The following is a 132,021-nucleotide window of genomic DNA, read 5'->3' as shown; positions in this document are numbered from 1 at the left end:
GGGCCGTAAAGCAGCACTGTCGTAAAAGGGCCGTAAAGCGCGACTGTCGTAAAAGCGGCCGTAAAGCGCGACTGTCGTAAAAGGGGCCGTAAAGCAGCACTGTCGTAAAAGGGGCCGTAAAGCGCGACTGTCGTAAAATCGGCCGTAAAGCGCGACTGTCGTAAAAGGGGCCGTAAAGCGCGACTGTCGTAAAAGGTGTCGTAAAGCGCGACTGTCGTAAAATCGGCCGTAAAGCGCGACTGTCGTAAAATCGGCCGTAAAGCGCGACTGTCGTAAAACGGGCCGTAAAGCGCGACTGTCGTAAAAGGTGTCGTAAAGCGCGACTGTCGTAAAACTGCCGCAAAGCGCGACTGTCGTAAAATCGGCCGTAAAGCGCGACTGTCGTAAAAGGGGCCGTAAAGCGCGACTGTCGTAAAAGGTGTCGTAAAGCGCGACTGTCGTAAAACTGCCGTAAAGCAGCACTGTCGTAAAAGGGGCCGTAAAGCGCGACTGTCGTAAAAGGGGCCGTAAAGCGCGACTGTCGTAAAATCGGCCGTAAAGCGCGACTGTCGTAAAAGGGGCCGTAAAGCGCGACTGTCGTAAAAGGGGCCGTAAAGCGCGACTGTCGTAAAACTGCCGTAAAGCGCGACTGTCGTAAAAGCGGCCGTAAAGCGCGACTGTCGTAAAAGGTGCCGTAAAGCGCGACTGTCGTAAAACGGCCGTAAAGCGCGACTGTCGTAAAAGGGGCCGTAAAGCAGCACTGTCGTAAAAGGGGCCGTAAAGCGCGACTGTCGTAAAATCGGCCGTAAAGCGCGACTGTCGTAAAAGCGGCCGTAAAGCGCGACTGTCGTAAAAGGGGCCGTAAAGCGCGACTGTCGTAAAAGGGGCCGTAAAGCGCGACTGTCGTAAAATCGGCCGTAAAGCGCGACTGTCGTAAAATCGGCCGTAAAGCGCGACTGTCGTAAAAGGGGCCGTAAAGCGCGACTGTCGTAAAATCGGCCGTAAAGCGCGACTGTCGTAAAAGGGGCCGTAAAGCGCGACTGTCGTAAAAGCGGCCGTAAAGCGCGACTGTCGTAAAATCGGCCGTAAAGCGCGACTGTCGTAAAATCGGCCGTAAAGTGCGACTGTCGTAAAACGGGCCGTAAAGCGCGACTGTCGTAAAAGGTGCCGTAAAGCGCGATTGTCGTAAAACTGCCGTAAAGCGCGACTGTCGTAAAATCGGCCGTAAAGCGCGACTGTCGTAAAAGGGGCCGTAAAGCGCGACTGTCGTAAAAGGTGTCGTAAAGCGCGACTGTCGTAAAACTGCCGTAAAGCGCGACTGTCGTAAAAGCGGCCGTAAAGCGCGACTGTCGTAAAAGGGGCCGTAAAGCAGCACTGTCGTAAAAGGGGCCGTAAAGCGCGACTGTCGTAAAATCGGCCGTAAAGCGCGACTGTCGTAAAACGGGCCGTAAAGCGCGACTGTCGTAAAATCGGCCGTAAAGCGCGACTGTCGTAAAAGGGGCCGTAAAGCGCGACTGTCGTAAAAGGGGCCGTAAAGCGCGACTGTCGTAAAACTGCCGTAAAGCAGCACTGTCGTAAAAGGGGCCGTAAAGCGCGACTGTCGTAAAAGCGGCCGTAAAGCGCGACTGTCGTAAAAGGGGCCGTAAAGCGCGACTGTCGTAAAATCGGCCGTAAAGCGCGACTGTCGTAAAAGGGGCCGTAAAGCGCGACTGTCGTAAAAGGGGCCGTAAAGCGCGACTGTCGTAAAACTGCCGTAAAGCGCGACTGTCGTAAAAGCGGCCGTAAAGCGCGACTGTCGTAAAAGGTGCCGTAAAGCAGCACTGTCGTAAAAGGGGCCGTAAAGCGCGACTGTCGTAAAAGCGGCCGTAAAGCAGCACTGTCGTAAAAGGGGCCGTAAAGCAGCACTGTCGTAAAACGGCCGTAAAGCAGCACTGTCGTAAAATCGGCCGTAAAGCGCGACTGTCGTAAAATCGGCCGTAAAGCGCGACTGTCGTAAAAGCGGCCGTAAAGCGCGACTGTCGTAAAAGGGGCCGTAAAGCGCGACTGTCGTAAAAGGGGTCGTAAAGCGCGACTGTCGTAAAATCGGCCGTAAAGCGCGACTGTCGTAAAAGGGGCCGTAAAGCGCGACTGTCGTAAAATCGGCCGTAAAGCGCGACTGTCGTAAAAGGGGCCGTAAAGCGCGACTGTCGTAAAAGCGGCCGTAAAGCGCGACTGTCGTAAAATCGGCCGTAAAGCGCGACTGTCGTAAAATCGGCCGTAAAGCGCGACTGTCGTAAAACGGGCCGTAAAGCGCGACTGTCGTAAAAGGTGCCGTAAAGCGCGACTGTCGTAAAACTGCCGTAAAGCGCGACTGTCGTAAAATCGGCCGTAAAGCGCGACTGTCGTAAAAGGGGCCGTAAAGCGCGACTGTCGTAAAAGGTGCCGTAAAGCGCGACTGTCGTAAAACTGCCGTAAAGCGCGACTGTCGTAAAAGCGGCCGTAAAGCGCGACTGTCGTAAAAGGGGCCGTAAAGCAGCACTGTCGTAAAAGGGGCCGTAAAGCGCGACTGTCGTAAAATCGGCCGTAAAGCGCGACTGTCGTAAAACGGGCCGTAAAGCGCGACTGTCGTAAAATCGGCCGTAAAGCGCGACTGTCGTAAAAGGGGCCGTAAAGCGCGACTGTCGTAAAAGGGGCCGTAAAGCAGCACTGTCGTAAAAGGGGCCGTAAAGCGCGACTGTCGTAAAAGGGGCCGTAAAGCGCGACTGTCGTAAAAGCGGCCGTAAAGCGCGACTGTCGTAAAAGGGGCCGTAAAGCAGCACTGTCGTAAAACGGCCGTAAAGCAGCACTGTCGTAAAAGGGGCCGTAAAGCGCGACTGTCGTAAAAGGGGCCGTAAAGCGCGACTGTCGTAAAACTGCCGTAAAGCGCGACTGTCGTAAAAGCGGCCGTAAAGCGCGACTGTCGTAAAAGCGGCCGTAAAGCGCGACTGTCGTAAAAGGTGCCGTAAAGCGCGACTGACGTGAAACGTGCCGCAAAGCGGCATAGAAGTGGCGTCATTCGGTTTGGCGCCGCCATCTTGCCGGAAACCACGTGTCGGCATGGCGCCGCCATCTTGCCGGAAACCACGTGTGGGCACGGGCGCCGCCATCTTGCCGGAAAGCACGTGTCGGCATGGGCGCCGCCATCTTGCCGAAAACCACGTGTGGGCACCGGCGCCGCCATTTTGCCGGAAACCACGTGTCGGCATGGCGCCGCCATCTTTCCGGAAACCACGTGTCGGCATGGGCGCCCCCAGCTTGCCGGAAACCACGTGTTCGCCTGGGCGCCGCCATTTTGCCGGAAACCACGTGTCGGCATGGCGCCGCCATCTTTCCGGAAACCACGTGTGGGCACGGGCGCCGCCATCTTGCCGGAAACCACGTGTGGGCATGGGCGCCGCCATCTTGCCGGAAACCACGTGCTCGCCTGGGCGCCGCCATTTTGCCGGAAACCACGTGTCGGCATGGCGCCGCCATCTTTCCGGAAACCACGTGTCAGCATGGGCGTTCCCATCTTGCCGGAAACCACGTGTTCGCCTGGGCGCCGCCATTTTGCCGGAAGCCACGTGTCGGCATGGGCGTTGCCATCTTTCCGGAAACCACGTGTCGGCATGGGCGCCGCCATCTTTCCGGAAACCACGTGTCGGCAGGGGTTCCGCCATCTTGCCGAAAACCACGTGCTCGTCTGGGCGCCGCCATCTTGCTCCAAATCACGTGACCACCGCCCCTCATCACCGCCCCTCCAAGCCCGCCCACCGGCGTCACCGCGGCCCTGCCACTCCTGCCCCCACCGCTTCCCCGCCCGGTTCCCCGCGTGTGCGGCCGCTCCTGCCGCCCGCCCAAGCCCCCCTCGCCCCTTTTGCCGGCACAGCGGGGCCGGTGCTGGCCCGAGTCCCGTCGCTGCGGCGTCTCTGCAGTCCCGTGCGGCTCCCGAATCCGCGGTGCCGAGCCCGCCTGGCGCGGCCGCGCTGGGTGCCCAGCGCCCCCTATGCACGCTGCCGCCCCTCCATCCCGGGCTTAGAGCGCACGCAGCGCACCCCGACCTGCACACGGGCCCCGCGGCATGGCAGCCGCCCACTGTTAACCCTGTCCCTGCCGCCGTTTCGGCGCAATCCCCCGGTCCCGGCACGGCACCGCTTGCGCTGGCACCGGGGCGCCCCAGCTCGCCCGGCCACCCCGTGCCGGTGCCGCGGCGTCCGCACCGGTGGCTGCGTCCCCTCCCGTGCCTGCCGCCGCTCCAGCGCCGCCCCTGCCCGCCGGACCAGCAGCCACCTCGGCTCCCAGCGGCTGCACGCCATGGCTCCCCCGCAGCAGCCTCACTCCGCTCCTCCCGCCACCCCGCGATCATCTCCCGCTGACGAGGCCGCCCCGCCGCCGTCCGTGGGCGCCTTCCCCCTCCTGCTGCCGCCGCTGCATGGCGGGCCGATCCGCGCCTTTCCCCCGGCAGCCTCTCGCTTCAAAGCTGCTGGGTGGCGCGGTTCCGCCGCCTGCTGCAACCACGGCCGTGCCGGAGCTCCCTTCCGCAGCCGCGGCCCCGTTCCCGCAGCTCCCCCCTCTCCCGCCCGCCATGATGACTCCCCGCCCGCCATGATGACTCCCCGCGTTGCCCTAGAGCCACCAACTACGCATGCGCAGTTGCTGCAACCCGGCACTCCGCGCCGCCTCGTCGAACCACAGCGCTGCTTCCGGGATCAGCCGCACGCATGCGCAGTTCTATCTCCACGTTCCCAGCACCACCTCGCCGCTGCTTTCGCCGCAGCTTTGGTGCAGCCCGGTCCCGGTTCCGAGCCGCTGCACGCCGCTGTCCGGCCACAGCCGGCATCCCCGTGCCCTGTCCCGCCGCTTTCGCCGCCACCGGGTCTATACACTGCACCGCAGCAGGCGAAAACTGCAGCGGCTTGCATGTATCCTTCCGCGTCTCTCCCTCTGCCGGAACTTGAGGAGCCGCGCACCGAGAGATCCCTCCGCAGCGCGATACCTGATATCCCTCCGCGTTTTCGCATTCCGCACTCACAGCACCGAGTGGGACTACTTTGTGTCACGATCCGACCGCACAGCCACAAATGAAGGAGGTTGGCAGCACAGAAATCCTCACTTTTGACTCCTCTTGACCCTTTCAAGAACTTTAGAATCCATCCTGAACGGCGCAGGGGGGCGGATGCAGCACAGAACGTCAGTCAGTCAATATTATTTATTTTTATCTGAATAAATAATAAATTTATTTATAAATAATAATAAAAATATTTTTCTCTGAATTATATTTATCTATATTTATTTATTTATTATATATAATAAATAATATTCAGATCATTCAGATATGTATTTATATCTGAATTATCTGAATATTATTTATTATTTTTTATCTGAATAAAAAGAGCAATTTTCCTCCTTGTCTTTTTGGTGTTTTGGGGGGATTTGTTTTGACTACAAACTTTTAATCATAAGACAAGAATTGTGTTCTCTCTCGGTGGCCGCCAGGTTGCTGTCAGGCAGGGAAGCCACAGAAAGGTGGATTTGAGGGAGGGCTGGGTGCTGGTTTGTGGCTGTAAATCCCAATTGCTGCATCAGTGTCGGGCTGAGCAGCTTTCCTTCCCAGCAGTGAATAATCCAGATGAGCACGCTGTGATCTGAGCCCAGCTCAGCTCCAGGTGCCCTGGGCGGTGCTGCTGCAGCCGAGGGGACCCGGCTGGAAGGGGACAGGGGACAGAGGTGCAGCCCATGCTGGCACCCACCCCCGGGGCTGCAGATCCCCCTGCAGGCTCTCTGAACAGGTCTGTGCCATCCTGCCTTGGGGCCCTGCCATTCCCGGATTGCACCCACGCTTTAGCTTAAAAATAAGAATGCCTAAAACCCCCTGCGTGCTTTTAGTAAATGCTTTAGTAAATGTTTCTAGTAAATGCTTGTAGAGGTTCTCTGAACGGGGTGGTTGTGAACAGGGCATTGCCCTCCTGGCTGTGGGAGGGGACAGAGAGGACATCCAGGGACCCTGGGCTGTGCCCCTGTGTCTGTGTGTCCCACGGAGCAGCCCTGGGATGCCAGGACACCGGGCAGAGGGCACTGATGTGCCAGCTGGGGGTCTCTGTGAGGGTGTCCCACCTCCACTCCCCCCGGTTTGTCACCCCTGGGGCTGCTCTCGCTCTGGCACAGCCTGGGCACAGCCTGGGCACAGCCTGTCGGGCACTGGAGATGCTGTTTGCAGGGCTGGAGGGTCTGCAGCCCCCAAAGTGAGGGGTCCCTGGGCATGGGGGGCAGCAGCAGCTGCTGAAGGTGGAGCCCGAGCCGCTGTAAGCTCATTAGGGGAGGAAAGAAAGCGGCTTTAGGATCTGAGCAAAGGGGTTGGAGCACTGGGGGGATGGTGGGGCTGCTGAGAGGGGCGGGAGGAACGGGGGTCCTGGGCAGCATCACCGAGCCAGGGGCTGCAGGGGCTCCTCATCAGCCGTTCTGGATTATTCTGGTGCTGGGACCCCAATAAAAGCACGGGGGGATCCCCAACTGTCCTGGCTGTTCCCACCCTGCTTGCAGGGGCTCCTCATCAGCCGTTCTGGTTTATTCTGGTGCTGGGGTCCCCATGAAAGCACGGGGGGATCCCCAACTGTCCCGGCTGCCTGCTCGGGCTCCTTATCAGCCATAGGGTGCTGGGTCCCCATGAAAGCACACGGGACCCCCATCTGTCCTGGCTGCCCCCACCCTGCCTGCAGGGGCTCCTCATCAGCCATCCCGGTTTATTCTGGTGCTGGGGTCCCCATGAAAGCACAGGGGATCCCCATCTGTCCTGGCTGTTCCACTGCTGCAGGTTCCTGATCAGCGTCTGGTTTATTCTGGTCTGGACCAATAAAGCACACGGGACCCCCATCTGTCCCGGCTGCCTGCAGGGGCTCCTCATCAGCCATCCCGGTTTATTCTGGGGCTGAGCCCCCCATGAAAGCACAGGGGATCCCCACCTGACCCTGCTGCCAGGGGGATGCTGGGGCTCAGCTCCGCGGTCACAGTGTCACAGGAGGGATCGCTCCTGCTCTCCCCCGGCTCTGTCGCCTCCCGGAGCGGGTGCGGGACCTGGCAGCGCTTCCCCGGCCACCTGCAGCCCCGCTGCCCGCCCCGGCCGGCGCGGGGAGCTCCCGGCGCTCTCATGCATCTCCTTTAAAGGCCTTCTGTGCTCGGGCTCGGCCCCGGCCGCTCCGAGCGCCGCAGATGCGGCTGCTCTGCCCCGCGGGAGCCCCGGAGCACGGACAGGGCCGAGTGCGGGCTCCGAGCCGGGCGCCAGCATCTCCCTGCGCTGCTCGGGAGGAGCTCAGGCAGGTAACGATGTCCCGGGAGCGTTCGGGCTGAGGGAGAGCCCGCTCCGGCTTCTCGGGGGGTTCCTGGTGCTACACCAGCCGTGTGTCTCGTTATCTTTTCCATCTGGAACACAGAGATAAGGAGCGGGTGTCTGCTCGTTATCTTTTCCATCTGGAACACAGAGATAAGGAGCGGGTGCCTGTGGGGAAGCCGCAGCCGGCAGGGGCTGCCGCAGCTGTGATGGATTGAGCGCTCTGCAGCCGGGACCGGCCCTCCGGAGCGCTCTGGTGTGATGAGTTTGGGTGATCCCACCCCGAGCCCCTGGGAGGAGTTATCAGCGATAATTCCCGCTGTATAGGTGTGAAACGGGCTGGCTTTGAAAGGTGCCAAGCGCTGCTTTTTACACCTTCACCAGAGCTGAGCGGGCACCGGGTGATGCTGAGCTGGGCCGAGGTTTGGACGCGCACTTCAAGCAGCTCTCTGTCCCCCTAGATCTCTCCTGAATTTCTTGTCCTGGACAAAAAAATCCTCCTTCTGTCCCAAATCTGCAAGTCCATGGGCACCGGGACAGTCCCTTCAACCCTGGGTTGGGAGAGGGACTTTGTGAAATTCCTGCGTCCTTCTCTGATTCTTTAAACACTGTAAAACAGCTTAGATGGGTTCTCCAAGCTCCCTTATGTTTGGAAATGTTTAATATTTGTCTCTCGGGGAGCTCGGGGGCTGTCAGGGACAGAGACTCCAGGTCTGCAGCCTGGAGAGCAGGGGTTGCTGCAAATCCATTCCCCTCCATGAACCTGACCCACACCACAAACCCCAAAATGAGGATTGCCCTGGGGGAAGGAAATGGGGGTGGCAGCAGGGCAGTCCCCCCTCTTGTATTGAATTGAATTTCTTCTTTTCCTCGCTCCTTGCCCGCCCAAACCCCTCAGCCCCCTCCCCAATCCCAGTCGCCCTCCCCACCTCTTTTCCCACAGTTAAGCAGAGCAGCTCGGAGCTCCTGCTGGGTGAGAAAACGCTTTAAAAATACAACATTTAGCGGCGTTCTCCGCCTGCGCCGGCTAATGCGGGTCTCTCCCATAGGTGAGCTCTCCTGGAGCCCGATGAAGCCGCTCGGAGGGAGCTCGGCGGGACAGGGGGAGGAGGAGGAGGGACAGGGACCGGCCCCGGGGCGGCGGCGGCGGCAGCGGCACCGGGCGAGCGGCCGGCCCAGCCCCTCGCCGCGGAGGTACGTGCGCTAAAAACTCCCCCGGAGACGGTGGCGAGGATGGCACAGCCATGGCAGTGCCAGGCAAGGGGCACTGAGCATCCTTGTGGCACGGCGGCTCCTTCTCCTGCTCTCAGGCTCGCCAGGAGGAGAGGGAGAAGCTCTGCTGCAGCCCTTTCCAGAGCCGGGGGGAGAAGTCTGGGGGTCAAACCCTCTCCCAGTTGAGTTCAGACTCTCCCAGTTGGGCTCAAACCCTCTCCCAGCTGGGTTCAAACCCTCTCCCAGTTGGTGCTGGGCTCCAGAGGGCTCTGTGCACACCAACCCCCGTGCCCTGCCCTCCCTGGTGTCCCCCAGCATCACCGAGCAGGGATGCTGCAGAGCTGCCAGACCTCCTGGCACCCAGGACAGGGTTTTGGGGTGATAAACTGTCCCAGTGCTCTTTTAGGGGTGCCTGCCTTGCCCATTGGGTGCTGTGAGGTGGTGCCTGGCTGGGGTCTGGCTGTGTTTGTTGTGGTGCTGGAAGGGACCGGCTCACAGCCGGAGCAAAAAAAAAAAAAAAAAAAAAAAAGAAAAAAAAGGCAAAAAGCCGTGCTGAGTACGGCAGTGGCTGTTGGTGACTCATTGCTGGCTGGAAACGGCCCCGGCGGCGGTAGGAGCAGTGGAGGATGCTCGGGAAGGAGCCAGGTCCGGAGCAGCCCCAGGGGGGAGCAGGGGGGGTGGGATGCTGCCGATGCCTCCTGAGTTCCTCCAGGGCTTAGCCGGGATTCCCTCCGCAGGGAGCAGCAGGCTGAGCTCCCCGGGCTCCCCCCGTCTCCGGATGAAGGTAAGGGCAGCCTGGGATGGGCTCACAAGGGTGGGGTTTCCACCAGCAGCAGGAGGGTTCCCCTGGCCTGGCAGCACCTGCCTGCAACCCCCTGGGACCCCAAGCCCACCCCCATCCCCTGGGTTTGCCTCACCAGCTGTACCCCACCCTCTGCACTGCATCCATTGCCCTCCTCCCCTGCCCTGGCCCAGCTTGGCTCCAGCTCCCTGAGTCCCACAGGGATATTTTGGGGGGTGCCTGGCAGTCCCTTGGCAGCCTGCAGGCTGCAGAAGTGCCAGTGGCAGTTTTGGGGGTCTCTCCTGAGGTGGTGTCAGGCTGGGAGGGGTCCCTGCTGCCCAGCTCCTTTCTGTCCCCAGGCAGGATGAGCAGTGCCCAGGGACAGCCAGGTGGGGATTTGGATTTGGATTTGGCCAGGAGTGAGCAGAGCGTGGAGCAAACCAGCCAGGTGAGATGGAGGGGAGGGGACAGCTGGGGACAGACCCTGCCTGGTACCTCGGGCTCAGGCAGGCCCCAGCCCCTCTGTGCTGCTCCTCTGGGGTGCTGTGCAGAGAGCTTTGCCCCAGCATCCCCTTTGTGCCTCTCAGGAGCCGGGCAGGGCCGGGCAGGAGCAGCCTGTGCACCCTGGGGACAGTGACAGCACTAAAGGAGGTGAGGGTGAGTCCCCATCCCACATCCCAGCTGGGCCCCCTTTGGGGGAGGTTTGGAGTAGCTGGGGATGAGCATGGGAACGTGTTCTGATGGAATTCATCTCCCCTGGTGGGGACATGGGCAAGGGGAGATGGCCTGGGGGGAGCCAGAGCCCCCCTGATGCTGGGGGAAGGATTGGGAGGGTTCCAAAGCATGGGCAGCACCCCCTGCCAGGACAGGAGGGCAGAGGGAGGAGGGAAGGCCCAGGGAAAGCCCTCATGTGTGGTCTCCTGTGGCCCCACTGCCTTCCTGCAGATGCAGAAACCCTGGAGGAGCCGCTGCTGAGCCTCCCCAGTGAGCTCTCAGTGCTGGACAGGCTTGGCTTGCACAGGTAAGAGCAGGGAGCACCTGCATCCCTCAGGGCAGGGGGGTCCCAGGGCACAGCAGGGCTCAGAGATTGGATTTCCCTCCTTTTCCATTGCACAAGAGCTGCTGCCCACACAATGGACACTTGCCTTCCCCCTTCTCAGGGTGGCTGGCACCCCTGGGAGCAGGGCAAGGGCATTTTCAGCCTGCAGCCCTCATCCCTGACAGCAATTCTCTTTCTGCAGGGTGGCTCTGACCGAGCAGGATCTGGAGGTGAGGGCTGCTGGGGGCCCTGGGTGGGCTGGGGAAAGGGGACACCAGGATGGGGACACCGTGCTGGCTCACTGTGCCATGGCTGTGCCCTGCTCCCTCAGGCACCGCAGGGCCCTGGCAGCCACCTCCCAAACCCTTTCCCAGAGATGCTTTTGGCACTTGGAGGCAGCTGCGTTTCCATGAGCGTGTCCTCTGCGTGCCCAGCAATCCCACAGAGTGCTCTGCAGCTGCTGAAGGGCGCCCTTGGCCCGGGAGCCTCGCTAATAAAAATCATTTCCCTGCGAGTGCCAGGGCTGAGTCAGGCTCAGCCACCAGCCAGGACCCAGCGAGGGCGGGCAGGGCTGGCGTCTGCCCGGCTGTGCTCTTGCCAGGAGGGCTCAGGATCGTTATCAGCTGCTGGGGGGCGTTATCAGCTGCATCTCCCTGGGGACTGTCCCCACTTGCAGCAGCCTAAGGGTGCTGGGGCAAGGCAAGGGCTGATTATCTTCACTGCCCTGATGCTGGCATGCTGGGAGGTCTGTCTGTGCCTTGGGGACAGCTGCACGTGGCCCTGGTGGCTTTGCTTCTGCCCCTGTGTCCCACCTGTCACCCTGCAGGCAGCCTTTGCCCACCTGGCCCTGGCTTTTCGCTGCGACGTGTTCACCCTGCAGCAGCGGGTGCAGGTGGAGAGACGGGCACGGGATGCAGCGGAGGAAAACATCCAGGAGGAGCTGGGGCAGTGCCGGGCTGCCCTGGAGGTAGGTGGGCACCAGGGCAGGGGGCTGGCACGTCACCCAGCCCCAGAGGGGTGTGGAGAGCTCACAGTGGCAGCTCCAGCAGCTCCATCCTTCCCCCCACAGAGGCTGGGCCGATCCTGTGCCAGTGCAGGCTGCAAGGAGACGCTGGAGCAGCTGCAGCACAACCTGGCCGTGCTGGCAGCAGCTGTGGAGAGGGCAACCAGTGCTGCAGAGAAGCTGGGGGCTGTGCACCAGGTGTGTCACAGCCCAGTGTGGGAGCGATGGAGGTGCTACAGATGGGCTTGGGGATGGTGAAGCCTCATCCCTGGGCTTGCTGGGGTTTGTTCCTCCTCCTCACAGTTCTTGACCTCACTTTTGTGCTTAGCAGGGTGCAAGGGATCCATCCACCCACCCCTGGGAGTGGGAAGGGGATGCACCTTGGCCAAGGCTTTGCACAGGCACGTGGGGCTTCAAGCAGCTCTCTGTCCCCCTAGATCTCTCCTGAATTTCTTGTCCGGGACAAAAAAATTCTCCTTCTGTCCTAAATCTGCGTGTCCATGGGCACCGGGACAGTCCCTTCACCCTGGGCTGGGAGAGGGACTTTGTGAACTTTCTGCATCCTTCTCTGACTCTTTCAACATTGTAAAACAGCTTAAATGGGTTCTCCAAGCTCGCTTATATTTGGAAATGTTTAATATGTGTCTCTCCCTGGCACTCCCTGTGTACTGGAGCCTTAGGCAGAGCCCTGTTGGTTAGGGCATACAACTGTTAACTATCATGGGATCAAAGCCCATCTGTCCAGTAAATGGAAGGTCCTAGCTCAATGAAAGCACCTAAGTTGCATTTAGGGGATGCAGAGTAATGGCCTGTGGACTTTAGCAGAAACTAAAAGGGTTTTTAACTCTTGTTTAAGGCTTTGAAGACCTTCAGTTTAGGTAATCCTAAATTTCTTAGATAATGGTAAGGATTACAGGGGAGATAGGAAGGACTCCCAGGACGGGGAGGCACTGGCAGAGCTGGCTCCTGTGGAGGTTTAGGAGCCCTGATCCCCATCCTGGCTGGCTGCAGGAGGCCAGGATGAGCCGGGCAGCAGAGGTGATGGTGCAGCACGTGGAGAACCTGAAGCGGCACCACCAGCGGGAGCACGCGGAGCTGGAGGAGATGAAGCGCCTGATCCAGCAGAACTCCCGCAACCGGCAGCTGGCAGAGAGCCAGGGTGAGGTGGGCTCTGCCCCCGGGGCTGGGCATGGCTGGCACACTGCAAACCTGCAGCACTTGGCCCCCAGCCCCTCTTTGGGGCAGTGTGACCCCGCACTGCAGAGCCAGGGGTGCTGTGAGCTGAGGAGTGCTGGGGGGAGCAGCTGATGGGGCAGTGAAGGGAACAGCTGGGGCCACTTGTGAGGGGACACTGGGACAGCAGATCAGTGTGGCAGCAGGTGCTGGTGGCCACAGAGCCATAACCCAGCTGGGAATGCAGGGCAGGGGGGCCCATGCACAAAAAGGACTCTGTTCCTGAGCACCAAACCCCACAGGTGCCACTGTGTCCCCTTCCCTGGGCACCACCTGTGCCAAGCACAGAGCACACGGCCAGGACAGCTTTGTGTGTGTGTGTCTGTCTGTCTGTGCATCAGCCCCATCCTTGTGCTGGGGGATGATGTAAGGCAGCTTCTCTCTGCTCTCAGATGATGTGGAGCCACGGCTGAGACCTCACCCCCTGAAGAGAACTTTCCAGCAGGTAACTGGTCCCAGTTCAGGAGCCACTGCCTGCCCATGCCCTGCTGCCCTCCCTCAACTGACTGTCCCCACACACCCCCTTGTCCCCAAACAATGCCACTGCAGCCAGCTGCTTGCTGCAGGGAAGATCTGCTGGGATGAAGCAGAATGCAGCTTCAGAGAGCTGTTGGTAGGCAGACAGGATGCCCAGCAAGCTGAGGGCTGCCTGTGCAAGAGATCTTGGGCAGATCCTTCTTCCATTGCAGGCTGTTCTTTAGCACCTCCTTGAATCCCACACTGATCCAGAGGCAGGGCAGGGGGTCAGGCAGCCCCAGCAGCAATAATGACAGGCACAAACCTCTTGGCTTTGACCTTCCCTGGCTTTCCAGCTTCCCCTCAGCTCCAGGGGGAGCTGCCAGTGTCCCATGGTGTCCCTTACCCATGCTGGGGAGGTGATGGGGAATGAGGAGGTGAGAAGCAGCCGCACAGAGCTCACCCTCACCCCCTCTGTTTCAGGGGTCTGCCCGCCGCAGGGTCAGCATCGCCGTCATCCCCAAGCAGCTCCTGGTAAGGACGTGTGGGGTGGGGACAGCCAGAGGCCTGGGTGCCACTGGGGCTCTGTGTCCCCAGCCTGGGTGCCACTGGGGCTCTGTGTCCCCACTGATGCTCCCCCCTTGTGTGCCCAGCCAGGTGCCAGCCCTGAGAGCCGAGCAGCCCCAGCAGGTGACCTGGAGCCAGAGGGTGCCCAGCGCTGGCCCAGCACCCCCAGGTAACTGCGCTGGGTGGCTGGGCAGCCCTGGCACAGCTGATCCAGGTGTCCCCATGTGGCACAGCACTGACCCATCCTCTCCCTCCCCAGGAGTGAGCTGGAGCCACAGGGCCAGCACAGCGCCGTGACTGGGAAGCAGGTGGCAGAGGCAGAGGGCAGAGGATCCAGCACAGGGAACGAGGAGCCAGAGCAGCTTGGGCTGACGTGAGCAGCACCCTGGGTGTGCCCAGCATCCCCCCATGGCTGCTGGCCTCTCTGTGCTCCCCAAGTGGCCAAAACTTGGGCAGGGGATGGGGGGTTTAGGGGTGAAAAGCTGGGGTGTTGTTTGGCTGCCTCAGCTCAGCCCCACCAGGGCTCAGTTTTGCCCATGCCCTCCTCAGGCTTGTTCACTTGGGCTTGTAAAAGGTTTGCCAGGGAGTTTTGGGGCTGAGTTAAACATCCTCCTTGTCCCCAGCTGGGGTGGAGGTGGGATTTGCTCTCTCCCACAGATGACAAATGTCCCTGGTCACCTTCTCCCCAGGTCCAAGGGCTCTGCAGAGGAGCTGTGGCGTCCATGGCTCTTCCTCCCACAGCACTACTGGGTTTTCTTCTGGCTGCTTCTGCTGAGCATCGCCTTCCTCCTCCTCGTCCGCATCCTGGAGCTGCAGAGGCTGCAGCCTGCAGCATCACCCAAGGCCTAGCTGGACCAGGGAGGGGGAGCTGAGAGCCATCTCTGCTCCTTCCCCACGTCCCAACACAGCAAACCCCTAGAATAATAAAATGGGAGGAAAAACGGGGGAATTGTAATGGCGGAGCAGGGGCTAGGATCTAAGGCAGGAGCTGTGGTAGGATCTAAGGTAGGGTTGGCATCTCCATGTAGCCATGAAGGGCTCAGGGGGCTGCAGCAGCTCTCACTGATGCCGTGAGTTGCCTGTTCTCAGCACACCAAGGGGTGCAGATGTGCTCCCACACATCCCCTGCGCTGGGGACAGCCCGGTTTGCTTTACAGCCGTGTCCCTCAGTGCCACCACACGCCCTCAGCCCCGGCTGTAATTCACATTATTGCTCCTTTTCTGCTGGGCTGGAAGGCGCAGATCAGCGATCAGCGGCACCACAAGGGCTCACAAACAGAGGGAGCTCTTTCCGACACACACGCCGCGTTTCCGTGTCCGCCCCAGCCTCACACGGGTGGGTTCCACTGCCCCCGGACCCAGCGGCTTTGCGGGGACCAGCCCAGCCCGGCCGAGCTCCATGGTGGGGGTTCAGCTCCGGGATCCCCAGGAAGGGCTCGGAGGGCACGGATGGAGGTGCTCACCCTGCTGGCTGTGGGTGACTCAGGGTGACCGATGTGACCCACGCCCCTGTCCCCGTGTCCCTGAGTCACCGGCACAGCCTCGTGGCGAGCTGTCCCCGTGCGTCACAGCCCCCCTGGCCGTGACACCCGGCCCGGCACCCCGCAAGTGTCCGGCAGCGCCCCGAGGACAACAGACACCCCAAAAAGCGCCGGCCAGCAGCGACATCGGTCACCCCGGGGGCTGCCCAAGGTACCTTCACCCTCTGGGGCCATTCCCACTCGGGAAACGCAACCCCAGAAGTTTCCATGCGAGCTGTGGGGGTCCGGAGCTGGCACTGGGTGGGTCCCCCCAACCCCGCCCCCGGTCCTCCGGTGTCCCCAGCACCCCCCTGGTGTCCCCAGCACCCCCCTGGTGTCCCCAGCGCCCCACGGTGTCCCCAGCACCCTCCTGGCCGGGGCAGCAGCACAGTGGGAAGGGAGTGAAGGGGTTTGCCTTCATCACCGGAGGGCTTGCTTTTTGCTTGCTTGGCGAAAAGTCTGCTTTCTCACCGTAAAATACAAAAAAAAACCCCAGCTGGGGTTGCGCTGTGCCGCCCGTCCCGCTGCCCCGAACCTCCCGGTGCCAACCCTGCAGCGGCACAAAGAGGGGCCCGGGGCCGCCCCTCCCCGGCACCGCCCGGCCCGGTGCCCCCGGCCGCGGGGGAGGGTCGGTCGGGCGGCCGAGGGGAGGGGAAGGCCGAGGAGGGGAGGGCAAAGGAGAGGGAGGAGGGCCGGGCCGGCCGGCAGCTGCTGCTGGCAGACGGAGAGCTCGTTTCCTGCTCGCTATCGCCCGGCTGCGCCCAGCTCCGGTCCCTCCCCACGCCCGGGCCGTGCCTCAGTTTCCCCCCGTGGAGGTGAGTGGAGGGTGAGGATGGGCAGAGCATCCCTGGGCGTGGGGAGGTCGGGGCTCTGCTGCTCCCCGTGTGCCCCCGCTCGGTGCCGGCATCCCCGGTGCCGCTCCCCGCTGCGAGCATCGCTGACAAAACGGGGCTGACAACACCGAGCGGCGATTCTGCCGTGCTGGGCAGGGCTCAGACCCCGAACCAGTGTCCTGCTCGTCCCCGGGACGCTCCGGGGCACGGTAGCGCTTTTTCTCCGGTGCCTCCTCCCCGCAGCCTCTCCCCTGCTCCATCCTCGCTGCTGTTCCCCTCCAGCCCCTGACCTGCGCTGCCCTCGGGACAAAGGGGAAAGAGAGCAGCGCCTGCTCCTCCTCCTCCTCCTCCGGTGATGAGAAGGGTGGGGAAGAGCTTTGCTAAGATCCAGGAGGGATGCTCCGTGCATCATCACGGAGATGTCTCTGCCGCAGATGTGCTTTGGGGTAGAGGAGAAGTACGAAGAGGAAAATGATGTGTGGGGTGTGAAACCTGGCCGTGACCAGACTTCCTCTTTTTACCAAAATTCAGCTGCAAGAGGCAGGTCCTTCCGTGGGCTGATGCTGGGCAGGGGAACAGGCTGAGCAGCACAAATAGGGGGGCAAGTTTGCTTCTCCCCAAGTGTTGTCTGTGCCCAGGCTGTGGTGTGTGGATCCCTGGCAAAACTTAGTGCAGGTTTGTCCCCTCTCCTCAGCCCTTCTCCCCACAGCTCCATGCTGGGCCCTTGCAGAGGGTTAGGGTTAGGGTGTGCTCATGCACCCACAGCCCTGCCTCACACCACAGGAGCTGACAGGGATTTTTTTCCCTCCCTCCGAGGATTAAAACCCACCCAAACCAAGGCAGGGGTGGTCTCCCTGCCCAGTCCCACGCCTGGGATATTTCTCCTTAGCACAATAATGTTTGTAAGAGCTCCCAGTGCCTTCACCCCTTCCTGACACCCTCCCAGCTCAGCTGGTAGTTAAAAGCAAGGGCTTTGGCAAGCTGTGGGGTGGTCACAAGAAACCCTCCATCCTGCCCCTGGCCTTTCACTGGAGGGGCTCTCCTGGGGTCCAGCCCAGCTCAGGAGGTTTGGGTCCCAAATCCAGGACAGCCCATCTGTGCTGGGAGCTGGATCCCAAACTTGGGACAGCCCATCCATGCTGGGACCTGGATCCCAAACCCAGGACAGCCCTGTCCATGCTGGGACCTGGATCCCAAACCCAGGACAACCCATCCACACTGGGAGCCAGCACAGCAGCAGCAGCATTGAGGCAATCTGCTGAAAATCCTCCCAGCTTCCATCAGCTCTGGAGCTGTGTCCTTTCCCAATGTATTTCCATGTGCCTGGCAGCCACGTGAGCTCCCAAGCACTTTCCCCACCCTGTCCCAAGGGGCTGCTGCTCCTGGCAGGGCCAGAGGGAGACCCTGACCCGCAGGGTGGGATGGGGGTCCCTGCTCCAGGGGTGCTCCCCATGTCCAGAGCCGGGTGAAGTCCCCACAGACACTTCTGCAGCCAACCACAGCTGACATGAGATGAGTCAGGGCTGGCTGCAGCCCCCCCTCCTCCCCCTGCTTGCAGGAACAGCGTGAAGGGAAGAAATGCAAGAGGCTTTGATGGCAGGAGCAGAGCACAGGCTGTGCCCTCCTCCCCTGCCGCCAGCCTTTGTGGGCTCAAAGCTGGGGTTTTGTATCCAGCCCGCAGGAACTGAGCTTTCCTAGGAGTTTCTGACCTTGCCTGCAGTTGTGGAGGGGGTTTGAGCGTGCCAGAGCGCTGGCAGGATAATCCTTTCTGTAGGAAACCGTGTAACACAAGGCTTGTTGTTCTGCCTCCCCTGAGCCTGCCTGCCAAGGCGTAGGGGCTGCAGAGCTTTCCCAGGCACCAAGTGCCCCTGGCACCGTGGCCAGGGGGACTCAAGGCCGGGATGGGCTTTTCCCAGAGCCAGGGGCTGCTGGAGATGCTCCCTGGGGTTGATGTGTGGTGACCTTGGCAGGTGCCAGTGCAGGGACTGGAGCTGCTGGAGGACAACCCATCTGCACAGGGCACTGCTGCAGTAGCACAAGGATGGGTGAGAGCACTGCAAACTCTCTGGGGAATTTCTCAGCGCTGCCTCAGTTTCCCCAGGCTCATCCTGTCTCACTAGCAGCACCCAGGGGAAGAGCAGAAATCTGTCCTCAGGCTTGTCAGGAATGCACAGGCCGTGTCCCCTGTCCCTGCCACTCTGCTGTGTGCCAGCCCCCGCCGGGTGCCTTCCTGTCTGCCCAGGAAGGAAGGGGTTAACGTGCCCGGATTTCCTGAGCGCGATGCTGGAAGGGAAGGTGACCTGCAGAAGGGAATGGAGGGAAGGTGACCTGCAGAACTGCTTTGCAAGGCACGTTCTGGTGTCGGGAAAGCCCGGAGTGAGGCTGAACCAGAAATCCAGCTAGAATTCGGCCTTTCCGGACAAAATTTAAGTTCTTAAGTAACTCCTTCCTCCTGCGGGCTGCCTGATTTATTCATGACATCCTTGCCCACTGCAGAGTGGCCCCGGGCGCTGCCACGTGCCCAGGATGGCGCTCAGGGCGAGAGGGCAAAGAGCTGCGGGTCAAAGGTGGAGCTCTGCCTCTTGCCGAGCTTTTCCTGCACATCCTCCTTGGCAGCACCGTGTGTGTGCTGGGCTGGGGGAACCTTCACAGCCCTGGGCTTGGCCACAGTGGCTGGAAAAGGCAAAATTTTGCTTTTGGTGTTCGGGCTGGCAAGACAGAGGGCAGAGGACGGTGGTCAGGGCAGTGCTGGGAGTGGGAGAGAGATGCAAGAACAGGTACCCTGGGAGATGCCAGGGGGTTTTGGGAGGGAATGTGCCGCATCCCTCCTCCCACAGCTTCTGTGGCATGATGGGGCTGCTTGTAGGGTGATTTGACTTTTATTTGATTTTCTCACCGGTGCTTCCTCTGTGCTAATCTGCTCCCACCCTCTCCAGGAGTGGTGGAAGGGGAGGTGGGGGAAAAGGTCACCCCATTCCAGCCCCAGCCCCAGGGCTGCTCCTGCTGCTTTCTGCAGCAGCTGTGGGGCTGATTCCTGAAGCCAGGAGCTCCCTCCCATCCCCCCGGAGTGAAGGCAGGGCTGTGGAGGAAGGAAGTGGTATCTTTGCTCCAAAACAGCTCCCTCTGCTCTTGGCTCTTGCAGGTATCCGCTGCATGGAGGAAGCCGCTCACTGCAGCCCCTGCCTGCCCCGTCCCCTGCCCTGAGGCCACCGTGGCACTCTGGGTGCGGTGACAAGGTGACACCGTGGCTCTCTGGGTGCAGCATCCGGGGACAGTTCCATCACCAAGTGCCAGTTTTGACAGTGCCATCACCACCCAACAGCACCTGCAGCTGGCAATCCTGGCACTGAGACACCAGGTGTGGCATGGGATGTGTTTGGGGTGGGGATGCAGGAGGGTCCCCTCCCTGCTGACCTCTGCTGTCCCTCTGCCAGGCCTCTGGGTGACACGGGATGAGTGTGCCAGCCGAGGAGCCGGGCAACCCTGCCCATGCCATCTTTGAGAGGTTCCTGAGAGCCGGGCAGTGCCAGGAGGTGCTGGGCTCCTTCCTGGAGCTGTGCCAGCAGCTGGGCGTGCAGGGCACGGGGCTGCAGCTCTACCACGGCCTCAAGGCTGCCCTCAACTACTGGAATGCCAAGGCCCTGTGGAGCAAGCTGGATAAGAAAGCTGGGCACAAGGACTACGACCAGGGCACAGCCTGTGCTGGCACCAAGGTAAGCGGGGTGTGGGATGGGGGGTTTGGGTCTCTCTGTGCCCACTGTCCTTGTCTGGGGTGAGAACATCCCCTGGGACACTCTGGCTCTCATCCCAGGAGGATGCAGGATGTGCCAGGCGGGAGGTTGATGGAGTTTAATGGGACAGGATGTTAATTAGCACTGCCAGCTCCCCATGGCACGGTGCCACCTTAGTGCCACCCAGCCAGCAGCGTGCTTCCGCCTCCCAGCTGCTCTCACTGGGGACATCCCATGGCAGGGCTGAGGGAGCTGACAAGGCCTTTCTGGGAGATAGGAGCATCCCAAGTAGGGGATATCTGTTCCCTGTCCCACAGATGATGGCTCATTGCTGTGCCCCATTGTCCCAGCCCTGTGCAGAAGCTCTCAGCAGACCAAACCCAACCAGGGCTGCACAGAGCTGCACCTTATCTCACCCCATGCTTTAATTGCTGCCATTGCCCTGGGTGAAGGCAAGGTCCAGGGGGTGGGGGGCACCCCACTTTGCAGGGACAATCAGGGGAATCCTGAGGAGGGCCAGATCCTGACCCAGCAGGTGGGGAGGTGCTGCCTTTGGGTCACCCAAACCCTGTTTTGGGGCTGCCCACTCCTTCACTGGCCATGCTGGGGTTCACCCACACCCTGATTTGGGCTGCCCACCCCCTCACTGGCCGTGCTGTGCTGGCATTCATCCACACCCTATTTTGGGGCTGCCCACCCCTTTCAATGGCAGTGCCTCGTGGGGTTCACCCAAACCCTGTTTTGGGGGTTCACCCATAACCGTTTTTGGGTTGCCCACCTCCTTCACTGGCTATGCCGTGCTGGCGTTCACCCACACCCTCTTTTGGGGGTTCACCCAAACCCTGTTTAAGGCTTCTCACCCCTTTCACTGGCCATGCTGTGCTGGGGTTCACCCAAACCCTGTTTTGGGGGTTCACCCACACCCTGTTTTGTGCTGCCCACCCCTCACTGCCCGTGCCGTGCCCTGCAGTGCCTGGTGGTGGGCGCTGGCCCCTGCGGGCTGCGGGCAGCCATCGAGCTGGCTCTGCTGGGAGCCCGCGTGGTGCTGCTGGAGAAGCGCGACTCCTTCTCCCGCAACAACGTCCTGCACCTCTGGCCCTTCACCATCCACGACCTGCGCGCGCTCGGCGCCAAGAAGTTCTACGGGCGCTTCTGCACGGGCACGCTGGACCACATCAGTGAGTGTGGGGGGCACCAGGCTGCATGTGGGGGGTCCCAGCAGTCAGGGGTGCAGCCCTGAGGGTCTCCCTCCCCTCCCAGGTATCCGGCAGCTGCAGCTGATCCTGCTGAAGGTGGCTTTGCTGCTGGGGGTGGAGGTGCACATCAATGTGAGGTTTGAGGACCTTGTTCCCCCCAAGGGAAAGGCAGGTATGTGACTCTGCAGGGTGGGTGGCCACTCTGAGCCCCCCAGTTGCCCTGCTGTGCCTTTTTGGGGTGAATGAGATGCAGCCCTTTGTCTGTGGACGCTGATGACCACCCCTCTCCCTGCAGGTGGCTGGCAGGCCGTGCTGCAGCCCAGCTCCTCTCCCCTCAGCCACTACGAGTTCGACGTCCTCATCTCAGCTGGCGGTGGCAAATTTGTCCCTGAAGGTGACCACGGGTGTCCCTGCAGCCCCGGGAGCAATGTGGGGGGCTGGGTGGGGGCTCACACCTCTGCCCTCCTGCAGGGTTCAAGAGGAAGGAGACGCGTGGGAAGTTGGCCATTGGCATCACCACCAACTTCATCAACCGCCACAGCCGGGCCGAGGTGGAGGTGGCTGAGATCAGCGGCGTGGCCCGAATCTACAACCAGAAGTTCTTCCAGAACCTCTACAACAAAACGGGTCAGTGGTCCCATGGTCCCAACCTCCACATGTGGGGTGTTGGGGGCTCCTGACCCTCCTGAGGGAGCTGGAGGCTCAGCCCCACGATGTCCCCAGTAATGGGGTGCGTGGCCCCACGTGGTACCCCATTGCAGGGGACATTTGGTGTCTGAGCCAGTGCTGGGACACCCCATGGCCCTGGCTCAGCCCCTTCCCTATCACCAGGCATCGACCTGGAGAACATCGTGTACTACAAGGATGACACTCACTATTTCGTCATGACGGCCAAGAAGCAAAGCCTGCTCACGAAGGGGGTCATCCTTCAGGTGAGGAGGGCAGGATGTGGCCCTGGGATCCCGCAGCACTGGGCAGCTTGAAAGTGGGATGCAAATTGTGGATGCTGGTTTTACTGCACACCTCTGGAGTGGTAGGGGCTGCAGCAGCTGTTGCCTGTGCCACAGGAAAAATCCTTCCAGGATACTGAGAGCGCAGTGGCACAGCTGCAGCCTGGAGCTGGGTGCTCCCAGGCTGAGGGACCAACATCACCTCCCTCATCCCACTCAGCTTCACCCCATCCCCGCAGGACAAAGCAGACATTGAGAGCCTCCTGGCCCCAGACAACGTGAACAGGGATGCCCTCCTTAGCTATGCCAAAGAAGCTGCCAACTTCTCCACCAACTACTGCCTGCCCGAACTGGAGTTTGCCCTCAACCACCGGGACCTGCCGGACGTTGACATGTTCGACTTCACGTGCATGACGCGCTCGGAGAACGCGGCGCTGGTGCGGGAGCACAACGGGAGCCGAGTGCTCCTGGGGCTGGTGGGCGACTGCCTGGTGGAGGTGAGAGCCTCCCCTGCAGCCCCCCTCACGCCCCCATTTCCCTCTCCCTGCGTTTCTCTCTCCTTGCATTGTTTGCAATGTATTTCCCCTCCCTAAGTGCTTCTCATCCCAGCTGCCCAGTGCACTCCATCCTTGGGCAGACTCCCAGCAGTAGTTTTGGGGAGGTTATCCCCTTCTCCATCCCCAGAGGAGATTTGGGGTTCGTTCAGGCTGGAGGAGCAGCCCAGCCCCTCCCCAATGGAGCTGTGCTGGCTGGGGAGCAGATGGTGACGGCCACCCCTCCTGTCCGTGCGCGTCCTGCCGCCGCTCCCTCTTTCATCCCTGGCCAAGCCTGGCAGCTCCCAGCTCCTCCCAGCTGCCCAGACCAGCCATGCAACTCCAGTTCCATGGAGTTATTCCATGTTCCAGCTCTGCTTTTCCCTTTGCAGCCCTTCTGGCCGCTGGGCACCGGCGTGGCCAGGGGTTTCCTCGCTGCCTTTGACGCGGCGTGGATGGTGCGGCGCTGGGCGGCGGGGACACCTCCTCTGGAGGTGCTGGCTGAGAGGTGAGTGTAGTGTCCCCATCCCTCTGGGCTGGCTCTGGAGCACGGCAGGGTGGCAGCAGTGACGCCAGCCCTGTCCCCTGCACCCAGGGAGAGCATCTACCAGCGCCTCTCGCAGACATCCCCGGACAACACCCACAAGAACGTCAGCCAGTACAGCATCGACCCGGCCACGCGCTACCCCAACATCAACCTGCAGGCCATCAAAGCCAGCCAGGTACCTGGCCAGGTCCTGCCATGGGACAGCCAGCCAGCCCAGCCTCCCTGGCTGTCAGGGTGGCACTAATTTACCCAGTGCCCTGTCCCCAAAGGGTGTGAGACTGAAGCTATTAGCCCACAGGACATTGAATGCATTATGGAAGGTGGAGGGTTCTGGAGGGTTTGGGGGGGATGTCCAGGTGTCCCACCTCCCTGCGTGGTGTCATTGGCTCTGTACAGGTTGTGACCCACCACATGTCCCCATTGGCAGGTCAGGGACCTCTACCTGGTGGGCATGGTGGAGGTGGACCACCATGGGAAGAGGAAGAGTGACGCCAGGCTCAGCACCGGTAGGAGCAACCACTCCTGCCCCATCCCTCCCAGCAGCCCATGCCCACGTGGCCACTGCCCTGATTTTCCTCCACATCCTTGTTTCTTTCTCCCTGGCCTGTCCTGGTGACACCAATGAGTTCTATCCCCTCTGCTTGTGGCCCATGTGGGGACCCTGCTGCCTTATGGGAAGGAGGCTGTGCCCCTCCAGGCTGCCCAGATGATGAAATATTGACAGATGCTTTCCCAACATAGTTATTGAGACTTGTGGGGGGACAGGGGATGTCTCAGGTTGCTCCCATGGTATCCCTTTCCCCTTAAAGCACGGAGTCTAAGGCGGGAGGTGGACTGGGGGGATGTCCCCTGTCTGTGCCTCCCCAGTGGCCCCTGGAGCTGTGTGTGAAGAGCTGCTGAGCTGGTGCCAGGCCAGCACGGCTGGATACCCCGGCGTGGCCGTGACCAACTTCAGCACCTCCTGGACCAGTGGCTTGGCCCTCTGTGCCCTCATCCACCGCTTCCGCCCCGACCTGGTGTGAGTGCCCGGAGCCCCCAGGACCCTCCACCCTGCAGGGCCCACCCTGATGCAGCCATGTCTCCCCACAGGGACTTTGACTCCGTGGACCCCCAGGATGCCATTCAGACCCACCAGATGTTGCTGGACGTAGCAGAGCAGGAGCTGGGCATCCAGCCTGTCCTCTCCAGTGCTGAGATGGCCACCCTGACAGAGCCTGACTGCCTGGACCTCATCACCTACCTCAGCCACTTCTACCAAATTTTTGGGACCTCTCCAGGTGCGAAATTTTGGGGGGATTTTTCTCATTTTGAGCTGCACTGGGGCTGGCTGGGTCCCACAAAAATGGCCATGTCCTGTGCAGAGGCGGAGGTCAGCAAGAAGCCACTGTCTCCCCCTGGCACACGAGGGGCCATCCTCTTCCTCAGCAAGCTGCAGAAGAGCCGGAACCTGGCACACAAACGTAGCCAGGTGAGGGACCCCCACCCAGACCCTCCTGGCACACCAAACCCACCACATCCCCACCCCAACCACCCCTGTGGGTTTGCAGGACGGTGCCCAGAAGGACAGCGAGGCCAAGAGGAGCCGCAGGGACGCTGAGGTGGGGCTGCCCCAGGGGGGCTCTGCTGGGTGCAGCTGGCCTGGGGGGACAGTGGGGGGCTGACCCTGCCCTTGGGTCACTTGTAGCTGGACACGGGGCTGGATGGAGACACTCCGGACAGTGCCCACGAGCTGCCACACGCCACCGGCATGGAGCCAGGGCAGGTTGGTCCTTGTGTCCCCTTGGGATGGAGGCTCCAGCTCAGGGCAGGGGGGCACCGGGAGGGCACCGGTGGCTGGCAGGGCCGAGCCAAGGGCTGGCACAGAGCTGCACAAGCAAACGCCCACAGGTTCCCAGCTCCTCCCTGCCTCTTTCCTGACCCAACTGGTTTTCCAGAGCCGAGGCTTGCCGCTCCCTCAGCCATCCCAGCAGCCGGCGCTGAGAGAGGGGCACAGCCCTGCCCTGCGCCCCCATGGCTGCTGGCACGGCCACGGGGCACGGTGGGTGCCAGGCCCCCGGTGCCAGCCCCGCCTGTGCTGTGCCCCCGCAGCCGCCGAGGGACAGGACAGGGGAGAACAGCGACGCCTGCTACTTCTGCGGGCGCCGTGTGTACATCGTGGAGCGAGCCAGCGCCGAGGGACGCTTCTTCCACCGCGGCTGCTTCCAGTGCCGGCGCTGCGGGGCCACGCTGCGCCTGGGCGACTACGCCTTCGACGAGGAGGATGGTGAGGCAGCTCCTGGGGACGGGGGATGCTTGGGGAGCGGCTTCTCCACCTCGCAGGTTGTCATGAGTTCACCCCCCATCCCCTCCCTCCCAGGTAATTTTTACTGCTCGCTGCACTACCCCCATCCAGCCAGCATGGACCTGCCCCGGGATGAGGCTTCGGCGCTGCCCGATGGGGTAAATCACCCTGAATCCCTGGAGGTGCTGGGGGAAAGGCAGAATGTTGAGGGGGGTGGCTGGGTGTGGCCCTGTGCTGCATCGCCCCTTGCTCTGGCTCTGCTGCAGGATGCTGATGCTGCTGCCCACGCGCCCTCTGATGCTGGAACGTCGTGTGTGTCCCCCATGGAGTGGGCACCCAGCCCTCTGCAGCCCACTCCAGCAGCCCCACAGGCTGGGGAAGAGCCTGGGGACGCTGAGGACACTGCAGATGCTGGTGACACGGAGGAGGAGCAGGAGCTGCTGGCACAGCCTGGGGAGGATGTGAGGGAAGAGGAGGTTCCCAGAGCGGAGCCCCAAGGAGCAAAAGAGGAGGGTGAGGAGAGTGGGGGCAGGAGGAAGATCACCCTCACACCGCTGGAGAAGCTCAGTCTGTCCACGCTGAACCTCACCAGTGAAGCTGAGCCCGAGCCTCCACTGAAGCCAGCCCGTCTGAGGCTCCCAGCAGCACCCGAGGCCCTCCCTGCCCTGCGGCAGGGACAAGGCGCCTGGAAGGAGGAGGAGGAGGAGGAGGAGAAAATTGACATGGAGAAAGGTAGGTGGTACAAACTGGAGTCTCCAGGTGAGCAGAGCTCTCAGTCCCTGCAGGACCCTGCTGTATCCCACGTCTTGCTCATGAGGAACCAGCCTGAAACAGCTTTTTCTTGGGCAGATTTGGAGGACAGTGACAGCGAGGAGGGGGAGGAAGAGGAGGAGAAAGAGGAGGAGGACAAAGGCCTTGGCATCGTGAAAGACTTGGTGAGGATTTTCCCCAGGTGATGGTAGCTGGGGCTCTTGCTCCTCTCACAGAAGTCTGGCTCAGCTGTGGCTGTCAAGGCAGGAGGTGCCTGCTGCAGGGACTGACCCCCCTGCCCATGCCACCGTCCTTTCACAGTACCCAGACCCCCGGGAAGAGGAGAAATTCCCCACCTGGAAGCGCACCTTGGCCCGCCGGACCAGGGAGTCCCAGATGAAGAGGTTCTGCAGAGCCCAGGTAACCCCAGAGGGGACAGCCACGTCCCCAGCTTGGCACTGCACCCTGTCCCCTCTGTCCTGCTGCTGCTGGCAGGTGCTGGCCTGCAGGGGAGTGCTGCCCTTCCCTCACAGGCCATCCAGAGGCGGCTGGAGGAGATCGAGGTGACGTTCCGGGAGCTGGAGCAGCAGGGCACCAAGCTGGAGAAGCTGCTCCGGGATGAGAATGGTAAAGCCAGGGTGGGCAGAGCACTGTGACCCTGCAGGGGGGGTCTGCACCCTGCTGACCATCCCCTGTCCTGCAGACAGCCTGGCTGACCAGCACACACAGTGGACAAACCAGCTGCTGTACCTGGTACAGAAGAAGAACAACCTGATGAGCGAGGAGTCGGACCTCATGATCGCGTGAGGCTTGGGGGATGCTCCCTGGCGGGTGTGGGGGCTCAGCTCACCCCAATCCCCTGCAAATTCAGTGCCCAGCACACCCTCTTCCTCCCCACAGGGTGCAGGAGTTGAAGCTGGAGGAGCAGCAGTGCCAGCTCGACGAGAAGCTCCGGAGCTACATGAACAAGGAGGGTGAGTGCCATCACTCCTTTTGCACGGTGCAGGGAGCAGGTCAGGGCTTGTGGCCTTCCCAGCTCTACTCCGGCCCCCTGCACCCACAGATGCCCTGAAGACGCCTGAGGATGAGAAGGCTGAGCAGGAGATCCTGAAGCAGCTGGTGGAGGTGGTGAACAAGCGGAACATCCTCATCCAGCTGCAGGAGGAGAAGCGGCTCAGTGAGCTCCGCGCTTGACCCGCACGGCCCCGGGGCCACCAGTGCTCCCTGGGGACCAGCAGAGTGTGAGTGAGTGAGTCCTGGGCTGGGCACCACCCTGAGCTACCTCTGGAGGTGGCGATGCCCCAGGTGCCAGCAGCTGCCACAGCAAATCCAGCTCCCTGCTTGCCAAAGTCTGTCACGGAGGGACCAGAGCCGCTGGAGGATGCCCATGTGAGGAGACACCGAGCAGCACTCAGCCCTGGGGTGCTGAGAGGGTGTTCCTGTGCATGGCTGGAGTGCCTTTGCCTTGTGCTGGCTGGAAAACTCTCAGGGGACTGCAAAAGGGGGCTGTGGTGGCTCCCAGCAGCAAGGAGGTGACTGGCCACCAGAGACAGATGCCATATGTGCACCTTCAGGAATGATCCCTCAAAGCCACCCTGGGACATCCTTCCCAGCTGAGGGCATCCATCCCAGTCTGGACTGTCCATCTCAAGGGACATCTGCCTGTACAAACTGGGACCAGTGACAGACAGACTGGGCTGCTCTGCACCACTGCTTTTGGATGCCACGTCCATGCTGTCCCCAGCTGCTGCAGGAAACCAAGGTCAGAACTCTACCACGAGCCCCTTGGGCCAGGGAAGGGCTTTTTGTGCTGGAATTCCTATGGGAATTGTGCTCAGGGCCAACACTAACACCGAGGACAAGGGACACCAGTGGCGGTGCCCTCCTTGCCCCTTTGGGGTTTCTTCTGCCTGGCAGTGCCATACTGGCCTTTGCACAGACCTCAGATGACCCTGCAGTCCCTGGCTGTTGCCTTTGAGGCCAAATGGTGCTCATGGCAGCCCAGATGTGTTGGGATGGGGGTCTCAGGTTCCTCTCTTAGCCCTCACCCTGTGCTCAGCCCTCATCCTGCCACTTCCCTCAGCACCTCCTCCAGCCCTCCCTGTGCTTGTACCAGCCCTAAAATCCTGCTGCAAACCCCTTCCCTTCAAATAAAGCCCCCCTGATCAGGTGCCAAAAGTTAAAATATTGCCTTTATTTTCCATCAGTTAGGACTGGTTGCCAGAACAGCCACCAGTGTAAACTTTGAGGCCACCCCAGGCAAGGGGAGCCTCAGTGCCTCAAGCCTTCCAGCCAGGCCAGTGGGTCCCTCCGTGTACAAAATAGTGTATTTAAAAAGACAGCAATAAAAATCTGCCTCCATTGTGGTTCTCACAGGGGTCAATGCAATAAATCCACCCCAAAAACCTTAATTTCCCCCAGAGGCAGGTGCCAAACCTGCACTACTGCATTGGCTGCAGTGCTGCTGGCCTAAGACCCGAAGTCAGCTAAAAACAAGGATGAAAAAGGGGACATGGTGTGGCCAAGGGGACACTGTGGGACACCCAGAGCCCCAGCTCAGCCCTCACTGGGACGCTCCTGCAGGGCCCTCAGCATCATCCACATCTGGTCCTCGGTGCCGTGCAGCATCTTCACCTCCATGGTGTGAAACAGGTGGAGACCGGTGGCGAGGACGAGGACGCCGAGGGCGAGGAAGGCCAGCAGGCAGAAGGAGAGCTTGGGGAAGGGCTGCTCTGCGCCCAGCCCGGCCAGAGTGGCCAGGGCAGCTGCGGCCTGGAGCAGCAGCAGCAGCAGGGCCAGCACGGCCATCCTGCCCGAGGAGTAGCGCTGCTGCCGCGCCGCCTGCAGCCCCGCGCCCACCTCTGCCCGCGCCTCTGCCACCACATCTGCCAGGGCTGGGTCTGTGGGGACAGGGCCATCAGCAGGGTGGGACTCCATATACCAGCCCTAGACCCTCCCCATATCCTTCTCCCCATCCCCACTGCTCTGCAGCCCTCCACAAGGGGCAACATCCCCAAAGAGCTCCGTCCAACCCCGCCAGTCCATCCACCAGCCCCCCGGCACAGAGTGGATGCTGGCAGCACCTCCCCGACTCACCAGGTGTGCCAAGGGTGGCACCTGCAGGCTGCCCCTGCCTCTGGATGTGCAGTGTTGCCATCACAGCTTCATGGTCTGAGAAGGGGATGTCCGTGCCTGGGGCTCGCCCCGTCGTGGTCTTCAGCTCTTCACACTTGACCGTGAAGCTGGAGATGGCCTGGGTGAGGGGACAAGGGGGTCACAGCAGTGCCTCCCCCCAGCACTCCCAGCTGGTGGGCAGACACCCCTGTTACCTTGTAGAGGATGTAGTCAATGCGGATGCCCAGTGGGAAGGGCAGCAGCTCTGACTTGTCAGTGAAGCAGTTGTCAGGGACAAGGGTGCAGCCGTTCTTACAGCCCTGAGATAGAAGCCTGGGTGAGTTGGGGGCTCTTGGTGTGCCCTGGGACCCCTCTGAGCCCCTGAGCTCACCTCAAAGCGCATGGCCTCAGCAAAGGCGTCCTGCAGCCCCGTCCAGCCACGCAGCAGCCGGATGCCCACATCTTCAGGGTGCATGTTCAGGTCCCCTCCCAGCAGCACCACATCTGCTGCCTTTGAGGTGTGTCTGTGGGGACAGGGGTGGCTGTCCTTCCCTGCCCTGCCTGGCCCCCACTGGAGTGACTGGGACCTGCCCAGTGCTCCTCCACCTTATTCCTGACTGGCACTGGTGCAATGGGAGCTCTCTGCAGTGCAAGCCCCAGGGAGAGGGGTGACCACACGTGTCCTGGAGGCCTGCAGGGGACACCCCACAGCTGCTCACCTGATGAACTGAGCCAGCTCCCAGGCCTGCACCAGCCGGTGGGGCAGGTAGGCGTCCTTGTCCCGGCAGTACTCGGCGTGCAGCTGAAGAGAGAGGGAAAGCAAAGGGGCAAAGGGGCTCTGACTCCTGCCCTGCTCTCTGCAAACCCACCCAGCCCCTCCAAACAGTCCCTGCCAACACCTCTGTCTTTATGTCACCCCCACTGGGTGAGCCTGGAGCTCACCTCAGTGCAAATCCAGGTTATGGGACCTTGCCCTCTGCCCTGAGCAATATTTTATTAAATCAGTGCATATAACAGGGCAGAGGGTGGAGAGCAGGGTTAAAGCAGGGGAACAGTAAAACAGGGGTATGGCCACTCATTGCCCTCCTCCCCACTGTTCCCCCCATGCTGGGTTCCTCCCTGGACTGCTCACATGGGTGACGTAGACATTGAAGATGATCCCTGAGATCTTCATAACAACGAGACCGACGGACTTGCCGCAGAACCAGTCCCCGTGCTGGAGCTGCCCAAGGGGAGGAGGAACAGGTCAGGGCTACTGAGGCTCTGTGGGGATGGACACCATGGTGCCACATGCCCCCCAAGCCCACCTACCATGTAAGGGTACCCGTTCAGTGAGTACTGATAGAGGAGCGTGTCCAGGATGGGGAACCTGGAGAAGACGCAGAGGCCGCTGCCGATCACCCCGCTGTGGGAGGGAGAAAGCACAGTGAGGAGATGTGGCTCCCAAAACCTCTGCCTCGCCCTAACCCTGGGCCAGGAGGACTCCCTGGGTGCCTGGATCCATGTGTGCTCCTGTGAGCACCCCCCTGCCCAGGCATGGGGTCTCCCACAGCTACAGGAGGTGACCTAAAGGACCTGCAGTGGTCTCTGCAAGTGGCAAACCCCGAGGACATGGCACAGCCTTGCACTGCCCCCCAGACTGAGCTTGCCCTTCTCACCTGCGGAAGTAATGGGAGAAGGGATAAGAGCCCGCTAGTTTTGCCTTCAGCTCACTGTAGTCCTGCTCGCTCCACACCTGGAGGACAGAGGGACGGGCTGAGAACAGCCATGGCCACCTCCCAGGCTGGGAAGGGGACACAAACTGCCCTCACCTCCTGCAGCAGCACCAGGTCGAAGCCCTCCTGGCGCAGCGTGTCCCCGATGAGCCGCACGCGCTGCTGCCGCCGCTTGCTCAGGTAGCGGATGGCCCTGCCACAGAGGGGTGACAGTCAAAGCCTGCTGGGGACAGGGCCAGGGGGCTCCTGGGGACCATTGTGACCCAAAATGAGGGAGAGAAACAGGGCTGCAGTGCCAGCAGAAGCAGAATGCACATGGGAAGGATGGAAGGACATGGGGACAAGATGTAGGGAGGCTGTTTGGGGACAGCTTCTCCTGCCTGCAGGATTGAGGCAGCTCATCCTTGCTTGGGGTGCAAATGTGGGGTTTTTCTGGGGCTAACAAGCACAGAAGGGACAGGAGGCAATACCCAGCCAAGCACCTCATGATCCTCTGGGGCTGGGAGTGTGGTGTGAGCCCAAAATGAAGGGGACACGAAGGTGACCCCAAGGTGGGACCCCTCCCCATCTCCCCCCACACAGCCTGGCAAAGTCGGGACTCACCAGCAGTTGAGGTTGAAGATCCGGAGGCGCAGGGTGGGCTCTCCCTCCATGGCTTGTCGGGGGTCTGTGGGGGTCAGTGGGCAGTGCCAGGCACAGGGGGCACCTGCAGGGAGCGGGTAGGAGTGGCAGCCCCCAGGAGCCAGGGCAGGCTGCAGGACAGAGCCAAGGAGCCAGGCTGGGAAGGCGGAAGGGCTGAGCCAGGGCAAAGGCCAGGAAGGAAGGAAAAGTGCTCGGGGTACTCCAGGCCATTCACCTTTCCTGCACACAAGGATCACTCCAAACCCTAAAGTGACCCTGTACAGGGATCCATGTACCCAAACCGCCCGTGTCACCCTACACCCAGTGGCTGGGTGGGCCAGGGGTGGGCTACAGGGCTCAACCCCTCTGCCTTTCAGCGAGTTGTGTTCCAGGATGGACTTTTATCCTGGTTTCAAAGTGGGGCTGCGAGGCACGGCCATGGGGCACCGTCACACACCTCCCCGTCGGGAAACCCACGGATCCTTTCCGGGACCCCCAACCCCGGCGGAGCCAGCGGCTCCCGAGCAGCCCCAGCTCTCCGCCAGCTCCGCTTCCCCCCTGCCTGACCCCGTGCGATTGTCCCAGTTTCCGGTTTAGGAGCTAAAAAGAGCAGCCCCGGAGCTGCGGGATGCCGGTGCGGGCAGCCAGGCTCTGCCTGCCCCGGCGGGATCATCCCGTTCCTGAGCCGCGCTAATTAACGCTGGCGGCTTCCACCGAGCCTGAGCGCCCGGGGGCGGCCCCAGATCCCCGAGGGACGGGAGCGGGACAGCGGCAACAGGTGGAGCGGGAAAACGGGAGCGGGGAAACGGGAGAGAGGGGAAACAGGAGAGCCAGGAAAGGGGAGAGGGGGGACGGGAGCGGGAAAACGGGAGAGCGGAACAGGAGGAGCGGCGCCGCAGGATGAGCGGGGGCGGCAGGGGGGTAACCGGAGGAGCGGAGCAAAGGGAGGATCGGAACTGCAGGAGCAGCGGGGCCGGGAGCGGCGGAGCAACAGGCGGAGAGGGACTGGGAGCAGCGGGGTCGGGAGCAACGGAACCGGGAGCGTCGGGACCGGGAGCAGCGGGATCGGGAGCAGCGGGGCCGGGGGAAGCGGGATCGGGGGGAGTGAGACCGGGGGTAGCGGAACCGGGAGCAGCGGGGCCGGGGGGAGCGGGGCCGGGGGAAGCGGGACCTGGAGCAGCGATCGGCGGGGCCGGGAGCGGCGGGGCAGGGGGAAGCCGGACCGGGAGCGGACCTGCGGCGGGCCGGGAGCGGCGCGGGGCCGCGGGACTACGCGTCCCGGCAGGCAGCGGAGCGGGGCGGAAGGGGCAGGACCGGGGCCGGAGCCCGGGGCCGAGGGGGGGTGAATGGGGCCGAGAAGGGCGGAGGGAACCCCCGGCGGGTGTGGTGGGTGTAACGGGGTGTGATGGGTGTAACGGGGCGCGCCGGGCGTGCGGGGGGATAGCGGGGTGCGGGAGAAATAGCGAGGTGTGAGAGGGATAATGGAGAAAGCGGGCAGTGGTGGAACGCGTGTGTGTCCCCGAGTGTAGGATGGGATGTGAGTACCGACACCGCGAGCAGCGCTTGGAGGGATGGTGGGACACACCAACCCCTCTGTCACCCTGCGACCCCACAAAAGTTGTTCCTGACCCCAGGGAATCCTCTGCTATGGCCAACCCAACTTTCCCCAAGCAAACCCCGCAGTGATGCCAACTAGAGCAAAACACAGCTGGATGTGCCATCCTGGTACCCAGAATTGGGGTACCCAGCGTTACCCAGCCAAGGGGTTATATGGGACATGGCCGCTCTCATAGTCCTATGAAATAAAATATGAACTTCAGAACTGCTTGAGCCAACCCATGAACAAATAATTTTAATGTTTTTTGGTTTTTTTTCAGCAGACCGTAGTTTTCTCGGAGCTCCACAGTCTCCTCTCTTTGAAGTTGGACAGATACAGTAAACACAACAAATATATGATACAACCCATCACAGCTGGATTAAAAAAAAATACACAAAAAATATAATACATAAAAAAATGGATTTTTAACATTGTGGACTGACGCAGCTCTAAAAATGGTGATTGTAACCCTGGTAAGCTTTACAAAGTCTTTAAAAAAATAAAACAGTACTTCATGTGAAATTCATAAATACACTGGAGGCGAAACGGAGGGGCTGGGGAGTTGAGAAAGTGTCTCTGGGATCATGACTAAAGCCCAGCCAGGGCTGCTGGGGGCACCAGTCTGTGTGCGTGGGGTGCAGTGTGAGCCCTGGGCTCGGTGCAGGCAGCAGGGAGGGATGGAGGCACAAACCTGTCCAGTTAACCAAGAGCTTCATCCCCCAGCAGGGCTGGGAGTGGGCACGCCTGTGTTTTATGGTGGGGGAAGTTTTGAGTTTTCATTCCCAGAGTTTTAGATCAGTGAGTGAAACAGAAGAAGAAAAAAAACAGAAACCCCAAAAACCTACAAAACAACAAACAAACATGCTACATATGAGAACTTGGCCCAGCACGGCCCTGGCATGGTTTGCCAGTGCCTGGCCTTGGATTTTTCCCTCTCTCTTTCCCTCCCTGCTCACAGCAGCCACCTCAGTCCATGGGCTGGCATGGGGCTGGCATGGCTCTGCCCCATCCCACAGGGATGGGTGGCTCTTTCCAGCAGCAAGAGGTCCAAGTCCCCATGCTAACAGGACATGTGGCATCAAGGCAGCAGCCAAGGCGCTCTCCTGAGCTCTGGGGCTGTTCCTGCTCCTTGCACTGGCGGCACTGAGCCTAAACCTGCCCTGTCCCCCTCCCAAAGCAGCTGCAGTGCCCCTCAAAGCACTCCTGCCCTCCTTCCCCCTGCCTTCACCCCCCTGCCAACATGAGAAACCCATCCGGACCTGGCCACCTCAGCTCTCTGTCCCCCTGCCACCCTGCTCCCTGCCACCTCTGTCCCTCTGTCACCCTCCTGCACCCTGAGGTTGCTTTCCCCAGACTCTGCCCTTGCAATCACAGCCTCAGGACTGGGCACTCTGCCTTGGCTTGCTTTGGGCTGCAGCCACAAAAACACCTCAGAGCTGGCCCAGTCCCTTATCCTGGCACCCCTCCTGTCCTCTGTCCCCTCTCTGTCCTTTCTGTCCCAAACTCTGCCCATTGACAGCTTGGCCCTGCACTGCTCAATTTGTTTTTCCCTGCACCTCCCTGGCCACTTCCCACAGGATGCAGGAGAGTGGATGGAGCAGATTGGAACAGTTGTCGCAGAAAAAAAAGGCAAAAAAAGGTGAAAAAAAAAAAAGAAACACCAACCTGAAACAAGGAGAATGTACATATACAAAATAAATCAGGCAATCTGCCCTCACTGCTCTCTACTCATGACCACAGTGGGGACACTGAGCCTGGGCCAGCCCCAAGTGCAATTCCTGAACACAGCACAAGGAATCCCCCACAAATCCCAGCCAGAGAGGGAGGCATCCCAAACCTTTCCCTAAACAAGACACTTCCCATGCAGGGTGGGAGGGCAGCACCTGGGCACTGCAGAGGCACATCAGCCTGATTACAAGCCTGGTGTCTTTTTAAAAAGTATTAAAAAGCACTTTCATTTGGGAAAAAAAAAAAAAAGGAAAAAAAGGAGCCATAACCCCCATGGTTTGCATTGTCAATGCCCTCATGCCTTCACTGCCACTGCTCCCAGCTGGGCATGGAGAGGGAGCATCCCTGGGGGTGGCAGTGTCCCCCTGCTCCACTCTGCCCTGCCTGTCCGTCCATCTGTCCATCCCCAAGTCCCCCGGGCTGTGCCACGCGGTGCCAGTGCCACTGTCGCTGCCGTGCCAGCCACCATCACCCCTGGCACGGTGCTGCATCCTCCTGAGCGTCCGTGCTCGCTGCTCTCCTCTCCTCTCAGGGCTGGGGCCGCTTCTGAGCGAGGCTGGGCTGAAGGGAGGGTCCTTCTCTGCTCCCACGTCCTGCTGCTGCTGCTGCTGGTGGCACGGTGGGCTCCTGGCCTTCAGCAGCAGCACCGAGGGCTGCTCTGTCCCTCTCCAGCTCCAGATGTGGCTTTCCTTTCTCCCTACACTTCCTTTCCCAGTCTTCTTTTCTTTTTCTTTTTTTTTCTTTCTTTTTTTTTGGTAGTTTTATTTATTTATTAAAAAAAAAAAAAAAAGAAACTGTTCCTAAGTAGAAAACATCTGCGATCACAAGTCAGTCTTTTTTGGCTATTGTTGTTCTTCCTCCTCCTCCTGTCTTCAAACGACTTCTCCCAAGGCAACAGGCACAAAGGGTGGCTTTTCTGCAGGGCCCCCTCCCTCCCCTGCACGCCCCTCGTGCCCCTGCCTGTCCCCAAGGGCCCCCCTAGTCCTTGACCAACTTGTACACGTGGTGCTGGGCGCCGTGCTCGCTGGTGGAGACCTCGAAAACGAAGGCAATGCAGAGCAAGGTTTCCTGGGTATCCCTGTTGGTAACAACCTGCAGCAGAGCAGAGTGAGTCAGGGGGTGCTGTGCCCGTGGGCAGGTGCTGTTACCTGTGGGGGTTGCATGGGCTCAGGCACAACCACCTTGCACCATGAGATTTGCTACCCGTTATTTGTGGGGGTCACACAGGCAATTTAATTGCACCATCAATTTTTTTTCATTAATTATTATTATGAAAAAAATATTTTTAAAATTATATTTTCTTAAGTTGCACAGCCAATTTAATTGCACCATCAAGATTTACTACCCAGTTTTGGGGAGGTTGCACAGGCTCAGGAACAGCCCAAACTGCACCACCAAAACTTTGTTTCGGGGAGGTTGCATTGGCTCAGGCCCAGCCACTGCATCTGCACCACCAAAAACTGCCACAGATCATTTGGTGAAGTCAAACAAACTCAGGCACAGCCAATTTAATTGCATCATGAAAATTTTGCTCTCTATGATCTGGTAGACTTGTCCAGGCGTGGGCACAGCAGCACCAAGATGTGCTGCCTGGAATTCAGGGTCTGGGTGGGCCCAGGCACAGCCAGGTCTATGCAGGGCCAGCAGGGTCAATGCAAGTGCAAGCTCCACACCCCTGGTGGGCCACAGCCCCTGGAAAAGGAGGGGAGGTACCTGCAGGATGGTGAAATTCTCCAGGACACTGTTCATCATGTACTTCTCGGGGAGGTGCTTGAGTTTGTGGATGAAGTTGATCATGTACTCGCACATGGGCGAGCGGTGGATGCGGTAGACGAACCGGCCGTTCTCCAGCCGCGCGTACTCCGTCTGCAGGGGACAGCAGGGTCAGCAGCTGTGCCGTGGCTGCTGCTGGGACATGGCAGTGTCCTCCCCACCCCACCCATAAACATTGGACAGGCCCCCATGTGTCCTACACCCAGCTCTGGGATTTTCTCCATCCCAGGACCCGCCCTGGACCAGCTCCGACCCCTGCCCGACGCAGCGTGGAACTCACCTCCACCTTCTCCACGACCTGCTTCCCAAAGGAGCACACCTTGGTGGAGACGGTGATGGTCATGTTCTCTGCACTGCTGTACTGGCTGCTCACACCATAGAAGGTCCCTGGCCCGTCCTGGATGGTGCTGTTCAGATCCGCCTGCAGAGAGGAGAGGGACAAAGCTCCCATGAGCTCTCGATGGGGACAAGGGACAGCCACCAGCCTTCAGAGCTGCCCAGGGTGCTCCAGCTCTGTGACCGTGTTCACAGGGGCCTCAGGATGAGGGAAGAGACATGGAGAATGCTGACTCCATGTTTCAGAAGGCTTGATTTATTATTTTATTATATATATTATATTAAAATTGTACTAAAAGAATAGAAGAAAGGATTTCTTCTATCAGAAGGCTAGCTAAGAATAGAATAGGAAAGAATGATAACAAAGGTTTGTGGCTCAGACAGCTGACTGTGATTGACCATTAATTAAAAACAACTACATGAGACCAATCCCAGATGCACCTGTTGCATTCCACAGCAGCAGATAACCACTGTTCACATTTTGTTCCTGAGGCCTCTCAGGAGGAAAAGGAATCCTAAGGAAAGGACTTTCCATAAAACATATCTGTGACACAGCTCTGCCACAACGAGCCCGCACCTCGAGCACGACCCTGCCCACCCTCATCCTCCCAGCAGCGTACCCAAAACTTGACGAGGAAGAAGGAGTTCTGGGGCCCGCGCTCATAGAGCTCCTTGAGGCCGCCCTTCTTCTCGGGGAACTTGTCGTAGATCTGGCGGATGTCCACGGCCTCCAGCAGGGGGTCGCTGTACGAGGGGTTCGTCTGGCCGATGTGCACGAAGAGGTGTTTGCTGTACTGTAGGGAGCGGGGTGGGGACAGCAGCAGCACGGGTCAGCAGGAGGTTTGAGGTTTATTATCCGTCATAAGGTCTTTGTGAGGCAAAGTGGGGATTTTCTAGGGTAGAAATCTATTTTGATTTAGGTGAAATGTGCGTTTTTGAGTTGAGTCTGTGGTTAGGAAACGTGGCTATTTAGCCTGACTGCAAAACCTAAGCTCAGAGAAACTGCTTCAATGAAGGACAGAGATAAGAGGGGGAGACAGAGGGTGACAGAGAGAGACAGAGAGACTGCTGTGAGAGCAGGTGAACCTGACCTAGGAATTCTTTCTGATAGCGGCAAATGTCACGCAAAATTCGTAAAAATAAATATGTATGAACCTATTGTGAAGTTGTATGCATATGTATCTGAGAAAAAAGGACCTGAAGTTCCCAGAGGTATGCATGTCATTTTGAGGGGAACGATTCCTACATGCGTCCAGCACTGTAATAAACACACCGGCTTTACAGCTTTCACAAAAGTTGTGGAGTTTTGATTATCTCCGCAAAACATTTGGGATAGAACTTCTGTCTGTTAGTCCCCACTTTCTACAGTGAAAAACTTGCAGTTTTCTATAGTCTGTAGGTGTTACTGTAATGTGAGTGAGCAGAGCTGTGACCTGGGTGGGAATAGCCATGAGTAGTTTTGGGGAAACAGTCTCCTTACTCTCATTGCAAATCAATTTATACGATTCACAGTTTCCTCTAGAAATTACATCTTTTGTACTTTGAAGGCAAGACAACTGAATTCTGCATCTCTCTTGTGTTTATAGGCAAGATCCTTCTAAACTTTGTTTCTTGGTTGTGTCCATGCATAAAACAGAGATGCATGGAGGACATAAAATAAAATACAATCCTCTTGTACCCCCATGTCCTCATTTTTGCAGGGGCAACAGTTATGTCAATTATAAGCATTCAAAAAAAAAAAAAACTAAAAAGCAACTATCCCCAAATTATTAAACTTTGTTCACTCCATCACAGTAAGTTTTTCTTTTAAGAAGCAATTGCAGGGGGATGGAGGGGTGTGATCCCGGGTGGGAGCGGCACACGGAGGGGAGCGTTACCGTTTCGGCATCCCGGGGCACCTCCATGAAGGCGGAGTACTCGAGGAGCCGCAGCTTGGAGGAGGCGATGGTGCGGTCCTGCCAGACCGGCACGGCCGAGGCAGCTGGCGGGAGCGGAGCCAGGGGCTCGTAACCTGAGCCGGGGGGAGGGACACGGGGTGGAGGGGCAGCCGGGAACGGGGGTGAGCCCCCCCTGCAATGCTGCTGTACCCCCACACCTCCCATATCCACCTGAGCCCCCCCTGCAATGCTGCTGTGCCCCACACCTCCCATATCCACCTGAGCCCTCTCTGCAATGCTGCTGTACCCCCACACCTCCCATATCCACCTGAGCCACCCCTGCAATGCTGCTGTGCCCCACACCTCCCATATCCACATCCCACCCAGCAGAGTGGATAAAACACAGGGGTGAGCCCCCCCTGCAATGCTGCTGTGCCCACACCTCCCATATCCACATCCCACCCAGCAGAGTGGATAAAACACAGGGGTGAGCCCCCCCTGCAATGCTGCTGCATCCCCCACCTCCCATATCCACCTGAGCCCCCCCTGCAATGCTGCTGTGCCCCACACCTCCCATATCCACATCCCACCCAGCACAGGATGGATAAAACACAGGGGTGAGCCCCTGTCCTCACTGTATCCCTCCTCACCTCCCATATCCACATCCCACCCAGCACAGGATGGATAAAACACGGGGGTGAGCCCCTCTGCAATGCTCCTGTCCCCACTGCATCCCCACCTTCCATATCCACGTCCCACCCAGCACAGAGTGGATAAAACATGGGTTGTACTGGGTGGGAAGGGACTGGAGGGTCCTGCTCACTGTGGAGCTTTTTGCTGGATTTCAAGCCAGGCTTTTCCCCCAGTAGAGATGGGGAGGAGACACAGGTGGGTGGCACGGTGCATGGGAGGGGACAATCTCTGTCAGGGACCCTGGGTTCCCTCCAAGGGGGTGAGGACGTGACTTACTGGCTAGTGATGGAGGCATGGGTGGCTGGATGGGGTAAGCTGGTTGTGCAAACGGTTTAATGCTGGAAATGAAAAAGCATCATCAGTTTACCCAGCCCAGGATGCCCCAGCCCCTTGCCAAGGTGGGGTCCTGCTGGTGCTGGGTGTGGAGGGGTCTGTACTTACTCCTGAGAGGGTCCAGGCTGTCCTGGGATAGGCCCACTCCAAAACTGGGGAAAACAGCACAGGGAAGAGTCAGTGGCTTCTGATGCTCCCACTCCCAACATTTCCCTCCTCACCTGCTGCCAACAGCAGGGAGCCCTGCATTGCCACCAGGGCTGAGAACGGCTGTTGAACACCCCCTGCCCAGCCCGTGGTGTCCCCCACCCCTGAGTGTCCCCATGGGGGGTTTGGGGCTGTGCTCACCCTGGGGGCAGCAGAGAAGACGGCCTGAGGAAGAGGAGGAGGGGGGCTGAGCTTGTTCTGCAGGACGCTGGCAGACACGATCTGTGCTGAGGACATGGAAGCCATGCTCTGCAGAGCCTTGTCCTTGGAGACCTGGTCCTGAGGGGAAAGGGGGGACAGGGGGGAGCAGGGTTATAGGGGCAGAATGAGCTCCCTCATCCCAGCGTGCCTGACAGGTTTGTAAAGGCAGCAGCCAATCCCACCACCCAGCCTGGGACCCTGCAGAGGGATCCCCCCACCCCTTCTCAAACATTAATTAACATCTGAAGCTTGCCAAAATCCTCTGGGCAAAAGCTGATGGGTCTGGAAAATGCCCCCTCCCTCCTTGGGGATGCAAAGTGTTTTTAGCCCCTCCACTGCAGAGGGCATAATACAATGGGGAACAAAAGGAATTTCAGACTCAAGCTCAACTTACCAAGTTCATGGCCTGTCCGCAAAAGAAAGGAAAAAAAAAAGGTTAGAGTGTGATGGGAACCTTTGGGTGCTCTGCACACCTCCCCTAAGTGGGTGCTGGTGTCAGCTGGGGCAGAGTTAATTTTCTCCACAGCACAGGCATGGGGTGGCTGTGAAGAGAATTAACTCTACCTGAACTAACTCTAGAGAGAATTAACTCTACAGCTGAAACCAGCACAACTGGGTCATCACCACCCCAACCATGGCTCATCACCACAGCCTGACCTGGGGAGTGAGGCCCTTGACCTGGCTGGTCACCAGGGGATGCCCATGGTGGGCACTGATGCCCAGGCTCAATCTCACCAGGAACGAGATGCCAAGGACCCCCACCCACTCTTTTAGGAGGTCACTGTGGTCAGCCAGGCCTGTGCCTTTCTTGGCTTTTCATTATCCTGCACAGCCTCCTCAGAAGCCCCCAGTGCTTGTGGCTGGGGCATGGAGAGGAAAAGCTGCTGGGATGCCCTGGGATGTGGGCACCAATTCCCCCACTCCAGGCACTGCAAGGAAAACCCTGAGCTCACCCCTGAGCCGTGTGTGCACTGACAGAGGAGACCAATTGCTTTTCCTTTTGCTCCAGAAGTCCCAGCAGTGCTGGGCAGGAGCTCCAGGGCTCCTCCAGCTGCATTGCTGGGACACGTCCATGCTGGTCCCAGAGCACACCCTCTGCTTTGCCTCTGAACCCTCCCCAGGGATCAATGCTTCATTTATTTTCACCTGGGGCAGGGCAGGAGGGCGGGCGTGCAGCCACATGCTGGGAGCACGAACACACACCTGACTGCAGCTCAAAAATACAGATACAGATACTGCTCGTGGCTGCAGCTCAAAAATACAGATACTGCTCTGATTGCAGCTCAAAAATACAGATACTGCTTGTGGAAGTGCTTTCATCCCACAGGGTCATCCCACAGTGCTGCCTGAGGGCAGGGGGCTGCCTGCACTGGTCTTGAGAAGGGATGTTCTGTATCCTCCAAGTATTGTTCAGGGGGATCTCTGCCCTTCTGCTCCTGGAGAATCCTTCAGACAGCATGGCTGGGGATGGAGAGCACAGCCATGGAGCCCTGGGGTCACTCCTGCCTCCAACTTCCCTTTGCTCAGCACCATGCCAAGTGGCAAGGAAAGAATTTTATTTTATTTTATTTTATTTTATTTTATTTTTATTTTTATTTTTATTTTTTTTTTATTTTATTCTTCCACTGCTGTTGACCCTGCTGCCCTTCCTACTTCCCTGACTGCTCCCCTTGGGGCTGGAGACTGGGTTTAAGGCATCCAAGCCCAAAGGTGCATCCCAAAATAGGTTTCAGATGCTCTCCCTGGTTTCTCCTGGCAGACCAAACCCTGGTCTGGCTATAGGAGCCCTCCTGGCCTCCCTCTCATGGGGCACTGGGGTCCCTGCTGAAGGATTGTGGGGGGCACACCTTGGTAGGCTCCCAGGCAGCACGAGCTGGAGTTTATTAAAGCTTTGAGGATGAAAATGCTCCAGCTCTGACAGTGGTGACAGTGGGCTGCACTGCCAGCCTCAGTGCTGGGATGGACACAGCACCCAGGACAGGGGGGGCTGCTGATGCCTTTGGGACCTCAAAGATTTCCTGGGCTCCCACTCACCCAGCAAGGCAGCAAATCACCCCTGGGGCTCCCCAAGGAGCTGTGATTAACTGAGGCACACGGCAGGAGCTGGCTGTCCCCAGTGGGTGGCTGTGCTCTGAGGACCCCTCTGATCCCCACCTGGCACCATGTGGGTCCAACCCAAGCAGGGCTTGGTCCTTTGGTGATGCCCTCAGTCCTGGCCATGCCCCCCCATCATCCTCACCCTCCCCACTGCCACCACAAAGTTTGGTGGGAACAGCTATGGAAAGGTTAGTTGGGCTCCAGTTAGGAGGAGGGAAAGAAGGAAGGAAGGAAGGAAAGAAAAGCCAACCAGAAAAGAGAGAGAGAATGATCCATTTTTTTCTCACTTGGCTCCCTTGGCTCCTGGCACTGCCCCCAGCTGGACCTGCTGCCACTGACATCCCTGTGGTGCCCCTGGCAGTGCTCACACCCTGGAGCATCACAAACCACTGGGCTGGCACCTGCAGGGACCCCTGGGCCCCTCTGCTTCTGCCCACATCCCACCAGCACCTGCTCTGAGCTGGCTCAGGTCAGCTGTGCAGGGAAATGAGCCTTGGCACACCTTGCCTGAGCCTCACTTTGCCTCACTGCCTGCCCTGGGGGGCTCTTCTCCTTGTGGGACAACCCCTGATGGCCCAAAAGAGAGGACAGCCCTCCCACATCACCAGAGGAGGGTTTAAACCCACATCTCCCATGGCAGAGCCCTTGCCTGGATGCAAAGAGGGGATCTGGCACCACATTCACCCTCCTGGAGGAACGAGCAGGGCTCTGCTGCCCTTCCTTGCACTTCTCTCTGGGCATCCCACAACGATGCCTGTAAAAAACCATCTGACCCAAGGAGCCAAGTGAGGGGGAAGGGAAAAAAACACCAAAAAAAGGAGAGGTAAAACAGGAAAGCAAGCAGCACACGGCAGAGCCCAGTGCGTTAGTGGGGGCCAGGCGAGGCAGGGCGTACCTTCAGCTTGGACTGAATCTCACGAGATTTCCGTCGGGCAAGAACCTGCAAGTGGCTAGAGACCTGCAGAGAGAGAGCAGAAGGAGAGGGGGAACAGCAGAGCCGTCAACCAGAGGAAAGGAGGAGGAAGGAGAGGGGCTGCCCATGCTCACAGAGACACCGCCGCGGACACCTGGGCAAGGGCGCCAACGTACCTTGATGCCAACCTGGTACTCCCGCACCTTCTTCCGAGCTAGAACCTGTATGTGGCTGGACACCTAGGGCCCAACACGCCGTTCAAAAGGAAAACACAGAGAGAGTGAAGATCCTGCAGGGCAGGCTCTGTCCCCGGGGCAGGGAGTGCAGGAGTGGGCAGCGCTGTGGCTGCTCCCGAGGTGCCAAGAGCTGCAGGAAGGAAAGTGCTGGGGCACCCTGGTTGATGCTGGTTTGTGCCCACCCCAGGCTGGGGTGGAGCTCCTTGGTGTAAAGCTGCTGCAGTTGAGGGGGTCCCCATTTAGCACCTCTTGGGGATGGACAGACAGACCCTGCCAGCACCTGGCAGGTTTGAGGTGCCCCAGGTGCCTGTGGGTCCAGGAGGGACTGGCACATTGCCCCAGGGCTCCTGCTGGTTTTGCACGTGGGAAAGGTGACAAAGTTGGGTTTTTGTGTCCAGGCCCCTCTAAGAGCAAGATCTGAAGGAAAGGGGCTGATGTCCAGGCAGTAAAGGCACAGCATGGCTGGGGGCCAGCCACAGGAAGGGTGGGTGTCCATGCACCCACAGGGCTTCAGGGCTGATTTTGGCAAAAACCTGCTCCCATCAGTGCCAGGCTGTCCAAGAGGAGACACCAGGCTGCCCAGGAGATGCCTGCACAGAGGGATCAGTGCTGTCTGTGGGTGCTCTCTCCCATGGCTTTCCCAAATCCCCCAGAGCACTGCATCCTTCCCCCATGGAGGGGGGGCCCAGTTCAGTGTTTAATCCAGAAATGAAGTGCTGCTTGGCACTGCTCTGAACACAAAACCAGTGGCCACAAAATCCTAACCCTGATCCCTCTCCTTTCAGCACAAGTCCTGGAGGAATGACCTCTGCAGTGTCAGCGGACCAGCATCCCTCTCTTGTGGGGACTCGTGGCATGGGACAGTCCCAGCATAAGTGTCCCAAACCCAACCATCTCCCTGTGGTGGGGGATGCTCCCAAGCATCCAAGGCCATGGGCTCTGCTGGGATGGGTGGACTGGCTTCTCATTCCTCAGACAGGTTTGGTGAAGCAAGGGCTTGCAGGGACCTCTGTGTGCTCCTGCAGGGATCTCTGTGTGCTCCTGCAGGGACCTCTGTGTGCTCCTGCCCTGCCTGCATCCCTGCCTGCCCCAGCATCCAGCCAGGCAGGGCAGTGAGAGCAGGGCAAGGGCTCCGTGGTACCTCCAGCCCCACCAGGACCAGCCCCACAGCCCCACACAGCCCACCCCTGGATCCCTGGCTGGCATGGGGGTGCCATGCTCTCAGCCCATGGGGTTTGGAGTGCCTTTGCTGTGGCACAAGTGGCATAAAGCCTGGCAATGGGCAGAGATAGGAACGGTGCCCAGATCCAGAAGGTGCAGCAGATCCATGCAGGCACACACAGACACACAGACACTGCCCAGAGAGAGTCTGGGGGCTCCTGCCACCCACAGGGTCACCCCAAACAGCTGGGGGGCCGGGGTGCTGCCTGCCCCCTATATCAAGGCATCCTGGGACTGAGGAAATCCCAAGGGTTTTGTGTTCACAGATGAAGGAAGCTCCTCGCAGAGGATGGGGAACCTGCTGGCAGCAGCAGTGGCTGGATGAGGGGACACAGATGACAGCGGGACACTCGCTCCCGCTCGGGCTTACCTGGCACCACCTCCCACCCCAGCCCGAGCCCACCCCAGGAGAAACCAGCAGAGCAACGCCTCACCTGCTTCCTCGTCCGTGTCTTCCCCGTTCGCAGCTTGATGTAGCGGGCGATCAGCTCGTTACGACCTGCGGGCAGAGCCTGGGGTCAGCCCTGGCACTCGGGGGTCTCAGGGTCCCAGCCCCGGCACAGGGGGGTCTCAGCCCCGCACTCGAGGGTCTGAGCCCCGGCACTTCGAGGGGTCTCAGCCTTGAAACTCGGGGGGGTCATCAGCCCCGGATCCCCGCGGGGTCCCAGTCCCGCACTCGGGGCGTCCCAGACCCGCACTCGGGGTTCCCAGCCCCGGCACAGGGGGTTCTCAGGGTCTCAGCCCGGCACTCGGGGGTCCCGTCCCCGGCCCCCCAGCCTGGCGAGGGAGGCGCTGCCAGGAGGTGGCGCTGCCGCGACAGCATCGGGGCGACCTCGGGGACCCGGGGGTGGCCATGCCAGGGCAGGACACCCCAAACCCCGGTTCCTGCCCATCCCCGGCCTCAGAGCGGGGTGACAGCCCCCAGGGACCCCCGCACAACCCCCAGGGCAGCCCCAGCAGAGCCCAGCCCGGGCAGTGCCCGCAGGGGTCCCGGTCTGATCCCCCCAGCCCGGCATCCCCCCTTCCCGTTCCCAAGGCGTGCTGGCCTTTCCACCAGTATTTCCTAACGTCCCGGGCTAATTCGAAGCAGAAGTTGCTTTTGCGCCACATTTCAGGGGCCAGCTGTGGCCAATCTCCGCTCGAACGTCAGAGCAGCTGGGAGCTTTCTTCTCCCGGCCCCGGCCCCCCCGGCCCCGCCGCCGCCCCCCCGGCACGGGGGCAGCCAGGCACGCCAGATTTATTTTAATGGACCAGATGGTCGCGGTTGGAACTTGTCGAAATGCCCTTGGAGCGGGTTTCGGCTTTAAAAGAATAAAAAAAAAAAAATCCCTTAAAGAAAAAAAAATCCAAACCCACCCCCCCACTTCTTCTTCCAGCCCGATTGGCCCCCTCCCAGCCCCACAGCAACTGGGCCCTGCTGGGGGGACACACACATGGGGACAGACAGGGCCAGGTGGCACGCAGAGACAGCTGCCCCTTGCCAGGCAGGAGCTGGTGGGTGGGTGGGTGACAAAGGGGGTACCCCTGGCACGGCTGGCATGGCACCCTGGTGTCACCCTGGTGTCACCCTGAGGCACAGCTCCCACCCTCCTGGCTCCCTCCTTGGCACCTAGCATGGGCCAGGTGTGCAAGGGTGTCCTTTAAACCCAGGTGAGGTGACACCCCCTGCTGCTGAGCCCCACTTTGGGGATACACCTTCAAACCCCTCTCTTTGCATGCCCTGCTCTTAAATCCCATCCTCTGACCCCCATACCCTGCAAATGGGATTGAAATATGGGGAAAAAATAGAGGAAAGAAATGTGGGGCCTTTGTGGACTCAGTGAGCCAGTGCCAGCCCTGGTGCCCAGCATCTCCTGCACCCATCCTGCCACACACCGTGCCCAAGGCTGCGCCCTCACAGCCATCCCCGTGCCCACGTGCCCTGTCCCTTGTCCCTCTCCCTGTGATTCATCTGGACCGTGCCATTCCCTCCGAGAGGGCACGTCCTCCTCCAAATTACCACATTCCCCAAATTCCTCTCCCCTGACACCACCACGTGAACCAGTTGGACAGGCTGGGTTAAAAATAACCCGAGTGTGTAGCAAGGCCCAGTGTGCCCGTGCTGGGTCCTGGCTCCCCAGCTCCCACCTTGCTTTGCCACCCCCGCAGTGCCCGAGGGTGATACCCCCACTGGCACCACCCTGGGCACCCATGGAACCCCCAAAAAGAGGGGTGTGAAGGACAGCAGAGGCACTGGCACACACACCATTATGCCACATGTTGGCACTGCCTGTGCTGCCAGTGCCCCTTGGTAATGCCAGCCAGGGGTCCTGGGGGTCCCAGTGGGGAGGTGCTGGGGAAGGTGGGGGGGAGATGAAAGGCGGGCAGGGGCTGCTGCCTCTTTAAGCAGCTGCCAGATGTCTCTGAAAGGCTGGAAAAACCGGTTGGGGCGTGCTTCGAAGGGCCAGGCTCCCGGCGGCACTTCAGCTATTCCCAGAGAAATCCAAAAAATGCATAGGCTTGGGAAGCCCTGTGCTCCCCCGCCTCCTCACCCCGCTCCTCCAGCAGCCCCCATGCCCTGGGTGGGGGCACTGGCAGATGGGGTGGCACAGGGAGCTGGCATGGCTGTGGGGAGAGTGGCACAGCGCACCCCAGCAAGCCTTTGTCCCTCTCTAGTGGCACTGGGGGAGGCATTGCTGTGACAGCAGCATCTGGGCAGGTGAATTCTGGGGACAGAGATGCAAGCCCTGGTCTGTTGTCACCATGTCAATGTGGCAGCCTGCTCCTGGCCTTGAGGCCACTGGACTTGGGGGTGACATCATGGCATGTGCAGGGCAGGAGGGACCAATCCCTTCCCTGGCAGGGACAGGGAGTTTGGGAAAACACCAAAAACGAGGCTGACACTCCAAAATCAACCCCTCAGTGCGGCTGAGCAACGAAATCACCAAAAGCTGAGCTGGGTGCGGGTGGCTCGGGCGGGTGAGTGACCCTTGCCACAGGGTGCTCTGGCCACCAGGGCCGGTTGGGGGAGGTTTGGGGAGCTGTGTGGAGGCACAGCGGAGCAGGAGGGCTGGGGCTGCCCCGGCCCCGCAGTCCCGTGCCCGCTCCCTGCCCCACGGCCTCACCAAACCAGTCAGTCCGGCAGGGCCGAGAGAGGGAGGGAGCGGGAGGGAGGGACACAGGTCACCGGGAGGGAGGGACACAGGGAGGGACACACAGGTCACCGGCACCTCCCAGCCCAGCCCAGCGCCAGCAGGAACCCCAGCCAGCTGCTTTCGGGCTCGGGGGATGCTGCAGGGCGATACCCAGCGTGGGTTGGGGGCAGGAGGTTTCTCAGTTCAGCCTCCACCCCAGCCCCAGCACTCACCGTACATCTTGCCCTCGTCGGAGAGGATGATTTTCCTCCGGCCGCAGGGTGGGTAGATCGCCAGCGCCTCCTGGAAGCTCTGCTCGATGTCTGGACTCCACACTCCCTCGGCATCATTGTCCAGACTCTTGTCCATGCCGTCCTGGCCATCTTCCCGCCCCTCCCCAGGGCTGCCGCTGGCGTTCCAGCTGTTGGACGCTATGGTGCTGGCTGCTCTGGGCTCCGACCCTGAGCCCCCACGGATATGGGACAACCTGCTGGGACACAGGGACACCTGTCAGAGCCAGAAACCCCTGCTGGGCCATGGGGTGCAGTGACAGCATGGTCTGCTCCTGGCCCTTGCTCTGTTCTCACTGGCACCCAGAGCAGCATCTCATTGTAGGGAATCAGACACACAAACAGGCTCTCCTTGGGGGCACAGCATGATTTCTATGAGTACCCCCAAACCCAAGCCACAAGTGACCACCCAGGATCCACCCAAATAAAGTTTGGGAAGGAAACTGCCCCCAGCTACTGTATTACCCATACAAGGAACTTGGGCACATGGTGTTTATGGCTGACACCTCGGGACAGGGTGGCAGCAGCCCCACAGCCTGTGAACCCTGCGACCCTGCTCCAGCACCCACTGCCAAACAGCAGTCTCTTTGGGCAAGCTGACCCAACAAACACCCCTAGGCCCTAAAACCCCAGCTCCACCATGCCTGGCAAAGGCAGAGCTGGGATCTGAAGGGAGATGCTGAGCAGCTCCAAGCCAGACCCCACTAATGGGAACCAGGTGGCCAGAGCCGTCCAGCAGCCCTCCCCTGGTACCAGGAGAGGCCCCCCACCCCGAGGATGCTCAGCTGGGGCCCTGGCCCTCCCCAGCTGGTGGGTGATGCTGGGGAGCCTTCGGCCCTCCTCCTCTCCCTCCTGCTGCTGCCCAGCTCGCAGCGCAGCAGCGTTGCAGAGTTTTGCAATAACATGTTTGGCGGCAGCTGCCGGCGGTGGGAGCGCAGAGGTGTCTCCTGCGCCGCCGCGCTTCCCGGACGGGCTGGGAGTGTACAAAGGTCTCCAGCACAGACATCTCCTTTTAAAGGAACTGCTGAGCCCGCTGGCTCAAGTGCCGCTGCGAGGCCTTGCTCGCTGCCTCTTTTTTTTTTTTTTTTTTCCTTTTATAAAAAAAGAAACTCAGCCCCCCCATCGCTCCTCTCTCTCTCTCCCTCCCGCTCGTCGCGATGTGATGTCAGCCCCTCCGGTGCCGTCCCCCCCTCTTGCTGAGCACTGTGGCCAAATAAGGAGAACTGCATTGGAGGGATTGCAGGATCGAGCCAGCCGGCCAAGGCAGGGATGGCGGCAGCGCTGCAGGACGGGGCAGGGGCACCCTGGCTGTGCCTGCTGCTGCTGGCTCCGTGGGGCAGCAATGCGGGGTCCAAACCCCACAGGGCTCTGGGGATGGGAGGGATGGAGAGGGTGGCATATGGGAACAGGCCCAGGGGGATCCTCAATCCCCCATACAGCCCAGAGCATCAGGGCTCTGTCCCAGTGGGGTGTGACTGTCCTGGTGCTGAGCCCTGGCTGGCCCCTCAAGACCCCCAGACATGGGGGAACCTGAGAGTCCCCAATTTCTGCAGCCGCCCCCAAAGGCCTCAGTGACCCCACAGCAGCCCCATGGCAAACCCAGACCCCTCAGCACCGTGGCAGCTCAGTGCCCCCGGTGCCAATCTCAGTGCCAGGGACCCTGCAGGCCGGTGCCAGCCCAGGACCCAGCAGCACCCACAGCACCATCAGCTCAGCCTAACAGAGGAAATCCCTGAGAGCTGGTGCCACAGGGTGATTTTACAGGGACTCACCAGACTCCCTGCCATCCCTGCTGATGGGTGTTTTGGGGGCCAAGGGAAAAGCTGTAGTACAAAGAGCAAAACCACCATGGGCTGGCTGCACCCCGGCAGGCAGCGTGCCCAGTGCCCCGGGTCACCGTGCCAGGCACTGCCTGCCCAGGCAGGGTGACAGCTGACCCCACACCCTGCCTGTGACACCCGTGTCCCCCTCCCCTGGCGGTCCCCAGCCCCTCCAGCAGGGAAATCCCGGCCCAGCCTTTTCAGGGAAGCTGGGAGAGGAGGGAGGGCGATGCTGGGGCCCCGGCCAAGGTGCGAGGAAGCAGCTCCTCCTCCTTCTCCTCCTCCTCCTCCTCCTCCACCGAACCTGCTTTTGGCCAGGCATTGGAAGCCATTGGATTTCCTGGAGGGAGGGTGCATGCACCGCGCTGACGCAAGGCACGGCTCCACCCTGCCCTTACAAAACACCAACAACAGCAGCAATTAGGGAACCGGCACGGCTGGACGGCCCGCGGAGACCGCGGCCAGACCTGCTCGGCACGGGCAAAACGGGGACCGGACCGGCCAGAAAATAATGGCACCGGCTGCTGGCTGCCAGCTGCTCCGCAGGGAGAGGGCAGGGAGACCACCCTTCCCATGGCAGGGGCATGTCTGCAGGGTTTGGGCATCCTAGAGACCACCCTTCCCAGGGCAAGGGCATCTCTGCAGGGTTTGGGCATCCCAGAGATCACCCTTCCCATGGCACAGGCATCTTTGCAGGGTTTGGGCATCCTAGAGATCACCCTTCCCATGGCACGGGCATCTCTGCAGGGTTTGGGCATCCTAGAGATCACCCTTCCCATGGCAGGGGCATGTCTGCAGGGTTTGGGCATCCTAGAGACCACCCCTCCCAGGGCAAGGGCATCTCTGCAGGGTTTGGGCATCCTAGAGATCACCCTTCCCATGGCACGGGCATCTCTGCAGGGTTTGGGCACCCCGGGACCCTAACCCACATCCCCAGGGGATGCCTGCCCGCTCTGAGGATGCCCATCACCCATGAGAGGGGATGGTCACCGGCACCAGCCCAGGAGGTGGCCCCACTTCCAGCTCACTTGCCCCTCACTCCCTGAATTTGTGGGCCTGTCCCTTATCTCCCTGCCAGGTCAAGGCTGCCCAGGAGACTGGGACGGTGTTCCCACAGCTCCCAGCAGCAGGGCCAGGGCATGTGAGGAGGCAAACGTGGGGCCTGAGCAGGCAGTGGGGCTGCAGGCCCTGTTGGGAGAGCTGCTTGGGGCTGGGGACCCTGCTAGAGCTACAGGAAACCTCCTTAAACCCTGCAAAAGCAACGAGGGAAGGACACCTGAGAAATGGGTGTTTTGTGGTGGGTGAGGGAAGGAAATACTTTGGAGGCAGTGTTTGCAGTCACAGAAGCACCGTGGGCACCCTGTGAGTGCCAAAAGGCAGGAGCAAGGTGCTGCTGGATCCAGCACAACCAGCTGAGATAGGGATCGGGTCAGGGACGTGCAGGGTGGCACAGGGGAGAGCACCTGGGGCTGGGCACCGGGACATTGTGACACGGGCAGAGGTGCCCATCACTCCCACAGTGCCCCCATGCACCCAGACCTCACCCTTGACCCATGCTGCCAGGCTGAGGACAGCACATTCCTCTCCCCCAGCATGGTCAGCCCCAAAAGCACCATCCCACCTGGTGCACCATGGGGCACACCCCCTTGGAGCAGCCCTTGCACTGCCCCAAACCCTGGTGTGCTGCCCAAACTGGGACAGGGGTGGTGGTGGCTGCTGCCACAGCTTCTCCCCAAACCACCTGGATGGAGGGCACGGTCAGCAGCTCCAGCAGGGGATTGCAGCACAGCACAAAGAGGGACAAGGCGTGGGGCAGAGCAGCCCCAAGGAGCCCTTCTCTCCTGGGGCTGCTCAGGTGCCAGGGGACATTGGGGACATTGGGACAAAAAGGCTCTGCAAAGGGGACACTGAGGAGGCAAAGAACCCTGCAAAGACAGGGAGGGGGTCCAGCTGCATCCTGGATCCATCCTGCCTCCATCCTGGATCCATCCTGGATCCATCCTGCCTCCCCATGCAGGGGCCCAGGGCAATCCAGCCCTTCTCCCTCCCCCTGCACACAGACCCCAAAGGCACAGGCAAAAGGATAAAAGTTCAAGACAAGCCTGGGCAGGATCAGCACGGAGCAGCTCAGCCCTGCCCCAGCGCAGTGCCCCTGCACCAGCCCTGTGGGGGACACGAGGCTGCTGTCACCCATCCCTGTCACTGTCACTGATAGCACCCACACTCTGCAGGTGAGGGGGACACAAGCCCCCATCCTCCCTGGTGCTGAGCGTGCTGTGATACCTCAAAGATGGGGCTCTAGGGCACCCCAGCTCCTCCTGTGCTGGCACACTGGGCTCACAGCTGGCACTGAGCTGTAGGCAGGCAGAGGGTTTCACCAACAAACCCCTCATTTCAGGCAGGGCAGCTCTGGCTGGGGGCCGTGTCCCTGCTCCTGCCTCTCCCCACCTGGTGACACGGCCAGCAGGAATGCTGCCCACACGGTCACAGCTCTGCAGAGCCCCTGGAAGGAAACCCAAAAGCTGTGGAGCTCCTGGGGGACACCAGCAAGACCACAGCACCCCAGAGAAGACGCAGTGCACAGAGCAGGATGCTCTTGGCTTGGCCAGGATGACCCAGGGTGCTCTCGGCTGTGCCAGGATGACCCTGCAGCGCTTCACAGGAGCCCCACACCCCTGGCACCGTGCCCAGGGACCCTTTGGGAACACCCTGGCGTCCCATTCCTGCAGGGGAACGCCATCCTGGCTGGCACATGGCCGTGCCAGGGACAGCCAGAGCTCACCGGGGCGGGTGAGAGGGCGGTGAAAGGAGGTTTGTTTACATCGTGCTCCTCTTCCAAACAGCTCCCAGGCTGTGCTGAGGGATTCCCTGGCTCGGGGAGGGAATGATGGCCACTCTGCTCTCTCCCACCCAGGTCTGCACTCCCTGACTGGCCACAGCCTCTCTGAAGGGTCGCCTGGCACAGGGTGGGGAGCCAGGCGGTGGCAGAGCCCCCAGTGCACCAGGCCAGCTCCCCGTGAGACAGCCCAGCTAATTTCCTGCCCTCTATCACTTCCTGTCCCTTCCGGCTTGGCGGGCGGCTCAGGAAGCAATCGGAGCGAGGAAACCGCAGGAAGCCACGTGGCAGCATCCCACCAGGGCCAGGAGAGCTGCCAGGGCTGCCCCGGGCTCCCCGTGCCCCCCAACAGGCTCCCCCAGCTCCCTGCAGAGCCCTGGGCTGGCAGGGATGTGGCTGCTCCTTGCTCAGCCATGCGAGGCTCAGGGATGCTCAGACCCCTCATCCCAGGGAGCTGTGGATGAACAAAGAGAAAATGTGAGAGATTTGCTCCCAAAATATTGGGGGTAGGGAGGAGGGAGGGGATGAGGCAAACGCAGGGCACAGCTAATGGCAGAATCACAGGGATCCAAACCAACCCCTCCTTTTCCCAGTCCTGGCACAGCTGGGTTTCGCCTTGTGCAGGACCTGAGCCGGTTTTGCTCGAGTCTTGAGGCTCAGGACCCGAGGGCAGAGGACAGACGGACACTGTAACCCGGCGTGCCTCCCTGGCCCAATTACGCTGCCCTGCCCAGCCAGGACGGGGCGTTTCACCCAGCAGCGCATAAATAGAAAGCTTTTAGAGCATTAATTGCTCTCTGTGTTATGAAACATGGAAACAACAGGGTTGGAGTTGCCTGCTGGGGATGGGCCACCTCCATGCTGTCCCGTGACACCCCCAGAGCTGGGAGCCCATGGCACAGCCAGTGCTGGACACAGCACCCATTCAGGATGGCTGGATTTGCCAAAATAAGACATCTCAGCATGTCTTCTCAACATCACCTGTAGATGAGCTCAGAGTGGCCACCGAGTCCTTGGGGACTCCCAGCTTGTCCCAAGGGGAAAACAAGAGTCTCTGGGAATCCCGGGTCAGGCAGTTCTGTGCCTGCAGTGGGACAGTGTCCTACAACTGGGGCCAGCCAGGCACCCCAGGGACCCCACCAGCCCTCTGTCCTGCTCCTAGGAGGAGAAATGCCTCCACAGAAGAGCTCCAGGTGCTGCTGACCCCATTTTATGCCATTGCAGCAGGGCCAGGGAAAACATCTCCCAGGGGGACACTACCAGGCGAGGAGGAGGAGGAGGAGGAGGAAGGCTGCAATGAATTTCACACCTGCCCCCGGCCGCCTCCGCCCCCGTGAAACCCAAGCCTGCCCAGGCAGCAGCTGTGCCCAGTGCCTGTGCCGTGGCACCCGCTGGAGCCCAGGCTCAGCAGCGACTGCCACGTTCAGCTCCCAGCCAGAAACATCCCCTGGGACGGGATGGGGTGGGATCCATGGGATGGGATGGGATCCATGGGATGGGATGGGATGGGATGGGATGGGATGGGATGGGATGGGATGGGATGGGATGGGATGGGATGGGGGCTGTGAGCACTGACAGGGGGGATCAGCTCCTGGGACACCGGGCAGAGCGGCTGTCAGGCATCACCACCATCACAGAGGTGACCTTGGCTGCCAAAGCCTGACACAGAATGTGACACTGCACTGTCATCCCTGTGATGGAGGCACGCTTCCCTGCCCTCCTGCTCCAAGCAGTGCCCAGCTGAGATGCCCCAGGAGCTGCAATGTCAGGTACAGGCTGCCCTGCACCAACCCCATCAGTGCCTTTATTCCCAGGAAGGGATATTTTGATTTAGCACCATTTTGCTGCCACCACCCCAGCCATTCCCAGCGAGCAAACCCTTGTGCGTGCCAGGAGCGTGCTGGGAGCCCGTGGCAGCTCATCACCTCCTCCCAGCATCTCCTGCCCCTGCCCCAGCCCAGAGCTGCAGACGGGCACGGCGGCTCCAGCTCCCGCAGATTGAAAAATTGCTCTGGAATCCTTGGGGAGGAAAACTGCTAAAAATACATGAAGGCAGTATTCTGGGTAAAAGAAGGAGCTCCAGCGAGGAGCATGGCCCCAAGCACAGTGTGTCAGACCCCTGCCCAGCACGCTGATGTCCAAACACCTCAGCTGGACCTGACAACTCTGCAGTGCCACCAGGCAAGGCTGCAAGGGACACAGCAACCACTCCATGCAAAAACTGGAGCCCAAACTCGTGCCACAGCTGGGCACAGGTGCTGGCAAGCAGGGAAAGCAGAACCCTGCCCAACTCACACAAAGCCGGGCAGGGAAAAGCAGGGTCTTGGACCAGACCTTCTCTCCCAGATCCTCCTGCTAATAAAAACCCGACGCTCGGTTGGGTCGGGAGCTCGCACGCCTGCGTGCGGGTGTGCTTCTTCCTAAACCCGAATTGCCTAAGCCGGCGGGGGGAGGCAGGAGCTGGCTGCCTCTGGGGGAAGGGCGAGGAGCTGGCATGGGAACGGCAGCCCATCCTCCACGCACCCGCGTCTGTAAACTTTGAACATCTTCCGGAGAGAAGTTAGTGGCTATTGTGAACAGCTGGATCTAATTTTACGAGGAGCGAGGAGGAGACAGTTGTGGGGAAATAATAAGGCTTGGCGCTCGCAGGCGAGGATCCCCGAGCCCGGCTCAGCCTTCCTGCCTCCGCCGGGGCAGCGCTGGCGAGACGGGCACGGGGAAACTGAGGCACGGAGCGGCACAGGGCTCTGTCTCTCTATCCCGCCTCCTGGATGATGCCAACCGGGAATGAGAGGCTTTGCCCTTGAGTGTTTCCGCGGGTGTGATGCCCCTCCAGCATCCGCAGGGCACGGTTCTTCCTCAGAGCACCAAGCGAGGCTGCCAGCGCAGGGCCCCCTTGGCATCATCCCACGGCAGCATCTCCGGAGCCAGGGTCACCCCAGCGCTCACGCTCGATGCTCGTGGGCACCGCGGTGCGAGTGCGACACCTCCCTCCAGCCGGCTGCTTCCCCCGAGGCTCTGCCCACCTCCTAAAATTAGCTGCAGCCCTGCTGTCCCCTGCCCGGCCAGCCACCCCCCGCAGCCCGGGGAGCGCTGCCAGCACACGCTCCGGGCCCGTCCCGATCAGGGGGAAGGGGAGCGAGCAGCCTCCGCCATCACTCACTCACTGCGAGCAGCGCAGCCCCGCTGTCACCTCAGCTCAAGCACTGTGCCCCAGGGTGAGCTCCGGGTCGGGTTTATGGAGCAGAGACCCAGCAGAGCCTGTGACACACCCAGCGCCCCGATGGGAGGTGGCAGCGGTGGGCACGATGGGTTTCGGGGCTGCTGTTGTCTCATGGCAGCGTAATGGGGCACGCTGGGGGTGCTGGAGCATCACATCTGTTTGGGATGCGATGGGGGGATGAGTTCCATGGGGATTTGTGATGCCAGGATGGGACGTGCCTCATGCAATCAGTATTTTCCCAAATCATAGAGCCCTATGTGAACACTGTCACCACAAGGCCACCATCTGCCAACCCCAAGAACGAGACCATGGGCTTCATGGCCTGTCACCTCCAAAGGGCTCAGCCTCATGGGCTCACCAGGAACCCCGCCACGAGCGGCACAGGGAGCCCAAAACAGCACCAGCACCACACAACCCCTGCTCCCACCACCACGGCCAGGCCAGTGGCTGACCGGCAGCACCAGGAGCTTTTCCCGGGGCCCCTCGCTCCCATTTCACAGGCGGGGAAAGCTGGAGCAGCGGAGCCGAGCTGCAGCAGCATGCCCAGACCCGCAGCGGGATCCGGACGTGCGTTATCGCGCAGGGGGGGCCGCTGCAGGCTGGTGCGGGGCATGGCCCCGCCGGCTCACCCCATCATTACCTTCCCTCCCTCCTTCTCTCCCTCCCTCCCTCCAAAAAAACATTTCATAAGTCGCCACGTGACGGTGGCAATAGCGAACGCCCATGCGCTTCAGGTGTCTGCCCCAACCACAACACGCAGGTGCCTGGGCTCGGCCGCCACGGCTCCCGGCCTGGCCCCCACCCCAAAAAACACCTTGGACAAACAGCTCAGGAGGTCAGGGCATGGCCTGGCTGCTCAGCAAATCCCCTGTGGATGGCAGCTCCCAAAATCAAGGGTGCTCGGTAATATCCCATCCGCCAGCGGCGCTCAGGGTGATGTAAACACTGCGGCTGTCCTGCCAGCCCCTCGCCACAGCCATCAGGGATTTAATGAGAGAGGGAAGCTCCCAGAGATGGGAGAGTTTTTGGAAAGCATCCGTCCAGTTCAGCGATGGATGGAGAGATTCCAACCTCACCAAGAGCCTCAGGATGGCTCTTGTCACACAAATCTCAGCAGCACCCCTGGTTAGGGTTCTGCTGCCCCTTCTCCCCTCTTCCCCTCCACTTCCAATCCCACAGACAGAAGAAGAGATACGAACGCAGGAAAACAGAACTTCCTCCCCAAAACAGCCCAAAATTGCCCATTTTTGCCCTTTCTGGCTGCTGCGTCCCTGCACCCAGTCTCACCCCGGAGCTCACCTGCCACCAGCCTCGTGCTGTCTGTGTGTTTGATGGGAGCTGCGCGGTTACTTGCTTTTTAATACATTAATTATAGCTGATTACCGCTGCCACCCCCACCTCCTCAGTGCCATGACCTGCTCACACACCGCCAGGAAAAGGTTCCTTCCTTGGGCACAGTGCCAGGGCCACCGGGACTCGCCTCCCAACCCACTTGGTGGTGGCAAGATGGGGATTAAATGGTGATTAAAAGGAGATGCTGTTTCTGATATCATGATAAACAGCCACCGCGTGCCATGGCAAATGGATGCAAGTCCCTTTTCCTGATGGAGCTGGAGGATTCTGCTTTGGAGGGAAGGGATTTTATGCTGGAGGGTTATGCTGTCCAAAATGCCCTGGTTGAAACATCCGTCCACTCCCCACAATGTTGCAGCCACCACGGGCAGGACGAAGCTCCTTGAAGTACCTGGGTGCCATTTATAGAAGGTGGCTGGACCCGTTGCTTTCAGAGGGTTATTCCTGTCAGAAAATCCAGTGTGGTGCCAGCCACAGGCCCACGGTGGGGAGGTAGCTGGGCTCTCGAGGTCCCTGGGGATGGCACTGTCCCCCTGTGCCACCCAGCTGTCAGGAGGAGCTGCTCGCCCCACAGCCATCTGCAGCCTCTTCCCATGGGAATGCTGACCCTGGAACACCCAAACAGGGCCAAATCCAGCGCCTTCTCCCCATGGGACAGTCATGCTCATCCTCCCTGGTGGGGAAGTGTTGGGGCACTGCCACAGTGACCATCACCTGCCCTGCCACCAGGGTCCCAGCCCCCCTACCCATTTCTGTTCCAGCTTCACCACCTCAGCAAGCCCTCACTCCTCACCAGCTTTGGGGACCCTTTTTCTCCCAGTCCTGGGGGAAATGACCCCCAAGGGCTGTGGGCTGTGAGGCCACAGCAGCCCCAGCTCCAGTGGGTGCACGGGGGGCACACCAGCCTGGCAAACCCCAATTCCCCACTCAGCATCACGAGTGCCCCAGCACCAAGGGGAGGCTGGCAGCCAGGCTGGCAGGGCCCCCCAGGGTGGCCGGGCACTGCCAATGCCCTGACTCACGACACGCACGTACCCGCGCGGGGTAAAGCGATAGGAGGGGACAGAGGATGCCGGAGCCCAAAATACCCCGGCGTGCCTGACACAGGAGATTATCGCTTCTCTGATGGGACCATCGCCCAGCCCGGCTTGTCCCGGCTCCCTGCAAAGCACCAAAACCCCCCAAAATCTCAGCCTTCACCTTTCCCCCTGCCAAGCACCCAACAGCTGCAGGGTGCCCGCCACACCAGCTGGGCCGCTGGTATCATTTCCAGCTGGTTTCTCCCCAAACTGGTTTTTTTCTCAGTCAGTAGAAGCCAAATGTGTTGAACAGGGCCTGAGCGGTTTCGGGGGGTTGGAGGTGGGTGGCTCTGCGAGGGCTTGGCCGTATTTACCTTCCAAGGGGGTTAAGGGGAAAAAAAACAACACCAAACCCAAGGAGGGTGTAAAAATAAAATAATAATAATAATAATAAAGATGACACACTGCTGAAAATTATACATCTAATTGCCGCCTCGTTAGCAAAGCACCCCTATGACGAGGCACAAAGTGTTTAGCATACAGTCAGTGCACGGTCATCCCCTACATGCGTGTGACACACATGTAGCGTGACACGCGGGTGACCCCGCACCTCACCCGGGGGGCTCGGGCCGGGGCGGGCAATCCCCGTCCGCAACGTCCGGTGCGATGGCTCCCGACGTGCGGGCACAAGGCCCCTTTGTCACCCCGGGGGGACCCGGCGGGGACCGAGCGGGGGCAGCGCAGCCCCGACGGGGCGGGAGCCCGGGAACCGACGGGGGCAGCGCAACCAGCCCGACTGAGCCCCCCACCCAAACACACACACACACCCCATCGCGGGGAGGCACCGAGGGAACGCACCGAGCTCCGGCCGGGGGGCGAGCAGGGCCGGAGCGACCCCGGCGCCCCCCGCCATCCGCCGGGGCTGCGGGCCGGGAGGAAGGAGGGGCTGGAGGAGGAGGAGGAGGAGGCGGAGGAAGGGGGGTTGGGAGTCTCTTCCCGGCGGGCGCTTACCTGCTCCGTGCTCCGGAGGGGCTGGGCCGGCCGCGGTGCCGGGAGCGGGGCCGGGGCCGGAGCGGGGCCGGGGCCGGGGCCGGGCCGGGCCGGGGCGGGCGGCAGGAATGCGGGGAGCGCGGCGGGCTCCGGGTCCGCGCACCGAGCCAGGCGCAGCGACGGGAAAGTTTATGCGAGGGAGGAGCGGAAAGTTGGGAGTCAATCAGGAGGCGGCGGGGCCGGGCCGGGCCTCCTCCTCCTCCTCCCCTAACCTCCTTCTCCACCTCCTCCTCCTCCTCCTCTTCCCGGCCCTTCCTCCCGCCCGACCCTCCCGACCTCCCCGTCGGGGCCGCGGGCAGCGGGACTTCCCTTACACGGGGAGGTTTATTTTTTGGGAAAGGGTAGATCTGGAGTTCGGCTCGGCCCGGGTAATGGGAGCGCCCTCTATGAGCCTTCCTCACCTTCCTCCTCTTCCTCCTTCGCCCTCCGGCATTCCCGGGATGCGGCCTTGGGCCAGGGCATGAAGGTGCTGCTGTCCTGCCATGTCCTGTCCCGTCCGCAGCCAGCCAGGGTCACCCGTGCACACCTTCATCCCCTTCTGCACATCTTCATCACCCTCTGTGCCCACTCTTCATTCACTCTTGTCCCTGTGCTCACCTCCATCCCCTTCGCCATGTTTTCATTGTCCTCTGCACACTGTAATGCCGTGCCACACACCTTCATCCTCCTCTTCCTTCCCATCCTGACATCTTCATCTCCCTCCAAACACCCTCTTCCCTTTCCTCATCCTCACACACACACACACACTCTCTCAGTCCCCTGCATCCCACCAATGTGCAGATTCCCTGTTTCACGCACCCCATGGTGCCCAGGATGGGAATTCAGCCCACGCTGTTGGGATTTCTCAAGGGAATTCAGCCAGGAACCACACCATGGTCACTTCCTCTGAGCGAGCTGATGGGTGGTAATGTGCTAAGCCACAGCAAGCAGATCACATACAAATCCCTGGCCACGACCCAGCCTGACCATCAGGAGCTGCAGCCCCAAAAGGGGCAAAAGCCCCAGTCCCCCTGGGCCTCCACAGGGCTGTGCCACAGTACCCAAAACCCCCAGAGATAAACCAGGGTGAGGAATCCTCCCAGCGCCCTGCTGGGACAAGGGATGTTCTTTGCATCCCGTTCCTTCCAGAAACATATTTTTCTAATTTTCACCATGAGCTCGGTTGTATTCAAGCGTTTTGGGACAAGACAGCCAATGCTTCAGCCCGTGAAGCGACGGGCTCTGAGGCATCCAGCGCATTCAGCAATTGTGTGTGATTCATAAAGCCATATCGCATTCTTCCACCCTTGGCCTGCTGCTAACTTGTAAGAAATCTGGACCAAAAACTGCAACAAAATGGCTGCTATTCTCCAAGGGCTGCTCAGAGCCTCGTTACTCATCCCTTACTTGGGCAAAAATGACATTGAGTGCTCCTGGAGATGACAGCCTTAATTGAGTTCAATAGGAGTTTAGGCTGAGTAAGGCATGAGCAAACAAGTGTGCATTAGCCCATGAATAAAATCCTGATCCACAAATGTTTAGGAACACATGTAACCCTGAGCAGGGGAGGGCTGAGGGGGTCCCTGCTGCTCTGGCCTTGCCATTTGGGCAGGGGTCTGGCTGCAGCATCCAGCACAACTGATGGCGATGCTGGGATGAGCTTGTTCAGGAGTGCAAAGATTCAAGGCTGGCTCAGTGGTTTGTTTCCATTCTGCCTCTTAATTTTTATTTATTTTCTTCCTTCAGAAGTCCATAGTCCTTGTTTCTGCTATTTTTCTGTCCACTGGTGGGAACAGCAACTTCCTTTCTCAAATTATAATATAAAAGAGCTGCAAGCTGCAACGCCATAAATAATATTTTCTTATGGCCAGAACATCCAAGTCTAGGCAACACACCAAGAACAGCTACAACATTGTAAAACTCCAACACTTCTCCAGAATGGATTCACTAATTAAAAAATTACTCCTTTTAAAAAGCGGTTGAAAAATATTGGCTTTCCCATTGCTGCATCGAGAAGCCCATTCTGCAAAGCCACAGCTGAGCTCACCAGTCTGCCTTTCCCCCTAAAAAATGGTACCAAATAAATAGAAGGGGAGGGGGAGGGAAGAGAAGAACACCTCATGGCAATCACTTCTTTAATTAATTAATGTTTTGCCACTTCAGAGGTGGAGAGAGATCCCCAGGGCTGGGGCCAGGGCAGCTCGCTGGGAACCAAACATCTCCAGCAGTTCCATTGCTGGACAAGGAGTTTCCCAGTGCTGGTCTCCCCTCCCACAGCCCCCAGCATGTACCAGCCCTTCCCTCCTCAGGTGCTTTCCCAGTGGGGCTTTTGCCTCCTGGAACCCACAGAAATATCTGTCAGCCCCCCAAAGAGAGCAGGGCTCAGAGCTGGGTGCATGGAGCCCCCCAAATCCCCTCTGCAAAAGAGGGAGAAGCCAGTGGTTGAAGAGCCCCCATGTCCACCTTGCTGCTCAGCTCTGGACCAGCATCTTTGCACCCATCAGGACAGGATGGGGACGAACCACAGAGAGAGCCACCAGCGCTGCAGGGACACAAGTCCTGGCTGGGATGGGCTCAGCAGCGAGGTGGGGCCTTATTTTCTTCCTCCCCTTTGCCTTATAAGCACCTCTGCAAAAATAAAACATTTCCCAGGAGGTTCCCTTGAGGAGCTGACGACAGTCGCCTCTGGCCACTGGCCATGCTTGTGCCCCTGCACGGGCACTTTGTGGGGTTAAATCCACGCCTACAGCACCAGCCCAGAGCCAGCACCCCTAAAACAACCTCCGAACCCTCAAAATCCCACACTGCAGGGAAAACACCATCCCTGGGGATTGAGGAAACCCTTTCTCCAAGGAACACACACACTTTGGACTCAAGCACCATTGATAAGGCTCTTTCTTCTTCTTCTTTTTTTTTTTTTTTTTTATCTTTTCTTGCAGCGAGCATTCCTTTCACACCCACGCACACCCCGGCACCCTCAGCCATTGGCCTGCCGGCGCATCCGTCACACTTTCCGCCGGCCAGAGCAGATCCACATTTCAACTGCTTCCATCCCTCATCTCCTCTGGTGTTAACAGCCAGCGCAAACAAAGGGCCCGAACATCCATCGCCCCATTAAATTGTTTTCATTTGTTTCTTCTGCCACAGTTGGTTTGCGTTAGAGGGTTTGTAAAAGGGATTTGGGGTGGGCGGCTGATGCAGCGGCTGCTCTGGCTTTGGGTGACACTGCAAGGGACACCCAGGACAGGGATTCTGCTCTGCCACGGGTGGCAGGCCAGGGAAACCTGCAAGCAACAGTGGGCAAATGGAAAATGGAAAGTTTTTGGGTGAGGGGAGGGACAATCAACCCAGGGAGCAGCTGGGATAACAGCAGACAGAATGTGGGGAGCCCAAAGCCCTCTCTCTCACCCGGCTGCTTCTTTTCTCCTTGCACTGGAGGAAATGGGGACAAGCATTGCCTCAACCGTGAGCTGAGCTCGTCCCGATTTCAAACAGATGTTGGGCCTGTGGCTGGATTTGGGCAGAAAGCTCCTGCTTTCCCCACATTTGCTGGCCATACCTCGTCAGGGATGCTGGCCCCGAACTGCTGTGGCTGGTTCTGCCTTTAGCTCACAAAGTGTTCCCTGAGCTCAATGTCTGGGTGATGGATGATGTCCCACACGGGCTGGCTTGTCCCCAAGCTGTCCACCTCTGCCTGCCCCACCACGAGAATCATGAAGGCCAGATTCATGCAGCTGGGGAAGAGCTCCACTCCCATCTGCAAAGCCTCTGGGGCAGATGTTCACCAGTGGTCCAGCAGCTCATGGTGCCCCTGTCACTGTCATCTGTCCTCAGCTCCAGGCTCAGCCCACGGTGCTGTTGCGACACTGCCCGGAGAGGATGAGCATCCCTCTTGCACAACCACATCCATCTCATCCATCTGCTCCTCAGCCTTTCTGCCTCTCAGCTGCATTGATCTGGGGGCTCATATCACCCCCAGAAGGGGGGAACAACCCCTTTGTGTCCTGGGAAGGGAATCCCACATGGTTCTGGAGTCAGTGTGTGAGCTGAGCAGGTGAGACACAGCACCAGAGAGCTGAGGATGCCATCTCAGGGCTCCTTGGCACGTCCCCGTTTTTCTCACCACTGAATTAATCAGATTTGTTTGTGCAGCCAAATCCTCACCCCATAACTGGTGGAACTGGGGGCATGAGCTGCCCTGCTCCCTGTGAGCTGCTTTTGTTCAGCATCTCCCCATCAATGTGAGACAGGGGATGGCACCTTCTGCCCACCTCCTCTCATGAACAGAGAGCACCAGCTCTGGGGACACCTGGGGCACGTGAGGGGCACGGCAGAGCAAAGGGGCAGCGAGGGTTGAGGGCACGGGGAGCCCAGCAGGGCCCGTCTGGGTGCTGAGCGTGACTCAGCACCGCGCCACGCCTCGTGAGTCACTCACTGCTTCCTGGTGCACCCTGAGTTTTCTCTTCCAGGTCCCTCCTGGCAGCCCTGGCCCAGCTGGGCCACCTGCCAGCAATGCAAGCTCTGCCTCACGTGCCTGCCAGCCCTCCTCTGCTGGCACTGTCACCCCTCGGCACGTGCCCGCGTGCTGCCGGCGCCAGGCTGCTCCTCAGGGCCCCAAATCCCTAAAAAGCAAATTCTGGGCAGTGAGGTGAGACCCAGTGGGTACAAACACACCATGGGCACTAGCCATCCACTCACACCAGGGCAAAATGGGGCAAAAGAGGGGTTTTGTGCCCGGTGGGCAATGAGCTGGCATGGGGGGTTTAGCTGGGAGCTTAGGCAGAGCCCACCTGCATGTGGGCAGGGATGAGGAAACACAAAGTGAGGAGACCACCTACCCCCTTCTCACTGGGAGACTGAGCATAAACCTTTAGAAACAAACAAACAACCCCAAAACCAAACAAAAACAGACAAACAAAAAACCCAAAAGAAAAAATAAAAAAGCAGGGGAGAGGGCAGATGAGTTTCCAGGATCTGAGTCCAACAAAGGGATGAGACAGGGATTGCAGTCAGCCTCATCTGCTGAATATGAATTCACCTCCAGCCTGGCTCTGCCATCACCCCATCCCAGCAATTTGCCCCGAATTTACCCGGAGAGGCAGCGTGGCTGCAGCTGGGTGAGCATCCCACAGCACCCAGCGGGCACCAGGTGCCTCGAACCACCCCAGGAGGAGCCAGGGCTGCAGGAAGGTGGAAATTCAGGGAGCGGAGCAGGACAGGGATGCAGGAGCATCCTCGGGGCACTGGCAGCAGCCCCAGTGGCCCCGGTGACCCTGTGGTCCCAGCAGCCCTGGAGGTCCTGGTAGTCCCAGTGGCCCTGGTGGCCCTTGCAGCCCCAGTGGTCCCAGTGGTCCTGGTGGCCCCAGTGGCCCCAGTGGTCCCAGTGGTCCTGGTGGCCCCAGTGGCCCCAGTGGTCCCAGTGGTCCTGGTGGCCCCAGTGGTCCCAGTGCAGGTGCTACTCGCAGGCCAGCTTCCCGTCGAAGCTGGAGAGGGCGATGGCGAAGGCCTGCACGGCGCACAGGGGGTAGTTGTAGTCCATGGTGAAGGCGTCATCCGCCACACGCCCAAACTGCATCACGATGTAGTCAGCTGTGGGAGAGAGGGGAGAGCCGCCAGGCTGTCACCTGTGCACCCACCTGCCCACATGGCAGAGGCCCAAAGAAGCTGCCCACATACCCCCACCCAAACTCAGCCTGTGGCTCCTGTGCTGTGCTGCAGCACAGATCACCAAAAAGCATCACTTTCCCATGGCACCCTCTGGTGCCTCCAGCACCCCCTTTCCTGGGTGCCACAGCCCCCCAAGGGACAGGGACCCCACTCACTCCACCCCCCTGCCCGTGGGATGGCTGCTGCACGAGGGCGGGTGACAGGAAATCTGTAAAAATAACCAGGGGCCCTCAAGAGGCTTTTTCTGTCCCGTAACCCAACACCCCGGAGGCCAAGGGCTTCTGACTGCGCCGGACAGGTGACGAGCAGCCGCATCCAGGCAGAGCTGCTGCCGCCCCTCAGCTCAGGGACTGTCCCCGAGGCACAGGGCACCCCAGCAGCGTGTGCTGGGGACAATGCTCTGGGCTGGGTGGGTAATGGGGGCTCAGCACCCACAGGATCTGTCCCTGCCCTAAATCTGCCCGGCAGAGCCCCACACGCTGCCCCTGCCAGCGCCCAAGCTCCTGCAGGGAGCCCTGTCTGGCTTCATCCCAGCTCCAGCAAAGGCAGGCAGGACTCCAGAGCATGAAAAAACTGAATTTCAGCAAAAACAGTGGGTGCTGGGGCCAGCTCACGAGGCAGTGCTCCTCCACCCCATCCCCTGTCCCAGCTTACGGTCACTGCTGTGCACGATCTGGAAATTTTTGACGGAGGCGTGGGTGACACGGCCGTGGAAATTGAGGACGTAGGACTGGGTCTCATCGTTCCACACCGGGGCTTTGTTGTGCAGCTCGATCACGTTGTCCATGTTCCTGTTCTGCCATCGCATCAGGAGGCCGTCGTTATCCTGGGGAGGGGAGCAGAGTTGGGGGGACCCCTCCAGAGCCCTGCCACCTCCTGTGGCATCCTGGGGGATGCTCTGGAACAGGACCCAGCTGGAAATGGGATCAGAAAAACCCAGACACCATGTCTCCCACCTCCCAGGGACACCTGAAAGCCTCTCCATGCCCCAAGATGGGTAAAACCCAAAGTGGTGCCCAGCAAACCCAGCTCCCAAGGAGTTTCTCCCAGTCTAGCCCTGACTTACATTCCGGGGCCGGATGGGCACCCTCTCACAGTCAGCATTCATGCCAGGGATGATGACAGTCATCTTCCTGGGGCCTTTGAACCCTAAAACGTTGGTTTCCTGCAAGAGAAACCCTGTCCCTAAAACCAGGAACCACTGCAGGTTTCAGCCTCCCATGGGGGCTAAACGAGGGCTCGGAGGTGGCTCCAGCCCATCCCACACATCTGCAAGCCCCAGTGAAGGGGTGCAGGGTGGGAACCCCTCTCTCCCTGCCCAGGGGAGGTGGGAAGGGGCTCCTGTGGGGCTGCTCTTACGTAGACCACGGCCGAGAGCTCCTGCCGCACGTTGGACCAGTCGGCGTTGGCCCTGTCGGGGTTGGCGCCGTTGTCGAACACGGTGAACCTCGTTCCCATCAGGTTGGATCTGCAGCCAAGGGTGGGACGTGGCCGTGGCTCAGGTGATGCCACTGAGTCCCCTCTGCCCCCTCTGTGACCTCTCTCCAAGCACAGCCTTGGTTTTGGTTTGGCTGCAAACCCCTGGTGCAGCTCCCCACTAATCCTGACCTTCCCACTCTCCAGTGGTTTCCTTGGGTTCAAGGAACCCCCAAATCAGGGTGTGATAGGGTGCTGCCACCTCGGGGACCCCCAGCATTGCTGTGGGGCTGCTGGCAGGGCGGGCTGGGACTTGCCAGGTGCCTTTTCTAGCCATGACCTGTCTGCTGGGAGGAACCGGCCGAGCTTGTTTTCCCCTCTCAGCCCCCCACCACTCCTCAGGTCAGACACAGCAGGGGGAAATGCTGAATTAACCTCCTGTCTGCGCCAGCCATGGCTTGGGACAGCCTGTAAGCCGTGGAGTGGGGAGAGGGTGCTGCAGAAATGTGGTGCCACCAAGCTGGGGTGCCACCAAGCTGGGGTGCCACCAAGCTGGGGTGCCAGCTCCGCTCCTACCTCAGCTTCCCGATGAAGTTCTCTCCACCCCGCGACAGGTCGGTGGGGTCGATGGAGATGAGGTAGTTGGAGGTTTTGCTCTTCTTACGCTTTCTCCCAGCAAGGAGGAACACCTGGGTAGAGCAGTGTGGGAATGGGACATTGTGACTGCCATCGCCACTGCTGTCCCCAACAAGTCATTGCCATGACCTTGAGCAAGTCATGAAGATGATCCCCAAAATACTGCCTGCATTGCAGGGCAGGAGGGGCTGAGCCCAGCCCAGCTTTAGTGGCTCTCCAGCTGTGTCAGCTCACCCTCCCAGGCACAGGAGCTGCAGGAGAGGGGAGCAGCCCCATTCAGAACCCACCAGCACATGAGGATGCAGGCGAGCATCCCCCCAAACCCTGAGGGTGCTCTCTGGGATGGCTGCAGACCCCCAGGGGTCTCCATGCCCCCAGCCCAAATCACCTTTTTGTCATTGTCCAGGTGCAGGTAGTAGGTGGGGTAGAGCCCCCTGTCCATGCCCTTCTTGTCCCGTGTCACCCGGCACTTGACGGTGACGCCCTGCGGCGCCGGCTGCAGCACAAACTCCTCCAGGTTCTCCACCTCGATCACAGGGGACGGGGGCCTCTCCTCCTTCTGCTGCAGGGTGAGAGGGGATGGTGAGCCCAGAGACCTCTCCCTTCCTCCTCAGCTCATTGCTCCTTGCTATCCATCCCCCATGGCTCTGCAGCTGGTGGCTTTGGGGACACTCTGGTGGCTTTCACTGGAGGATGCTGCAAACCTCCTGATCTGCCCTGAGGGGTTGCCCATGGCCCTGAGGGGTCTTTTGTACCTTCTTTGATTTCTTTGCTTTCCCCTTCTTGTTGGAGTTTTTCTGCAGGGTCTCCGGGGTCTCCTCCTCGCTCTCATCCCCTTTGGGAGGAGCTGCTGGCAGGAACACATAGGGACACAGAAGGGAGAAGATCCTGACTCTGCTGAGCCCCAAAATCAAGCTCAGAACAGACCCATGCCAGCATCAATGATTGTAAACCCCTCTCCATGGCCAAGCTCCCTGCACCCCCAGAAGCCCCACCAGAACCCATCACCCACCAATGCCAAGCTCTCACCTTTCTTTTTGGATTTTTTCTCTTTTGGGGGGTCCCCACCAGTCTGAAAGAGGGATGCTGGGTTTTTCTTCTTCTCTGACCTAATGGGTTTGGTGCTGGAGTCGGAATCGTCCTCCTCATCACTGCTGGTGGCAGCTGTGAGGGACATGGGGGACATAAGGGGACATGGTCACAGAACACTGGGGGCTGTGGGCTCAGGGTGATGCCCCCTCCTCCTGCTCATCCTATACCTTTCTTCTTGCCTTTCTTCTCCTTCTTCACCTGGAACACGGACATTGGCTCCTTCTTGGCGCTTTTGGCAGATTTGGCTTTGCTCTCAGGGTCACTCTTGTCTTCTGCTGGGACAGAGGAGCTGGTGAGCAGCCAGCCAGGGGGATGGGAACGGGCAGTGATGGGGACAAGGAGGGGCTCCAGGATTGGAGCAGCAGAAAGGGCTGAGCAGGGGGGAGATTGCTTGGGGAGGGGGCAATGGCCCTGCAGCCCCCTGGGCCCCCCGGGACAGTGAAGGCACCTCCCAGGTCCCAGCAAGGACAGATCCCAGAGCTGGGCTCAAGCCATCCCTGGGCACTCACCCTTGGGCTTCAGCTTCTTCTCCCCCCCACCTGAGAGGGGCTCTTTGGGAACCTTCTTCTTGAGCTTTTTGGGCGGGTTTTTATTCTCCACCTCTTCTTCCTCTTCCTCATCATCCTCATCCTCTGCCGGCTCTGCCCAGAGGTGACAGCGGCATCAGCCAACACACTGGACAGACCTCCTGCTGTCCCCTGGGGTGATGGCCGGCGTCTGACCCTCCTGCTGTCCCCCCGGTGATGGTGTTGGGGGTCCTGCTGTCCCCCCGGTGATGGTGTTGGGGGTCCTGCTGTCCCCCCGGGGTCCGGCGGGGCTGGGGCTGTGTCCAGCTCCGGGCACCGCAGCCGCAGCCACAGCGCCCTCTCGCGGCCGCAGCCGAGCCGTGCCGATCCGAGCCGCTTTTCGCTCCCGTGGAGCGTCCGGGGAGTTCAGTGTCACCCACCCAGAGAGCGTGTCACCCCCTGTGCCCACCGTCCCCCTCCATCCCAACTCCCAGACCAGGGCAATGAGCGCAGCATCCCCGTTTGTCCCAGGTCCGTAGCTGGGTTTTAGGCAAAAAACTCTGCCGGGGATGGGCAGAACCCCCGCAGAAGCTCCAGCAGGAGCTCCAGCGGGCACTGGGAGCACCGACAGCGCTATCGGGACATGGTACAAAGGGACACGAAGGGACCCGAGCGAGTGCCTGCAGAGCTGGGTGTTGCCCCCGCACCTTGTGGCTTCTTGGAGCCCTTGGCCACCTGGGAGCGGGCAGCCAGGCTTTCTTTCTTCTTCCGAGGCTCCTTGGGGAATTTGGAGGAGGGGTCCTTGTCGCTCTCCTCCTCCCCCTTCTCCTCCTTCTTCTTCCTCACCTTCTTCACCCCTGCGCATTTGAAGAGATGCCCGTGATGGAGAGGGCCTCAGGTGCAGGGTGGGGCACCCCAATTCCCCCCATTTCCCCCATTTCTGTGGGGGATTTGTGCTCACCCTGTGCCGGGGCTGGAGCCTCCTCTGCAGCCTCATTCGGCTTCTTCAGCCTCGGCCGCCGTGGTTTGGCCTCGGGCTCCAGCCCGGGCTCCTGCCTCTTCTTCTTCAGCTTCTGCCCTCACGGACGGTGCTGCAGGGGTGGTGCCAGCCTTAAACTCCTTTTCCCTTTACAGGGAACCCCTGCTCAATCAGCACTGGGTTCCTTTCAGAAATACAGCCAGGCTTTCCCTTGGCCCAGCACTGGAGCAGGGACAGACACACTGACACCTTCCAAATGTGACTTACCATGGGCAGCCCCCCAAGGAAGGCAGAGGGAGGGAAACAGAAAGGTCTGTTAGCAGACAGACAGACAGACAGAACATCTGCCCTGGGACAGCCCTGGAGGTGAGGGAGGTGATGATGGTGCTGCTGTGCCAGCACAGAGGGACAAATCTCACTGTGGCCATGGGGACACTGGTGGCACTCTGGCACTGGTGGCCTCACTGGGCACCTGAGCTGGGCCAGGGGACACAGGGAGGGGCAGGCAGCCTGGGCTCTCACCTCCAGCAGCTCTCACACCCACCAGAGGCTCCTGTGGACCACAAGGAGGTCAGCAGGAGCAGGGAGGCAGGAGGATTAGGCACAGCACACCTAATCCTGGTGAGCTGTGGGCTATAAATAACCCAGATTTACCAAACACAGAGCATGTGGGTCAGCACCTGGCTCTGGGCAGGAGGTGTTTGGGGAGTGGGTGCCAGCTCAGGGCTCTCAGAAAGTGATCTCAGCAAATCCAGGTGCACTGAGCCTTCCACTGCCCAGCAGAGCATCTTCCCCCTGCAGGAAATCAGTCCTGCCCTGCTTCTCCCAGGGCAATGTGTGAAGGTGTTTTGCAAAAAGTGGGATCCTGATGGGTCCCTGTGATATCCCAGGGCTGTGAATTTGGGGAGGGGGAGCTGGGGGCTCCATGGTGGAGCTGGGAACTGGCTGCTTTCTTCCGTGTCATGAGCTCACACAGAAAATCTCCTTTGCACCCCCTAATCCCTTAAGAAGCTGCAGGGTGGGCAACCACTCCCTTACTTAACAAAGCCCTTCCAGGAGGAGCTGCTGATTAAAAATTAAATTGGGTGGGGGCTGAAATTGCTGCTGAGACCCTCCCAAGGCTGGGGGGCACCTGGGGGCTGCTCTGAAATGCAGGGAAGGGGGGGTCTGGTTTCAGGGTCACGGCCTGGGGAAAGTGAGTCACAGTTTACAGCTTAACTGAGGGGCTTAATTAAACTGTTATCTAAGAACCAGGAACCCTCTTGGGGTGCCTCAGAGTGATGGAGGGGGTTCAGAAGGATGCACAAAGAAGGGAGGGCTGTGGAATTGTCTCGACCCACCCGCTCTGGAGGGGGTTCCCAAAAATCTCGTGCCCTCACAGGCTGCAGCACCCCAATGGAGCAGCCCCAAATGGGCCTTGGGGTGGACTCTGGGGTTCTCTGATGTCCCCAGCCCTCAGGGACAGCCACGGCAGGGATGGTGGCACATGGGGTGGAGGGGAAGGATTTTTTCTCACCTGTTTGGGCTTGTGCTGCTGGGGGCTCCCTGGCTCCTCACTGGGGCTGTGGGGCACAGAAACCAAAAGGGTCAGGGCTTCCACAGACCCTGGGGGCACGGGATTGCCCCAGTTTTTGGTAAAGGGGGAAAGGTCAGTGTTTCATTTGGCTCCAGCAGCATTTCCCTGTCTCCACTGGGTCCAGCTTGCCTGACATCACCCTTCCTAACCAGGAGCACAGGACAGGCTCTGCCTTGGCCAGGGGGGACAGCAAGGAGCTAAATTTGGTGATCTCCATCTAAGAAACTTTTCCTCTCTGCAAATCAACGAGCATTATCCCACCAACCCCCAAAGAAACAACACCATGATGAAACTGCTCACTAAAGTGCACTGACATTGAAAACAGGAGAAAAGAAGGGAGGAGAGGGGAGTGTGCTGGGGGTGTCCAGTACATCACCCACCCAGTGGATCCCACCCCATATTATCCACCCAGCAGATCCCACCCTGCAAATCGCACCCCACAGATCCCACACTGCAGATCCACCCCAAATCCTGCTCTTCACTAACCAAGGAGACATTTCTGGGTGAAAAACAGATACCCAGGGATCCCACCCCGTGGATCCCACACTGTGGATCCCACCCTACATCACCTACCCAGCAGATCCCACCCCATGGATCCCACACTGTGGATCCCAAACCGCATCACCCACCCTGCCAATGGTACCCACAGATCCCACCCAGCAGATCCCACACTGCAGATTCCATCCCACAGATCCCACACTGTGGATCCCAAACCGCATCACCCACCCTGCAAATCGCACCCTACAGATCCCACACTGAAGATCCACTCTGTGGATCCCACCCTGCAAATCACACCCAGCAGATCCCACCCCACATCACCCACCCAGCACATCCCACCCAGTGGATCCCACCCACATATCCCACCCTACATCATCCACCCAGCGGATCCTGTAGATCCCACCCAGCAGATCCCACCCCACATCACCCACCCCTGTCCCAGCACCGACCTGTCGGCAGCCCAGACCTCCCGCAGGATCTCCGTTTGCAGCGGCATCGCTCCTGGCACGGCTCGGCACGGCCCGGTTCAGCCCAGCACGGCTCGGCTCGGTCCTGCCCTGCCCTGCAGCCCCTACCAGCCCAGGGCCACGGGGTCAGTGGCAGCCGCAGGAGCCAGAGCAGCCTCCCAGCATCGCCCCCGCAATCCCTGTGCCGGGAGGAGGAGAAGGGAAAGGAGGAAGAGCAGCCGGGGGAGGTGATTAACTTTATTTCTCCTGAAACTCGGTTAATAGGATTTTCTCAGGGGCTGGCAGCCAGCGAGAGCAGCTGGCAGGGAGTGATCGCAGGAATCTGCAGGAATGCAGGGGCTCAGCCAGACCCCAGAGCCTTTTGGGGTGCCCCTGGCTGGTTGGGGTCCCTGGCACAGCACAGCCAGTGGGCACAGGAGCGGCTGACCGTGTTTAGGGTTATCCTCCCTGGGTATCTTTGTTTCTCACCCAGAAATGCCTCCTGAATTTGGGCTGTTTTGTGTGAGCTGAGCATGGAGACCCCATTCAAGGGAAGGCAGCATCCCTGCTCTGGGCAGTGTAAGGTCCCTGTGCTGAGCCCTGCTGCGCCCTGACCCCTGCCCCACGTCCCGAGGTCTCTTTGGATGTGTTTCAGAATCTGCTCATGCCTCACCTCCTCATTACACCACTGAACTCTTGCTATTCCTCCTCAGAGGCCCCCAGGGGTGGTGTTGGGCTGCAAAGCCAGACAAGCCGAGTGTCCCCAGTGTCCCCAGTGTCCCCTTGGCCCTGCCCAGCCCACCACGGTCCCCCCAAACCCCCAGCCCGTGCTTGGTGCCACTAGATGGCATTTGAGCACTGCACACCCACCGGCACAGGGAGCTCCTTAATCCTCCTTACAAAACCCTCCTGGTTTCCCTTTCATCTCCAAACCTCATCACCCACACGAGTTCAATTTCTCTTCCAAGGGACAGAAAAGCGCCAAGGCAAAATAAACCAAAAATCTGGTTAAAAACGGGGAGCAAGCCCAAAAACTGCAAAGCAAGTTGGGTGGATTTTTCTTTTTTTTTTTTTCCTGTTGAGATTATTTCCTATGGAAAATGTGGCTTGGGCTGCCCCCAAAGGACTTTTTTGGGCTGTAAGAAAAAATGAAAAGCCAGAGGTCTCGCAGCAGCCTCCAGGGAGGGGCATCCCATGGTGGTAGAAAATTCCAGCTGTTTAAATGGATGAGCAGCTGGAGCAGCCAGGTGGATGCTGTGCCACTGCTGCAGGTGGGAAAACAGACAAGCTTGAGAAATGATGCTTCAGGTGCAACCCGGTGGGACTATAGAAGAGGAATTTTAACCAAATCTGGCTTATTCTGCCAAGATTGTGGAGAGGGGGATTAAAGAGGGATGGGCAGTGCTAATACCCCCCTGGCTCAGCTTTCTGTTCTCTCCCCATTCAAGGGGCACCAGTGACCCCTCCACCCACTCAGCTGACCCTCAGGAAAACCCCTCCCAAAATAATACACTGGAATGGGAGAAAAAAGCATAAGGATAAAGCTCCCAGGCTGGAAAAACAGGTGAGACCCCCAAAGAGCATCCCCCAGCCAGGCATTTCCAAAGCAAGGATTGCTGGCTCTCCAGAGAACAATGGCACTGAGAAAAAGGGGCAGCAGCAGCTCTTGGAGACATTATTGGAGAATTATTTGAGACACCAATAATTCCTCAACTGCTGGGGCATTTCCCCACAAGGAGCACCCACCCCGTTTGCTGAGCAGGATGCAGAGAAAGAGGACTATTTATCTTTTTTTCCTTTTTCTTTCAGTTGTTTATTTTCAAGCTCCAAAAGGGGTATTATTGTAGAGACAGGAAAAATAACAACTGGAAAGCTGTTCTCATGGGGTAGAGACAGTGTCCCTTGAGGATGGACAGGGCTGATGGCTGAGGAGGCAGCAGCAGCTCTGGTGCAGGGACACCGTGCACCCAGGACCCCCTCACCATGGGAAAGCTGCTCAGTGACAAACCCATGGCACCAGCTCTGCCTTTCTGAACCACATGTCCACCTGCTCTTTTATTTTCCCCACATCCAGATCCCAATAAAAGCAATAAAACTCCCACTGAAAGCTGGGAGCCAAGGCATGGGGTGCAGGCTGTGGGTTGAGCACCTGCAAAGCTGGACAGGCTTTTTTGCTCTCTAAAGAAACAGGAACCAGCTCCTTCAGAAGGTAAAATCTGTGTGTTCCCCCCTCCCCAAACAGTGCTTTAAAGGCTAAAGATGTCCCTGCACCCCCTAAAGAGGCTGCACAGAGGCCATTGGGTTCTCATCCTGGCTCTGCCCCTGCAACCTTTGGCCACAGGCAAGGAGTCAGCAGGGGACAAAGCCAATCCCTGTCCCGGGGCTGTGCTGGGACACCCAGAGGCAGCACTGCAGGGTACAAGGAGCACGTCCCACATCCCAGCTCCTCTCAGGGGATGCTGTGCTCAGAGTGGACACACAAAGCCCAGGGAGCTGGAGCAAGCTGTCTATGGAAACCTCCCAGGAGCCAAGCGTTTTAATTTATCATCATCATCATCGTTTCTTTTCTTTTTCCTGCTGCCCAAAGGGTATTTGTTCCACGTGCAGTGGTCCCACGGTGTCCTGCCACTCCTGCTCTGCCCCCAGAGCACCCAGGGCGGTGGGACGGGGTCGCTTTTCTTGGCGAGGCGCTTTTGGCTTCCACGATCACACAAACTGTAACAAGCTTTACAAGGAGACACTGGCAAGTCCCAAGGTTTGGCAGCAACCTTTCTCAGTGTGGGCAGGAGGCTATGCCATCCCCTCCTCCTCCATCATACGTGTCCTTCAGCCTCTTCACCTTCAGCACCAGCAGTTTTGGGTCCTTTTCCGCACGCCGCCTTCTCCGCTGCTTTTCCCGCTCCAGTTTTGCTGGCTGCTTCCTGCCAAACAGCAAATGAAACACACTGAGCTGGAAAGGGGAGAGGGAAGGGGCAGGCAAGAGACAGGGTGCTGGGAAGAGGCTCAGACAGGATGGGGAGAGGTAAAATTGCCCCCCACAACTCCCCTGTGCCCATCGAGCGGTGCAGCTCCCACTGGTGGGTTCTTCTTCCTTGGCTCAGTGCTGGTGGAGGCTAAAGCTTGTGGGAAAGGTGTGGGAGCCCTGGGAATGATGTGTCCCACCTCACCAGAAGCAGGGTGAGCTCACAGAGTGAGCCTGGATGGATGGATGGATGGATGGATGGATGGATGGATGGATGGATGGATGGATGGATGGACAGGGAAAAGAGGGGAAAAAAGGGATGAGGAGGTAAGGCAGCAGGGTCAGAGTGGAGATAGAGGACTGAGCTGTAGGTACAGCCCACCAAGGGGGTGCAGCAGAGGAGCACTCAGGCACAGGGACTCTGCCCATCCCAGCTGGCCACACAAGCCAAGCTCAGTGCCAGCAGCTGGCCCTGATCCTTGCCCAAGCTGGTTGCCCCATCATGCTGCTCCCCAGGGGCAGCACCAGTCACTTAATCCCCAGCCTCCACCTCCAGACACTGCTTCAGAAGAGGTTACACTAAAAATGACCCATGCACATGGCTTGCAAAGCTGTGTCCTCTCTCATTACAGTACAGCAGGTTTTGTTCAGTGGAATTTTGGATGAGAGCCTGTTCTGAGACAGCGATCTCTCCACCCAAGCACAGGAGCAGGTATTGCCTTACCAGCTTCAGGAAATCCACACTATCATGTCTCAAAATACTCCTGCCAGAGATGGAATGACACTTCATTTTACTGGCCACCACCAACAGTCACTGGCTGGGAGCAGCCAAGTTAAACACCAATGCCAGCCCTGTTATCAGCCCCTGTGAGCTCACACTGCAAGTGCTTTTATTGATGATTGAGCACCTGCTGGCACCCTCTGCATAGGAGAGACCAAGAAGTAAAACACTTCTTCCCACTGCAGCAGGCTCTATCCCATCCTGATCTATAATTTAATCTCTCCAGGCTCCATCCTCCATCCTCATTTAATTTGGTTTAACCCCTCTGTTCTCATCTGTGGAGCATCCCTCAGCACAACCCTGGATGGCCAGAAATGGTCAGCACTCACCTTTGCATCCCTCTCTGCAAACTTTGTGAACATGTTGGCGTAGATCCTGCGGTCCCTCTCGTTGTGCTCCTTGGTTTTCTTCTGGCACACGGAGATCTGGGATTTGGCTGCTTTGTTCTGTGGGTTCACTTCCAGCACTTTTTGAAAGTCACATTTGGCCAGCTCGAACTCGTTCATCAACAACCTGGCTTCACCCCTCCTGTACAAGCCTTTCTCATTGTCCTGGTCCAACCCCAGAGCCTGGGAACACACACAGGTCTGTTAAAATCTCAGATCCCTCCCAAGAGATCCCCTGCAGCTGAAGCCTCAATAAATCTGTCAAATTTAGGACAAGGTGGCTTCAAATCTCCAGAGCACTTGCATCTTGCTCGACAAAAATTGCCTCATCTCCATCAGCAGCTGGGAGATCATTAATGAAGTTTTATTATCTCTCCTTGCTTAAAATACCCCTGAGTGTGGCAGGGGTATTCCTTCTGATACGAAAAGAAATTTTAAAAAACTCTATCAAACTCCCAATGAGAACATGCAGGAGAGGATGCTTCATCCTCCAGGCTCATGCTGATGCCTTAGGACTTCAGCTTTTATATTTTTAATATATGTAATTCTTTAGTGTATAACTCTAAACTCCACACACACAGTGTGAGCTGCTGTTCTCCCATTTTGGTCAGACACAACAATTCCCCTCCAGGCCTGGAATCAAGGACACCTCAACTGCCTCAGGCCCCAAGATATGGAAACAAAAGTGAGTTGGGGAGAGAAAACTTGGAGTAAATTACTTCATTACCTGAAGCTGTAATTGCAAGATTAACCCCCAGTATGAAAACGGCCAAGTGAGAACTCGTGACCCATCATTGTCCATTTTTTGGGGTGTAGTCCCTAAATGTACATCAAGGTCGTTCAATAAATATAAATGCTTTTCATTCCCTTAATTTTCTCTGGCCTCTGTATTTAGGTAGCCCATGAAGGCACCAGTTTCTGGTGCCCAGGGCTGGCACCAGGGCACCCCTACCTTGTCACAGCACTCGACAGCCTTGGCGTACTCGCGCAGCTTCAGGTAGCACATGGCCAGGTTGAGGAAGGCAGCCAGCAGGAAGGAGTCCGAGGCTTTGGACTCCTTCTCAGACAAGCCATACTCCATCTCCAGCCAGGACACAATCTTCCCATACTGAATCACTGCCTGCAGGTACTTGCCTTCCTGAAAGGAGCAAAAAAAGAGGCTCAGGCTGCCCTTGGGGTGTCCCGTGAGCAGGTGACAAGTGGGGTGTTCAGTAAATGCAGGCAAGGAGGAGGATCCCAGCTCCTACAGAACCAGCAGGTTTGGGAAAAGCTGAGCCACAACAGTGGGGAGCTGGGGTGCCCCAGCTGGGAAGGGGAATGCAAAGCCCCTCAGCAGGGTCTGATCTGCTGTCCTGCTCTGCAGGGAGCACACAGAGCCAAGGCAGTGCTGGCAAGGGATGGGATTTCTCAGGGAGCATCAAGGAGTGAGAAAAAGGCAGAGGGAGGGCAGGACTCACCCTCCCCAGCCCGATCTGGGGGCACATGGCTTCTCTGGCACTGATGGCTGCCAAAATCAGCCCCAGCTCCCCTCCTCTGCCTCTGCCACCCCCGAGTTCACAAACCTTGAAGTACATGGTGCCCTTCTCCTTGACCACGGCCGCCTGCTCCAGCTTCTCCTTGGTGTCCATCTCCCACGACTCCTTGGCCTGCAAAGGAACACTTGGAGCACTCCCAGGGGAGCAGAGCAGCCTCCCCTGCCCCAGCAGGACCGTGCCACCCTCTGGGACAGCGTGGTGACAGCCAGGGCTCAGCAGGGCTGTGACACAGAGCCTGGGGACAGCTCCTGCCCCTGCTTTGGCCAGAGGGATGGCACAGGCAGGGGACCCATCCAGGGATGTGCAAATCTCATGGTTTTCCCTTGCATCCCATCCCCAGCCTCCTCATGGGCACAGCCAAGGGGTGGCTGGATGGAGCAGCTTTTATCTGTGCAGTCCAGGGGAAAAAAAAAAAGAGGAAAAAAGGAGAAAAAAGGGAAAGAAAATAAAAGAAAAAAAGGAGAAAAAATAGAAAAAAAGGAGAGAAAAATGAGAAAAAGGAAAAAAGTAGAAAAAAGGAAAAATTAGGAGAAAAGATGAGAAAAGAAGATAAAAAGGGAGAAAAAAGGAGGAAAGAAAAGAAGAGGGAAAAAAAAAAGGAAGAAGAAACAATAATATTAAAATAAAAAGAAAGTACAAAAGGACAAGGTTAGGAACAAATAAGACACCCAGCCTTGGAGCTGAGCCACAAGAATAAAACAAACCAACAGAGAAGAACAAATTGAGAACACGAAGCTCCTCGGTGACGTGTCCACTCCAGCAGGGGTTGGGCTGCAGCCACGCCAGGGACAAAGGCTGGAGGCTGCACAGGCCCTGACGTTCCTGCAGCCCAGGCAGGGCCAGCAGCACCTCTGCCCTCACCTTCTCAAAGCTCTTCAGGGTCACCTCGTACACCAGCTCCGCGTTGCCCTGGATGCCAAATTTTGGCTTGCCAGCCTCGCCAAAGCCGTACCTGCAGGGCAGGGGAGGCACTCAGAGAAGGGAAAAGCCTGATTTTCAGCAGAGCTCGCCCATAAATGCACACCCAGGCTGCCACCCACGGCTTTCTAGCATTTTGGGGACAGGTGATGTTACTGTCCATGAGCCTGCGGATACACAGTCCATGCACTGGGAATTGTCCCTTCTGGCTGCATCAAAGCCATATTTTCACACAGGCTTCTCTCCAGCCCTGATCATTTCCAGAGAGACATTTTCTTTTCACTGGGCTTGGCTAAAGCCCTTTCACCTGGTTTTTTTTTTTTAAATCATCTCAATATTCCTGTTTACATGCCACTGGTCACCCCCGCTGGTGTCCTCTGAGGCTCTCACAGAGAGTTCTATTTTCAGGATCACCATCTCCCACAAGGGCTGGAGGCTGAGACCCGCTCAGAATCGCTGTGGGGACGCTCCTCACCGTGGGCTGAGGTAGAGGATGCAGTGCTCTCCCCTCTGCATCTTCTCCAGGGCCTTGTCAATGCCGATGGGGATGTCGTGGTCCTCCCCTTCGCCCACCACGAACTTCACATCCTTGCAGTCGAACCTGTGGCCACCACAGAATCCCTCCAGGTGAACTGCAGAGGGGAAAGAGGGGCAGGATAGGATAGCACCCAGAATCACCTTGGAGAAAACTGGGCTCCAAAGTGTCTTAGAAAGCATTTTATAAAGCATCTCTCCCAAAACTCAGCAGAGCCTGCAGGAGGGAAGACCCAGGGCTGGAGGAGAGGGATGGGGAGGCCTTGGGAACATTGCTGAAAAGCAAGGCAGGCATATCTTGTCTAAGCAGGGACCAAACAACAGATAAACATCGTGACTAATATGTTCCCCTCGCACTCAAGTGCACGAGTCAAGCCTTACTGGAACTGGATATTGCTCCTGGCACGGCGCCACGCAGAGTTTATCACGGTGATTACAAATCCCCTATACTGTGCTATACTGCCTTGACTCCTGCCTCCACAGCAAGGCCACGTTCTCCCGACTCTGAGAACTCAAAGTACAAGATAAACTTTTTTATTTTTAATCTTCAACCAGGAGCCGTGCTGTTCCAGCCCCAGCGGCTGGCAGAGGCGCAGGCAGAGCGGACACCGGGTACCTGGCACATTCTGCACCTGGCACTCCTGCCTGCCTCTCCACAGCAAGATTATTCTTTATTTATGCAAACCTGAAGACGTTCCAGGCTTTGGGGACGCTTTTACAACCTTTGCATTCTGCTTGCAGGGTAAAAGGCATACACACGCATGCAGGCAGGCATCAAGGAAAAGCAATTTCACAAGGAACTCCTACATATTGTTGGGGGGGGAAAAAAGCTAAAACAAACAACAACAGCAAAAAAAGCTTTGTAAGAGGAAAAATTCACAGCTGTTCTTAAAGGTTTTGCAGCCTGCAAAGACATGAGATTACCTTTGTTTGAGGGGAACAGGATGCAGCCTGAGGTGCTGCAGGGCACTGAGCATCCTGCTGTGGTGCCAGGTGAGAGGCAGGATAAGCTGGGCACCAGAAACAGCCACGAGGGTCTGGGCTCTGCTCAGGAGAGCTGCAGCCTGGGCTGAAGGAAATCCGAGCCCATCCCCTGCCCTGGATCCCTCAGAAGTCCCTGGGACACATCCTGCATCCATCACTGGTGCACGGTGACCACGGCAGTCAGGCTGCTGTGAGCTCACCCAGCTTGGCATAAGGACAAAAAGCAAATCCACCTCCACCAGGGACAACCTCTGCTCTTGCACTACTCAAAAACCAAGCTGGCTGGTTCTTTAGGCACAGGAAATGTGGAAAATCCTGCCTAAAATACAGGTAAGCCACCCCACAGCCCCGTGCATTTCCCTGCACGTTCCTGGCCAGCACAGATCCATAATCCCTGACCCCAAAAGCAGCACTGCAGCTCCCCCAGGTCCCACATCCCCTGTGGAATGTGGTGGTGATGGGAGGATCCGCTTTAAAACAGGATGCACAAGGGGATGTTGTGATCCTTCCTTCCAAGGATAGCTCTGCCCTGTTTTAATTGCACAGAAAACGCGCCGAGCACAGAGGGGAAAATCTCAGCTCGGGTTTCCAGGAGTGGGTCAGCTGGTTCAGCCGCTCTTGGATTACAGAGAAAAAAAAGTCACTGAAGGAACATCACTCCGGTTGCAGCTCTGACTTATTGTTCTCTCAGTGCCTGCAGCGATTTTGTTTTTGAAGAGCTGAGAACAGAGTGTACTGAGTGCGGCTGGCACACGAACTTGATGTGCTGACAGCAATTTGTACTCAGATTAAAAACGGAGAAGGAGGAGGGGTGTGGGGGGAAAGGATGTAACAAAAGCTGGAATGCCAGATTTCAGCTGCAGCACAGGTTTTAGGGAGCAGAGCTGGGATTTAGGGTCTGTAAAACTTAAAGCCTATAAAAACCCGGAGGTGCTTGCTCCTGGAAGAGTGATTTATTCCAGCCTAATTCCAGCACCTCCCAAACTACACAGCTGAGGTAAACCATGGACTGCTGTGCCACCCCCAGCACAGTGACCACTGCTCAGACAGTAGAATTTGAGTCAAAATCTCATTTTTCCCTAAAAGAGAGTCAGGTTAGAAGAACCATCCACTTAAAGCTGCGAGCTTGGTAAGCTCTCACAGCTCAGATTCAATTTCTCAGTTGATAAAGGGACTTTAGGATCTTTGTGTACAGGAGCTCTGGAATTAAGAAATGAAAGTAAATGTGTCCCATATGGAGCAATCCCTGTGTGTGTGTCTGAGCAGTTCTTAGAAAGGAAAAAAACCTAAATCTCAGTCTGCCCTCCCCTGTCCAGCCCCACGAAATGATGGGACCAGAAGAGGGAGAGCCCAATGGGATGTGAGCTCCTCATCCTCCCACATCAGCTGAGACCACCTCTGCCTCAGCAAACCCCTTGTAATAATTTCCTTCCCCCCACCATCAGCAGCCCTGTGGCCATAAGGGAAGGAAAAAGCCCCATTCTGTAAGAAATGGGGGATACCCCCCAAAAACACCATCAACAGTGGAATGAGGAGGCCAAAGAAACTGCTGAGTGTCCAAAACACTGAGCAAGAGCTCAGAGGAGCATCCCCAGCTGCTCTCCAGCCCACCTGGCCCTGGATGGATGGCACTGCATCCATGTCACTGCTCAGGGCAGGGATCAGCTCAGGACTGAGCCCTGCCTGTCCCACAGGGACCAGCACTCACTCTCCACTGTGGCTCCTTCATTGGGGTTGGAGTAACCTTCCCCCTTCCTCTTGATCCTCCGGATGATCCCTCCATCCTCAAACAAGTCCTCGCCCTTGAAGTCAAGCAGCTCGACCTAAAAAATAATAAAGGGAAAAAGTGGGCAGAGAGTAGGGAAGGGGAAAGGAGAAGAGAAAAACAACAGAGAGCCACAAAGCAGCAGTTCATCCCCTGGCTGGAGAAGCAAGCCAGCTAATTCTCCTTTCAGCTGACGAGCAGAAGTTGCCCATAAAAACCCAGATCCAAAAACCACAGCATAATACACAGGATTTATTAGAATCTGGGACACATCCAGTACCTGAAGCATAGCACAAAGTAACAGCAAAAATAAGTTTATCGAACCTGTAAGGGTACAACACAGCTGATGCTGTGAAAATCCCCCAGAGTGAGCAGGAGCTTCCCCTTCATCCTCTGATGGGACCTGCTCTGACCCCAGCTTAGTTCACACTTGGAAGGCCTGAGCTTTAATTTAGGACAGACTCCCTCCTCCTTCCATGTCCCAAAGAGCCCTGCCCAGGGAGCCCTCTGTGCCAAACCCTTACCTTTCCTACCACCCCTCAGCACTAATGGTTTTCTAGCACCTGGAGGCATTTCCCAGCTGCTCTCTCCTTCCCTTGTGCATGTTGAAAGCAGGAATCTGCCCACTCCCTGCCCCAGCACCAGGATTCTGCTAAACTGGAGTTTCAGTCCCAGCCTTCCAGCTCAGACACACATTTCTGAGAAAGCCCTGGCAGCAGTTCCTGGAGCAGAGGGACACGTTTCAGGAATCCAAGTTGGCTTGTTGTTTTTTTTGTTCTTGTTGTGGATTTTTTTGTTGTTTGGGCTTTGTTTTTTTATTTATTTATTATTATTAATAATAATTTTTTTATTTTTTATTTCTGAGCTGGCTGGCAAGGCAGAAAGGGAGGGAGCTGGCTGGCTCACCAGCATTACTTGCCTCAAAGAAGAGGGTGGCATTGGAGGGGATTTTGGGGGCACTGCCAGCTGAGCCGTAGGCGTACTCAGGTTTGCAGAGCAGGTAGCAGATCTCTCCCTTCTTCATGGTGGCCACCCCAATGTCCCATGCCTTGATGACCTGACCTAGGAGGAAGGCAGGTGTCAGGCAGGAGGGAGCAAGCAGCAAACCCAGCAAGGATGCACCCAGAACAAAACAACCCCACATTCCCCAGGGACCTAAGGCAGGGCTGATGCTGTCCAGCTGTCCTGCAGCAGGTTCAGGGGTGATCCTGGGCTGATCCCCCCCTCCAGCATCCCCTGGAGCAGCTCACCCTTGCCCAGGCTGAAGATGAAGGGCTCGTTCCGATCGCGGCTGGAGTCGAACTTCTTCCCGTTGGCCAATTTCCCTTTGTAGTGCACATAGACCTTGTCCCCAATCATGGGACACTCATCCTCACTACCAGGTCTCTTAATGATCTGAGAGAGAGAAATCACCCTTGAGCTGGGGCCGTGGATGCATATGGAAAGGGAGGGAGATACACACACAAGCATTTACATTAAAAAATATATATAAACACATATAGACCCCAGTGCTGCCCTGAGTAACAGGAGGGAGCTACTCAGTTTGCCCCTAAATTTGCCCATCATCAGCTCCTAAAAACAAATCTCAAAGTGGAGCCACAGCAGTGGAGCTGGACTGGGCTGGGAGCAGAGACCAGTCCACACTGGGACTGGATAAACACCACGGCTCCAAACCTGCAGTGAGCACAGCTCCACTCACTCTGTCCATACACATTTTACTCACAGGGGTGTGTCAGCTCACTACTCACTCCTTGTCAACACTTTTTTCTGCAGGCTGCAGCCGGGAACAAGCAGTTCTCGAGCTGAGGATGGAGCAGGGGAGGATGCTATTCTTGGAGGAAAGGTCCTATTCAAGTGGAGAAGTGTAAGTGCTGAGGAGCAGAACTATCCAGAAACGGCCCTGAATATGAAAAAGGGGCTGTGGAGCAGACTGGATGACCTCAGTAATGTGCTCTTTCTAATGTTTGTAAGTCACACACAGAAATGCTTTGTGGATTTACAGCTAATAATCTGATTAGGAACACAATAGCAGTGAAATTCACGGAGCAGCCTGGGCCCACCAGCCTCAACCACCACTCCATTCTCCTTTGCTCATCCTCTTTGCCTTGGAAATGAAAGAACTCAACCCTAGAGCCCTGGAGGTGTGACCCTGAGGGCTGGGGTGACCTGCACCCCAAAGGGCAGGAGGGCAGGACAGTGCAGATCCCCCTCACCTTCAGAACCCCTCGGTCCTTGGATGGGGTGATGTCCTCGCCACGCTCAGCCAGAGCTGCTGCCTGCACCTCCCCTTCACTCTTGGTGGCCTCATCAGTGGTCATGGTCTCCTTGGACCTGGGGGGACACAGCACAAACCCCGTCAGCCCGGCAGGTGGTGGAGGAGGAAAGGGTTTGTGACCCTGCATGGAAACACAACGCACAAATGAAGCACTTTCCCCAAAAATTAAAGCAAGCCCAACACCAAAAGAATTCCAGCTATTTGGGTGGATGAAGAGAAAATTCATAGCAGAATGGGGGATTTTTGGGCAAACTGCTGGAGCACTGTGCTCCCAAATGTCACCACATAGGCAGCCAAGGTGCCAGAAAAGCCACGTTTTCCATTGAACACAGACTTTTTCCAATGGTTCTTGGTGAAAAAAAGAATTGCCTACAGTTTCAGCAACATATTTCCTGATGATTTCCTTCAGACCATGGGGCTATTTTGGTAGCTGCACTGCTGGGCGACACATCATCAAGGAAACATGTGACGGAGAATTAGAAAGCGATGGGATTTTTAAGACATAAACCAGATCTATTAAAGCCACTGTAATTGTGAAACTTTCCCACAGTCTTCAGCTGGTGGAAGCTGATGTTAACCAGCAGGAGAAATCATTCATTTGGGGGACTCAAAAAGAGCAAAGAAAGGATGTTTTCAGCTCCAAGGAGAGATAAGTCGCGCTGCGAGAAGAATTGCTTTCCTCGCACCCGGGTGGAAAGGGAAGGACTGGAGCCCGGCCCCCCCAGCACAGGAAGCCACTGAGACACAAAGAGCCCTGAAATGGAAGAAGCAAAGAGAAAAATAAGGGAACTACTTGTTGCAAGGCTCAATTATCACAGCCTTTCGGGCGGTATTTAATGGGATTCTGCTCCCCTTGCTCTGCGCTGCTGGGGTTTCAGATGGGGACATCTTTTAAAAAAAAAGCATTTAAAAAGCAAAGCAACATGTGGTGAGACCCATTATCTCACAGGTGTTTATTGGAAAACGTGCCATGGGTTGCTTTGGGAGAAATGTTTGATGATGTGGTGGTGAAGCAGTGATTACCCAAAGGGGTGATGGGGGCCCTATTCCTGGGAACATTTGGGTGAGCAACCTGGTCTAGTGGAAGGTGTCCCTGCTCATCGTGGAGGGCTGGACTAGACGGCCTTTAAAGCTTCCTCCCAATGCAAACCATCCCATGATTCAATGACTTGGGTGCTGGGATGCTCTCCAAGCCACCACAGCCTTCCTCTTGGAGAGGAGTGAGGAGGAGGAGGTGGTGCCCATCCCAGCACGGGCATGGCACCAGTTCCCAGCACAGATCCCCTGCAGCACCAGGGCCACATCATCCATAACCCACCCACCAGGACCAGGAGGAGCCCAAAAAGCAGCAAAGCTTGCCCAAGCATCACCCCCTTGTAGGGACAGAACCTCCCCAGCTCCACCAAGCAGCCACGACTGGGATGCAGGAGACGGACAGGGAGGTGCTGGCTCCGGCTTGCCAGTTGCTAAATCCCACCAAGAGACATCTAAAAATACACCCTACGCATCCTTCTCATTATTTTTCTACGTAAGCAATTAGAGGAGTCATCCAGGGAAGCTGGCCAAGGCGGGCGGGAGGGGAGAGCTCTGCGTCAGCAGCCCTGGGAGGGAAGGAGCCCACAGGAGCCAGCTCTGGAGATGTGGAGATGTGGCCCTGGTTAGGAAAGAGCCCCCAGGAGCCAGCCCTGGGGATGTGGCCCTCGTTAGGAAAGAGCTCCCGGCTCCCCCGTGCAGCACAAACGGCTCCAAGTAGGTTAGAGAAAAGAGTGCACTGCTCCCACTTATCTCCCATTTGGAGCGACAGGAGCAGGCTGGCCAGGCGCCAAAATCACAATTAATTTGAAACAAACAGTTGTAGGGCAAAAAAAAAAAAAAAAAAAAGAAAAATATCTGCTACTCCCTGAGGTTTAAATAGAGAGCAGGCAGGGATGTCACCGAGCACAGCCAGCTTGCTGGTGGTGTCAGAGCCTGAATCTTCTTGTTTGTGTACTCTGGATAAGGGAGGGCATTAATTAACTAATTACTCTGTGCAAAAGCCCCTGGGTGATTCTGACATCCCAAGCAGGTCCTGCTTTCTTGTTGCTGCTGCTACCCACAAGATTAATGCTGTAAATCTGTAAATGAAGCCAGGACAAACCATCCTCCCTCCTCTGAACATCCACACTGCTCATTTCCCCGGGATATAAACATGGATGGGTCAGAAAAGCACAGAAATAAATAAAAAAAATCCTTTAAATTTAACAATTCCCTCTCCACACAGGTGTTGCTGCCTCCCAACACTGAGGAACAGCTGGAAATGCAGAGGGGAGAATGGGATGCAGATGTCTGACCCGGGGCTGAGGACAGACAGGTATCACACATGCTAGGGTTTCACCATCCATCCCCAGCCCCGTTTCCTAGAAATCGGCGTACCGGGAATCTGCCAGCTCCAAATGGAAACTTCATGCTGCAGATCCCTCCCGGAGGCTCCCAGGAGGGGAAGGGGATGGGGAGCAGCAGCAGGGCTGGGCAGGGCTCTCAGGGGTCTCACCTTGCCACCATGCAACCCTGGAGGTGCAGGGAGAGTCCAGGCGCAGAGACACAGCGGGGAAATACCTGGTGAGAACGGGGTGGGGACAAAAAGAAAAAAATATTAAAAAACCACATATGCTTTTTTATTCTAAAGCAGGATTTCAGAAGAAGAAGGGAGAACAGAGCAGTTTGGAGCCACAGATCATGCCCCATCATGGTCAGAAATGGGTGATGAAGACTATGGCCAAAACCTGTTTTGACTCCCTGTTTCCACAAAACAGCATCTCACCATCAGCTTTACAAAACATAAATCAAGGCTATATCCTGTCCAACTGCTGCACTGGGATGAAAATTAACAGGACGAAAAATAAGAAGAGTTGGCTGCTCTGGGGTTTGTTTTTTAAGACCCACTTAGCACAAAGCACTTTCACTTCCACGGCACCACAGCAGCCCTAAAAGCTCAGATTGCAACACAGGAGGGAGTTTCTTGAAAACGCAAAGGTCAGGCTTAAAAAAAAACAAATCTGAAAGAACAGCAGGGGGATGTGGGGCCCTGGATCCTGGTGATCATCACCCCAAATCCCAGCCCCTCGAGCTGCACATGCATCCCCCAGCACAGACTGATAATGAAGAAAAACCCAATTAGTGCAGCTGCTGTCTCTCTCTCCACTGTCCCACAGTGGATTGCTTTCCCCTTCCATCACAAACTGCTTTTTTCCTAATAAAATCCCTTCTTGCTGAGCAAGCTGTGCCTGTGCAGAGGAGAGGGAAGACCAGAGCAGTGATTTTTCCTGGAGGAAGGTGTTTTAATACACCTCAGGGCCAGCCTGCTGAGACCAAGGAAGGTGATGGTAATGAGTTAAAACTGGGATTTCTAACAGAATATGACCTTCCTAAGATGGACAAGCAGCTCCACATAAACCTCAGCTGCATCCCAACACATAAGGACACACCTGGACATTGAGTGCCATTTCTCACACTCGTACATCACAGTTAATTAATTAATTTTTCTTTTTTTTTTTTTCTTTTAAAACCTGGCCACTTTCTCCACCTCCTTCAAAACAAACAGGGAAGCCATAAAATTGAACCCATTGTTCACCGACCCAGAGCTCCCATGGATCAATTTACTTCCTACCCTGCACGTTGTGCAAGCGGCCAACACCCCGGCGGGCCAGGCACGGCAACTCCTGTTCCAACAAAAATCCAAAATGCAAACAGAGCTGCTGGGATTGCCCCCATGGCACCCTGGGTGAGCCCTGATTTGTAGAGAATGAAGCACAACCCCTGGTGTCCTTTATCCAGGGTGAATTCCATGGAGACCCTGGTACCAAACAGTGCCACCACACCTTGGGGACACCTCAGAGAGGGATGCAGCCCCCAAGGACCATGAGGTATCTGCCCATGAGCACAAAAGCACCATCAGGGGAAGGTTTTAAAACAATTAAGAGGATAGAAAACTCCTGAGTGCGGCTCACTTATATCCCCATCACACTGGCTGCACCATCCTGCCTGGCGGGTATTTTGAAGCTTCTGAAATGGTTTTATTTAAGGCTCAAGTCATAACTAATTGATTTTTTTTTAAACATATGTGGGGTAAGAGGCTGTTCCTCAGCTGCAGAGAGAGGAGCAAGTGAGCAGGATGGGTCAGTAACCCTGCCAGCATAAATATCCCAGGCAAAAGCAGGATGGGCTCAGTGTCTCTGCATCCCCTGGGGTGAGGTGAGCAGGCCCGTGCCAGCAGCACACAAAAGACTTTCTGAGAGGAGTGGTTTTATCCCCCCCAGTTCACAATATAAACCCATTAAAAATAATCTGGCTCTTCTGCTGGTTTTCTAGCAAGGAAATGCTTGCTTGGTTTTCCCAGGTCGCTTCAAAATAAAAAATAAAATCAGAGGGATAAAGCTGCTCTGAACTCTCTGGTGAGCAGCCTGTGGTCCATCTCCTCCAGAGTGGGAACCCACAGACACAACACCCTCCACTTTCATGTCAAAGGGAATTCAAAAGAAACAGCATTTTCTTTTCTCCTCCCTTATTTTGAAGGATAAGCTTACACCAGGGAAAATCCCACAAAAATCCACAGATATTCATGGACAGCTGCTGTCCCCAGGGGTTAAGGTGCCAGGGACAGGACGAGGCTGAGGATTTTACACAGGGATGCTCAGCTGCTCCTTTCCTACCTGTCCCCAGCAAGGATTTCAGCTGCTTCCACCACAGAAATCACAGAACAGATCCTCAAAACACTGGGAAAACCAGGAATGCCCAAAGTCTCTGCTCTGCATCAGCAGGGAGAGGCAGCAGCCTGCACCCATCCTGCTCCTGAGGGGCCGGCTCAGCTTTTGGTGGTGGCAAAAACAAATGATAAAACAGATGATAAAACAAAATAATGCAGGAAATATGGGAATAATGAGTTATCAAGAGCTGTTCCACACCAGCCTGAGCTTCCTGGGAGATGCCTGGCACCCTAACAAGCTCAGAGGGTGTAACATATAGACATGAAACAGTGGGGAATGCAACCTCCTAAAGCTTTCACAAATTGGGATTATATAACTGGACAAGGGAAAAAAAATAATAATAGAGCCAAGCAGGTTATATAAACCATCTGTAAAATGTGAGAAAGCGCTTGACATCCCACTACCCACTCCTTGGCACCCTCTCCCTGGGTTTTCTGCCACCAAAAATGAGCGAGGTCCTTCCAGTTGTGTCAAAACAAGCAGGGACAACAGACCAGCCAGGCTTTTAGGAATTAAATATTGCACCTCTGGCTGGTAAATGTGAAGTTTCCCTCCCCACAGAGCACACCAAGGGAAGCCCAAGCCCTCCACTGGCAGCAGCTACAGCAGCGCTGAGCAAATTGAATTTCAAGTGACAGTTTGGGGGGGGACTAAAATAAACACTAAACAGAAATAAACAAGAAACTCCTTGTTTGCCAATTCCGTTTTAATTTAGCCTTTTCTCCGGGATAAATGGGGCAATTAAACTTGGATTTATTTAATTTTTTTTTTGTTTGTTTGTAGAAGCACCTCACTGCTCAGATTTGGGGGTTTCTCCAAGCAATTTGTGAGCCCTGGCAGGGGGAAATGCTGGGTTTGGTGATTTATCCCCACAGATGAGGGCTGAGCAGCACCTGGAGCATCCCCAGGGCGGAATCCCCAGCTCAGCACCCAGAAATAACCCAGCACCAGCTGCACCATAAATGCCAAATTATTTCGGGCAATTCCCAGTGAAACCAGGCTGCTCTGGAGCCAAGGGAGGAATCCTTGCAGAAGCATCACAAGGGGACAAAGTGCAGGAGGGGACTGGGGATGCTGTGAGGGGCAGGGGACAGCACAGATTTGGGGACAATCAGATTTGGGACAGCTCTGACACACACCTGGCGGGCATCACCTGGGCTGGGGAGGGAGGCTGCATCACACCTGGGCTCCCTTTTGGGATGGTGGCACCTCCCAGGAATGATGCTCCTTCCTTGCCAGGCTCGTTTTATTTAATGTAAATCAAAAAGTTCTTGCAATGAGAATATTTTCCATCTAAGGACAATACTGCTATTTACAAAGATGGGGCACTGCAGGTAGAGGAAGATTTAACTGCAGTCCCTCACAGCTCCTGACTCTTCACTTTACGATTATTTTCCTCATTTTCCAACCCGCTCGCTTGCAAAATCAGAAATCCTTACTAATCACAATTACTAGTTATGGAAAAAGCCTGTCAGCTCCATGAAAAACAAGTTACATGAACAACTTGTACGTTAGAGCACTCGTGGCCACTGCTTTACACCCACAAGCACAGAGCACTAAAATAATAATAATAAAAGAAATCCTTGCTAAGTAATATCTATTTCCCTGTGATGTGCACAAGATCAGGAGGAGCTTCACAGCTCCCTCAAGGGGCTGCAACAACTTTATATAAATTCATGCAGCCGAGAGTGACTGTCAAATAAAATTGATATAAAATAGAATAAAATGAGAACTATCTGAGAACAAAGCATTTTTCAAGCCATTTACAAAATATTTTCCCCCTGAGCCAGCTTGGGAGCTGCAGCCAGCCCGAGGAGGTCTTGGTGCCAAGCATCTCAAACCTTCCAGCAAACTTTCTCCTTCTGCAAGCAGGTAATTAATTAAAATACGCATAACCATGCAGCAGTGATGTTCCGAGGGATGCAGTTTGCTTTTTGCTCAGGAATTGTCCTTATTTTTTGGTTCATCCCAGCAGGAAGGTGCTCTAACAGTGCTGGGAAAGGACCCCAACATGACTGAAGTGTGTGCTGGGCAAACACAGCCTTGGGAAGATGAGGTTATTTGCATTTATTTTAAAAAAATAAACAAAAAAATCCAGATACAGGCTCTGCCAGACATATTTAATGATTTTCTTCTCCCCAGCCCCCCAACAGGACAGGGGAGGAGGCAGGAGGGGGCAGCTTGCTTATGTTCTAAAGGAAGCAGCAATTTGTGCTTTCAACTTTTAAAAACTTTCAATGCCAGTTCCCAGGTTGGCTTTGATATCCCAGTGATGCTCTCAAACCCACCTCAAGTTTAATAGCTTATTAGGGTGAGACACTACTTAAACTCTATATTTAAAGCCATCAGCTCCTGGCTTCTTTTTTAAGGGTACTTTTGTTTTTAAGGGTACTTTTATTATTTGCAGAAATTCGGTGCAGCTTTGGAGCCTTTCCATTATATTTTATTTTTTTATTATTTGCTCCGGTGGGGGCAGAAATTCAGTGCAGATTTGGAGCTCCATTCAGGGGACACCCCGATGTCAGACCCATCTCCTACGAGCTCCTACAGCCCATTGTGTCAAACAGAGTTTCCTGGGAAGAGCAGGCTCACTCCAAAGTGCCTTTTAAAAACAGAACCTCTGCAAGAGTTTTTATGCCCGGAGAGGAGGGGAAATGGCAGAAACTTTTTTAAAAAAAAATCACATTTACCTTGTGCAGCCACTTCTACCTGCTGTGTGCGGCGATGCACGCACCCTGCGGGCTCTCTGTGCCCGCTGCTGTCAGGAGAAGCGCTCCGGGAGCCTCGGATGGAGCGGGAGAAGCGGAACCCGCCCGGGCAGCACCGGCACCGGAGCATCCCCACGGGAACTCCCCACGGCGGCTCCGCGGGGCACGAACCCCGCTGCCACCCTCACCCCGCGGGTGCCACCACCCCCTTCCCCAGCGCCCCTTCCCCGCTCGGTGTCCCCGCATGTCCCCAGCCCCGCACCGCCGCACGCTCCCGCACCGCCTGACCCCGGCGGTCCCGCAGCCCCGCACGGGCTGTGCCGGGGGCTCAGCGCCGCTCACGGGGCTCTCCGGCCCGCGGTCCCACCTGTGGCCGGGCTGTCGCCGCCGCTGTCGCCGCTGTCGCCGCCGCCCGGCTCCGAGTGGCCCCGCGCGCCCGCCCGGCCCGGCCGCCCCGCCCCGCGCCTCGGCCCCGCCCCGCCCGCGTCTCATTGGCTGCGCCGCCTGCCCGTCTCCAGGTCTCACCTTGCTATTGGCTGCGGAGGCGGGGATATGCAAATCAGAGCGCTGTGCCCGCGCGCTCGCCCGGGTGGCACCGGCGGGGCCGGGAGGGAGCGGGGACAGGAACAAGGATAGGGGACAGGGGACCGAGAATAGGGACAAGGGACGGGAACATGGGACGGGGACAATGACAGGGGACAGGGAGAGGGATGGGGAACGGGGACAGAGACAGGAGACAGAGACGGGAACAGGGGACAGGAGATGGGGAACAGAAAACGAGGGAGAGGGGACGGGGTACAGAGGACAGGGTACGGGGGACAGGGACAGGGACAGGGACAGGGGACAGGGACAGCCCTGCCCCGGGAAGCGCCCAGGGCTGTTTGACCCGTGCCATGCCCCGGGGCTCAGCCCCATGCACTGCAGCGCTCCTCACTGTCTGTCCCCAACCCCGCGGCTTCGTGCGACCCCCGCAAGGACCCCCCAAACCCGGAGATGCCCCCGAGGTGTCCCCGTTCCCCCCGGCTCCCCAAGGACATCCCAATCCCTCGCAGCTCCCCCCGGGGTTACGGGAAACACGGCGCTGGAGTGAAACATTGCCTCAAGGCTGGGGACAGAGCTGTGGGTTTGGCGGACACGGCGCTGCTGGAACACGCAGAAATGTTCCAGTTCGGGATAAAAGAATTAAGATTTTTGTCAAGAATATTCCTCCCCCTCGAGATTAGAAATCAGAGCTTTTGTGATTAAACATCTCATCCCTGCTCATTGCTGCAGCACCTGAGCCAACAGAGGCAACAAAATTTGGGGGCAGATTTAAATTGGGATATCTCTGTTTTTATAAAGTGGTCATTTTTTACCAGGTTTGTGTTGTAATGAGTGCCCACAGCTCCCAGCCTGCACCCTCATTCCCACAGGTTGATCCAATAAAGCCTTTAGGGCCAAGCTGGAGGCAGCACTGCATTGGTGGGTGCTCTCTCACAGGTCTGCTCTATAGCTGAGTTTGATTTCCCAGCTGTAATTTAGACACTGGTGTCACTCATCAGAAATACAGAGTGAAAATTAAAGCCTGCTTTAGAAAAGGAAAACAAAAAGTTGTTTTCATGGCATTTAATTTTCAAGCCTGGTGAATCTCGCATCTGGTTTCAAACATTTCCCTCCCGGCTTTAAATTTCCAAGAGCTTTAAATATTCATATACAAAACAAAATTAAAATATTGTGGGTTTGTAATACCAGGAAAACCCACAGCATAATTCCATCAGGCCCCTGAGATAACACCAAAACCCTGAAAAACCCCATGGGACCAATGGCAGCAATGAGTGAGGGGGTTCAGCCTGGTTTGTCCCTGTACTACAAAAATGGTAATTTTTTTTTTTTTGTTTGTATAGAAGGCACCCCCAAAAATGCACGGGAATAAAGATCAGGATTGTTTTTGTAGAAAATAAAAGGCATCTTCCAAATCCCTGCTCTGCCAGTGCCAGACCCCTCAGCTCACTCTGCTTTTTTGGGCGGGGATCTGCCCTAAACCCTCACTTACCCAGTGCTGGGGTCTGCCCCGTTCACCCCCAGCCCTGTAACACAACCTGGAGGAAATCTGTTCCATAAATAATCCTGTTTGGCTTTGTGACGCCTGCCAGGGGTACTGCCTGTTCCCCCTGGCCCTCCAGCTGGCCACACATGTCCTGCCCCAGCCCCAAAAGGACAGGGAGCCTTGGGGAAAGTCTGGGAGCAGGGAGCAAAGCCAAGGCACCTGCTCCCCAGCACCTCGTGTGAGGTGAGAGCAGCCTTCCTGAAACAGAGAGAGAGAGAGAAAAAAAATCATTAAAATAAAGCAGGGGGATATTTTTATTCATCCTTGTCTTCTGCTAAAAATAACCAGCGTTAATCTGCCTGGAGAGCGTGGGGAGGAGAGGAGTCCCTGCACCTTGGCTGGGCCGTGAGGAGCCACATCAGTGAATCTCTCGAGAGTGGAGGAAGTGGCTTTTCTCTTTTCTCTCAGTTTCCTTTCGTGTGTGGCAGCACAAACCCACTGTCCTGGGGGCAGGGATCCTTCCCGGGGATCAAACCCATCCTTCCCCCCAGAACGCAGCCCACCATTGCCCATTTTGGGGATCAAAGCAGTGTTTTTGGGAGCCTGGCAGTGCCGCCCTCACCCCGTGGTGTGTGCACCCCTCGGGGGCCCCGTTTGGGCTGGCACAGGGGGGCAGCGAGGCAGGAGCAGGGCTGTGGTCGTGAGAAGCTCTGTGTTTACGGGAGGTGCAGCCAGGGCTTGCACAACAGGCGGCAGAGAACAGCAGAGCAGCACAACAGCAGAACGGCAGAGCTGCAGAACAGCGTGTCCTTGCCACCGGCTGTAGGTGCAGCTCCCGGCAGGGACGGACGGACACGGGGACATGGGGACAAGGGGCAGCAGGGCAAGAGCACCTCCTTGGCATGAGGGCTGTGGAGCTGGGGGATGCAGAGCAGCTGAGAGCCGCTTTCTGTATGAAATGGGACATTCCCCTCATTCCCCTCAGATGTTCCTGAGGAAAGGCCAGACAGGGGATGCTGGCTGTGGAAAGATCAGCCAGACCCATCCCCTCATCCCTCCCGAGCCTCTCCCTCTCTGGTTGGATTCACGGCTCTCAATATGACTTTTTAACAGCTGAGGGGCCAACACATCCCCCTCACACGTGGGGACCCCCAGAGAAGTCCCTGCTCTGTCACAGGCCTGACCCAGCTGGATCTTTCCAGGTGCATTTCCAACCCATAAATTAGCAGATTGTGGCCCAAATCCTCCCCCAGGCCAGCAGACAAGGGCACCTCCCTCCAGAGGCTTCCCTGACCCTAGATCCATCCCTGATCCCAGATCCATCCCTGATCCCAGATCCATCCCTGAGCTCCCATCTCCCTCACCGCTCTTCCTTCCAGACACCAGCACAGCTTTTACCAGATGAAAGGACACAAATATTTCCCCAGATTATCTCCCTTCTGAGGAAAAGGGGGAAATCGCTGCCTTCCCCGTCTGTCAATGAGCTGCAGAGAGGCGGACAGAGCTCAGGGCTCCCCCAGCCCTGCCGGAGATCCAGCCCCACACGAGCAGCAAGGGCAGGATGCAGCAGCGGGGCCGGAGCAGGGAGGATAAATAAAGTCCGGCTTTGCCTTCCTGGCTCGTGGCCACTTCTAACACAAAGTACATTCCGGTCTGGACGTAACGAACTGTACCAGCCTCGGCCGGGGAGGGCTGGGGGTGCCTGGGGCTGCCCGGGCGGGTTCGAGCTGCAGCCTCGGGGCTGGGAGCAGGGCTGAGGGGGGATCGATCCCCCCAGGACCCTCGGCTGTGCCCTGCCATGGAGATGCTGCTGCCAGACGGATCCGAGAGCCAGGAACCGCCGGGATCGCCCGCAGGTGCCCCAGTGATTGCGGGGCGCCCGGAGAGCCGCGGGTCGGGGGCACGGAGCGGGACCGGGGCCAGCGCCCCCCGCAGCCCCTCCGGCGGCTCCCGGGGGGTTCGGAGCCGGTCTCGGCCCCTCCGTGCCGGGAGCCGCAGCCCGGGAGGCCGGAGCGGGCCGTGCCCCTGCGGGAGCTGCACCGGGCGGGCGCCGTGCCAGGCGCCCGGCGTGGGGACGCGATGTACCGGGAGCGCCGGGAACAGCCTGACTCAGCGCCGGGCCGGCGGGGGGGCACCCGGCCAGGGCCACCCGGGGCCCGCGGGCGGCTGGGCCCGGCCCGCTCGGGGCTTCTGCCCGGGGGGGGCCGGTGTGGCCCCCGGAACCAACCCCCCGGCATTCCCCCCAGTATCCCCCCGGTATTTCCCCCAGCAACTCCCAGGACCCTCCCCCAGTCATCCCTTTCAATATCCCCCCATGTCCCCCCCAACATTCCCCCAGTGTTTCCCCCACCATCTCCCAGGAACCCCCCCCCCAATCATTCTTTCAATATACCCCCACATATCCCCCGACCTCAGCCCCTGCATCCCCCCAATATCCCTCACATCACCTCCAAGGACCCTCCCCCAATCATCCCTTTCAATATCCCCCCCAATATCCCCTCCTTGCTCCCCCCATGTCCCCCCTAACACCCCCCCAATATCCCCCCAGCGTTCCCCCCACCATCTCCCCGTCATCCCTTTCAATATTCCCCTTAATATCCCCACAGTACCCCCCCAGTGCCCCCCACGTCCCCCCAGACATCCCTGCCAATACCCCCCCTCAACCCCTGCATCCCCCCAGCATCACCCCAACACCCTTTTTGCACCCCCCAAGAGTGAATCCCCACCGATGTTATGGAGATATCCCTCAAAATCCTCCCTCCTTCATTCTGCTCCCCCAGCCCAGCTCGCCAGCATTTCAGGGAATTTAATGCTCAAACACCCATTGAGGGGGGCCCAGCTGCAGGGAGCACTGCCCCCCAAGCTGGCTGCTGCAGAGCACCCAGCCCCGAGCTCTGCCCAGACTGTGCAGCCCAACATCCCCTCCTCACACCTCCCTGTACTGCTCTGCTTCCAGCAGCACCAATTATTCAGAATAAGGATTTTTCCCACTCATGCCCTGGTGGGCACCATCAGGGGGGTTGTGGAGGTGTGTGGGTGCCTGGACGTCCTCCCAGGGCCATTTCTGCATCCCCATGTCCCATTTGTAACCTCCACTGCTGCCATGAGCTGGGCAGTGCTCAGCCCTCAGGGGGACACCCTCAAGAGACCCCAGCTGCAGCCCTGAGGGTGGAGGAAAGGCTGAGATCCTCATGCCAGGTCTGGAGCCCCTGGGGCTGATATTTGCCTAGGACAGGTCCCTGTCCTTCAGTCTAATCCTTGCCCTCTTCCAGCTCCAGGGGGAAAAAATCAAAGAGAGAAAACAGGAGAACATCTGACATTGTTCCCTCTGTCACAGGCAAAGGCAAAGCCAAAGCAGCCGTGAAAAATCATCAACAATTGGTTTTGGCAAGAAGAGGCAAACCAGAGCTTTCCATGAATTTGTTTTTTTTTTTAGTTTTTGCTAGAAAGGTTGCCTTTCTTCCAGAGAGAGCTTGAAGGATGGCTTCTGGCCAGCATCATCCCAAAGCCATCTCCCTGGGACAGCAAAAACCTGGCCCAGATTTAGGAAAACCCTGAGTGACAGGATCAGGCCCCCACATCCCTGGGGTCTGCGTTGGGGTCTGCACCCCACTGTGCCCCACGGAGGTTTTGCTGCTGCAGGCACAGCTCAAGGTGCCCCAGGCCAGCAGAGGGTGGTGGGGGCACATTGGGGCATCTCCCTGAGGATTTGGGATTCCCCAAACCCCAGGTGCTGGCTGGGGGTGCCCCACACCCTGCAGGGATGTGTTTCATCCCTCTGGACCCTGCTGTGGCCAAGGGACACCCTGAGAGGGGCTGCTGCCCCCCCAGCATGTCCTGAGCCCCACTGGGGGTAGAGGTTTATGGGGGGCACAAACCCAGAGCCAGGAGCAGGCAGGGAGCCCCAGGTGCCTCTGTGCACCCCCAAACCCCTCTGTGCGCTCCAGATGTGGCTCTGGGCAGCCCCTCGGGCACAAACAGCCCCAACCCCCCCCTGTGCCCCCCAATCCAACCCAGCAGCGTCCCTGACCCTGCTGCAGCATCAGCCCCATCCTCACCCCAGGCTGCAGCAAACTGGGGCACCAAACTGTCCCCAAACTGTGCGTGTGGGGACATGGAATTAACCAGGCTGTGCCTGGGCTCTCCCCCTGCTGAAATCACTGTCCTGAGCTGGAGCTGCAGGGCTGCTCCCTGTCCCTTCCACGGGGGGACAGAGGCTGCTCAAACCCCCAAAAATCCACATTTCCCCCTGCCAGGGCTGGGGCTGGCAGCCCCTGTGCCCCCAGGGTGAGGCTGCAGGAGCAAACAAACACAAACACACACACACAGATACACACACACAGGTTTTCCTTGGAGATTTTTGCAAGGCTGGCAGTGGGGGGACTTTTCTGGGGGTACCTGCAAAGCTGGGCACAGGGTGGGCACCCCACTGCAGCTGCAGCGATTTGGGGGTGCAGGGACACCCCGGAATGGGGAGAGAAGGAATTTTCAGTGCATCTGGGCAGAAATTATAAAGAAATCCAGAAGGAGAGAAAGAAGGAGAGGAAAAGGCGATGTCTGGGGTGAACAAAAGGGTTAAAGCAGCGCAGAGGAGGAGAGGTGAAGGCCGAGGGCTGGCGGAAAGGGGGGAGAGGCGGGGAGGAGAGGTTGGGGAGCCGAGCTGGGCTGGGTGAGAACATCCTGTACCCTGGGGCAGGGCGGGTGAGGGGGCACCGGGGCGGGGATGTGCCACACGCCGCCCTGGGGATGGGGCACCCCATTTATAACATTTAGGGGTGACCCGGAGGGGACGGGCTGGGACAGGGGGGACAATCCTGCTGCTGGGGTGGGGATCTTGGGCTGCCCTTCAGCCTCATGTTCCCGGCTGATTTTCCCCCTGTGCAGGGCAGGGGAGGAGGAAGGGGCACCCCAATGCTGGCACCCCTCCATTCCCCATCTCCCCACAGGCTGCAGCAGAGCCCCCCTGCCCAAGGATGCCCCGCTCACCCCGGGGCTGTCCCCACCCTGCGGGGTCCCCCTGTCCCCAGGGCTGCCAGCAGCACCCCACACGCACCAGGGGCCCCTTCCTGTGTTTGTTAAGACGCCGTGAGTCAGGCAGCGTCTGGTTTTCGGTTCAAGCCAATATTTACCAGCCCAGAGCTGCCAAAACAAAGCTGCGGCTTCACCAGTAAATACAGGGCTGAGATGGGGCGGGGGGAGGAAGGGAGGGAGGGGGATTTATGCGACCCCCACCTCAGCACAGCCCCCTCCCCTCCCACCTCTCTGGTGCCACCATCGTCCTTCTGTGGGGACACCACAAAAACGGGGGCACCACAAAAACAGGGATACCACAAAACCCGCAGAGTTTAGCGCTGCCTTCCTCACCCCAAACATCACCGCCCCCCTTCCCCTCCACTGCAGGACTTGGGGGTGGCAGAGTTTGGGGGGCATTCCAGGGACCCCCAGAGCTGCGATGCCCCGTCCCGGGGGTCTGTGCGGGGCTGGGGGTCCCTTCGGGCCGGGGTGCCCCGGCCGTGGGCACGGTGCCGCTGCCCTCTGCCGGTCCCAGCGTTGCTCTCTCACATCCTGCCCCAGCCCGGAGCACGGAGCCCGGCCGGGCTTTGGGGCAGGTGGGCTCCCCGGTGCCTGTCCCATCCCCTCCGGGTGCTCCCAGTGCTGTGGGGACCCCGCAGAGATGGGGATCCAGGGAGAGACCCCTGTCCTGTGTCCCCTGGGCGGGCTGGCTGCTGCAGGAGAAGGTTTGCTGTCCCCATCCCTGTCCCCAGCTGCCCCTTGCCCCACTGAGGACATTGCTCTGGTGGGGTCTCCTGCCAAGAGAACAAGACCCTCCAGATTTTAACCACCCGCCACAAGTTTAAAACCCAGCTCAGAATTTTCTCCTCTTGCAGCCCCTCTGAGCCAGACTGGTGCCCATATTGCCCCCCATGTTCCCCTTCAATAATGGGGGCTCCCCCAAGCTGTGCCACCCTCCCAGAGGTGTCCCTGGTGTTCCTGCAGGTGCACATCCTCAAGCTGCCAGTCAGCCTTGCCCTGAAAATGAAGTTTCCTGCAGCACCTCCTCGGCTGCCAGGGGGTGCCCTCAGCCTTTGTGGCCTCCCCAGCTGGTGCAGAGCCCTGGGGCAGTGGGCAGTGGCACTGGGGGTGCCTGGTTCTTGTGATCCCCAGGGATGGAGAAACATGGGGTGAATTCTGCACTGGAGGAGCCAAGAACACCCTCACTGATGATCCCCCCATCTCCTGCTGCTTCCACAGCTCTGCCAGACAGCTGCCTCCTCTTCCTCACCCTGTGCCACGGCAGGGAATAAACCGAGGCCAGCACAACCTCCGACCCTGGGGCTGCTGCATCTCCCCCTTCCCTGCACCCCCTTTTTAAAACTCACCTGGAGCAGAGCTCAGCCCATGTCCTGCTGCTGGCCTAGCCCAGATTGTTGCATGATTGCACACACACACAGGTAAAGCCATCATGTCCTGGTGGCTTCTTCAGGGACTGCCTGGCCCTGCTGTCCCTGTCCTGGGCCAGGTTTGGTGAACTTCACACCAGGTTAGAGTGAAAACTCCACCGTGCAGCTCGGCAGAAGCTGGTCTTTATTCAGATTCTCCCACAGCTAGGCACAGGAGAGGGGGAAAGGCAGGGGCAGCACAGAGGGGCACGGGGGGCTCTTCCTTCACCGCCTTCTGGACTCATGGGGGTCCATGCAGATGCCAAAGTCGGTGTTGGTGATGGAGCCCACGATGGTTCTGTCAGTCTCGCAGGTCAAGCCGCTCTCACAGGGACACTTGTAGTAGACCCCATAGAGGCTCTGCAGGGAACAAGGGCTCAGTGCAGTGTGTGGGACATTCCCCACGCCTGCCCAGCCCTGGGAGCAGGGGGCACCTACCTTTGGGGAGCACTCCTGGGTCTCAGCTGCCTTTGGGGCGCAGCGGGCCAGGCTGAGGCCGTCGGTTCGGTGGCAGCAGCCGCTCTTGCACTGGGCACTCTGCAGGCACAGCTCCCCCGTGTCCTGCAGCACAAAGAGAGCCTGAGCACCACATCCCTCTTTGTTCCCCTTCAATCTCACCCTAGCTGTGAGCCCAGGAGTTTGGGTGGTGTTGAACACCAGCTCTGCCTGTTGGCAGAGGCTCAGCAGCACTGCCCCCCTGCCTCAACCTCCTGCTCTGCAGCACTTCCTCAGTCTGGCCCAAAATGCCCCCTCAAAGTGTTTTTTTCTGCTGGACTCACAGGAGGGCTGAGACACCACAGTGTCGCACACATCTTTTATGAAAAATCCTTTCTTTAGGATTTTTCCTCCTGAGAAGCTGGGAGGCCTCAGAAACAAAATGCAAACAATGGTTATCTGCTGCTGTGGGATGCAACAGGTGCATCTGTGATTGGCCAATGTCGGTTGTTTCTAATTAATGGCCAATCGCAGCCCAGCTGGCTCGGACAGAGCCCAAGCCACAAACCTTTGTTATCTTTCCTTCTTATTCTATTCTTAGCCAGCCTTATGATGAAATACTTTCTTCTCTTCTTTTAGTATAGTTTTAATGTAATATATATAATAAAACAATAAATCAAGCTTTCTGAAACATGGAGTCAAATCCTCATCTCTTCCCTCAGACCCCTGTGAACACAGCATTTCCCCTCCCCAGGCCCTGTGAACCATCCAGGCTGGGGGTCCTGCCTGGCTCAAGCAGCTGAGAGTTTGTCTGCTCCACTTTCTGTGTTCCCCACCCCTTTATAGAGCTGATTTCCCAGGCTCCAAGCTCCCTCACAGACACCTCCACCTGTGTCCCCTGCAGCAGTGGGAGCCTCCTGCCAGGCCCAGGGCTGGCGTCCCCTTACCAGGTTGAAGACGAGCCCTCGCTCCTGCGGTGCCAGCAGGGCTGGGGGCAGGAGCAGCAGGGCCAGCAGCAGGCAGGCAGGCAGCACCTTGGCCATGGTGGGCTCGCAGTGGCTGTGCCTCAGGGCCAGCAGGTGCTTTATAGCCAGGCACAATCGCCATCAGCTGATGTGGCTGCTCCTATCACACCTCAGCCCGTGGCATTGGGACACTGCTGCAGTGCCCAGGGCAAGGGCCCAGCCATGCCAGGGCAGCCAGGTGCTGTCCCCAGGTGCTCTCCCCACTGGCCATGACACCCTGACCTTTAGCAGCTCCTTTGGCCAAAGGGAACACAAAATAATGGCACTTGTGTGTGGAGTTACATTTTAGTTCAATGGCTTGCTCTGTCTCACCCTCCCAAAATGTACATTAAGGTTTATTCTAAGCCTGTGACCCTGCCCTGCAGTATCAGGTGTCTGTAACCCCATTGACCCCAGTTTTATTCCACACCCACTTTTAATCTCCCTGTTAAGCTGTGGGAGGAAGACCAGGTTCTCTCTTGGCCCTTTTTCCCCCTTGGCTCTCCCTCTCTCCCCTTCCCTCCCCTTTCCCCTTCCCCATCAGGAACCATGCTGCTCCCCCAATAATTAACACCCTCACCTAATCAGCACCCTCAGGAGCCCTGTGGAATCTCCTTGCCTGGTGATCCCAGTGAAAATACATCCTAGGGGCCCCTAATGGACAGCTCCACTTCTGTGCTTCCTCTTCCTCCTCTGCTTCCCCGTGGTGCTGGGGCTCTCTGGAATGCTCTCCTTGCTGGCTGCTGCTCATGGTTCCTGGCCAAAGCTGCCACAGCAGGAGTTGTTCTCCATGGGACAGCCACCAGATCCTCCATCTCTCAAATGGAACCACGGGCGCCAAGAAACCTGCTGGAGAAAGCTGGTGTAGTGCAGGAAAGCAGAGCCTTCTGCGAGGATCCAGAGCCCACCATGGTCCCCAGCCCAAGGGCCACCACTTCAGCCTGCCCTGACAAATATTTGCTGTGTTTCTGTGTTTGGGGGGGTGGGGCTGATGAAAGGCAAACAACCCTGAGAATGACACAGATTCTCATGCCCACAGTGGCTTGGCTATTCTTGGATGTGATTAATGGCCACATAGCCCTGGACTTTGCAGGCCCAGGGGTGATGCTGAGGCTGGCACTGGCTGCAGAGTGACCATCACAGTGTCACAAGGCCCCATGACCCCCAGGATCTCACCGGGCTCTGCTGTGTGTGTCCTGTGATGTGTCCCAATTTCTGTGTCCCAAATTCTGTGTCCCCTTGGCTGTGACCCCTCCAAGCCCTCACCAGGGTCCTCCTACCCTGGCAGGGAGCCCAAGGGCTGCTGCATCAGTCCCTGGCACATTGTGTGGGTCAAGACACATCCTGGGTCTCATCCCAGGACATGTGGCACATCCTGGGACACACCCAGGGGTGTCGGGGGCAGCCCAGGCGCATTCTGGGTGTGCAGGGCACAGCCCAGGGCATTACTGGGGGCACAGGGGGGACAGAATGGAGCCCTGAGGGCACTGAAGGGCACAGCCCAGGGGCACAGGCTGCACCCCAGACAGACTGGGGTTATTTCGGTTACACTGGGGGTATTTGGGTTACCCCAGGGTCCATCTCAGGGCACCCGAAGGAGGCGAAGGGCGCATCCCGAGCGAGCATCCCCGGCGCGCAGGGCGCATCCCCGTTCAGGAGCATCCCCAAAGGCGCCGCCCGCCCCCTCCGGCTGCGGCTGCGGGGTCGCTCCGGCTCCTCCCGGGTCCCCCCCGGCTCTCCGGGGGTGGGAGGAGGTCTCGCCGCCGCCGCCCCCCGGGGCGGTCCCGCCGCCGCTGCCGCCGGAGCCTCCGCCGCCCCCGCTGCCGCCGGGCGGGGCCGGAGCGGGACCGGGAGCCCCGGGATCGGAGCGGGAGCCCCGGTGCCGGTGCCGGTGCCGCTGCCCCGCCATGTCCAAGCTGCTGCCGGCGCAGGAGGCGGCGCGGATCTACCACACCAACTATGTGCGGAATGCGCGGGCCATGGGGGTGCTCTGGGCCGTCTTCACGCTCTGCTTCTCCATCCTGATGGTGGTGACCTTCATCCAGCCCTACTGGATCGGCGACAGCATCGACACCCCGCAGGCCGGCTACTTCGGCCTCTTCTCCTACTGCATCGGCAACGCGCTCACCGGTGAGCTCATCTGCAAGGGCAGCCCCCTGGACTTCGGCACCATCCCCTCCAGTGCCTTCAAAACTGCCATGTTCTTCGTAGGCGTCTCCACCTTCCTCATCATCGGCACCATCCTCTGCTTCAGCCTCTTCTTCTTCTGCAACGCGGCCACCGTGTACAAAGTGTGCGCCTGGATGCAGCTGGCGGCGGGTGAGCGGGGCCGGGGGATGCGCGGGGAGCGGGGGGATCCCGGGGGCCGCCCCTTTCCATTTCTGCCCCCGGCTCTGCTGGGGATGGGGGTTTGGCCAGGTAAGAGACCCCAGTGTCAGCTCCAGGCCATGTGCTCCCCTTTAGGGGTTACCAGTGGGGAGTTTTTAGTAAAAAACTCCTTCCAGAGCAGCTGAGACGCAGCAGACTCACTGCATGTCGGGTGATGCTTCCCCAGGTGATGCTGCCAAAACTTGTGGCCCCAAACTTTGTTGCTCCAAACCTTGTGGCCCCAAAACTCGCTTCTCCCAGCGCCGCTGCTCCTGCTCAGCCGCAGGGAGGCTTCAGAGGATCAGTTTGAGAGCACCAAAGTTCCCCCCCAGGGCACAGAGCGCTCTCCGGTGTTTGGGATCCGGCAGGAACGGAGCGGGCAGACAGAGGTGATGCTTGCTGGCCCATTGTAGTAACTCCCTGAGCGCGGGGAATAATGCAGAGGAGGATGGAACACGGGGAGGGGACCGACTGGCTGATTTGGTACCATCACTGGCATTTTCTCCCTTTGCTGCTCATCCCCGCCGCCCTCAAACCTTCCCCATCCCTCCCCAAGGCACCTGAGACACCTGTAACCCAACTCCTGGCTCAGCTGGAACCCGAGCCAGGGCTTTGGTGCTCCTGAATGATTGATGTGAGCCGGGGCCACAGCCCCGCTGACACCCGTGGGAGGGGACACGGGGTTCCTTCAGTGCCCTGATAAAGAATCGAGCTCAAGCGAAGATTTAGATAAGAAGCTTGGGGCAGCTCAGCCTCCTGGGGAGCAGCAGCCAAGAGGCTTTGCTGTGGCAGTTGGGGTTTTTCCATTTTTTGTTGTTGCTCTGAATGGGGGAAGAGAAAGTTGTCACAGGCAGTTCTGCCACATGGACAGGAATTTCAGGAATTATTTTACAGAGTGGGCAGGCTAAGACAGGATCAATTTCCTGGCCTTTGCTCTGAACCAGGGCACAATTTCACAGAAATTATTTTTTTCCCACTTCCCCCATTTCTCTGTTAGTTACAGGGAAGATTTATTCTGTATGCAGTTAACCAGCTGCTTTTCCATGAAGAGAAATCCTCTCTGCAGATAAGGAGCTGCCTGCTCACCTTGCTGCTGGCTTGTCCCCAAGCCAAGGGAAAAGAAAACATTGGCAAGGACAAGGCCACTGGCCCAGAAGGGGTTCTGGTTTCTGAGCACCTGGTGGCAGAGAAGGAGCACAGGTGTGGGACAAGGTGCATTAAGGAGGCTGCAGATGTCCAGGAGGGGCAGGGACAAACATCTGCTTGTCCACCACAGTTTCTTGTGTGACAGGAATCAGGGACTGCCCCACATCTGCAGCAGTTACTTCCCACACAGGAATGGAGCATGTGAAGGGCTTTTGTTAATCATGTCCCAAAACCTTTCCTATTAACTCATCCCAAGCCTGGTCATTGTTCTTGTCCAGTAAATACAATTTGTCTGAGTGGGGCAAGCAGGCAGTGCTGAGATTCTGGGGCACGAGCTGCCCTTCAGCACCCTGCTGGCACAGCTGCCATGGCAAAGGTGAGCTGAGGTGCTGGGGACCCGTGGCCAGGCTGGAGCAGCTCCCAAGGCTGTGTGTGAGCTCTGAGCAGCCACAGGAGCTGCTGCTGGAACCAGCACAGCTGAACAAGCAGAATTAATCTGCCCACAAAGCTGCTGCTGACAGCAGCTCCACCTTAGCAAACCCTGGGCTGGAATCAGCTGCAAGGTGCCAGGCCAGGGTTTGCTCACACACAGACTGAACCCATTGCAGTTCTGTTTGGAGATATTTCCTTGCAGTGCCACGGGCAGGGCTCTGTGCAGAGGGAGCAGAGATGTTGCCTGGGCAACGCTGGGACAGGAGATGCTGGTGCTGCTTGTCCTTGGCTGGGGGAAGGCAGCACAGCAGATCCTGCTCCTCCTCCTCCTCCTTGCCCAGCCCATGGGGATGAGCAACCCCAGTGCCTTCAAGGGACAAATCTGTAGCCCCTGATGTGTTTGCAGTGTGATGTTTGCTCCTCCAGCTGCTCTCTCCACTTCAGTGTTGGTGCCTGGAAAATAGAATGCATCTTTGCAATTGGGGTGAGTATAAAAGCAAACCTGTAGTTGAAAGCTTATAAGGGGAATAACATGGTGAAAAGTACATGTGGAATAGTAATTCTACAATTTTTATAAGGTTAGGAGGTCAGTGCACTTATCATCCACTGGCCAGTCAAAAGGTCAGTTGGTTAGGTAATAATTCCTGGGGCCCTGACCCTCTGGAAGCAGTCCAGGGGTTTCTTTTGCCCCACTTTTGTTGTGTCTGGTCCAGATTCTGGTTGGAAAAGAGAACATTCTTTAAGTTAGTTCTCTTCTTGGAATAAGACTAAACAACATTTAGGAATGTGTTTATAAGGTTAGCTTACTATTCTTAAAGGTAGAGAAGAAAGATTAGAAAAATACTTGAAGCTACAGCTACAACTATTCTCTACACAGCTATCTACAAAGCTACAAATTTATATAAACCAAAAAAAAAGGTAAAAATCTTTGGCATCATCATCAGCTGAGGAGCTCAGTGTCCCCCTGTCCCTGCAGCTACGGGGCTGATGATTGGCTGCCTGATCTACCCCGACGGCTGGGACTCCACCGAGGTGAGGAGAATGTGCGGGGACAAAACGGACAAATACACGCTGGGCGCGTGCACCGTGCGCTGGGCGTACATCCTGTGCATCATCGGCATCCTGGACGCCCTCATCCTCTCCTTCCTGGCCTTCGTGCTGGGCAACCGGCAGGACCACCTGCTCCCCTCGGATTTCAAAGTGGAGGACAACGGTGGGTGTGCTGGGATCGCTCCTGAACACAGATTCAGCCCAGGGGCGGTGACTTGAGAGGCTGCCTAGAATAGAGACCAGACAGGGTTAAAGGAATAAAGTAGGAATTTTAATAAATATTTATTTAAATAATATTTTAATTACATTATTAATTATATTGTTCAATATAATTATTTAAAATAATTGTTATTTAATGTAATTATTTAATATTATTATTTAATATAGTAATCATACAGAGTTAAAGGAATAAAGTAGGATTTAAAATAAATATTTATTAAAATAATATTTTAATTATATTATAAGTTATAGTATTTAATATAATTATTATTTAATATAATAATCATACAGAGTTAAAGGAATAAAGTAGGATTTAAAATAAATATTTATTAAAATAATATTTTAATTATATTATTAATTATATTACTTAATATAATTATTATTTAATATAAATATTATTTAATGTAATTATTTAATATTATTATTTAATATAATAATCATACAGAGTTAAAGGAATAAAGTAGGATTTAAAATAAATATTTATTAAAATAATATTTTAATTATATTATTAATTATAATATTTGATATAATTATTATTTAATGTAATTATTTAATATAATTATTATTTAATATAATTCTTTAATTTTATTATATTATCAGTATTATTTATTAAAATAATATTTTAATAAGAGGAAGTTTAATAAATATAAATAGCCTTCAAAGGATGCACCTTGGGCAGTACAAGAGCCTGGCTGTGCCTCCACCCAAGATGCACTCAGAGTCAGGAGTTTTCACACTTTGATCAGTTTTGGTCCATTTCCATGCTGGGGTTCATTGTCCAGTTCCAGCCCCAGGTTCTGCAGTCCCATCCTTCTCCATTCCCTGCTGTTTGCACTTTTTGGGCCCAAAGCTGCAGGAGTGTCCTTGGTCCTGGGGCTGGAAAAGGATTATTTTGTGTGACTGAGCTGTGAGGAGAACCTGCTAATGCTTTATATGAAATTCAGAGTTAAATAGCAATGCAGTGCAGAATCTGGAAAATACGAAAGCTCAGCCTTAAGGCATCCAGGTCACTGCTGCTGCCGGGTGGGTGGTGGGCGGCTCCATCCCTGCCACAGTCACTGCTCCAGCAGCAGAACACTGATGGAGAACAAGGCAGGAGCCCAAATCCACCCAGATTACATTTCCCAGGCCTCTGGGGCTTTCTTCTCATTTTAAACATCTTCCTTTTTGAAAACAAACCTGCAAAACAGACTCATCCTTTCAGTTTTACACACTAACTCTGCAATTCTCTTTTTGTTTTACAGAAGAGGGAAATGACTGACAGAGCTGATCACCATGTAAGTGATAACCCACACAGATTTTTAATATTCCCAGCATCCACCATGTCACTGTTTTATTCTGATTACCAAAGCATTGACAGCTGATTTTGGTGCTGGAGTCACATTGGTTTTATTTGTGCTTAAAGAAGAAATTATCTTTGCTTTGCCTCCCAAAACTGGGAAAGCACAAACCATTGCCAAGTGCAAAATAAAAAAAGCACAAAATTTGAAGTCAAACTACATTTCCCAACAGCTGCCCTACTCTTTCTGTTCCCAGGGACATCCAGAGCTCTTCTTCCATCAGCCCTTTTCTTTGAAGTGACTCTTCTAGGAAGCTTAAACTTACCAAATTCTGTGGATTTTCTACAGCTGTTTTCTTCACCCATGGGGCTGCTCTTGGCTCACAGCTCTTGTGGAGCTTATTTGGTGAAAAGAGCCCAAAATGGACATTAAGAGTTTTTCTGAGTCCATCAGCAAGAGGGACAAGAGGGCAAGGATGGCAATTTGCTGCTTTTTGGGGGGTTTGTACACATTCTTTCAAGGAAATTATTTATCAATAAAAAAAAAAAAAACCAAAAATAATACCAAACCACCAAAATATCAGTGTTTTGGGTTTTGTGCTTTTCTCCTGAGGGCAGAGGAAACCCTCTGTATTTTAGAATGGAAAAATTCCAGCAGTTCTATTTTTTACTCTTCTCCCCTTTTTAAAATGGATCACAACACCAGCAACAAAATCTATCTCATTCTGGAAATCAAAGCTGAATGTTCACTAGTGAAGCAAATTCCATCCCTAAGCCCCTGACTCAGAACAGAATTACAAGGGGAATGTATGAAAACCAGGGCTCAGTTATTAAATAATCTGTTTATTGCAGGGCTTTCACAAAGGAGAAAACAAAAAAAAAAAAAGACAAAGCACCCAAGTAGAAAGAATAAAAATGTATTTTCCTTCAGGTTTTAGACTGACACAAGTACAAATCCTTTAGTGTGAGCATGTCACAGCAATTTGGAAATGAACAGACCCCAAGTGAACGAGCAGAGAGTACAAGACTGAATCATGAAATCATGATTTCTGCTGCTTCTGCAGGGCTTCCACTCACTGGCTTGGCTATCATGGTAAAAACCCCTCATCCAGTCAGGGCTGGCAAGGGAAGGGAAGGAAGGATGGGCAGGGGCTTTCAAGAGTCAAAGAGTGCAGACCCCTGTGGGAAATGTTCCTTCATCAGCCAGGCTCGAGCAGGCACGACTGGGTGAGCTTTCAGGACCACAGGAATTGTTTGCCCTGCCAAAGTTTTCTTCACAGTCAGCTGCAACCCACTACTGCCTGCAGTGCTCCTGTAACAGATACAGAAGTGACCCACAACTGGAAAATGCCAGATAAAAGGGGAAAAAAAAAAAAAAACAAAGGAAAAGGTTAACTCAGCAGTTTAAAACACTTTTTGGTATGTTACCTGTCTTTTTTTATTATATGCATAGAGAACCTGATCTACCACTAAAGGAACATGCAGCATGATTTGCATAAATAAGCCAAATCAGGCTCTGAACTGGAGAAACTGTTCAAGTGGATTAAACGACCTGGTTTGTGAGTGAATGATCCTCATGAACCACAATTCCCAAACACACACACACAGAGAAGTGACACAGAACAGTGGTCTTGGCAGCTCTGGCAATGGAAATGGTCTTGGATAGCATCTGCATGGTCTCCAGCAACCTCTACCCTCTGCAAGCCACCACAATCCAAAGCCTCTTTTGTTTGGTCCAGAGCGAGGAAGTGACTCTGAAGTCTCAATGCTGCCAAATCTTTCTTAGACAAGAGTGGGATGCACTGAAATCTGTAACAGGATGGGCAGGTCTAGAAGAAGCCATCACAGAACTATTAAATGCCACAGTCATTTAACTTCTAGTTAAAATTAATCCATTTAACCCATTATATCCAAACCCCCTCTGAGAAGTTTACATAGAAACCCCATAGACCATTTCTTACTCGGGGTAACTCTAGAAACAGCTTCTAATCCAGCATCTATGTGGAAAAGTCACTTCTCTTCCACTTCTGCTAGCTCTCTTCTTGTGCTAAAGGCCCAGAAAATAAAAGGCACTCCCATCCTGGGAAGTTATTTCTGAAGGCCTGCACCTGAAGCAAATTAAAAGAAATATTTCCACTGGAATTTCAAGTGTTGATTTTCAAAGTGCAGGGCTGCAGCATGGCTGTGATACAGGCACTGCATCCCTTCCCTTGGGGAAAAAAAAAAAGTGAATGGTCAAAAATGAAAAGTCAGAGCAGACTGCATCAGTGAAAGCCAATCTCTCATGAATACCACCTCAAGCAAGGCAAAAAAAGTGCCAGTAAGGGATAGAAACCCCCAAAAATGTATGGCTCACTATAATTAAGAGTTGAGAGGTGCCTGCAATGAGGCTCTCTCTGCAGGCTGAGGGTGCACCCATCTGTCTGCTGAGGGTTGTGCGTTGAGTCAGCTCCAGCTGCTGCTGATTTCGCTGTCACCTTTTAGTCACAGGTGTTGGAGTAGAAAACATCACCAAATCCAGAAACTATTCCGACTATCAAGGGCATTGGGGAGGAGAAAATGTAAATGAACAGGGCACGCTGGAGGGAGAAATAAAGCATACTAAAACCTAGGTTTAAAAAGCTCTTCCAAAAGCAGCTAGGACTAAATAAACGTTTCTGAGTGGAAAGCAAAGAACACAGAATACAGCAGACACCTAGAGAGTGATGGAGGATTTCAAGGTCTTTGCTCTACCAAGGATCTGGCAGCACCTTGATGCCAACTGTTACTTCTCACCCCATCAGTAGCTACTGATCAACAGTGGGAAAATTGACTCCTGAGTCAGTGAGATCTTCATGGGAAGGAAGGAAGGAGAGTTGGAATTTAGCTAAGGGAGATATCTGAGCAGGGTGAGCTCACATCTGTCACACACGGTGCTTTACAGTGAGGAGACTGAGGAAAAATCTCTTATTCTAGTCAAATAGTCTTTGGTGAAGCCCAACCAAGGCAAAAACACAGATGATGCCCACTGGCTGAGGAGAGTCCCCATTAAGTCACACAAACAAACTCAGCAGAACAGGTTTAGATTTATCTAAAATCTTGGAAGCCTTGAAGGAAGAACTCCACACTGAAAGTGAACAAGGAGAAAAATGGATCTGGGAAAGGGCAGCTGGGTGTGTAGGCTATGCTGTAAACCAGAGTTTAACGTTGTGGCATTGCTTGGAAGCTTCTAGGAGTTAAGCCAGGGGTGCCTGAGACATTCTGCTGCTGTAGCTCGTTTCTCTGGGATCAGCTCCAGCATAGGGAGTAAGAAGTCTGTGAATCCAGCTGCCTCATCTTGGGCCCAATCGTATTTTTCCACCAGCACTTCAAAAAGGCCCCAGGGCTTCAGTTTGGTGATGTGCTTCAGATCACCTGAAAACCCAAGACAAATGGCTTAAGTGTAAGATACAGGAACAGAGCAGCTCAGTAAAACAGCCAAACGTGACAGGGTGAGCTCAGGGACTGCTCTAAGGAGATACAAACTGCTCGAGATGCTGAAGGGAAAAGTCAATTATATTAAACCCCCTTTTCTATGTGCTTTGGAAGCCTGTTGTAGAAATGCACTTCCTCAAAGGGCTCTTTTTTCACCTCCTGCTATTTCATATCCCCTATCAGCAAATATTAACTCCATTAAATCCCCAATTATGCTGCTTGACATGACAGATAAACTGTGCACTGACTCTGGGGTACATGCAATGCCTGGAGCCTGTTTGAGAAAGCAACACACTGCTAATAAAGAAGGGCTTGTTTCTATAAACAAGAGTTATTAAACTAGGTCAAAACCTAATTTTTTTGACTCAGTGCATTTCTGGGGTACTCAGGACTTGAGGATAATGTTCTGTGCTCTGAGCAACACGGCTCATGAGGCCAGGCACTACTTAAGGTGCCTTACATTCAGCTGCAGTTTTACTGATAAAGCATTTCATAAAACAAAGGAAAGACCCAAAGATGCCATCTTTGCTGGCATCTATTTCTAACAGGCATTTCCAGCAAGACACTCCTGTGTATTTGGGCAAGGGATGAGGGGATAATGTGATATTTGCTTTGTTTCCTTTTACCTTTTTTGGTGAAAAACTCCTTGGAATATTTTCCTGCCAAAATGAGCTTGCGAGGTATTTTCCCCAGAAGTTCTATGATCAATGCAATGTGATCTGCATGTGAAAAATAAAAAAAAAACCAAAAAGACAATGAGATTCATCCACACAAAACCTCTCTATGCTAATTGGGATATAAGGATAAAGACACTACCCTTTAAAAATTACTTTGGAGATCCACCTGAAACCAGTTTACACAAGCAACAACAAAGACAAGGAGCAAGGGGAAAATAAATATGGGCAATTTGAGGTACAATCAGTTTGAGACACAATGTAGAGAATCCAGCAGCAAGAGGAATGCAAAACACCAGAGCAAGAGCATGGAGTTCATTGCAGTGTTTTACTGCAGAAGCTTGAGCACAGCTGCTGCTCATTTGGGTAAATAATCTTTTTGCAAGCAGCTTTTGCATTGCTGATTTGTAAGGCAAGGCTCACTTTGAAGAGGCAACCATTGGATTTCAAGTCCCTCTTTAAAAAGGAAAAACTGAGCCAAACAAACCTTCATCTCGTGAGTAATCTTCCCCAGAGTGAGGCTCGAACAGATAGTCCCCTGTTGCCAACTCAAAGGCCTAAACAAACAGAAATGAGCACATTAAATCACTTCAAAACACTCTAAGATGTGCTGCAGGTTGACTCTGCAAATCTCTGTGGGCCAGAAGCAAAGCAGTGGGAAAGAATAACCTGCAAAACTACAGTAAAGAGCTATAATCCTAAATATTCCATCACAGCCTGAACTGTGCAGTGACCTTGCAATGCTTCAAAACTGCATTAAAAGCATCACAGGCACACCTGGGATGAATTTTGGGTGCAGGGCCACCAGTTAACCACAAAGTTAAGGTATTTCACATGCTCAGCCTTTCCTCTTCAGAGTTTTGCAAAAATAACACCATGTCCAAACTATAGTTTCTGGGGTTGGTTATTTTGTTTTGTTTTGCTTGGGGTTTTTTGGGATTGTTCCCTCTCTCCAATTTTCCCATGTTTTTCAAACAGTTAATCTCTGAACATCTGTCTGCAGAGATGAAAACACATTTTAAATGAGAAAAACATCTGCACTCATCTCAACTCAGCACTCCTAAATTCTGTAACACATTCACCCCTCATGTGTTCACCTGTACTCAGAACTGACCTTCAGCACAACTGAACTTGTACCACCCCTGACCTTCTGTATTCTCAATTTTCTTTAAGAGCTGCTGGTGCCAAACAGTGGCATCAGGCACACTGTGCAATTCTGGCCACATGCTCTGCACAGAAAACATCACCCTTCTGCATTTTCTTTTACCTCATTCATCTAAACCCCAGCTTGTTTTCCAAGACAGCAAAAATGTCTATTTTTCCAAGCTTAAATTATAAAACCCAAGCTTTGATTTGTAGAAGAGACAGAGTGGGGACACTGAAAAGACACAAGCAGTAACTGGCTTGACTGATTTTTTCATTGTCATATTCTGCATTTGGCAGCTGTTAAAGGAACAAAGGAACAGCTTCTTCCTCATCTCAGCATTACTCAGACTAAACATCAATTCCAAACCTGCAGAGGATAATTAAAATTAGAAATGCTACTGAAAGCACTGTGAAACAGTGCTAGATGCAGCAGAAAGGCTTTTTCTTTTTCATATAAAAAGACATTGTGTTCAGAATTGCCTGGTTGTCCTGTTTTTCCAGAAAGCATGATGGCAAACTACAATCATATTTGAAATCTGCTGATGCTGGACAACAAAACCTTCAAAAGGAAAGCCACATGTGGAGAAAAAAAGATAAATTTACAAAACAACTGTGATGTGGAAACCTATTATTCAACAAGTCTGGAAGGTGGCTGAACACTCGTAAGGGATTTTGGCCAGTGGCCCAGCAGCTCAGAGGGCAGAGCAGGACTCACCATGCAGGCTGTGCTCCAGATGTCTGCAGGGGTGTTGTACCCCGACCCTATCAGCACCTCCAGCGACCTGTACTGCCTGGTCTGGATGTCCTCAGTGAAATGCTTGTGCTAAAGAGAAGAAATGTTTGATTAACAGCTCAACACTGCTTAGAAGAGGAGAATCAACAAGCTGCAAGGCTGGAGTGGATCAAAGCTCATTGCTATTACATTTCAGCTGATTTTACATCCTATTTCCTTATATTCTGTAAGTGCTGTTAAGATGCTGTACATTCCTCCTCCAAGGGGAACAGTCCAGCAATTCAGAGGAAAGCAAGCCATAAAAGCAGAATAAAGGAAGATTCTGCAGCATCTCCTACCCAGCCCTGGCAGACAGGCCATGGTGCTGCCACCTTAAAGCAGAGAAGGTGAGAAATCACCTTGCCAGGCACTGCAAGCCTGACTGCCATTCTGAGCTCAGACTCATCTCTCCCAACAGACCTGAAGTGATTTGCCGTTTTAGAAGCCAAGTAAAAAGAGATATTTCTTCTGTTTGAAATATCAAACATTTGAAAGCAGCACAGCACAACCATCAAAGAATAAAACTTGGGAGTTTTACTGTGTGAGTCTCTTTCATGTGCAATGGTCTGACAAGCTCCAGAACCAGCACATCAGAGCAATTGTTTGCAACTTTTTAGGCTCTTCTGGAGACTCAGAAACTCCTTCAGCAGTTCCACACAGCAGATTTCTATGCCCTGTGTGTGACACAGCTCACAGCCCTGTAAGCAGTAACCAAATGCCAGTGAGGCACCCAGAGCATGGCCTGAAATCTTGTGTTTGGAGGATCATTTCTTCATTTGTGTCCCTGCTTCCCTTCTTTTTTCCCTGTCATAGTTTCAAACTGTCACTGCTTTCACAGCCAGCTCTAAGGATGTGTTTTACAGATTATTTTCCATCTTGGCAAAGTGACTGAATCTGCAGCTTTAAAAAGTCCATGTGAAAAGACCAAACTTACCACCCAGCAGGCATTTCCTAGGTCAGCTATCTTCACTTTGAGCTTATCTGCATTCTTGGGCTCAAGGGGATTAAGAAGGAAATTCCCAGCAGCTGATTTTCCTAGAGGCAATGTGTACAACAGCTGATTAAAGCTCCATAGGCAGTGTCACCATCTGTCACCCAAATCCCACCAAGCTCTCCCCAGCCAGGAAGTTTTCCTGATGGATCAGAGCTGTTCCCTCCCTGATGCCTGGGTAGAAAATGAGCATCACTCTGCTCTATCAACAACATCATTAAGGCCCAACTGGTGTCATTAAGCAGAAGGATAAATGAGCATATGCAACACTGACTATTTCCCAGCACAGTCTGTCTATATTTAAAAAAATCAAAAACTTGTTGAAATAAGGGCACTGTCAGAAACAAAACAAACCTCACAACCCCCCTTAAGCCTTCCTAAATTTTTGAAGGAAGGGTCCCCAAGTTACAGCATCATTCTGACATACCCTTCACTCACTGCTGCAACACAATTACAAGAGCTAAAGGAAATACTGGGAAAATGGAGTGACACAATGGAGAACAAAAGTATTAAGTCACTAAATGGCATCCAGTTGTACCTCTGAACCAAAAATTTGGGTGAGTTTGAAGCTGTAAATTTGGGAGAGGGCTGTGAGAAGCAAAAGATGTCAGTAACCTAGCAGAGGCATTCAGCAAAGTGCAGTTCAAGTTTCAAAATCCAAATTTCTCTTGTTACTTTTCATCCATGTAACTCCCCTAGTGGTACTGTGGGCAAGAAAATGCTAGAATACTTTTTCTTAGTAAGTACAAATGGTAGTTTTACCCTCCTTCTCCAAGCAGATATTTATCACCTGGCAAGGACACAAAGATGCAAAAATGGACAGTTTTACCAATTCATATTTTTAACACATACACCCACCTGGAATGTGTTTAAATTGCTGTACACTATTTCATGCCTTATTTTCTCCTAAGCTTACAAGACACAATTTTTTCACTCCGAAGAAAATCGTATTTAAATAAAAGCATTGAAGAAATTTGGTTTCTTTCCCAACACTGTATAAGCTTTGTTTTTAAATGGGAAAACATTTACCTTTCTTGAATAACAGAGAGAGGTTACCTTTGCTCCATGTTAGGAACCAAACTGTCAGAACACACTGATCATACCTATCCTTAATTTAACAGCAAGTGACGATCTGTAAGCTTAATGAAAATCATATAAGCAGCACCTGATTCAAAGGAGGAAATGTTCCTGCACTGAAAACCAAAGGCATAGGTGTTTTTAAAAAGTAGGAATCTTTAAGCAATCAAAGTCAAAACAGGCACAGCTACAACCAGCACCTACAAACAGCAAACAATTTGGAGTATGATTGTCAGGTTAATTACTCCTGGCTGGAAAACTCTCAAATGGATGGTTCCGATCACTTCAGCCTACAAAATTCACATTTTTGTTCAAATGATGAAGTGTTGAAGTCTCCCATATCAAGGAGCCCTTTCTTACAAGGTCCCTCCTATACCTTTGTTGTCTGTGGGGCTGTTAGTCTCATTCTCATCCTCTGAAGGGATCTCTGTCCTGATGCTTTCCTGATGAAAATTGTTGATGCCCTGCTCGCTCAGTGCCTGCTCCTGGCTGGGCACGGGCTGGCACACCATGGAATCCTCTGGAGCCAAGGGCACAAACAAGTCCAACACTGCTTCCTGGGGCCCGAGCTCTGAGTCATTGTTGTGCTGGGCGTAATTGGAGCTGTGCAAGTTGTCAGGGTGCTGGGTGCCAGGGGCATTGGCAGGGGCGTTGGCAGGGGCATTGGCGTTGTGCAGGTCGTCCTCGAGGCGCACGGAGCCCTCGTTCCCAGAGTCTGTCAGCTCTGTCATGGCGATCACCCCGTTGCAGTTGATTTCTGCAGCCTCTTTTTCCACGGTGCTCTCCATGAGATTGGATCCCTCCTGTCCAAGGGTTTCTGCTGCAAGAGGGGAAGATGAGAATGTAGCAGAATATGTCTTAATAAATAGCTGGAAGGTGTTCAAGGGCAGCCTGAGAGGGAGGGAGTTCTGTAAATGGGAGTTCTGCAAATGGAATTGAACACAGCCATTCACTCAGACTGGAACAGGAGATTTCCCAGGTGAAATGACAACAGCCACCTCTGCTAAAGGTACAACACCCTCCCCACATCCATGAGACAACACTGTCCATGCCATGCTGGCAGTGCTTTAGGTGCATACCTGGCTTTTTGTTGATGCTTTCCTCTGATGGGCTGACTTTTATGAGCATTTCCACAGGAGTCTGAGCTTCCTCCTCCTCTTCAGGCTGTGTCTGCTCAGGGTTTGCTTCCTTCTCCATTTCCTCTATCTCTTGCATTCGCTTCTCCAACAACTCAGCTTGTCTTTTCTGCTTCTTTTTCAACTTCTTTTTCTTATTCTTTGACATTTTGTCAGCCTACGCAGAAGCAAGTAGAGAAATTTGACTTAACATTTTATACTTCAATAAATTTAAAATGCACCAAGGTTTAATTTATCTTAGAGCTGAGGAAACAGTCTCTGATGAAAATGCTGGAGACAGCTCCTCTCCCAGATAAAAAGCAGCTATTCTGGGTTTTGAACTACTTGTGTATAGCTCTTACCAGTGCATTTTTGCCCTGACCTGAAAAAACAACATTATTCTCCAAGTGAGGGAAATCTCAGACTCCACAGAACAGTCACTTTCCCAACAGAGCTTGAGACCACCACAAGAACTCCTTGTTCTGGTGAATGAACTAAATAAATGAACTAACACCATTTACCAGCATTGAAGCTGATGCCTATGCCAAACACAAATCACATTTTTTCCTTCTGATATGAGACTGGTCTCTCTTAATGCTGACTGGATTATGAAACAGTGCAGGAGATACTATCAGAGGATGAATACTTACAGGTGAAAGATATTACACTTACTGGTTTAGGCTGTGGTGCAGTGCTCACTGAAAGGCAAAGGAAAATCAGTAAATCAGAATGGGAAAGGAAGATCAGTAAATCAGAATGACTATACTCAAAAATTGCAACTGCATTCTGATGTTAAGGTGCATTTTTCCTATGTGATCTGATAACATTTTAATGATATCAGCAAATGTGATTTTGAAGGCTCATTTCTCTACAAAAACACAACAATAAAAAAAATGATAAAAACATCAAATGAGCAAACGCATAATTCAAGTTTCAGACAGGAGACTTGCTTGACTGATATCAAAGAGTTCCTGCCACGTAGCTTCATTTACTGCATGCATTATGCATCCTACCCAAATGAAATGCAAATCAAAGCATTACAATACCAAACTTAAGGGAGCTTCCTTAAGCTAAGATATGCTGTGATCAGTTCAGCTCAATGTTGGTGCTGTAAGATTATGACTGACAGAGCCTTCCCATACACACTGCAGTGGTTTTTGAAAAGTACACACAACTACAGATGGATATTCTGAGGAGGAGCACAAGAGAATTTGCCCTCAGACCTTTAAGGATGTTTGCAAGTCAAGGCAGCTGGTTTTGTTACAGTTTTCCAAACTGACAACAGGTAACTCATCTTGTTGAAACTCTCACCAAATGCATTTCCAGCATCATGCAATGAAAGGCAATAAACTTTTGAAGGAAATGTGAGAATTTTGCCACATTTTTACACCAGTTCCATATTGAGTGCACCAACACTGTGCTACATAAGACTGATTTACCAGTGCCAGCTTACAGAATTCACAGAATTCTCTAATAGCTGCTGTTAAAAGCAGCCTCCAGTGAGCATTTATCCTCCCTCTTGTTTTCTGACACAAACTACCTTCCCCATCATCTGAATTACAATTTATGACTAATTTCCCAATTTCCACTCAGGTTTTCAAAGGTTACTTGCATTATTGTTCTACCATACTCAGGAAGTTTTCCTTAGTGATGATTAGGGGGTACGTGGGAGAAACAGCATCAATTTTCAGGGCAAAAAAAAAGAAAATAAGAATCACCTGCAGAGCCAGATGGTGGGGGAGCCCCAGATCTCTGCCACTCTGTTGCCTCTGCAGCCAGCCTGCGGATGTACTGGTCATTCACACACAGCAGGATGTTCTCAGGCTTTATATCTGTGTGGATGATTCTACACTTGGTATGCAGGTAATCCAGACCCTGAAGAACCTGCAGGCAAGGGAGAAGGAAGTCAGCCATTAGACAATCTAATTGGGAGCAAAGTGAAAATGCAAAAGTGCCTGGGATGGCCAATGAAAGGGTTTGTGTGTTTAGAATGCTCCAGGTTAGAGCTGCTGTGATCAGTGGTTACAGCCCAGTTCCACAATAACAGATTTGCATACAGATTTTAGCTACCATTTTAAAATACTCTTATTTACCCTCATAGCTTAACTTACCACAGGTGAAAATCTAATTTTAATACTCTACAATAAAATCACACTTTCCTCCTCCCCTGCACCTCCCATGTGGAAAGGTGTTTCTCTTAGGCTACCACCCAGTAGGGAGAACCAGTTCCTCCTGCTCTTCCCATCATTAAGCACCGTGCTTACTGTCACAGCTTAAAAAAGTACTTCACTTATGAGGAATGACTGAGGTAAGAAGAGGTTAAAAGCAAAAACCATCACAGTGTAAGTGTCAGAAAACAACTACCTGCAGCAGAAGGAGCTTGCAGTAGAGAAAAGTACTAACCCAAGAATATTTTGTTGCACGAAGGAGATACCACAGATTTTTAACTTTTGTTTGCTTGGATCTGAGAAAGATCAGTGAAAGATTTTTAACTGGGTCAAGAGGAAGAGTGCAGTCAGAACTGGAACTCACCTGTTTGATGATTTTTTTGACACAAGGGAGAGGAAGACCCTGATAATTTGACTTGATGATCCACTTCAGGAGATGATGCCCTAGAACTTCAAACACCATACAGATATCTGGAACTGAATCAAGGAAAAACCTGGACATCCAGACCCAAGGAGCCCCAAATTCCCAAGACTGAGGATGAAAAGAAATCCAAACCAGTTGAGCACTTTATATTAAAGAACCCTCATCCTTCTGACACAGCCTGCCTTCCTCAACAGCATCATTCTATCCTACACAACAGTGTCATTACCTAAAATAAAATAAAATAAAATACAGAGGGATGGAGCTGCACAAAGGTGCCACTGCAGCAGTAGCCACCTCCAGCTTTGAGTGGGAGCCAGTTGCACAAATGTACATTATTATTATTTACTGTATGTTTTGGAACAGCCTACGCTTCTGCTCCAGGCAAAACTTGATGCCAGATCTCTCTGTACCAGCATTACCTGGAAAGATTATAAAATTTCCATTTCATAAGTAATCTTCAGACCAATAAAGTCACTTTCTTTGCCCTCCTTTGCCTCTTTATCAGCAAAACAAACTTTTGACAAGCTTGGATTTCAACTAGATTTATATGATTTCCTTCTGAGCTTTAAGATCTCAACAGCTACAGTCACCCCAGTGACATATTCAGTGCAATGAAGCCAAACTTCTATGAGTTTGTTAGGCTCCTTTTCATCTACACTGGCAGAAAGCAGACATTTCACAAGAGTGGAAGAAATATAAGCTCAATTCAACATTTACTCAGAAAAAAAAATTAGAGAAAATGCATTATGGGTCTACATTTTATAATCTGCAGCTCAATTCTCTCAAGCAGCCCAGCAATTCTTACTGAAATAAAAAGTAACTTATCTGAAAGTGAAAACAATGCATAAAAGCCCAGCTTTCAAACTTTGAGGATCCATTATTAGCACTTGTTACAAATCACTGCCTGTGAGAAGGCTTTTCCCACTGTCAGAGCAATTCACTGCAAACATCCTAACAATGCTGATAAATTACAAAGTAAGATGTTTCCATAACCTGATAACCAAGCTTATTTTCAAGTTATAGATGGCTCATGTGCTATTTTCAGCTCCTGATTTTAACATGCTGTACTGAAACAACAGGTTCTTAACAGGCTGCTTGCAAAAGTGAGGGGTTGAGGAAGATGGGCTCTCCTGCCCCAGAGGAACCTCTGACACAGCCACTCAGTCCTGATTCACAAATTGGTGGCAGAACATGAAAAGCACAAGCAGGCAGTGCTGACACAAACGACACCAGACTGAATCATCACCCTGGATGTGAGCTCAGCAGGCAGTTTGGAGATCCTCCTACAGCTTTCCTTGGGCAGGAAAAGGGATGCCTGGGCATTGCCTGCCAAAGCAGGGCAGCTGCCCAAGAAACTCCCATCTTTTCAGTTCTTGGCTTTTATTCCACAAAAGGATACGGGAACCATTCACTCCTGAAATCTTGAAGTCATCTAATAACTGAACAACTCTCTCCTTGCTTGGATCATTTGGGTCACTGCTGCGGACCTGCAGAGAAAGAGGTTATTGTGATGTCAGATCCACTGCACTCCTTGGCTCCTACACAAATTCCTGATCATCTGGAAATATCAAGCATGTGACAAATGAAAACTCCCCAAAATGGAAAAAAAGAGTAAAATAAAATTGAGCCCAACTGGGGCACTCACCGATTTCAGCAATTTGATTTCATCCAGTGCTGTTTCTGTGTAGTGCTCTGCACTCTTCACCACCTTCATTGCCACAAATCTCCTCCCTCTGTGCACACATGGCAAGTAAATTGGGAACTGTTAATGCTCATACAAAGAACTTATTCTCCAGGATTATCCCAATTCTTTTGCATGCAAGAGAGTTTATTTCATGCATCATGGAAAAATAAGGTTTAAACACTCAAAAGACTGCCTTTGAGTCTTTTTTTAACAAAAGATTCGTGTTAGTCATTTCTCAAAATATGGAAAAATAGGTCAGAGACTGAACACAACTCTTCCCACAGATAAGGTTTGTCCTGTTAAGTCCCTCCCACACACTTGCATGCACAATATCAGATGAAACTCCTGTTCTGGGATGTGGACAGCTAATGCTTTGTGGTTTTATCTAAAAATAAAAGGATGTTTTCTGCTCAGGTTTGTGCATGCCTGGCAGGAACAGCAGCTGCAACAGGAGCACTCACTGGATGTCCCAGGCCAGCCACACGGTGGAGAAGTGACCCCATCCAAGCTTCCGAATCACGTGGTAGCGTCCATTGAAGAGATCTCCTATTTTCACAAGGTGGTAACCCCCTGGAGAAACACAGCAACCAGAGCATCACAATCATCCCAAGCATCACAACCACTGCAGCACCACTAAACAGCTCCCCAGTGAAAACACCTGCTTTGCAAAACAGGCTGTGATGGTAACAGAATCTTCCAGCTAAATATCAGCATTGCTTTTGTGTGCTCTGAGCCTGGAATGTGAAAGAGGTAACCAAGATCCAAACAGCAATTTTCCTGACTGGAAATATCACTCTGCCACTGAAAACAGCAAAGTCTCCTCTGCACCCTTCATATCTCTCAAGCTACTGACTATACAGGGGAAATCCATCACAGAAGCAAAAACATGAAAAGCCAAAGATGGAACTGGCAGAAAACAGAACAAAGAGAAGAAATTGTGATTTGGTGTTTTCATTTGCTCTGTATTTCATTTCTGGTCAGAGAAACAGGGGAAGGCTATTTGCAGAAACAAATTCTTCTGAAGAATGGATATCAAGATAATGATCTGATCTTCAAAAGAAAACCCAAAGAATACGAAAAGGATTTTTGTCCCTTTTACATTGAAATAAAAAAAAGAATTAAATGCCTACTAGCTTTTATCAATATTGAAAGCCTTCTGGCACAGAGGAAAAGATAACAGCTTTAAACTTATGCATTAAAAACAGTTCTGTAACTCAAATCCTGACTGCTAACAGAGGGAAACTTGGAGACCACCTTCTCCATTTCATGTTGGCTTGAAAAATGTTATTTTCATATGCAGTTTCAAAGTACTCTTAATGTAAGAGGGAGTCTATTTTCATTCTCTATGGCAAATGGAGGGGATTCCTTGATTGCACTGAAAATCACACATCTTAAACAGGCAAATGCTCACCTTTACAGTAATCATTTGGATCCTCTTGCTCATCATCATCTGATCCCAGGATTTCCTCCTCTTGCTCTGGAAGATCACTCTCGGACTGAGCAGCGAGGCTGCGGTGCTGGGTGTCGGGTCTGAAAGAGATCACACTGCATTTCTGACACAGATAAAACAGATTTAAAAGTATAGTGATCCCACCAAAATATTAGCCTCTGAACCCCTTCTCTGCCTTTCTCTAAAGCAGATTTATATTCTGTTATCCTAAGTAAAACTTGAAAATTTAAATATTGATTGATTTTATTTTAAATATGAATATCAATTAGTCTTTACTTTCTTTTGGAAAAGAAAAAGTTAACCAGTGTTTTAGAACTTGTGGGCCTTTGTTCCTTTGATATTCAAGGTCAAATGAATATTTAACAGTCCTTCTGCTTCTAACACTTTAGAACCCTAGAGCCCCTAATCCTGACATTTATTTCTCCTGTTCTCAAGGGGCAGGCTGTATTTTCAGCTCATTTCTTCACTTGAGATCCAAAGTTTATTACAGTTGTCTGAACTAGGGAGAGTGGGAGGACACAGAGCAGATGTTCAGTAAACCCTCCCGAGAGCTTGTGATTGCAGAGGGATTGGATCAGGCACTAAGGTGGTGGAGGTTTTTCACTCCCACAATCATAAATAAAAGTGTTCATTTTATGTGTTTATTTTTCCATCAAATGTGCAACTCTGAGTTCTTGCTCGTGAAGGCCACATCAGCAAAGGCCACCTCCATGCCCTCACACACAGCCTGTGCCCCCCAAATAAAACATCTCCCACACCTCAGCTCTGGCATGGCATCACACTGATCACAGCCAAACAGCTCATGAAAGGCTAATACCAAAATCAGGTAATTTATTTACTTTACAAAGCATTACAGGCAACAATGAAATGCCCACAAAGAGTCAAGATACCCCTGTACAAAGCAAACATTTGTAATGAAAACAATGCCTACAGACCCCTTGCTTTGGCAGGATTTAAGGGCAAAGTACTGCAAGATATCAACATTAAGTTTCCTTCCCTCAGAAGATATTAAAAAAAGCTGGAGTTGCCCAAAGAAGTGGGCAGCAAACTTCATTAGAGCAGTGACACAAGCTCAGATAACATTCCTCACAGAGAGTTCCCAGCAGTGAATTCACGGAAGTTTCTTCTATTGAAACTATTGTTGCAGGGAAGCAGCAGATAACACCGGTGCCTTCAGCACCCTCCTTCAAATTCAGCTCATTTTGCTGCAAGAAGGAAGAACTGCCCACCCAGGGGCTATGCCAGCAACACAGGCAGGCCCTCAGATGCAATTTTCACAACTTAGTCCTGAGCTGGACTCCTGCACATCACATCAGGGCTGTACTAACTCCTCTTAATCCATAGGAAAAATGTAATATTTTCATTTGGAACAGTTATACAGCAGAATGAATGTTCAGCACTGACCTACTACACATGCACTGTGCTGAGACTTCACACATTAAACACACTGCTAACACACTCAAACTACAGCCACCTTAAACATCAGAAAAAGGGAGAAATCTTGTGTTCCAACCCGATGATAACTACATTTGCAGTCACTTAAAATCCACAACTCAAGTTCATTTAAACAAGGAAGAGCTACAAAGGTCATTGCCAGGCACAACCCACCACCAGACATTTCTCTTCAGTCTGCTGTCAGTGAGTCCTGCTGGCTTTTTTAAATTCAGGAACAGCTTAGTGGTCTCAAACCATAAACTGCCAAGCTAATGAGACTTCTATTAAGAAACTGCAGCTTGATCCAGCCCTGACATATTAAGTATTCAGACTTTTTAGTCACTGAATTATAAGTCAGGGGTAGGAAGAAGGAAACCTGCAGTAGGGGGTGCAGAAAGTCTTAGAGGTCAAAAAGCTTCTTTAAAATTGCTGCATTTTTTGGGACAATTGAAATACAAATAAAGTCACACATTATCCCCAAATTAAAAGCAGGCAGCAAAGGCAAGAAATGAGCACAGACAGAATGGCTGAAGGGGAGATTAGATGCTCACAGACAACAAATCCTATAGACAGGGTAAAGAGAACAGGAGCTGGACAGAGATTTTAAGCCAGGAACCTCACATACAGCCTGAGTAGTACAGAGTAATTCTCCCCAGTGCTGTTTGGGGATTTTCACTGCTTTAACTGCACAGGATGTAAGGGATTAAAGAGGACTCTAAAGAAAATTGCCCTGAAGTGGCAGTGCTGCAGACACACACATCACACCACTCTGCAGTCTCAGTAACAGCAATCCCATGCACGGAGGAAGAAGTTACTGGAAGCACTAAAGCCCATTCTCCTGGAAGCTTTCTGTGCCCCTCCTAAGGGGCTGACTAATCCTGCTGCTGGCAGCCTCACACACGACACACCCTGGAGTCTGCAGCTCAGTCTTTCATGGGGATCCAAAAGCATTTCACTTCTACACTGGAGTCTATGATACCAGCTAATGTAAAAAAGCTCAATTCAGGTCACACACATCTCTACAGTGCTGTTTCCTTTATGAAATCACCTCCAAAATACACCTCATTCTTTTGCCTTCCTGTGAAAATTTGTTTGATGTTGTTACACACCACCCTGCTCTTCCCCTGAAATGACCACGTCAGCCCAAGATAGGGATTAGGAGAGAATCAATCAGCGCAGAACATGTATTAATACCCAAGAAAAAATTAGATACAAAAGCACAAGCCTCATCTGCCTGCTTTGCTCACAAAGACAGTACTCTAAAAGGCACAAAAGGCTGTTAAAGACAGCAGAAAAATCCATGCCCAGTATTTAGATAACAGCTGAAACAGCTGTTGTCAAAATTGCAAAATGCAGATAAAGTATATAAAAATTTTATACTAAATTATTGTTTACACATTAAAACCCAGGTGTTCTAGGGTAGTTTTTTCTTTTCTAGCCACCTCTGATCTACAGAAGAACACCATGATCACCTTCTCCTTTTGCTCTCTCATTGTGCTAATTATTCATCAGAATGAACAGGATCTGCAGGGTCTCTCTACAACTACACAGCAACATTTTACTTAAGAAAAACAAAGTGGAACAGAAAAGCTAAGGCAAAATGCTAAGTCTTCTATGGAATTCATGTGAATTCACATCTAGAGAGACCCTCCCAAAGGTCCTTATTCCCTGAAGAGCTGCAAATTCTCCAGACAAAATCAGAGAGGGGAACCTACCTGCAAGAAGCACGGCCTCCCATGGATAAAGATATTCCTGAAGACAGCCCAATAGTTTTCGAAAAAGCCATCAAAAGTCAGGCACCACAGTGCTGGGGAAGGAGGGGGACATCAGCAGCAGGCACGGGGGCTGGCTCTCCTCAAATGCAGCAAAGCTTTGTGCAAGAGTGAAGGAGCAGAGGGATTTGCCTCCAGCACCCAGCTGCAGCTGCCCAGCACTGCATTGCAGGTGAAGGACCGTGCAGCGAGGCTGGGGCTCGCTCTCAGCTGATCCTCCTGCAAATTCACTCATGGCAGGGGGGTGAGCATAAACATTCATCCCCTCCTCTTGATGTCTACGTGTCTCTTCTCTTCCCTCTAATGAAATTAGAAATTCAGGCAGATACTTTGTTTCATCTTCCTCAACCAGCCGGTTTTATTTGCCTATTCAATAGCCCGGTGGATTCAAAGCTGGGATGAAGACAGGGATCATGGTAATTGTCGACAGAGAAACCCTTTTGATAGAGGAATTCCAGCACAATCACTCAGCAGGCAAAGAGTGTTCAAAGGAAAAATAAATTTTCTGATGTAATTCCACACCTCTCCTTCCAGAGTTACAAGAAAAACTTATCCTTTATGCTTAAAATGACAAAACAAGCAGAAGGAGTCAAATCTTCTTGAAAAAGTTGGACTGAGTATTTTTCGCAGCAGCGGGTCTTAACATCATCTTCCAACAATGCACAATTCCCAGTCATTTCCTGTGCCTGTTTATCCTGCTGGTTTATGTAAGTGATAGGGGAAACAAGTCACCAACAATGTGACAGAGCAAGTAACAATTTGGAGATTTCTCTCCTAGGGAGGAATTTATTAGTGAAAGACACAATGATGCTGCCCCTGCACTCTTAAAGCAAGAGGTTTTAAAAATTGTCTTTATCCACTTGTATGTCTAAAATACTTTCCTCTTAAAACCTCACAAAAGTTTGAGTGCTTTTAATAGTTTAGCATTGCCAAACCTGTGCATATTAGAAAAGGAACTAAAAACATTCAAAATTTTCCACTGTAGACAAGACTTTGCTCCATGTTCACTGAAGATATCACCCAACCCCTGCAATGCACAGCAGGGATGGTGAAGAGTTATTTGCAGGAGCTAAGATTTGAGTCACTCACTTGCTCCTTACAGAAGGTGTTAAAGCAATTTGGAAAAACACTGTGGAATTCTCTTGCCAGTTTTTCAGTGGAATCACTTATCTGGTCCACACACAAAAAGGAAGGCAAAAAATGATTAAGAAATCTCAGCCACACAATGTGGGTTCTTACAGACTTGCAGAGAAGGAAGAGTATCCTCTATAAATTACCAGACACACACAGAGCCAAGTCTCCACACTCAAGCTCACCATCAAACTCTGAATGTGTTCTCTCTACTCCAACAACTTACATTAAAAAAAAAAATTCGAAAGGAGGTGTTTGGTTTTCCTATTCAAGAGTGACTTCAAAACTCGGTTTTGGACAGAAAAGATTCTTCCTTGTCCCTAAAACAGCAGAAATACTGTCTACGCTACCTCATGCTTGCCTTGAATAGATGCAAAAGCAGACTCCTTCCACCCTCAAGCAAGGAAGTCAAGGTACATTTAGGCCGAATCACTTCTGTCACACCCATCATCCTTAAATACACACTAACAAAAAAAGATACTCTCCTTACTCCTCTCCCTTGAAATTTGCAAAGATGACGCCCATCTGCAGGAAACTGAAGGGAAATGTTTCCTAATTTTAAGTAGCCTACAACTCAGTCTCTATAAGCAGTGTCACCCCTTATTGCTGAGCTCAAACTGCACCCATGAAACGCCCCCGAGCAAAACTCAGTTCAGTGAAGGCAGGAGGAGTGACAAACGCACTGCAGGCCCCAGATAAAGGCACTGCAAACACCCCAGGACTCCTCTTTCCACCTCAACCACGCACCCAGAGGTTTGCTGGGCTCCACACCCAACCCAGCAGGATCTCACTGAGGGATTCCGTGTTCTCATTTGAGAAGCAGCTCCATGTGGCATGGTGAAAAGCCAGCATTTCAAACCCCTCTCCCATTCCCACACCTGTGCACGTTGACAATGTCTCTTTAAGGAAGAATGCTTGCAGGCTGCACTCATTACTATTGCTTAGTGTGCCTGTAACTTCATGTTAAGGCACATCTAGAGGGAGAATGAGAGCTCACACGCAGATCTGCTGGCAAACCTCGTGCTCAATGAATATGGAAACTTCACACAACTTCCAGCATGATTCAGGTATGAAATGATCAAAGTGTTTTGCAGCCTTTCTGCTCCAGAAATTCCAACTGAATTATAAATCATTGATGGTAGGGGACTTATGACTGCACAATGTTATTTTGTGATTATTGCAACTCATTAACAGTTGCATCCCTATTTTTCTGAGTAAATAACTGGTATTTTCTGCCAGTAGGGCAGATCCACAATACTTGCTGCTATCCCAGAGCTACAGGAACACCACTGTCAAGAACTCAGAAAATTGGAGATGGTCAAACATTTAACTTTTAAACACCAGTACTCAGAGGCACCAAGACAAACTTTTGATTAGCAGATCTGTGGGAGCTCAGTTTGAAGATAAGTACTGGCTTTCACATTAGAAAGGTATTAAAACACAAATAACAGGCGATCAAACTTCTTCCTTCCCATCCCCACTCCCCCACACAAGCACTTTACAAGCTGTTTGTAGAGCTGTCTGCTAGCCCAGCTATCACAAACCAAGGGATTTCTATGGAAACCAGCAAATTTCAGTTGTGTCCTGTCATGGTTTGATAATCCCTTCTGTCTTTGAATGAACAAATACGAGGGCAATGGAAATTACAGGTTCTCACCTTCAGAGTTCCAAGAAACTCTGCCTGCTCTCTTTCTAAAGGAGTGTTAGGATAAATGCATGCTCTGCTTCACTGACAGAAAATGAAACTTTTGAGACAGGAAGGAGTAAAAGAAATAGGATCATCCTGAACTTGCAGAAGATTAAGAAAATGGTTGAGGTTCCTATAAAAATATATATTCATTTCAAAAATATATATTCATTTCCTATAAAAAAGCTTATACACAGAATCATAATTAGTATTTACAAGGTGTTTCTGTAAATCATCAGTTTAGACTGGTCTCATCTAAACCAGCAAACAGCAATATTAACTACTGGATGATGAAAAAATAAATAACTTTCCAGTTTCTTTTAACCTTTCCAAAAGGTTTTTGGTTCTGTTTTTAATGATATTAGGTTTGTAGGTAAACTTAAAGCAGCTGTAATTAATTTTTAAAATGAAAGATATTTTGAATTGTTTTTACTCCCTTCAGAACATTCTCTGCAATTTTATATAATAATTCAAAATACTAAACTCAACCTTTCAAAATCATTGTTTCATGCTATTTACTGCAAATGTAAAGAAAAAATGTATTACAGAAAAAAAGGAATGTGTGATCTAAACTATCATGGAACATTAGATATTAAAAGCACATTGCATGTGGTTTCAAGTATAGATTTTATAGAAAGTCATGAAACAACCCAGTTAAGCCTATTTTAGAAGATTTAACTAGAGCAGCTTTGTGTTTAAATAGAATAAATGTTGTGGAACTGTACCTAGAGGCTGACACTGAGTTCATTTAATTGCACAGCATAAAGCACATGCAAGTTTCTTTAATTTCTGAGATACAATCTAATAAACTTATGGTAGCAGAGAAAAGGGTTGAAGCATAAAGTGTAAGAATATAAACACAGCATTTGGCAAATAACATGGCTCTGCACTCAAATCAAGGTTAGTGGCAAAATCAAGAGCTAACCAGCAGTGCATTTAACCTGTCCTGAATATGTGGTTAAAAAAAGATTCATTAAAAACCCCTAACGTGCCAGCTCTGAAAGTTATCATTCAGCAGCCTCAAAATCTACACAGAAATTAACCTTCCCAGCTGCACTGTGAACTCTGCTGGCAGATTCAGTACTGCTGGTCTGCAGCTAAAGAAAGAAAAAAGTTACATGTATAGAATGAGACAATGGATTATTCATACAGAAACTAGAGAAGGAGGAGAGCATTTCAAAAACTGTCCTAATGCTACCTTCAAGAATACCAGGAACACGTATGGAAGAGCATGGAACCATAATGCATGGCTCCCAAATACTTTGGTTAAAGCTCCTCAGGCTTCAAAAGCCCCATCTCAAAACCACTGACTCTTGGCTGAAGGCAACAAGAAAAAAATATTTAAAATCCCTGTGATGTGTCTGAGAAAGCATTACTCTAGGCCTAAAGAAAAAACCCTCCAACTGCCATCCCCAAAGCCTTAGCCTTACTATCTTTGGTCCTAGGCACCTTCAAGTAAAATCATCCTGAGCCACCAGAGATTTTACAGAATAAGCAGCATTTTATGGAGTATACAGAACCAGCTCTAGGACTGACATCACCTTTCAGCAGAAAGGAACCCATGAGCAGCACTGAACACAGAACTTAGTGCAGCCTGCTGAAAGCCATTGTTTAGTATTTACTCGAGTTCTTCTAATTTCTACATCTGCCTCCAAAAGTTCCCCACACATAAAGACTCGTGACATTCCTGCGGTGAGAAAGAAGCCACACGAGAGCATCAAAGTTAGAGAACCAAGTAAACAGCACACTACGGCATTCTTTCGGCAAGAAAAAAAAAGGAATCTCAGGGGGAAAGCGAGTCAAGAGAGGAGAGAGTGGAGAGAAGCCGGTTCCTAAAGGCAGCAGTTGCTGAATGCCCTGGGGACTTAGAGAGGGGACGGCGACAACTCCGTGCCAAGGGGAGCCGGCAAGGGCAGCCCATCATCACCCCTGAGCACCAGGGCAGCTCCCCGGCCGGCTGTAGGGGAGAAGCGGGGCAGGCAGAGCCTGCCGTTCCCCGGGCAGCCCAAGGAGCGGAGCCGGCCAGAGCCGGGCGGCAAAACGGCCGCCCCGGGCCACGCGCTGCGCCGGCTCCGCTCCCGAAACGTGCGCTCGGTTAACTCCGGTTACAAACCCGCCCGGCCCCGGGGGCCCGCACGTTCCTCTGCCCCCAGCGCCCTCCGGGCCCGGCGGTCCCTGCCCCGCGGGGAGGGCCGGGGGAACAAAGAGGCGGCGGTGCCGGCGGGAGATGCCGCCCGAAGGGAGCCGCGGCCGCACTCACTTCCTCTGGGCCTTGTCCTTCTTGGCTTTGGTCCGCTTCTTCCGGGCCTGCAGCGCCAGCACTGAGGGAGAGAAGGAGAGAGAGGCGTGAAGGGCGGCGGGCCCTGCGGGGGCCCCGCGGGGCGATGGAGGCCGCGCCGCGCTCACCTTTCCGCTCCATGGCCGCCACCGCCGGCGGCCCCGGGCGCCTGCGCCGCGCCCGCCGGGCTGGGCACGCGCGGCTCGGCCGCCTCAGCCGCGCGGAGCCACCGCCTCCCGGCCCGGAGCCGCCCCGGCCCGGCCCAGCCCTGCCCTGCCCTGCCCCGCCCGCCCTGCGCGGCTCCGGCTCCGGCTGCGGCGGCGGCTCCGGCTCCGGCTCCGGCAGCGGCGCGGGCGGGGCGCAGGCGCGGGGCCGTGCGGGAGCCGCCCCGAGCCGAACGGCGGCGGGTGGCGGTGCCGGTAGTGCGCGGGACGCGCTGCGGGCTCCGTTTGGCCGCTCGGGGCGCGCACCGGACCCCGCGCCCGCTGAGCTCCCGCACCTGTACCCGCCCCGCCGGCCTCGCTCAGCCCGCTGAGCCTTCCGCTGAATCCGTGTGTGAGATCAGGAGCCCCGAGCAGGGTGCAACGCCCATCAGACTCGGAGATTCTTAATATTAAATCATTTATTTAATAACGATCACAGAAAAAAAAAAAACCTTTGCAGTTACTGGGGCGTTCAGGCATT

The 132,021-nt window shown here is 55.2% G+C and overlaps 9 protein-coding genes across 24 annotated transcripts; 3 read left to right on the top strand and 6 right to left on the bottom strand.

The window, feature by feature from the left end:
- The first annotated feature begins 7,497 nt into the window (after positions 1-7,497).
- LOC135458268 (inositol 1,4,5-triphosphate receptor associated 2-like) lies at positions 7,498-14,420 on the top strand. The gene is made up of 15 exons (XM_064733336.1): positions 7,498-7,722; positions 8,350-8,494; positions 9,250-9,296; positions 9,653-9,741; positions 9,881-9,950; positions 10,239-10,314; positions 10,535-10,562; positions 11,159-11,299; positions 11,402-11,533; positions 12,347-12,494; positions 12,961-13,013; positions 13,508-13,558; positions 13,682-13,760; positions 13,851-13,964; positions 14,281-14,420. The coding sequence occupies exons 2-14, from the start codon at positions 8,370-8,372 to the stop codon at positions 13,886-13,888; spliced, it is 1,077 nt and encodes a 358-aa protein (XP_064589406.1). The 5' UTR covers positions 7,498-7,722; positions 8,350-8,369; the 3' UTR covers positions 13,889-13,964; positions 14,281-14,420.
- A 32-nt stretch (positions 14,421-14,452) lies between these two features.
- Positions 14,453-28,102, top strand: MICAL1 (microtubule associated monooxygenase, calponin and LIM domain containing 1). 3 transcript variants are annotated; one of them, XM_064733322.1, is made up of 26 exons: positions 14,453-15,283; positions 19,087-19,302; positions 19,379-19,657; positions 20,646-20,853; positions 20,936-21,043; positions 21,167-21,265; positions 21,343-21,498; positions 21,703-21,803; positions 22,061-22,318; positions 22,747-22,862; positions 22,950-23,076; positions 23,329-23,407; positions 23,769-23,919; positions 23,991-24,178; positions 24,263-24,369; positions 24,449-24,499; positions 24,586-24,663; positions 24,990-25,164; positions 25,258-25,340; positions 25,449-25,914; positions 26,032-26,117; positions 26,254-26,352; positions 26,466-26,559; positions 26,636-26,735; positions 26,833-26,906; positions 26,996-28,102. In XM_064733322.1, exons 3-26 carry the CDS (start codon positions 19,397-19,399, stop codon positions 27,124-27,126), a joined length of 3,396 nt encoding a protein of 1,131 aa, XP_064589392.1. In that variant the 5' UTR covers positions 14,453-15,283; positions 19,087-19,302; positions 19,379-19,396; the 3' UTR covers positions 27,127-28,102. The 3 variants fall into 3 exon arrangements, with proteins under 3 accessions (XP_064589392.1, XP_064589391.1, XP_064589393.1); XM_064733321.1 differs by having other exon boundaries at positions 14,453-15,926; XM_064733323.1 differs by lacking the exon at positions 24,586-24,663 and having other exon boundaries at positions 14,453-15,926.
- SMPD2 (sphingomyelin phosphodiesterase 2) lies at positions 28,098-32,678 on the bottom strand. 6 transcript variants are annotated; one of them, XM_064733330.1, is made up of 11 exons: positions 32,617-32,678; positions 31,365-31,467; positions 30,858-30,954; positions 30,705-30,781; positions 30,358-30,451; positions 30,179-30,268; positions 29,766-29,848; positions 29,438-29,570; positions 29,262-29,366; positions 29,029-29,185; positions 28,098-28,832 (listed from the first exon to the last, which is right to left on the bottom strand). In XM_064733330.1, exons 2-11 carry the CDS (start codon positions 31,412-31,414, stop codon positions 28,489-28,491), a joined length of 1,230 nt encoding a protein of 409 aa, XP_064589400.1. In that variant the 5' UTR covers positions 31,415-31,467; positions 32,617-32,678; the 3' UTR covers positions 28,098-28,488. The 6 variants fall into 6 exon arrangements, with proteins under 6 accessions (XP_064589400.1, XP_064589405.1, XP_064589404.1 ...); XM_064733335.1 differs by having other exon boundaries at positions 28,104-28,832; positions 31,365-31,428; positions 32,617-32,667; XM_064733334.1 differs by having other exon boundaries at positions 28,104-28,832; positions 31,365-31,428; positions 32,554-32,647.
- A 1,129-nt stretch (positions 32,679-33,807) lies between these two features.
- TEAD3 (TEA domain transcription factor 3) lies at positions 33,808-59,341 on the bottom strand. Of its 5 annotated transcripts, none has more exons than XM_064733324.1 (14): positions 59,260-59,341; positions 47,941-48,194; positions 45,029-45,093; positions 43,314-43,376; positions 43,120-43,182; positions 40,522-40,533; positions 40,068-40,205; positions 39,828-39,871; positions 39,663-39,724; positions 38,694-38,827; positions 37,437-37,610; positions 36,761-36,901; positions 36,421-36,573; positions 33,808-35,799 (listed from the first exon to the last, which is right to left on the bottom strand). In XM_064733324.1, exons 2-14 carry the CDS (start codon positions 48,074-48,076, stop codon positions 35,686-35,688), a joined length of 1,299 nt encoding a protein of 432 aa, XP_064589394.1. In that variant the 5' UTR covers positions 48,077-48,194; positions 59,260-59,341; the 3' UTR covers positions 33,808-35,685. The 5 variants fall into 5 exon arrangements, with proteins under 5 accessions (XP_064589394.1, XP_064589396.1, XP_064589399.1 ...); XM_064733326.1 differs by having other exon boundaries at positions 38,694-38,797; XM_064733329.1 differs by having other exon boundaries at positions 47,941-48,197; positions 59,260-59,336.
- Positions 59,342-60,465: 1,124 nt separating this feature from the next.
- On the bottom strand, positions 60,466-69,660 carry TULP1 (TUB like protein 1). The gene is made up of 12 exons (XM_064733003.1): positions 69,556-69,660; positions 69,302-69,451; positions 68,598-68,729; positions 68,256-68,360; positions 68,026-68,160; positions 67,752-67,843; positions 67,385-67,558; positions 66,937-67,049; positions 66,304-66,412; positions 66,011-66,109; positions 65,599-65,770; positions 60,466-64,866 (listed from the first exon to the last, which is right to left on the bottom strand). The coding sequence occupies exons 4-12, from the start codon at positions 68,299-68,301 to the stop codon at positions 64,733-64,735; spliced, it is 1,074 nt and encodes a 357-aa protein (XP_064589073.1). The 5' UTR covers positions 68,302-68,360; positions 68,598-68,729; positions 69,302-69,451; positions 69,556-69,660; the 3' UTR covers positions 60,466-64,732.
- Positions 69,661-73,892: 4,232 nt separating this feature from the next.
- Positions 73,893-92,108, bottom strand: FKBP5 (FKBP prolyl isomerase 5). Of its 2 annotated transcripts, XM_064733001.1 has the most exons (12): positions 92,051-92,108; positions 86,764-86,828; positions 84,172-84,289; positions 83,209-83,353; positions 82,878-83,020; positions 81,902-82,016; positions 79,151-79,307; positions 78,619-78,709; positions 77,785-77,868; positions 77,175-77,360; positions 76,166-76,405; positions 73,893-75,014 (listed from the first exon to the last, which is right to left on the bottom strand). In XM_064733001.1, the coding sequence occupies exons 2-12, from the start codon at positions 86,772-86,774 to the stop codon at positions 74,907-74,909; spliced, it is 1,398 nt and encodes a 465-aa protein (XP_064589071.1). In that variant the 5' UTR covers positions 86,775-86,828; positions 92,051-92,108; the 3' UTR covers positions 73,893-74,906. The 2 variants fall into 2 exon arrangements, with proteins under 2 accessions (XP_064589071.1, XP_064589072.1); XM_064733002.1 differs by lacking the exons at positions 86,764-86,828; positions 92,051-92,108 and adding an exon at positions 86,646-86,750.
- An 8,169-nt stretch (positions 92,109-100,277) lies between these two features.
- Positions 100,278-101,635, bottom strand: CLPS (colipase). The gene is made up of 3 exons (XM_064733063.1): positions 101,532-101,635; positions 100,588-100,710; positions 100,278-100,509 (listed from the first exon to the last, which is right to left on the bottom strand). The coding sequence occupies exons 1-3, from the start codon at positions 101,625-101,627 to the stop codon at positions 100,375-100,377; spliced, it is 354 nt and encodes a 117-aa protein (XP_064589133.1). The 5' UTR covers positions 101,628-101,635; the 3' UTR covers positions 100,278-100,374.
- Positions 101,636-103,297: 1,662 nt separating this feature from the next.
- On the top strand, positions 103,298-108,935 carry LHFPL5 (LHFPL tetraspan subfamily member 5). Of its 2 annotated transcripts, XM_064733241.1 has the most exons (5): positions 103,298-103,718; positions 103,800-103,907; positions 106,510-106,746; positions 108,047-108,079; positions 108,339-108,935. In XM_064733241.1, the coding sequence occupies exons 1-4, from the start codon at positions 103,496-103,498 to the stop codon at positions 108,061-108,063; spliced, it is 585 nt and encodes a 194-aa protein (XP_064589311.1). In that variant the 5' UTR covers positions 103,298-103,495; the 3' UTR covers positions 108,064-108,079; positions 108,339-108,935. The 2 variants fall into 2 exon arrangements, with proteins under 2 accessions (XP_064589311.1, XP_064589310.1); XM_064733240.1 differs by having other exon boundaries at positions 103,298-103,907.
- Positions 108,936-111,127: 2,192 nt separating this feature from the next.
- Positions 111,128-131,560, bottom strand: SRPK1 (SRSF protein kinase 1). Of its 3 annotated transcripts, none has more exons than XM_064733233.1 (16): positions 131,466-131,560; positions 131,320-131,380; positions 122,997-123,115; positions 122,047-122,155; positions 121,547-121,634; positions 121,301-121,388; positions 119,842-119,948; positions 119,028-119,193; positions 117,982-118,007; positions 117,274-117,487; positions 116,571-117,014; positions 115,061-115,161; positions 114,070-114,177; positions 112,696-112,765; positions 112,161-112,253; positions 111,128-111,474 (listed from the first exon to the last, which is right to left on the bottom strand). In XM_064733233.1, exons 1-16 carry the CDS (start codon positions 131,476-131,478, stop codon positions 111,290-111,292), a joined length of 1,992 nt encoding a protein of 663 aa, XP_064589303.1. In that variant the 5' UTR covers positions 131,479-131,560; the 3' UTR covers positions 111,128-111,289. The 3 variants fall into 3 exon arrangements, with proteins under 3 accessions (XP_064589303.1, XP_064589304.1, XP_064589305.1); XM_064733234.1 differs by having other exon boundaries at positions 116,571-117,011; XM_064733235.1 differs by lacking the exons at positions 131,320-131,380; positions 131,466-131,560 and adding an exon at positions 126,185-126,678.
- Between the last annotated feature and the right edge of the window lie 461 nt (positions 131,561-132,021).

This window comes from Zonotrichia leucophrys, chromosome 26 (assembly GCF_028769735.1).
Source record: "Zonotrichia leucophrys gambelii isolate GWCS_2022_RI chromosome 26, RI_Zleu_2.0, whole genome shotgun sequence".
Taxonomy (NCBI): Eukaryota; Metazoa; Chordata; class Aves; order Passeriformes; family Passerellidae; genus Zonotrichia; species Zonotrichia leucophrys.
The sequence above is the reverse complement of the archived record's forward strand: the minus strand, read 5'-3'. Positions and strand labels throughout refer to the sequence as shown.

Bases quoted from the DNA above. Each gene is read 5' to 3' on its own strand.
- SRPK1 (XM_064733233.1), bottom strand. The intron at 122,156-122,996 runs GTGAGCATTTGC...GTGTTTCTCCAG, and splicing joins TCCAAATGATTACTGTAAAG to GGGGTTACCACCTTGTGAAA. The intron at 121,635-122,046 runs GTGAGTGCTCCT...ATGTGTGCACAG, and splicing joins TGGCTGGCCTGGGACATCCA to AGGGAGGAGATTTGTGGCAA.
- FKBP5 (XM_064733001.1), bottom strand. The intron at 83,354-84,171 runs GTGAGGGGGATC...TCTCTCTCTCAG, and splicing joins AGGACCGAGGGGTTCTGAAG to ATCATTAAGAGACCTGGTAG. The intron at 83,021-83,208 runs GTGAGCTGCTCC...CCTTCCTCCTAG, and splicing joins CATCTTCAGCCTGGGCAAGG to GTCAGGTCATCAAGGCATGG.
- SMPD2 (XM_064733330.1), bottom strand. From the start codon at position 31,414: ATGGAGGGAGAGCCCACCCTGCGCCTCCGGATCTTCAACCTCAACTGC. The intron at 30,782-30,857 runs GTGAGGGCAGTT...TCTGTCCTCCAG, and splicing joins ACCTGGTGCTGCTGCAGGAG to GTGTGGAGCGAGCAGGACTA. The intron at 29,849-30,178 runs GTGAGCAGTCCA...CTCTCTCTTCAG, and splicing joins TCAATGTCTACGTCACCCAT to CTGCACGCCGAGTACTGCCG.
- LHFPL5 (XM_064733240.1), top strand. From the start codon at position 103,496: ATGTCCAAGCTGCTGCCGGCGCAGGAGGCGGCGCGGATCTACCACACC. The intron at 103,908-106,509 runs GTGAGCGGGGCC...CTGTCCCTGCAG, and splicing joins CTGGATGCAGCTGGCGGCGG to CTACGGGGCTGATGATTGGC.
- LOC135458268 (XM_064733336.1), top strand. From the start codon at position 8,370: ATGAAGCCGCTCGGAGGGAGCTCGGCGGGACAGGGGGAGGAGGAGGAG. The intron at 9,297-9,652 runs GTAAGGGCAGCC...TTCTGTCCCCAG, and splicing joins CCCCCCGTCTCCGGATGAAG to GCAGGATGAGCAGTGCCCAG. The intron at 10,315-10,534 runs GTAAGAGCAGGG...CTCTTTCTGCAG, and splicing joins GACAGGCTTGGCTTGCACAG to GGTGGCTCTGACCGAGCAGG.
- TEAD3 (XM_064733324.1), bottom strand. From the start codon at position 48,076: ATGGACAAGAGTCTGGACAATGATGCCGAGGGAGTGTGGAGTCCAGAC. The intron at 38,828-39,662 runs GTAAGTCACGTC...CCCCCGGCTCAG, and splicing joins CATGCCTCCATCACTAGCCA to GTTACGAGCCCCTGGCTCCG. The intron at 36,574-36,760 runs GTGAGTTCCACG...TGTCCCCTGCAG, and splicing joins AGGTCGTGGAGAAGGTGGAG to ACGGAGTACGCGCGGCTGGA.
- TULP1 (XM_064733003.1), bottom strand. From the start codon at position 68,301: ATGTCCGTGTTCCAGGTGAAGAAGGAGAAGAAAGGCAAGAAGAAAG. The intron at 66,413-66,936 runs GTAGGAGCGGAG...CCTTGGCTGCAG, and splicing joins AACTTCATCGGGAAGCTGAG to ATCCAACCTGATGGGAACGA. The intron at 64,867-65,598 runs GTAAGCTGGGAC...TCTCTCCCACAG, and splicing joins GATCGTGCACAGCAGTGACC to CTGACTACATCGTGATGCAG.
- CLPS (XM_064733063.1), bottom strand. From the start codon at position 101,627: ATGGCCAAGGTGCTGCCTGCCTGCCTGCTGCTGGCCCTGCTGCTCCTG. The intron at 100,711-101,531 runs GTAAGGGGACGC...TTTGTGCTGCAG, and splicing joins GAGGGCTCGTCTTCAACCTG to GACACGGGGGAGCTGTGCCT. The intron at 100,510-100,587 runs GTAGGTGCCCCC...TGTTCCCTGCAG, and splicing joins CCCAGGAGTGCTCCCCAAAG to AGCCTCTATGGGGTCTACTA.
- MICAL1 (XM_064733322.1), top strand. From the start codon at position 19,397: ATGAGTGTGCCAGCCGAGGAGCCGGGCAACCCTGCCCATGCCATCTTT. The intron at 22,319-22,746 runs GTGAGAGCCTCC...TTCCCTTTGCAG, and splicing joins TGGGCGACTGCCTGGTGGAG to CCCTTCTGGCCGCTGGGCAC. The intron at 23,920-23,990 runs GTGAGTGCCCGG...GTCTCCCCACAG, and splicing joins CGCTTCCGCCCCGACCTGGT to GGACTTTGACTCCGTGGACC.